Below are 144,179 nucleotides of genomic sequence, written 5' to 3'. Positions count from 1 at the left end.
TTTCTCCCTGCTGTCTTTGCAATAGTCTCCTCCCACAGCCCTTCCCTAAATCTCTCTGCTCCTGTCTCCTTCACACTGTGGCTGCCTCCTGCACGTGGACTGTTACTGCTCAGGTTCCAGGAGCAGCAGTAGTGAAATGGGAGCAGAGGTAAAGGGGGCAAGCATTGGTTGCCTGCTGAGAAGCCCGGGAAGTTGGTTCTAGTCGCCAGAAGAAGGTGCTGCAGGCAAAACAATGCACACTACCTGTAGCCCTGCTTATGAGTGACCGCAGGGATGAATGTGATTACTGCTGCAGCTGAGTCATGCTGAGCAGGATTGTGTTTGGCTGGGCTGCGTGAAACTGAAATCAGCTTATCAGGAAAATGAATGGCTACACAGCCCTGTGCAAATAAGACTAAGGTACAGTCTTCTGATGGAACAGGCTCTGTTTCACATGGTTGCTCCCTCCTAGAGTGGAAGAAAACTGAGATCCCTGGAGTTTCTTCCAAATTTTCCATCCCTGAACCTCCCCCACCTGCTACCATCATATGGAAGAGCAGGGGATCTGATCCCTTCACCCCATGGATCTTGAGCAATCTCCTGGATGCCCAGGGTCATGTATATAGAAGCCCTGTGTCTCTTCTTCAGCTCCTGTTCTTGTCATAATGGTTTATTATAGTCAGGGGTTCCTCAGATAGAAGGTATGCAGGGAACCGGTACAGAAGGAGATGGGGAACTTCCCAGCTGCAGAGGGGCCTATACTGACAAATTTAATAGCCTCCTACAGCAGACTATCACTGCGTGATGGAAGAGGGACAAGGGATGCTGCGAAGGCAAAGATGTCATAGCTTACCAGCTCAGATCAGCTAATCCTGATGGTGTAACAAGATCTAGGAAACTGACAGACCTGTAGAGCAACCAAATGCCTTAGGTCCTGTTTGGAATATGGGTCCTAAACACATTTATGGCCCTTGCATACTTCCATATTTACTATATTAGATTCTAGCACATCACTTCAGTATCTAGGTGCTGTAAACATTAAGCAGGATGCAGATCCTTAATTTTAAGGCAAAAGCTTTCTACATGCCCTTCAATTGCCTGCTCCCCTGAGTTATTTATACCTCCTTCTGCCAGCTACCAGAGGAATCTGCCTCTTCAATATGTTGACAACACGTGCATAGCTTGTCAAGCCAGCAGTCTTATTGAATGGAGTGGATTCTGATGTCAGGGACTGCGTACTAGGGTGTGTGTTACTCACTTACTGAAGAAGCACCTGCACAAAGACGTGATCCTGGACTGAGTTCTAATAGTGTAAAGATTGGCTCATCCTGATCTCCAGTAGGAGGTCTGAATGGAACTGTATATATAAACGGGTGATAGCCTTTCAGGTATCTCTGTACTTCATCCCCTCTAGAGCACGTTGCAGTAATGCTGCTCTCACTGAGGGCAAGCCTACACTACAAAATTGTCAATCTAAGTTACGTCAATGTACAGCCACCGCAGTAATTAATGACAGGTTTCAGAGTAGCAGCTGTGTTAGTCTGTGTTTGCAAAAAGAAAAGGAGGACTTGTGGCACCTTAGAGTAACAAATTTATTTGAGCATAAGCTTTCGGGAGCTACAGCTCACTTCATCGGATACATTCGGTGGAAAATACAGTGGGGAGATTTATACACACACACACACAACATGAAACAATGGGTTTTATCATACACACTGTAAGGAGAGTGATCACTTAAGATGAGCCATCACCAGCGGGGGGGAGGAGGAAAACCTTTCATGGTGACAAGCGAGGTGGGCCATTTCCAGCAGTTAACAAGAATGTCTGAGGAACAGTGGGGGGTAGGGTGGGGGGGAGAAATAACATGGGGAAATAGTTTTACTTTGTGTAATGACTCATCCACTCCCAGTCTCTATTCAAGCCTAAGTTAATTGTATCCAGTTTGCAAATTAATTCCAATTCAGCAGTCTCTCCTTGGAGTCTGTTTTTGAAGTTTTTTTTGTTGAAGGATAGCCACACTCAAGTCTGTAATCGAGTGACCAGAGAGATTGAAGTGTTCTCCAACTGGTTTTTGAATGTTATAATTCTTGACGTCTGATTTGTGTCCATTTATTCTTTTACGTAGAGACTGTCCATTTTGACCAATGTACATGGCAGAGGGGCATTGCTGGCACATGATGGCATATATCACATTGGTAGATGCGCAGGTGAACGAGCCTCTGATAGTGTGGCTGATGTGATTAGGCCCTATGATGGCGTCCCCTGAATAGATATGTGGACAGAGTTGGCAACAGGCTTTGTTGCAAGGATAGGTTCCTGGGTTAGTGGTTCTGTTGTGTGGTGTGTGATTGCTGGTGAGTATTTGCTTCAGGTTGGGGGGCTGTCCTTGCACTAATTTAAATGTCAGCGTGGGGCATTGTGCGACAGCTTTTGAAAGGCAGCACCAGTCACCTTAAGCAATGCAGTGTCCACATCTGCCACTACATCAACCTAAGCACTACGTCTCTCATGGAGGTGCAGTGGGAGAGTTACATCAGTGGGATCTTCATTTTAGTGTAGGTGCTGACCGACATCGACATAAGCTGCCTTCCATTGATCTAACACTGTAGTCTAGACTAGGCCTGAGAGCATGCCTGCACTAGGAAAATAAACTGTTTGAAACAGTGTTTGTGTAGTGAATGTTTCACGCTCTCCTTTGCACTTTATGCAGGCAGGACAACCTCTTTAAATGCTATTTAACATTTTCAGACACTGTTTATTTTTCAGTTCAAGCTGGTTTCTGAGGTCTGTGTGGGTGATACTTCCAGTATTACTGTATTTGGCTCCCAGATCTCGTGTTCTGTTCAGGATAGGAGTTCTGCAGGCTCTCTCTGACTAGTTCTCGTCAGCATCCTCTGCAGCTCTTCATAGATTCATAGATATTAAGGTCAGAAGGGACCATTCTGATCAACTAGTCTGACCTCCTGCACAGCGCAGGCCACAGAATCTCACCCCCCCACTCCTACGAAAAACCTCACCTACGTCTGAGCTATTGAAGTCCTCAAATTGTGGTTTAAAGACTTCAAGGAGCAGAGAATCCTCCCTCAAGTGACTCGTGCTCCATGCTACAGAGGAAGGCGAAAAACCTCCAGGGCCTGTCCAATCTGCCCTGGGGGAAAATTCCTTCCCGACCCCAAATATGGTGATCAGCTAAATCCTGAGCATATGGGCAAGATTCACCAGCCAGATACTACAGAAAATTCTTTCCTGGGTAACTCAGATCTCATCCATCTAATATCCCATCTCAGGGGATTAGTCCTATTTACCCTGAATATTTAAAGATCAATTACTTACCAAAATCGCATTATCCCATCATACCATCTCCTCCATAAACTTATCGAGTAGAATCTTAAAACCAGATAGATCTTTTGCCCCCACTGCTCCCCTTGGAAGGCTATTCCAAAACTTCATTCGTCTGATGGTTAGAAACCTTCGTCTAATTTCAAGTCTAAACTTCCTGCTGGTTAGCCTCCCAGGAGGTGGCAGCAGTACTGTCAGTCCCCGGAAGGATAAGGAGGTTACTTAGCTAGTAACATGTACTTCAGGCAGATTCAAGGCATAGATTCTCAAACCCCTGCCTTTGGATGCTGGAAGCAATTCTGGCTGGGGGCAAGAAATGAGATGCGTCAGCGCTGGTTCTGTTTATAGGACATCAGGTCTGATTTAGTCCTCGGAGTATTTGCATGGTCCTAGTGGCAAGTGCTTTCCCAAGAGTTCTGACCTTGGGGCCAGGAAAATGCACGCTTCTACAAGTGGGGATCTGTGCTCTCAACCTACCAGAACTCTAGTGATTGGGACACTAACCTCAGTTTTTCACTTGTGTTAGACCCCGCTCTGGGAAAAGGAGCTGCCATCTGTCCCTTCTAGTGTCTCATCAAAGGGATTGTTGAGGACATTCCAGTGAGGGAGGGGGCTGGCCAGTGTGTTATGAGGCAATGGGGTGGGATAGCTGACACTGCAGGCTTAGCTCGGGCAGCAGAATCTTGCTGGTGGGAGATGATGCAGCAGAAGGAAAGAGCCCAGCATGACTCTCGGAGGCTGGGGTAGTTTCTGTGCTTCCAGCTGGAAAACCATCTCCAGCGGGTTTGAGCTGGGCAATCCCCATGGAGCCTTAACGGGTAGATTTATGCTTCCCCAGCTCAGACAGTCAAACTTGGGCTAAAACCAGCAGAGTAGATATCGCAGCTTGAGCTAAGCACTCTGAGCTTGAATTCAGGTGGGCTTGAGAGTCTGAGCTGCTTCCTGAACCACCGTGACCACGCTGCTGTTTTTTGGCACGCAAACTTGAGCACAGGTAGAGGGAGTCTGTCTGTCTGGGTTGAGCTTGCTAGTTGCTGCAGCATAGACATACCCACCAGGACCTTTGACCAGAGTCACTTTTAGGGCAGAACGGCACTTGACGTTCTGGTTTATCTTGTGGAAATCAAATAATGAAGTATTGTCATTTAAAATTCATTAAAGCAATAATAAATCTGATGACTAAACAGGCACACTTTAAAAGTTAATAGTTAGCACAGCTGCTGAGCCAGAGAGTTTCCAGATGTTGTATCTCCAATGATCACAAGCATTCTGGCTTGTGACCTCTTGCCAAGGCCGATAAGTGGGCGCTGTGCTTTCCTCTAGCAAACAGGAGCAGTTAAGTGGAGTTGTGTGAGGGAGTTCTCCAGGTGAAGGAGGAGTGACTATCTGACACCTGGGGTGAATTTATCACCTGTTTGTGTGCTTGCTGCTTGGCTGAAGTTTACTGTGTGGTCTCTTTGTGTGGGGGGGCTGTGTGCTGAGCCTAGTGGCCTGCTAGGCAAGGCTGAGAGCTTCTTAACGAAACTTTAATCCCTAAGCCCTTTAGCACCTGTTAGCCCTTCACCAGGGGGTTAAAACGCCTGCTCCAAAGCAACCAGAGGAGCTAGCAAACAGGAGCAGCTAACAGGAGTTTTGCGAGGGATTGTGAGAGCCCAATACACCTGATTAACCTGCAAACTTTTAGGCCAAGAAATATCTGCTCCCCCCCCCCCCCAAATAAAATTACCCCCCAAAAGCAATTAAAGCTGCAGGAGTAAAAAGCATGCAGGCAGAGTCCAGCAGCAGAGTGGGGGCTAGCCAGTTTATTGCACTCAGTGCAACATGTACCTTCGTTTGTGGGCAGGTGCCGTATGCATTCAGTGCAAGCAGTTCATGGCCCTCAGAGACAGAGTACGAGCTCTTGAGGTCAGAGTGACTGAACTGGAGGAGCTAATGGAGACAGAAGTGCAGAGACTAGACTTTTTTGGTCCCAGCCGCAGTCTGACCGCCTGTGTGCTGTTGAGAAAGGTGAAAGTCTTGGGGAAGGAGAACATCCAACTGGAGCAGAGGGAAACAATCCCATAGTTGGGACCCTCCTTCCAGATGTCATGGTGTCCTCTCGGGGTTTCTCTACATCTTAGTAAAGAGGAGAGGATAGAATCATAGGACTGCAGGGGTCCTCGGGGGTCATGTAGTCCTGTCCCCTGCACTCATAGTAGAAGTATTATCTAGACCAGTGTTTCCCGAAGTATAGTACGCGCACCCCTGGTGGTATGTGAAAGGGCTTCAAGGGGTACATGGCAGAATCTTATTTTACTTTATCAGATTTTTTTAGCAGCAGAAAACAATTCACTAAAATTTAATATACAAGAATGATGTACACTTGTACAATAGAAATACACAGGTTTACATTAAAAAGAAAAGGAGTACTTGTGGCACCTTAGAGACTAACAAATTTATTTGAGCATAAGCTTTCGTGAGCTACAGCTCACTTCATTGTATGCAGCTTATGCTCAAATAAATTTGTTGGTCTCTAAGGTGCCACAAGTATTCCTTTTCTTTTTGCAAATACAGACTAACACGGCTGCTACTCTGAAACAGGTTTACATCGTAACTAATGATAACGTGTTCAGTAACATCTAATAGCACAGCAGAGCTGACGCAAACCACGTGTGCGCGTTACCATGGCTCGGGCAATAAACTTGCCTTTTTGGCATGCACAGAAGTCGTACTGACAAAAGATCAAGGTGAATAACTACTCATAGTAATTTAAAGATCGTAGCAAGTACATACTTTGTTTATTAATATGCAACATTTTTTGTTTTTGTTAAACCCATTTACAATGGATCGCTGGCTAAAAACGGGAAGTTTGAAACTTACAAAGAAAATTAAGAAATATGAATGTTAGTGATAATTATGCCAAGAAATGCAGTGCTATGGGTTCATCAGACAATTATGACAAAATTAGTGAACCGTGTGAACCGTCTGTAAGTTTATTGAACGTATCAGCTGCAAAGAAAACGAAAAAAGCCCGCAAATATGTTGAATATCTTAAACTTGGATTTTTGTGGACTGGCGATGAGGTGGAGCCTGTTCCACTATGTGTGATTCGTTACTAGACTCATAAATGAAAGTATGAAACAATCCAACCTAAAACACCATTTCGATAGCAAACAAAGAATACGAGGGAAAACCTGTAGAATTCTTCAAAAATAAGCGCAAAGATCTCCAAAAGTCCCAGAAAACAATTCGTAATGTGACAGGAGGTGAAAAGTTTTGGAAGCTTCATATATAGTGTGGTGTACTTAATTGCAAGTTACGGAGCTGCTGAAGTGATTGGCGAGACATTAGTAAAACCTGCAGCCAAAGTAATGGTGCAAGTGATGATTGGAGACAAGGCTAGCAAAGCTATAGATTGTGTCCCCCTCTCAAATAACTCTGTTCATCACAGATATGGCTGAAAACATAAAGCAGCAATTATTGTAGAGTACAAAAGAGTCGCTACTATGCATTGCAAGCGGATGAATCCACTGATATTGTGAATTTAGCTAATCTTTTGTCGTTTGTCAGATACAAGCTGAATAATGAAGTCCACGATGATATTTTGTTCTGCCAACCTATGCGAACACACAACTGGAGAAGCTATTTTTAAAGTTATTGATGACTATCAAAAACAATGACTTGTTGTGTTGGAATAAGCATGGATGGCGCCAGAGCCATGATTGGTTCGAAGAAAGGAGTTGTTGCACGTATTCAAGCTGTTGCGCCAGAAGCAAAATCGACTCATTGTTGCATTCACAGGGAAACACTCACCACCCAGAACATGCAGGCAGATCTAAAGCAAGTACTGGATGAAGCTGTGAAAATCAATTTTGTGAAAGGCCACCCTGTGAACGCCTGGCTGTTTTTCTCAGCTTTGTGATGAGATGGGCAGTGATTACACTGAAGTGCGTTGGCTTTCGTGTGGGAAAAGTTCTGAATCACCTGTTTGAGCTGCAAGAAGAACTGCAAGTTTTTTTTAGATGAAACCTTTAACCTGCGAGACCGTATACACAACTGGAAATGGCTATGCAAATTAGTATATATTGCAGATATGTCTTTGCTCATTTAAACAACCTCAATCTATCCTTGCAAGGGAAACTCGTATCCATATTCCATGCTCAAGATAAAGTGAGCGCCATGGTCGCAAAATTGAAACTGTGGCATAAACGTCTTAATCGTCGTGAACTGGATTCCTTTCCATCTCTTCATGAGTTGATAATAAACTCGACTAATGGACTTTGATAGTGAGGTGTTGCAAACCATGAAGCAGCATTTGGAAAGCTTGCAGAAAGATCTTCGTAAGTATTTCCCTGAACCGGACGGCACCTTTTGAATGGATAAGGAACCCTTTTATCATCAAACATTGCTAACATTTTCTGCTTCAGAAGAACAGCTCTTGGAGCTGGCTTCAGATAGCTTCCTGAAAACAAAATTTGAGCAAAATACACTGTTATTTTGGTTGGGGGTTAGCTCTGAATATCCTGCTCTATCAGACAAAGCTGTCATATCTTACCTTTTCTGATCTCGTATTTATGCGAGATCAGATTCTCTGCGCTGGTTGGCATCAAAACAAAAAAACGTAGTCATTGACGTGGAGCCCCATCTTCGTCTTAAGATCACAAACTTCGAGCCAGATATCCCCGCAATAGTGTCCGGTCACAAGCAGTTCCATCCCTTGCACTGAATAGTTTGGTTTGTACTGAAAATTTTTCAATACTGAAAAAGTATTAAACTAGTGCTTTCTTCACTAAACTAACCAAACCAGCATATTTTAATTTCAGAATGATACGAATTCACTAATATATGCTGTTCTGCCAGACTGTTGATTTGCTTCTATTTTAATTATTTGTAGTAGAATTTCTATATAACTATTATTTCTATTAAAATTTGTTTCAACTGTATGTAACTTTGTATTTATTTCTAACATACATTTAATCCAGAATTAAAGGAATTAGGAGTGTTTATAAAAATGTGGCTAACCCTGCCCCCCAAATTATCTTCACCAGAGAAGGGGTATGCTGGTAAGACAAATGTCTCAAAAAGGGGTACACAACTGTTGTAAGTTTGGGAAACACTGATCTAGACCATCCCTGACAGGTGTTTGTCTAACCTGCTCTTAAAAATCTCCAGTGATTGGGATTCTACAACCTCCCTAGGCAGAAATTGAAAACGTACAGGTAGGAACTGGAGAGAAACAGTCCAACAAACGGGTCCAATTCATTTGCATCATATAACAGATTTATAAAATGACACATTTTAGCTGTGCTTGTATACAAATGCCAGAAGTCTAAATAGTAAGTTGGGTGAACTAGAGTGCCTGGAATTAAATGAGGATATTGATTATAATAGGCATAAAAAAACTTGGAGTGATATAATCAATGAGACATGGTAATGCTAAGGTACAAAATATATAGGAATGACAGAGTAGGTTGTGCTGGGGGTGGGGATGTACTGTATGTGAAAGAAAGCATAGAGTCAAATATTAGTAAAAACCTTTAATGAATCAAATTACCATAGAATGTCTGGATAAAAATTCCATCCTTGAATAATAAGAGTACAGCAGTAGGAATATACTACCAACCACCTGACCAGGATGGTGATAGTGATTGCAAAATGTTCTGGGATATCAGAGAGGCTACAAAAATGGAAAACTCAGTAATGGGGGATTTCAAATATCCCCATATTGACTGGGTACATGTCATCTAAGGACATGATGCAGAGAAAGGTTATAGACTCCACCATCTGCTTCTTGGAGCAGCTAGGCCTGGAACCCACAAGGGAAGAGGCAATTCTTGATTTAGTCCTACATAGAGCACAGGATCTGGTCCAACAGATGAATATATTGCTGAGCACTCTGTAATAGTGACTATAACATAATGCAATTTAACATCCTTGTGGGGAGGAAAATCCCAAAGAAGCCCACCACAGTAGCCTTTAGCTTCCTCTTTTTTTCTGTAGTTCCCCCTTTCTGAAGTTAGTTAAACAGAAATTAAAAAGGTACAGTCACAAAAGTGAAATGGGTGCAAGCTTCATGGAAACTTCTTAAAAATACCATAACAGAGGCTCAAATTAAATGTATACCTCAAATAAAAAACATAGTAAGTGATTAGAGGCAAAAAAAAAGGTATCCTTTAAAATTGGAAGTCAAATCTTAGTGAGGAAAATTGCCAGAGATTATGCTCCTTTCTAGTCAAGTGTAAAAGTACAATTAGGCAGGCCAAAAAAGAATTTTGAAGAGCAACTAGCCAAATACTCAAACTAACAGCAAAAAATGTAAGTATGTTGTTGGGCAATCTTCCTGCTTCAGATCAGTAGCACCACTGAATGACTGAGGTGCTAAAGGAGCACTCAAGGAAAACAAGGCCATTGCAGAGAAGTTGCTTGAATATTTTGTATTGGTCTTCACCGCAGAGGAAGTGAAGGAGATTCCCCTGTAAGGCTATGGGCCACTCTTTTTAAGTGACAAATCTGAGGAACGGTCTCTCAGACTGAGGCCTCAATAGAGGAAAATTTAGAACAAATTGATAAATTTCACAGTAATAAGTCACCAGAACCAGCTGGTATTCACCCAAGAGTTCTGAAAGAACTCAAATATGAAATTGCAGAACTACTGACTGCTATGTTACCTATTGCTTAAATCAGCCTGCCAGATTATTAATATGACAACCAATTTTTAAAACAGGCTCCAGATGCAATCCTGGCAATTACAGGCCATGAAGCCTAACTTCAGTACCAGGCAAATTGGTTGAAACTATAGTAAAGGATAGAATTATCAGACACTAGATGAATTTGATTTGTTGAGGAAGAGTCAACATGGCTTTTATAAAGGAAGATCACACTTCATTAATCTATTAGAATTCTTTGGCAGGGTCAACAAACTTATGAACAAGAGTGATCCAGGGGATATAGGGTACTTGGACTTTCAGAAAGCCTTTTGACAAGGTCTCTCACCAAAGACTTGTAAGCAAAGCAAGCTGTCATGGGATAAAGGGGAAGGTCCTCTCATGGATCTGTAACTGAGTTAAAAGACCAGAAACAAATGGTAGGAATAAATGGACACTTTTCATAATGCCGAAAGGTAAACAGCGGTGTCCCCCAGGATCTGTTCTAGGACCTGTGCTCTTCAACATATTCATAAATGATCTAGAAATGGGGTAAAGGGTGGGATGGCACAATTTGCAGATGATACAAAATTATTTAAGTCCAAAGCAGACTGGCGAAGAGCTACAAAAGGATCTCACAAAACTGGGTGACTGGGCAACGAAATCGCAGATGAAATTCAGTGTTGATAAATGCAAAGTAATGCACATTGGAAAATATTGGGGGAAAAAAGCCGTCTCAGAACCCCACTCTGGTTCCTCAAAGTTCAATTCACATCGGTGCTAGCTCTGCTGACCGTGATGGTCGCACAAATGTCCTCAAGGGCCTGATTGACCTGAGGAACCTTCATTACACATATGTGACACAGAGAGGAAAGATCCCAGCTTGACTCAGATCCAACAAAGCTTTTAGTGAAAGAAAAAGAAGCATCTTTATACTTGTAAAATGAGCTCATTTGGTTTGGAATCATGGAGGGGAAGCTCCACAAAGTAATTTTGTTGCCTAAATCCAAGATTTAGATTTTCAGAACCTTCTCAGCTAACCCTGTAAGTGCCTAAATTCTTTAGGTGCCTAAATTTCTGCTGCTAAAGTCCCCATGGCACCTAAATTTCACTGGGCAAGAGACCAAATAACTCCATAGCCCAGTGGCTAGGGCCCTTCTCTGGGACATCCAAATTAGTTACTCCACTGGCTATTTATTTATACAGATCATAACCCCTTCAATAGAAGAGAGCCCCACTCCCAAGTGTCCCGTAGTCCAGACATGCACCTGTAGAGTGGGAGACAGGGATTTGAGTGTCTCCTGCAAATTAGGCAGAGCAGAGATTTGAACTTGGGTTTTCCACACCCTAGCTGAGCACCCACACCATTGGACTAGTAAATATAAGGTGGCAGGGGTACTCCCTACAAAATCCTGCTTGGATGATTTTTTTCCTTTGGGCAAGAAAGGGTTGACCTGAATTAGGCACCTAATTTCAGAAGAGGGTTTGTAGGTCCACAGTGACACTAGTGTAAGCAGAGTCTGAATGAGCTCTACTGTGACATCTGGTGGTGAGCTGTGGAAAAGGACTTCAGGGGCTGATTTTGTTTGCATGGACACACCCACCCTTCCTAACCTGGTGGACTGCCTGCCCAAATGGTCACTTTGGCTGCTGTGGAATCCCCAGTCTCTTTTTGTTATTGGGGCAGGAGTAATAAAAGGTGGTTATCCTGGTTATGTGAATCAAGGACAGTGGAACTGTACTTGGCATTTTATGATGGAGGGACTCTCCCTCAACTAAGCAGCACTCACTAGGCAAGGGACATGGGTTCCAAAACCCAGTTAATTGAGAGAGGCTGGGGATAGATGTGTATCTGGTGGTGTGGGCCCCCTTCTGAGGGTACTAAACACTCCTTTGACCTCTTCCTCTCTCCACTGTGTAATAACAGAGCTAATTTTGATTCCATTAGGAGTCTTGTTACATGTTGTAGAGCTGAAATCACTTATACCTAGGTCTAAGCATTAGACCTTGTTTGGGCTAGAGGTGCACCAGCACTGAGGCTCCCCTACTACCAGCTTAAACTCACTGAGAGCTGAAGTCACTAAAGAGCTGTTAAGTGTGGGGGGGGACTAGCAGGATGGCAGGGCAGCTGGTGGAGCGGAGCAGAGTGGATAGCATGGCAGTTGGTGGAGAGGCACAGTTGGCAGTGAAGACTGCAGCAGAACCCCATGGAGAGGTGTGGCACTCGGGCATTGACCCGAGCAGCGGAGTGTGTAAGATGCTCCCCATACCTCCCTCCGCTTCCACCCAGGCTGGGAGGTAAACTCTGCAGATGAACTTCTGAACTCTGGGGGCTGCACTGACCAAGGTCATAGAATCATAGAACTGGAAGGGACATCGAGAGGTCATCTACTCCAGTTCCCTGCACTCAAGACAGGACTAAGTATTGTCTAGACCATCCCTGACAGGGATGTCCAACCTCCTCTTAAAAATCACCAATGATGGAGATTCCACCACCTCCCTAGGCAATTTATTCCAGTGCTTAACCACTCTGACAGGAAGTTTTTCCTAATGTCCCAGCTAAACCATCCTTGCTGCAATTTAAGCCCATTGTTGCTGCTTCTATCCTCCGAGGTTAAGAAGAACAATTTTTCTCCCTCCTCCTTGTCTCAGTCTTCTCTTCTCCAGACTAAACAACCCCAATTTTTTCAATCTTCCCTCATAGGTCATGTTTTCTAGACCTTTAATAATTTTTGTTGCTCTCCTCTGAACTTTCTCCAATTTGTCCACATCTTTCCTGAAATGTGGCCCCCAGAACTGGACACAATCCTCCATTTGAGGCCCAATCAGCGCGGAGTAGAGCAGAAGTAGTACTTCTCATGTCTTGCTTACAATATTCATGCTAATGCTTCCCAAAATGATGTTTGCTTTTTTTGCAACAGCTTTACATTGTTGACTCGTATTTAGTTTGTGATCCACTATGACCCCCAGATCCCTTTCCGCAGTACTCCTTCCTAGGCAGTCATTTCCCATTTTGTATGTGTGCAACTGATTGTTCCTTCTTAAGTGAAGTACTTTGCATTTGTCCTTATTGAATTTCATCCTATTTACTTCAGACATTTGAATTTTAATCCCATCTTCCAAAGCACTTGCAACCCCTCCGAGCTTGGTATCGTCCACAAACTTTATAAGTGTACTGTCTATGCCATTATCTAAATAATTGATGATGATATTGAACAGAACCAGACCTAAAACCTATCCCAGCAGGACCCTTCCAGAATGACTGTGAACAATGTAACTGCTAACTACTCTCTGGGAATTATTTTCCAACCAGTTATGCACCCACCTTATAGTAGCTCCATCTAGGTTGTATTTTCCTAGTTTATGAGACGGTCATGATGCTAAAAGAGCATTCAAGGACAATAAGGTCACTGCGGAGAAACTAAATGAATTCTTTGCATCGGTCTTCACGGTGAAGGATGTGAGGGAGATTCCCAAACCTGAGCCATTCTTTTTAGGTGATAAATCTGAGGAACTGTCCCAGATTGAGGTGTCATTAGAAGAGTTTATCAATTTATTCCAAAACCTAATAGGTAATAGGTCACCAGGATCAGATGGTATTCACCCAAGAGTTCTGAAGGAACTCAAATGTGAAATTGCAGAACTACTAACTTTAGTGTGTAATCTATCATTTAAATCAGCTTCTGTACCAAATGACTGGAGGATAGCTAATGTAATGCCAATTTTTAAAAAAGGCTCCAGAGATGATCCCGGCAATTACAGGCCTGTAAGCCTGACTTCATTACCGGGCAAACTAGTTAAAACTATAATAAAGATCAAAATAGTCAGACAGATAGATTAATCTAACTTGTTGGGGAAGAGTCAACATGGTTTTTGTAAAGGGAAATCATGCCTCACCAATCTACTAGAATTCTTTGAGGGGTCAACAAGCATGTGGATAAGGGAGATCCAGTGGATATAGTGTACTTAGATTTTCAGAAAGCCTTTGACAAGATGCCTCTCCAAAGGCTCTTAAGCAAAGTAAGATGACATGGGATAAGAGGGAAGGTCCTTTCTTGGATTGGTAACTGAATCCAATCCTAAAAAGATAGGAACCAAAGGGTAGGAATAAATGGTCAGTTTTCAGAAAGGAGAGAGGTAAATAGTGGTGTCCCCCAGGGGCAGTCCTATTTAACATTCATAAACTATCTGGGAAAAGGGGTAAACAGTGAGGTAGCAAAATTTGCCGATGATACAAAACTATTCAAGATAGTTAAGTCCCAGGCAGACTGCGAAGAGCGACAAAAGGGTCTCTCAAAACTGGGTGACTGGGCAACAAAATGGCAGATGAAATTCAATGTTGATAACTGCACAGTAATGCAAAACATAATCCCAACTCTACATATAAAATGATGGGGTCTAAATTAACTGTTACCACTCAAGAAAGATCTTGGAGTCATTGTGGATAGTTCTCTGAAAACAGCCACTAAATGTGCAGCGGCCGCCAAAAAAGTGAACAGAATGTTGGGAATCATTAAGAAAGGGATAGATAAGACAGAAGATATCATATTGCCTCTATATAAATCCATGGTACGCCTTCATCTTGAATACTGCATGCAGATGTGATTGCCCCATCTCAAAAAAATATATATTGGAATTGGAAAAAATACAGAAAAGGGCAACAAAAATGATGAGGGGTCTGGAACGGCTTCAATATGAGCAGAGATTAATAAAACTGGGACTTTTCAGCTTGGAAAAGAGACGACTAAGGGGGGATATGATCGAGGTCTATAAAGTCGTGACTGGTGTGGAGAAAGTAAATAAGGAAGTGGTATTTACTCCTTCTCATAACACAAGAACTAGGGAGTCAACAAATGAAATTAAGAGGCAGGAGATTTAAACCAAACAAAAGGAAATATTTCTTCACACAACGCACAGTCAACCTGTGGCACTTTGCCAGAGGATGTTGTGAAGGCCAAGACTACAACAGGACTATTAGCCAGGATGTGCAGGGATGGTGTTTGTGTTTGCTAGAAGCTGGGAATGGAGGACAGAATGGATCACTTGATGATGACCTGTTCTGTTCATTCCCTCTGGGGCACCCGGCATTAGCCACTGTCGGAAGACAGGATACTGGGCTACGTGGACCTTTGGTCTGACCCAATATGGCCATTCTTATGTTCTTAAGTACGAAGCTCAGTGCGGGACCAGACATTTGGCTGGAGCTCACCAATATCTCATCTTACAGAAAGCAGCTCTATTTTGTGAAGCAAGAACATCCTTCCATTTAAGGGCACTTTTTGGAAAATTTCAGAGCTACACTGAACGTATTGTATTTTTCTTGATTTAAATTTTGTGAAAGAGAAGCAAAGTGAACTTTGGCTTGTCTGCAACAGTAACCCAGATAAGAATGATCAGGAATTTCAAACTTAAATTAGACAAGTTAAAAAGGTCACACCACTGATTTAATTCAGTGGCGCACCCCAAAATATATCAAGATATAATTTATGGAATTTAGACTCAGACTTTAAGGTCAGAAGGGACCATTATGATTGTCTAGTCTGACCTCCTGCACAACGCAGGCCACAGAATCTCTCTCACCCACCCACTCCTGTAACAAACCCCTGACCTATGTCTGAACTACTGAAGTCCTCAAATCGTGGTTTAAAGACTTCAAGGTGCAGAGAATCCTCCAGCAAGTGACCCATGCCCTATGCTGCAGAGGAAGGCAAAAAAAACCCAGGGTCTCTGCCAATCTGCCCTGGCGGAAATTCCTTCCTGACCCCAAATATGGCGATCAGCTAAACCCTGAGCATGTGGGCAAGACTCACCAGCCAGACACCCAGGAAAGAATTTTCTGTAGTAAACTCAGATCGCACCCTATCTAGTGTCCCATCACAGGACATTGGGCATATTTATTGCTAATAGTCGAAGATCAATTAATTGCCAAAATTAGGCTATCCCATCATACTATCTCCTCCATAAACTTATCAAGCTTAGTCTTGAAGCCAGATGTGTCTTTTGCCTCCACTGCTCCCCTTGGAAGGCTATTCCAGAACTTCACTCCTCTGATGGTTAGAAACCTTTGTCTAATTTCAAGTCTAAACTTCCTAATGACCAGTTTATATCCATTTGTTCTTGTGTCCACATTGGTACTGAACTTAAATAATTCCTCTCCCTCCCTGGTATTTATCCCTCTGATATTTATAGATAGCTATCATATCTCCCCCAGCCTTCTTTTGGTTAGGCTAAACAAGCCAAGCTCTTTGAGTCTTCTTTCATAAGACAGGTTTTCCATTCCTCTGATCATCCTAGTACCCCTTCTCTGTACCAGTTCCACTTTGAATTCATCCTTCTTAAACATGAGAGACCAGAACTGCACACAATATTCCATATGAGGTCTCACTTGTATAACAGTACCAACACCTCCTTATCTCTATTGGAATCATAGAATCATAGAATATCAGGGTTGGAAGGGACCCCAGAAGGTCATCTAGTCCAACCCCCTGCTCAAAGCAGGACCAAGTCCCAGTTAAATCATCCTAGCCAGGGCTTTGTCAAGCCTGACCTTAAAAACCTCTAAGGAAGGAGATTCTACCACCTCCCTAGGTAACGCATTCCAGTGTTTCACCACCCTCTTAGTGAAAAAGTTTTTCCTAATATCCAATCTAAACCTCCCCCATTGCAACTTGAGACCATTACTCCTCGTTCTGTCATCTGCTACCATTGAGAACAGTCTAGAGCCATCCTCTTTGAAACCCCCTTTCAGGTAGTTGAAAGCAGCTATCAAATCCCCCCTCATTCTTCTCTTCTGCAGACTAAACAATCCCAGCTCCCTCAGCCTCTCCTCGTAAGTCATGTGCTCTAGACCCCTAATCATTTTTGTTGCCCTTCGCTGTACTCTTTCCAATTTATCCACATCCTTCTTGTAGTGTGGGGCCCAAAACTGGACACAGTACTCCAGATGAGGCCTCACCAGTGTCGAATAGAGGGGAACGATCACGTCCCTCGATCTGCTCGCTATGCCCCTACTTATACATCCCAAAATGCCATTGGCCTTCTTGGCAACAAGGGCACACTGCTGACTCATATCCAGCTTCTCGTCAACTGTCACCCCTAGGTCCTTTTCCGCAGAACTGCTGCCGAGCCATTCGGTCCCTAGTCTGTAGCGGTGCATTGGATTCTTCCATCCTAAGTGCAGGACCCTGCACTTATCCTTATTGAACCTCATTAGATTTCTTTTGGCCCAATCTTCCAATTTGTCTAGGTCCTTCTGTATCCTATCCCTCCCCTCCAGCGTATCTACCACTCCTCCCAGTTTAGTATCATCCGCAAATTTGCTGAGAGTGCAATCCACACCATCCTCCAGATCATTTATGAAGATATTGAACAAAACGGGCCCCAGGACCGACCCCTGGGGCACTCCACTTGACACCGGCTGCCAACTAGACATGGAGCCATTGATCACTACCCGTTGAGCCCGACAATCTAGCCAGCTTTCTACCCACCTTATAGTGCATTCATCCAGCCCATACTTCCTTAACTTGCTGACAAGAATGCTGTGGGAGACCGTGTCAAAAGCTTTGCTAAAGTCAAGAAACAATACATCCACTGCTTTCCCTTCATCCACAGAACCAGTAATCTCATCATAAAAGGCGATTAGATTAGTCAGGCATGACCTTCCCTTGGTGAATCCATGCTGACTGTTCCTGATCACTTTCCTCTCCTCTAAGTGCTTCAGGATTGATTCTTTGAGGACCTGCTCCATGATTTTTCCAGGGACTGAGGTGAGGCTGACCGGCCTGTAGTTCCCAGGATCCTCCTTCTTCCCTTTTTTAAAGATGGGCACTACATTAGCCTTTTTCCAGTCATCCGGGACTTCCCCCGTTCGCCACGAGTTTTCAAAGATAATGGCCAAGGGCTCTGCAATCACAGCCGCCAATTCCCTCAGCACTCTCGGATGCAATTCGTCCGGCCCCATGGACTTGTGCACGTCCAGCTTTTCTAAATAGTCCCTAACCACCTCTATCTCTACAGAGGGCTGGCCATCTCTTCCCCATTTTGTGATGCCCAGCACAGCAGTCTGGGAGCTGACCTTGTTAGTGAAAACAGAGGCAAAAAAAGCATTGAGTACATTAGCTTTTTCCACATCCTCTGTCACTAGCTTGCCTCCCTCATTCAGTAAGGGGCCCACACTTTCCTTGGCTTTCTTCTTGTTGCCAACATACCTGAAGAAACCCTTCTTGTTACTCTTGACATCTCTTGCTAGCTGCAGCTCCAGGTGCGATTTGGCCCTCCTGATATCTTTCCTACATGCCCGAGCAATATTTTTATACTCTTCCCTGGTCATATGTCCAACCTTCCACTTCTTGTAAGCTTCTTTTTTATGTTTAAGATCCGCTAAGATTTCACCATTAAGCCAAGCTGGTCGCCTGCCATATTTACTATTCTTTCGACTCATCGGGATGGTTTGTCCCTGTAACCTCAACAGGGATTCCTTGAAATACAGCCAGCTCTCCTGGACTCCCTTCCCTTTCATGTTAGTCCCCCAGGGGATCCTGGCCATCTGTTCCCTGAGGGAGTCAAAGTCAAAGTCTGCTTTCCTGAAGTCCAGGGTCCGTATCCTGCTGCTTACCTTTCTTCCCTGCGTCAGGATCCTGAACTCAACCAACTCATGGTCACTGCCTCCCAGATTCCCATCCACTTTTGCTTCCCCCACTAATTCTACCCGGTTTGTGAGCAGCAGGTCAAGAAAAGCGCTCCCCCTAGTTGGCTCCCCTAGCACTTGCACCAGGAAATTGTCCCCTACGCTTTCCAAAAACTTCCTGGATTGTCTATGCACCGCTGTATTGCTCTCCCAGCAGATATCAGGAAAATTAAAGTCACCCATGAGAATCAGGGCATGCGATCTAGTAGCTTCCGTGAGTTGCCGGAAGAAAGCCTCATCCACCTCATCCCCCTGGTCCGGTGGTCTATAGCAGACTCCCACCATGACATCACTCTTGTTGCACACACTTCTAAACTTAATCCAGAGACACTCAGGTTTTTCCACAGTTTCGTACCGGAGCTCTGAGCAGTCATACTGCTCCCTTACATATAGTGCTACTCCCCCACCTTTTCTGCCCTGCCTGTCCTTCCTGAACAGTTTATAACCATCCATGACTGTACTCCAGTCATGTGAGTTATCCCACCAAGTCTCTGTTATTCCAATCACGTCATAATTCCTTGACATCACCAGGACCTCCAGTTCTCCCTGCTTGTTTCCAAGGCTTTGTGCATTTGTATATAAGCACTTGAGATAACCTGTTGATCGCCCCTCATTCCCAGTATGAGGCAGGAGCCCTCCCCTCACAGACATTCCTGCCTGTGCTTCCTCCCGGTATCCCGCTTTCCCACTTACCTCAGGGCTTTGGTCTCCTTCCCCCGGTGAACCTAGTTTAAAGCCCTCCTCACTAGGTTAGCCAGCCTGCTGGCAAAGATGTTCTTCCCTCTCTTCGTAAGATGGAGCCCGTCTCTGCCCAGCACTCCTCCTTCATGGAACACCATCCCATGGTCAAAGAATCCAAAGCCTTCTCTCCGACACCACCTGCGTAGCCATTCGTTGACCTCCACGATTCGACGGTCCCTACCCAGGCCTTTTCCTTCCACGGGGAGGATGGACGAGAACACCACTTGCGCCTCCAACTCCTTTATCCTTCTTCCCAGAGCCACGTAGTCCGCAGTGATCCGCTCAAGGTCATTCTTGGCAGTATCATTGGTGCCCACGTGGAGAAGCAGGAAGGGGTAGCGATCCGAGGGCTTGATGAGTCTCGGCAGTCTCTCCGTCACATCACGAATCTTAGCCCCTGGCAAGCAGCAGACTTCTCGGTTTTCCCGGTCAGGGCGGCAGATAGATGACTCAGTCCCCCGGAGGAGAGAGTCCCCGACCACCACCACCCGCCTTCTCCTCTTGGGAGTGGTGGTCGTGGAACCCCCAACCTCAGGACATCGCATCTCATGCCTCCCAACCAGCGGAGTCTCCTTCTGCTTTCTCCCCCCAGACATATCATCTGGTCCACTCTCCGCATTGGTACCTGTGGAGAGAACATGAAAGCGGTTAGTTACCTGTGTCTGTGTTACTGGAACCCGGACATTCCGCTTACCTCTTCTGGAGGTCACATGTTGCCAAGCTTCTTCACTGGCCTCTTGGCTCCTCTGTGCAACCTGCTCTACATCTTTAGAGCTTTGTGCCCCTAGAAGGCTATCCTGAGTTTGGTCCAGAAAATCCTCAGTCTCTCGTATACAACGCAGGGTCGTTAACTGTTGCTCCAGACCTTCAATCTTTTCTTCCAATATGGAGACCAGCTTGCACTTTGTACAGACAAAGTCGCTTCTGTCCTGTGGAAGAAAGACAAACATGGCACATCCAGTGCAGGTCACAGCAGCTGAACCCCCCCCCTTCCATATCACCTACCTACTATGAGCTTCCTCAGAGATACCTCAGAAATACCTTGCCTGATGCATCCCAAGACCGCATTAGCTTTTTTCACGGCCATATCACATTGGCGGCTCAGTCATCCTGTGATCAACCAATACACCAAAGTCCTTCTCCTTCTCTGTTACTTCCAAATGATGCGTCTCCAGTTTTTTACAAAAATTCTTATTAATTCCTAAATGCATGACCTTGCACTTTTCACTATTAAATTTCATCCTATTACTATTACTCCAGTTTACAAGGTCATCCAGATCTTCCTGTAGGATATCGTGGTCATAGAATATCCGGGTTGGAAGGAATCTCAGGAGGTCATCTAGTCCAACCCCTTCTCAAAGCAGGACCAACCCCAACTAAATCATCCCAGCCAGGGCTTTGTCAAGCCTGACCTTAAAAACCTCAAAGGAAGGAGATTCCACCACCTCCCTAGGTAACACATTCCAGTGCTTCACAAGCCTCCTAGTGAAAAAGTTTTTCCTAATATCCAACCTAAACCTCCCCCACTGCAACTTGAGACAATTACTCCTTGTTCTGCCATCTGCTACCACTGAGAACAGTCTAGATCCATCCTCTTTGGAACCCCCTTTCAGGTAGTAGAAAGCAACTATCAAATCCCCCCTCATCCATCTCTTCTGCAGACTAAACAATCCCAGTTCCCTCAGCCTGTCCTCATAAGTCATGTGCTCCAGCTCCCTAATCATTTTTGTTGCCCTCTGCTGGACTCTTTCCAATTTTTCCACATCTTTCTTGTAGTGTGGGGCCCAAAACTGGACACAGCACTCCAGATGAGGCCTCACCAATGCCGAATAGAGGGGAACGATCATGTCCCTCGATCTGCTGGCAATGCCCCTACTTATACAGCCCAAAATGCTGTTAGCCTTCTTGGCAACAAGGGCACACTGTTGACTCAGATCCAGCTTCTCGTCCTCTGTAATCCCTAGGTCCTTTTCTGCAGAACTGCTGCCTAGCCATTCGATCCCTAGTCTGTAGCAATGCATGGGATTCTTCTGTCCTAAGTGCAGGACTCTGCACTTATCCTTGTTGAACCTCATCAGATTTCTTCTGGCCCAATCCTCAAATTTGTCTAGATCCCTCTGTATCCTATCCCTACCCTCCAGCATATCTACCATTCCCCCCAGCTTAGTGTCATCTGCGAACTTGCTCCTTTCTGGTCCCCACAATTGCAGCCCCAAGACCGGAGAAGCTCTTTCCTTGTGCCACAACCTTGGGGCTGCAGCAGGGAGTGAGAGCTCCTCCTGTCCCTGGGCCACAACAGGATCTGTGTGCAGGGGCTTCTCCCACAACCCCCCTGCGCTTCTGTAGGGGACAAGGGAAGGGGCACTGGGGCTTCTCTTGCCCCGTCTGGTGCTTCTGCTGGAGAGTGGGGTGGGACACGGGGGCTTCCCCTGCCACCCCGCAACTTCTGCCGGAACAGGGTTGGGGCACTTGGGCTTCCTCTGCTGGGGTCTGGGCAGGTTTCCCCTGTCCCAGCCTTAGCTGGGGACGGGGTCGGGGGAGTCAGCTGCATGCATTTCCCCTGTCCTGCAGCTTCTGCTGGGGACTAGGTATGAGGGGTTTCCTCCGCCCCACCTGCTGGGCAGCAAAAGCTAGAGGTCCCCCAGTTGGCTGGGGCCCCTGGGCATGGGCCCGTGGGTCCAGTGGCTAATCTGCCACTGGGAATCAGCTACCCCACTGCTTTGTGCTAGTTGGTGACTGCCTCCCATTGAGGGTTCTCTAGAGACAACTACATGTTTTATGCTCCTGAGTGGCACAAAGGGAGCAGAACAGGACAGAGAATCTGCCCCAAATTCTTGATTTTGGCTGTTTGACTTTGTAATGGCTGAGAAGGTGGGTAGTGCTGCCAGTTTGGGTGATTTTAGCATCACTCCCATGATATTTGGTGTTTTTAAAGCCCCAGCTCCTGGAGTCAAGTGATTACAAAAGATTTTCAGCTTTCATTTAAAAAGGAAATGTGTAACCCTCCTGTTTGTGGAGAAAAGCTCGAAAATGTGACACCCCCCCTCCCGCTCCCCCACAGGCTTAGAAAATAGGAAGTGTTAGAAAGAACCCAACACTTACTGCTTTTCAAAATCTCACAGTTTGGGGGCCTGACATAAGATTTTTGAACTTGTGAGGTTGGCAACATTGTGCTGGGCATGACTGAATCCGAGGATAATGCAACCAACAGCTAAAAGCAGCACTGAGGGTTGATAAACTAAAACAGTGTCAGACAAACTGGGTTGGTTTAAAAAAAACAAACCACATCTTTATTTAATGCACTGGTTGGGAAATGTGCAATGGTGCCATTTGTCTGGTGTAGGACTTGTCCATTGACTGTTCCTCAAGAACGTTACAATGTGCAGCTATTGGTTTTCAAAAGTTTACTTGCTTTGTGACATAGGGGAGTTAATTGGATTTGCTGGTGCTATTCTCTAATGATGAGCCTGGCCCAGTGCTTAGGGAGTGGCTTCTAAAGGCCAATGCTTTTAAAAGCACATTTTTACCAATAGAGTAAAAAGTGAATTCACTTCCAGGTTGTCTTAGGGATTGTTTCCTGGGTTAGCGCCCAGTCTGGTGCCACAGTAGACAACCACATGCTCCCTGGCTGCCTGCAACCCCAGCATACCCGAGGCCCAAGCCTCCAGGTGGTTAACTCCCAAGCTACCCCATTTTATACAGAGAGAGATTTATGTATAGGGCCCTCTAAATGGTGAGCTTAATCTCTTCTTACTGATATTGCTAGAAACACACAGACGCCCATGGATTCATAGATACTAAGGTCAGAAGGGACCATTCTGATCATCTAGTCTGACCTCCTGCACAATGCAGGCCACAAAATCTCACCCACCACTCCTGCAATAAACCTCTCACCTATGTCTGAGCTATTGAAGTCCTCAAATCGTGGTTTAAAGACTTCAAGGAGCAGAGAATTCTCCCTCAAGTGACCCGTGCCCCATGCTACAGAGGAAGGCGAAAAACCTCAGGGCCTCTCCAATCTGACCTGGAGGAAAGTTCCTTCCTGACCCCAAATATGGCAATCAGCTAAACCCTGAGCATATGGGCAAGACTCACCAGCCAGATACTACAGAAAATTCTTTCCTGGGTAACTCAGATCCCACCCATCTAATATCCCATCTCAGGGGATTAGGCCTATTTACCATGAATATTTAAAGATCAATTAATTACCAAAAAATAATCACATTATCCCATCATACCATGTCCTCCATAAACTTATCGAGTTTAATCTTAAAGCCAGATAGATCTTTTGCCCCCACTGCTTCCCTTGGAAGGCTATTCCAAAACTTCACTCCTCTGATGGTTAGAAACCTTCATCTAATTTCAAGTCTAAACTTCCTGATGGCCAGTTTATACCCATTTGTTCTTGTGTCCACATTGGTACTGAGCTTAAATAATTCCTCTCCATCTCCAGTATTTATCCTTCTGATATATTTATAGAGAGCAATCATATCTCCTCTCAACCTTCTTTTAGTTAGGCTAAACAAGCCAAGCTCCTTGAGTCTCCTTTCATAAAACAAGTTTTCCATTCCTTGGATCATCCTAGTAGCCCTTCTCTGTACCTGCTCCAGTTTGAATTCATCCTTTTTAAACATGGGAGACCAGAACTGTACACAATATTCTAGGTGAGGTCTCACTAGTGCCTTGTATAACGGTACTAAAACCTCCTTTTCCCTACTGGAAATGCCTCTCCTGATGCATCCCAAGACCACATTAGCTTTTTTCACAGCCATATCACATAGGATGACTATGAGCTGCCAATGATCAACCAATACTCCAAGGTCCTTCTTCTCCTCCGTTACTTCTATTTGATGCATCCCCAGCTTATAACTAAAATTCTTGTTATTAATCCCTAAATGCATAACCTTACACTTCTCACTATTAAATTTCATCCTATTACTATTACTCCAGTTTACAAGGTCATCCAGATTCTCCTGTATGATATCCCCATCCTTCTCTGAATTGGCAATACCTCCCAGCTTTGTATCATCTGCAAACTTTATTAGCACACTCCCACTTTTTGTGCTAAGGTCAGTAATAAAAAGATTAAATAAGATTGGTCCCAAAACTGATCCCTGAGGAACTCCACTAGTAACCTCCCTCCAGCCTGACAGTTTACCTTTAAGTAGGACCCGTTGTAGTCTCCCCTTTAACCAATTCCTTATCCACCTTTCCATGTTCATATTGATCCCCATCTTTTCCAATTTAACTAATAATTCCCTATGTGGCACGGTATCAAACGCCTTACTGAAATCTAGGCAAATTAGATCCACTGCGTTTCCTTTGTCTAAAAAATCTGTTACTTTCTCAAAAAAGGAGAATAGGTTGGTTTGGCACGATCTACCCTTTGTAAAACCATGCTGTATTTTGTCCCATTTACCATTGACTTCAATGTCCTTAACTATTTTCTCCTTCAAAATTTTTTCCAGGACCTTTCATACTACAGATGTCAAACAGGCCTGTAGTTACCCGGATCACTTTTTTTCCTTTCTTAAAAATAGAAACTATATTAGCAATTCTCCAATCATACGGTACAACTCCTGAGTTTACAGATTCATTAAAAATTCTTGCTAATGGGCTTGCAATTTCAGGTGCCAATTCCTTTAATGTTCTTGGATGAAGATTATCTGGGCCCTCTGATTTAGTCCCATTAAGCTGTTTCAGTTTCGCTTCTACATCATATATGCTAATATCTACCTCCATATCCTCATTCCCATTTGTCATGCTACCATTATCCCTAAGATCCTCTTTAGCCTTATTAAAGACTGAGGCAAAGTATTTGTTTAGATATTGGGCCATGCCTAGATTATCCTTGACCTCCACTCCATCCTCAGTGTTTAGCGGCCCCACTTCTTTCTTAGTTTTCTTCTTATTTATATGGCTATAGAACCTTTTACTGTTGGTTTTAATTCCCTTTGCAAGATCCAACTCTACTTGACTTTTAGCCTGTCTCACTTTATCCCTACATGTTCTGACCTCAGTAAGGTAGCTTTCCTTGCTTATCCCTCCCATCTTCCACTCCCTGTATGCTTTCTGCTTCTTCTTAATCACCTCTCTAAGATGCTTGCTCATCCAGCTTGGTCTACAACTCCTGCCTATGAATTTTTTCCTCTTTCTTGGGATACAGGCTTCTGATAGCTTCTGCAGCTTTGATTTAAAGTAATCCCAGGCCTCCTCTACCTTTAGATCCATAAATTCTTCAGTCCAATCCACTTCCCTAACTAATTTCCTTAATTTTTGAAAGTCAGCCCTTTTGAAATCAAAAACCCTAGTTGCAGATTTATTTTTGTTAATCCTTCTGTTCAGTTTGAACTGAATTAGCTCATGATCACTTAAACCAAGATTATCCCCCACAACCATTTCTTCTATGAGGTCCTCACTACTCACCAAAACCAAATCTAAAATGGCATCCCCTCTAGTCGGTTCAGCAACTACTTGAGGAAGGAATCCATCAGCTATCGCATCTAGGAAAATTTGGGCCCTGTTATTATTACTAACACTGGTCCTCCAGTCTATATCTGGGAAGTTAAAGTCTCCCATGATCACGCAGTTTCCATTAGTATTTACTTGATTAAAAGCATTAAAAAGGGCTCCATCCATATCCAAATTAGATCCCAGTGATCTATAGCACACCCCAAGCACTATCGTAGGGGAGGCTCTACTAGTTTTCTTCCCCAATGTAATTTTTGCCCAGACAGACTGTCTTATCCATTGCATCGCTTCTTATTTCTTTACATTCTACCTCATCATTGATATACAATGCTACTCCACCACCTTTATCTTTATTTCTGTCTTTTCTAAACAGCACATACCCTTCAATACCTGTAGTCGAGTCATGGATGGTGTGGTGCATGGCGAGTTACATGTCTCTTGGTTTATTGGATGAGCTGCTATGTGTGGGGGCAGTCAGTGCACCCAGGCACTCTGAGCTAGCCCATTTTACACTTGCTTTGTCCAGTGGAAGGTGAGGACACCAGGCGGCAAGTCTGGTGCGGATTCTGCCGGAGACACGGTCAATACAACTGAGAGTCAGTAGCAGGGAAATGGCCAGGTGGGTTGAGTGTTTGGTGCCTCCCGGCAGTCGGAGGTGTCGTCATCTCTACGCACTGCGGAGCTCATCCCTATGTGCTGCCAAGGTTAATGATGATCCTCAGAGTTGAAATTTAACACAAAAGGAAAACTGCAGCCAAGCAGAGGGGAGCACAAGCGCCTACTTCCTGCGAATCTGAGCCCCCTCACTCTCCTGTGTGCTCATTAGGAACGCTGGGGTGCGAGGTAGCATGCTCCCGACCACAACACGGGGGAACCTGCCAACTCGAGAAATGGGCCCGGCTGTTGGACCCCGTGGCTGCACCAACCCTCCCTGCGAGCAGTGCTCCTCTCCCTTTGACGCAGAAGCCTCATGCTTCTCTGCATCTTGCTGCGCAGTCATGGTACTAGTTTAGAAATCCATATAGTTACAGCAGTGCAAGAGAGGCTGGGGGACCAAACCCCAGGAACAAACGCTTGTCTAAATTATTCACTTGTTCTTGCCGTATTTTAGCCTCGAATCCTACCTCAATTTCACTGGTGTTCATTATGGTATATGTGATCGCTCCTAAACTTTGTGTGGAAGCTGAAACAAAAGTCATTTAGCACTTCTGCCGGTTCCAGAACAACAGACGACGTGGGTTTGGCGAGTCTCCTCAACTCAGAGGATTTAAAGGGCCAGCTGGTTATATACACACCCACTGTAACAAAATATTGATTTTGGAATAGAAGATGCTGGCATATTTCAATAGCATGTTTATAGCCCAATCTTCCTGCCATTAACCCGCCTCTTTGTTTTCTCCTGTGTTATGGTTCACCAGAAGTTTGTGAGGCTTGGCAAACATTAGCACCTCAGCATAGTGCAGAAGCCCCAAGCTCCATCTCTTCCGGCTCTTGCTGGACAGCGACAGGGTACCAAAGCTACAGTTTGAAAACAATTTGCAATTATGTTAATCCCCAGGATGCTAAGTTGGCTCCAGTTTGCCAGTTAGGTGTCTTCAAGTCACCAGGGCCTGATGAAATACATCCTAGAATACTCAAGGAGCTGACTGAGGAGATATCTGAGCCATTAGCGATCTTCAAAAAGTCATGGAAGACAGGAAAGATTCCAGAGGACTGGAAGAGGGAAAATATAGTGCCCATCCATAAAAAAAGCACTAAGGACAATATGGGGAATTACAGACCAGTCAGTGTACAGAAAGATAATGAAGCAAATAATCAAGCAATCAGTTTGCAAACACCTATCAGATAATAAGGGGATACGTAACAGTCAACATGGATTTTTTCCTCAAGAATAAATCATGTCAATTCAACCTAAGAGTTTTATTTGATAGGGTATTTTATTTGATAGCACTGCATGAGCTGGGCTGCTCCCTTTTATACCTGGTCTCCAGCCAGAGCATGCCCAGCATGGCTGAAGGGGCATGGCCTCCTCAGCCCAAAGGGTGGTGTTAACCCTTGTAGTACCAGTGCGAGGCAAGCGTGCCCCATCACACCAGTATAACGCCATCCACACCAAGGGATGTACTGGGTAGAAAATCAAACCCTTATCCAACGTGGTTATACTGGTACAAAATCCATGTCCTTCCCTGGGGATTTGCTCCTGGTGCGGAGGGAAGGCTTGTTCCAATGCCCCAGAGATCTGAGGCTGGTGGGAGCTGTAGTTCCCAGTAGGGCCACCCAAGCCGGAGAGGTCAAAGGTAGTGCCCAGACAAAAAGCAGCTCACTGGCTCTCCAGGGTGTGGGTTTTCAGCAACTGATCCTTGCAGAAAATGTGAAGTTCGAGAAACACAGCCAGGGAGCCATTCCATTCAGGGACGGCCGTGCCTTGTTTGTGCCCTAAGCAACTTTTAATGGCACTGGGATTCTGATTCAGGAAATCTGTGGGCAGTCCAGGCCTTTCTCTCCACAGAAGTCATTACTGGGCAGTGAAAAGTGACTGCCCACCACCCCTAAAAAAAGTCTTATAATCAATCATTTGGGGCAGATTCTCTGTTCTGTTCGTCTCCTTTGGTGCCACTCAAGAGCATAAAACATCTACAGTCACGTCTGGAGAGCCCCCAATGGGAGGCAGTCACCAACCAGCACAAAGCAGTGTAGCTGGTTCCCAGTGGCGGATTACCTATGGGATGGGGGAAACCCCTGCTGCGGACCCCCCCCCCGACCCCATCCTCAGCAGAAGCCAGGATGGGGGAAGCCTCCCCAGCAGCCTTCGACCCTATCCCTGGCAGAAGCTGTGCGACGGGAGAAGCCCCCCACTACCACCAGTAGCCTCAGATCTTGGTAGAGGAAGCCCCAAGTGCCCCAACCCTGTTCCGGCAGAAGCAGCCCCCATGCCCTGACCCTGGTCCCATGCAGTAGCGTGGGCATGGTGGTGGAAGTCCCAGCGCCCAGACCCCCCCTGCAGCCCTGGGACTGATGGAGCTTTCACTCCCTGCTGTGGCCCTGGGGCCATGGTGCAGGGACATAGCTTCTCCACTCTTGGGGCCTCAGCGGCAGGGTGGATGGCAGAAAGAGCAAATGGGATATGGGGCTGGCGGAATGGGGCAGGGGGGACCCTCGGTGCAACAGGGCGGGGCCATGGGGAAGGGGCAGAAAGGGGTGGAATGGGCGCAATGGGGCAGGGCCACAGGTGGAACATGGGCGGGTCCACAGGCAGAAGGGATCTGGCTCAGGGCCCTAGGAAACCTTAATCTGCTTCTCCTGGTTCCCATGCTTCCCTTCCTCCCTGTTACTGGAGTGACTGGAGCATGCGGTAATGTACACTGGCTAGGGCTGGATGGTTCTTAGCTTCTCCTTGTTGCTGTTTGCTGGGCTGCCCTGGGTGGCTGCATGTTTGGAAGCGTTGTCCTGTGCTAGGAAGTCCCCTGGGACCAGGCAGAACCCCAGTGGTTCTCAACCTGCAGCCCAACCAGCAGAGAGCTGCAGGCTATGTGACATCCTCAGGGCCATACAGGTAGTATTGGATTTAGCCCACAATGGTAAACAGGTTGAGAACCACTGTGCTAGATCCTCCTACCTCCTCCCTGTGGGAAAGGGCCAGCTGGCTAGGCAGAGTAGCCAGGGGAGAAGAAAGCAGAGGAGAGGAGAAGAGAGAACCAAGCGTTGGAGAGGCACATGCAGGAGAGAAAGGCAGTCAGACCCAATGGTGAGTGGGGCCATGGGGCTAGACATATAAGGGAAGCGAGCAGAAGAGAAACAGGCAGCAGAACAGCGCATGCCTGGACGTGGGAGAGGAGACACACAGTGCCGAAGGAGCAGGAAGTGAAATGAAGAGCAGGCAGGTGACCAGGTCTCCACTGACGCTCTAACCCCAACTTAGCAACAATTTTTCAAATAAGACGAAACACTCCTGGACCAAGACAGTGAAAATGGAAACACTTTCCGCCTGTAGTTCAGCCACTGCTGTTTCCTATCTTGGGAAGGGCCCCAGGGGGAGCGGGAGGGGAGGTGGACACGTGGAACTGCAGGGTACGCCGAGGGGGTGTTGCGGGTTAGGTCCACAACTCTCTCCCCATTAAGAAGCAATCCAGGCTGTGACAAAGCTTAAGGAATCTGGGGTCACCCTGATGCTCACCTGTTGTCAACACCACAGAGACAAGGAATCACATAATTATACAGGGTGGCAAGGGACATTGAGGGGAAGGCCTCTATGCCATTATGCTTCCCCCCCCACAATCACACACACACTCACAGATGATATCCACCGCTGAGATGCTTTAGCTGCTTCGCGGCAACACAGATGTCATTGTTGGCCAAGAGCCTTTTGCAGAGGTAAGAACTTGTTGTACTCCAATCAAAGTCATCAACAGCAGAGTAATAAACTTTATTAGGGCTTATCAGAAGCAAATAAAGATTCTCAACAGTGTGAGATACAAAGCAGCAAATAATTTCCATAAATGCTAACAAAGCCTTGACAGAGGTGTCGCCAGGCAGAACTCCTAGGCACCTGCTGCCTCATGGGACCCTCAGCCCAAGGCAGGTATCCAGGCGCCCTGCACATCATATGGGGAGAGTTAGGCACCTAAGAAAGGGATCCTCAGGAGCCAGCAATGTGAGCGAGGAGCTGCCTGAGCTAGTTTGGCATGAAATGCAGAGGAAAGGGCTTAGGGCCAGATCCTCAAAGGTAGCTAGGTGCCTAACTCCCATAGATCTGGGCCTTGGGGCATTTCCTCCTCTCAGGATTCTCAGCCATGATCCTTCTCCAGGAGCCAGGCACCTAAGCCAGATCAGCCTTATCTCACAAATAATGGAGAGAGAGAGCCAGCCCATCACAGCCAGTAGCTCAGTTGTCAGGGCGCTCACCTGGGTAGGGAAGAGCCAGACTCTAGTCCCTGCTCTCCCTATTTTGGAGCGCCCAGGTGAGCACCCCACCCACCCAGCTATTGAGAATATGGTGGGGGGGGGGCGTGACAAGGCGTGTCTCTAAATCTCTCTGTTAATGGGGCCAGAGTGTGCAAGAGACTGAGATAGCCTGGTGGTCAGGGTACTCCTGGGATCTGGCAAAGTCAGGTTCAGTCCCTGCTCCAATAATTATTGAAGTAGCAATGCAAAGGGAACAGTTCCAGCAGGAGAGATTGAGAGAGACCTGCCCTGTGGTTCAGGTGCTCACCTGGATACAGGCTGCTGTCCAAACCAGCCAGAGGGGGATACAAACCTGGGCCTCCCACATCCCCAGTAAGAGCTCCACCCACTGGTCTATTGGGGAATCTGGGGACAAACCCACACGGCTGTCTTTTTGCCAGGCCTGATCCCGTGCCCATGCTCTGAGCATGCCCGCTAGTGAAATAGGCAGGGGAACACCTTGTTTGCGACTCCCACAGGGCCATGGTTTGTGCTAGGGCTCCAACCTGTTGGTTAGTCCTGGGGTGTCATCCGGACACAGGAGACTTTGAACGTGGGGGAAAGGGGAGCACTTTGATGCCCATGAGGGAAGTAGCAGCTGCGCTCTGGTTCGGACAAGGTCCGTGGTGCCAATACATTGCACTTAGGCATTGGAAGAGGCTATTAGGCACCTGCACTTTGTGAAGCTGGCCCTAGGTAAATGGAACGTGTCACAGCTTTGCCCGGAGCCAGCAGAAAACACTGGGTCAATAGCCTAGATCCTACATGCAATATGTATTTATTTCTGAAGGTCACAATGCGAGGGGAAGGGACGGACTGACAGTATTGCTACAAAGAGAGAGAGCTCAGCTCCAGGTTGCTAGCAACGCAGTAGTTATGACAGGTAAAGCAGATAAGCAAGGTGAACATGGTGTAAAGTAGAGCAATGTACATTTTTTGGGGCCGGGCTATGAAAATGACAGGCCTGTGACAAACAGCTACTCCCAAGAGAAGACAGTAATGAGAGAGGAAACGTATAGAGACGGGAAACTCGATAATGCAGGTGATGGCTGGGCTGTCAGGAATCCTATGCAGCATGGCAGAGATAAGGAAGTGAAACAGTAAAGCATTTGCTGACTCTGGGCGTCCATCATCCTGTGCCAAGAGCCAGAGCAAGGCATAAGCACCAAGAAAGGATCAGCCATTTCGAGGGATAACTAGTCATGCACAGTTACAACAGTTACTGCTTACAGATTTTGAATGGACATATGAATTTCCAGCTTCTGGGCTTTAGCCAGTCCCTACATATTAGAGACCAGAACGAGGCCTAATGTGGGGGGCAGATTACCACAGGTCTCTGACACTTACCTCTGAAGCACCTGAGGCTGGCTACTGGCACAGACAGGACCCTGGACCTCAGGTCTGGCAGGTCCCATGTTCTACCCTGTCCATTCCCTTCTGGGGCCTTGTGCAGGCCTTGGGTGTGGGGAGAATAGTACCCAGAGCCAAAAGCAGACTGCACTAAGGCATCTACCTATAAGACACGTCTAGAGAGGGTGAGTAAAGATGGACTTTATGGCAATTGTGGCTGGCGTGTTAATGAGCATAAAATAAGAGCCCTGTAAGCCTGGGAGCCCTGGGCTCCCCTCTGCTGCCTCTAGAGGAGAGGTCTCAGTAGGGAGCTGGGGAAAGAGCTCACGCCTCTCGCACTCCAAGCCCTCTGTCCAGGGCAGCTGCAGAGTCAGAGCTGGGGCAGCTGCCCTCTGCAGCACACTCCCCAGGAGATCTAGCAGCTTCCCTAATGGAAACCCCCTCCAGAGTTAACACAGCTTCCAGCAGCCATACCACACCTTCTCTCTTGGCCATGCGGAAAGCCAATGGCAGCAGGTTCCTAAGGTAGCTATGCTGAAGGGGAGAATGGCACTAGGGAGGCCCAGGAGCCAAAAGAATGGAGTCTGCTGTCACCATAGAGCATAGGGCTTTGCTGGACAAGCAGGCTCTATCCCTGATCCCTCTCCAAGCACAGTCTCCTCCCATTGTGGGATGATGCAAGGGAAACCCAGGGAACCAGGTGCAGTTTCCAGCAGTGGGCTACCCGCAGGAGAGACTGTCTGACCCTGGCAAAGCAAGTGATGCAACAGCACCGTTCAGCTCATCAGATGCATCTTCCTGAGAGGCAGCATGACTGCAGATTGACCAGAGCTTGACTCAGCAGTGCCAAGGGCAGCCAGCAGTAAGTGGACCCCGGGGTATTTTTGGATTGACTTTTAGTTCAATTGGGTTATTGCTAGGTAAGAGAGTTAATGCTACTAACATAATAAATTACTCCATAACCTGCCCTGAACTCATCTCCACTCACACTGCTGCAGATCAGGGACCAGTGGAGTTACACTGGTGTAAAAGAAGAGAATTGGGCCCAGCCTTGCTGAATTCCCCAGTGTTGACCTGAATTTGATGGGTTAGTTGTTATGGCTCACCACTGATTGCATCCAACCAGAAGATTTATAAAAAGAAAAGGAGTACTTGTGGCACCTTAGAGACTAACAAATTTATTAGAGCATAAGCTTTCGTGAGCTACAGCTCACTTCATCAGATGCATTTTCTTTTTTCTTTTTGCGAATACAGACTAACACGGCTGCTACTCTGAAACCAGAAGATTTATAGGGTCTTATCCAATTCAGACTACAGAGTTCAAGAACTCAGAGAGTTCTATATTGGGAGAGGATTCTCGATGTGCTTGGCAAGAACATGTACACTGAGGACAATACCAAATTGATAAAACCTTTATTGAAATTAACATAAAATTAAGAAATGCAATGAAATTTATAACTGCAAAACAGTAAAAGAATTCCAAAACTCCTGGTGTTACCATTTCTATTATAAGTACCTTAACCTAACATACTCACACCCTTCCTTGAGGACCCGGTAATAGGAGGTGAAGGACCAGCCTCGCTCTTGGCATGCCCGATTACGCGATGGTGCTGGCTTCCTCAATGGTAAGGAATGTTGAGTAGTTATACTATACTACACAAGCTGAGCTGATAGCATGATAGAAGATAGAATAGATAGGTAGATGAAAAGATAGTCTTTAGAGTATAGGAGAACTGGAAAAAGCACTCCAAGAAACCAAAGCTTCAGGAGTTAGAAGAGCTTAGAATTTAGAAGAGCATAGCACTTAGAAGAGCAAAACTCCCAAGAGCTCTCTTACCAGGTATTTTATAAGATCCTGACCTATGTAATTCAGGCCCAACCTCCTATACCCAAATCTTATTTCCGTACCCTAAGAAATTTGTGGGTACCCTTCTCCTATAGGTTAGTGGATTATGACACTTACTTTCTAAATATATTAATAAGGATTATTTTATTCCAAAACTGCCAACCTAGGCTCTCTTGATGACTTCCAAGTTGTGGTGTACCCTGTGGTTACCAACCGGTTGTAGAAGCCAGATAAACCTGTGATGTGATGTGGATAGTTCTTCCCCTTGGTTCCCCAAAGTTCAGGGACCATTCTCATCTCTGCCAAAGGTTGCCAGCTTTTATGCTGACATATTTATAACTAATTATACTTTTTGCTATATAGCAGATCTTACCAGATCTTACAGGCTGGTAGGCTTCTTGCATTTCAGCATGTCAGCAAAACTTATTATTAAGAAACACATCCTAAATTCTAAGGAATTAATACTGATAAAATATAAGAATAAAATGGATGAATTTTAGAAAAAGAAACATATTAATTGATACTGCTGGCTGGATTAGTAGGATATAATAGCTAGTAAAATAATCCTATGGGTTACACCAGCAGTCAGCACACAGAGGTTCTTTTTTAACCTACAGCTTAAAGGGCTTCTCAGTCACATGCTACTTGAGCCTCCCGGAGTACCACAAGCATGACAGGGGGAAGGAGAGACTAAATTCCTTAAGAGCTTGCCCAAAACGGGCTCCTGAGTGAGATGAAGAACATCTTGTACGAACCTCTTTGCCACAGGGGGGTCAGAAACACAAAAGACAGAGGGCTGTTCTGCCTGTCCAGCCTTGTATGGTAAACTTGAGGAGTCCTACGCTGGAAGAGAAGGCAGGCACAGATGCTCTGTGCCACTCCCAGGAGCATCTAATTCAGAAACAGAGAAATCTTTGCACCTGCAAAAACTCACTGCTTTTAGGTGTAGGAAAAGGAAGAAATGACCTGATTGAAATCTATCCACCAAAAGTTCTGGGTAGATTTGCATTTCTTGGAAGAGACTGTCAAACTATCATTACCACCCTCTAGTCAAAGGATATGTCTACACTACAAAATTAGGTCTAATTTATAAAAGTCGGTTTTGTAGAAAGCATTTTTATACAGTCGATTGTGTGTGTCCCCACACAAATGCTCTAAGTGCATGTAGTTGGCGGAGTGTGCCCACAGTACCAAGGCAACTGTCAACTTCCAGAGCATTGCACTGTGGGTAGCTATCCCACAGTTCCCGTAGTCTCTGCCGCCCATTTGAATTCTGGGTAGAAATCCCAGTGCCTGATGGGGCTAAAACATTGTCATGGGTGGTTCTGGGTAGATATCATCAGGCCCCCCTTCCCTCCCTCCTTCCATGAAAGCAAGGGCAGACAATTGTTTTGCGCCTTTTTTCTTGAGTTACCTGTGCAGACGCCGTACCACGGCAAGCATGGAGCCCACTCAGCTAACCGTCACCATATGTCTCCTGGGGGCTGGCAGACACAGTACTGCATTGCTACACAGCAGCAGTTTATTGCCTTTTGGCAGCAGATAGTGCAATATGACTGGTAGCTGTTGTCGACGTAGTCCTGGATGCTCTTTTAACTGACCTCGATGAGGTCAGGGGCACCTGGGCAAACATGGGAATGACTCAGCCAGTTCATTTCCCTTTTAAGTTTCATCTCATGGTGATTGAGTCATACCGGCAGCCAGCAGAAAATGATGGCCAGCAGTCATACTGCACCATCTTCTACCGAGCGCCCAGGAGGTGACGATGGCTAGCAGTCGTACTACACAGTCTGCTGCCAGCATGATGTATAAAGATAGATGAAGTAGCTCAAAACAAGACATAGACCAGATTTGTTTTGTATTCATTTTCTCCTCCCTCCCTCTGTGAAATCAACAGCCTGCTAAACCCAGTTTTGAGTTCTATCCTTGAGGTTTTGAGTTCTATCCTTGAGGCGCCCATTCAGTTTCTCACAAAGCCACCTCCTTTGTTGATTTTAATTCCCTGTAAGCCAACCCTGTAAGCCATGTCATCAGTCGCCCCTCCCTCCATCAGGGCAACAACAGACAATTGTTCCGCGCCTTTTTTCTGTGCAGATGCCATACCACGGCAAGCATGGAGCCCGCTCAGATCACTTTGGCAATTAGGAGCACATTAAACACCACACACTTTATCCAGCAGTATATGCAGCACCAGAACCTGGCAAAGCAAAACCAGGCAAGCGCGGTGATGAGAGTGATGAGGACACGGACACAGACTTCTCTCAAAGCACGTGCCCTGGCAATGTGGGCATCATGGTGCTAATGGGGCAGGCTCATGTGATGGAACGCCGATTCTGGGCTCGGGAAACAAGCACAGACTGCTGGGACTGCGTAGTGTTGCAGGTCTGGGACGATTCCCAGTGGCTGCAAAGCTTTCGCATGCATAAGGGCACTTTCATGGAAGTTTGTGACTTGCTTTCCCCTGCCCTGAGGTGCAAGAATACCAAGATGAGAGCAGCCCTCACATTTGAGAAACGAGTGGCAATAGCCCTATGGAAGCTTGCAACGCCAGACAGCTACCGGTCAGTTGGGAATCAATTTGGAAAGGGCAAGTCTCCTGTGGGGGCTGCTGTGATGCAAGTAGCCAACGCAATCAAAGATCTGATAATATCAAGGGTAGTGACCCTGGGAAATGTGCAGGTCATAGTGGATGGCTTTGCTGCAATGGGATTCCCTAACTGTGGTGGGGCCATAGACGGAACCCATATCCCTATCTTGGCACCAGAGCACCAAGCCAGCGAGTACATAAACCGCAAGGGGTACTTTTCAATAGTGCTGCAAGCACTGGTGGATCACAAGGGACGTTTCACCAACATCAACGTGGGATGGCCAGGAAAGGTACATGACGCTCGCATCTTCAGGAATTCTGGTCTGTTTCAAAAGCTGGAGGAAGGGACTTTCTTCCCAGACCAGAAAATAACAGTTAGGGATGTTGAAATGCCTATAGTTATCCTTGGGGAGCCAGCCTACCCCTTAATGGCATGGCTCATGAAGCCATACACAGGCAGCCTAGAGAGTAGTCAGGAGCTGTTCAACTACAGGTTGAGTAAGTGCAGAATGGTGGTAGAATGTGCATTTGGAAATTTAAAAGCGCGCTGGTGCAGTTAACTGACTCAGTTAGACCTCAGCAAAACCAGTATTCCCATTGTTATTACTGTTTGCTGTGCGCTCTACAATATCTGTGAGAGTAAGGAGGAGACATTTATGGCAGGGTGAGAGGTTGAGGAAAATTGCCTGGCTGCTGGTTACGCACAGCCAGACACCAGGACGGTTAGAAGAGCACAGGAGGGTGCGGTACGGATCAGAGAAGCTTTGAAAACCAGTTTCATGACTGGCCAGGCTACGGTGTGAAAGTTCTGTTTGTTTCTCCTTGATGAAACCCCCCGCCACTTGGTTCACTCTACTTCACTGTAAGCTAACCACCCTCCCCACCTCCCTTCGATCAGCGCTTGCAGAGGCAATAAAGTCATTGTTGCTTCACATTCATGCATTCTTTATTAATTCATCACACAAATAGGGGAATAACTACCAAGATAGCCCAGGAGGGGTGGTGGAGGAGGGAAGGAAAAGGCCACACAGCACTTTAAAAGTTTAAAACTTTAAAACTTATTGAATGCCAGCCTTCTGTTGCTTGGGCAATCCTCTGGGGTGGAGTGGCTGCATGGCCGGAGGCCCCATCACCGCATTCTTGGGCGTTTGGGAGAGGAGGCTATGGAACTTGGGGAGGAGGGCGGTTGGTTACACAGGGGCTGTAGCGGTGGTCTGTGCTCCTGCTGCCTTTCCTGCAGCTCAACCATACACTGGAGCATATTAGTTTGATCCTCCAGCAGCCTCAGCATTGAATCCTGCCTCCTCTCATCACGCTGCTGCCACCTTTCAGCTTCAACCCTCTCTTCAGCCCGCTACTTACTCTCTTCAGCCCACCACCACTCCTCCCGGTCATTTTGTGCTTTCCTGCACTCTCACATTGTCTGCCTCCACGCATTCGTCTGTGCTCTGTCAGTGTGGGAGGACAGCATAAGCTCAGAGAACATTTCATCACGAGTGCGTTTTTTTCGCCTTCTGATCTTCGCTAGCCTCTGGGAAGGAGTAGATCCTGTGATCCTTGAAACACATGTAGCTGATGGAGAAAATAAAAGGGGCAGTGGTATTTAAAAAGACACATTTTATAGAGGAATGGGTACACTCTTCCACGGTAAACCTTGCTGTTACCATTACATACATAGCACATGTGCTTTAGTTACAAGGTCGCATTTTGCCTCCCCTCAGCGCGTAGCTAGCCCCTCCACCCTCCCCGTGGCTAACAGCGGGGAATATTTCTGTTAGCCACAGGCAAACAGCCCAGCAGGAACAGGCACCTCTGAATGTCCCCTTAAGAAAAGCACCCTATTTCAACCAGGTGACCATGAATGATATCACTCTCCTGAGGATAATACAGAGAGATAAAGAACGGATGTTGTTTGAACGCCAGCAAACATACACTGCAATGCTTTGTTCTACAATGATTCCTGAGTACATGCTACTGGCCTGGAGTGGTAAAGTGTCCTACCATAGTGGATGGAATAAGGCTGCCCTCCCCAGAAACCTTTTGCAAAGGCTTTGGGGGTACCTCCAGGAGAGCTGCAAATGCCAGGGCAAATTAATCATTAAACATGCTTGCTTTTAAACCATGTACAGTATTTTAAAAGGTACACTCACCAGAGGTCCCTTCTCTGCCTGGAGGGTCTGGGACCCTGCCTTGTGTGGGTTCAAGGGGTACTGGCTCCAGGTCCAGGGTGAGAAACAGTTCCTGGCTCTCGGGGAAAATGGTTTCTCCGCTTGCTTGCTGTGTGCTATCTTCAACCTCCTCCTCAATATCATCTTCCTCATCCCCAAAATGGAGCTGCTGCAGGTCCCTGTTATAGCCTCTGTCCTTCATGCCCTTGGAGATTTTTTCAAATGTTTTGGCATTTCCGTCTTTTGGAACAGAGTTCTGATAGCACGGATTCGTCTCCCCATACAGCAATCAGATCCCGTACCTCCCGTTTGGTCCATGCTGGAGCTCTTTTGCGATTCTGGGACTCCATCATGGTCACCTCTGCTGATGAGACCTGCACTCACCTGCAGCTTGCCAAACAGGAAATGAGATTCAAAAGTTTGCCGGCCTTTTCCTGTTTACCTGGCCAGTGCATCTGAGTTGAGAGCGCTGTCCAGAGCGGTCACAATGGAGCACTCTGGGATAGCTCCCGGAGGCCAATACCGTCGAATTGTGACCACACTACCCCAAATTCAACCCGGCAAGGTCAATTTCAGTGCTAATCCCCTTGTCAGGGAGGAGTAGAGAAATCGATTTTAAGAGCTCTTTAAGTCGAAAAAAATGGCTTCATCGTGTGGATGGGTGCAGGGTTAAATTGATCTAACGCTGCTAAATTCGATCTAAATTCGTAGTGTATTCATCAGTCCTGCAAACCATGCACCTTCCCTTGCAGAGGTCATAGGCATCGCCCCCTCCCCCCCATAACCCTGGTCACCTGGCCAGTTTACATTTAGATGGGTTTATCATCAGTCTTATGTTTCTGAGGGTCTGCAAGACTACTGTGAAATGTGTGAAGTAGTCTCCCCAAGCCTTGCAGTACACAATGATATCGTCAATATATGCCACTGTTTATCAATTGTGTGGTTTTAATACCTTGTTCAACAACCTCTGGAAAGTGGCTGCTGCTCTGAATAGGCCAAAGCGCATCGCTTGAAATTTGCAGAAAGTCCGAAAGGTGTATGGAAGGCGGGATTTGCAAATGATTCCACAATTAGGGGAATCTGCCAACATTCTTTAGTCAAATCAAGGGTAGTGATCACTGGTTCTCAACCTATTTACCATTGTGGCTGCATAGGCAGCCCTCTCTGTGTTATGTGGGCCACACTTACACACAATATATATAATACCTGTATGGCCCTGAGGATGTCACATGCTGATTGAGCCATGCCCAGGTCCAGCATCGCCTGTAATTCTTTATGTACCATGTCCCACTTGTGTCTTGGTAGTGGTCTGAAGTGTTGTCTACCCTTTTTCCCTGTTCTGTTTCTGTGTGGTGGAACACAATATGTGTCTGGCCAGATGCCCTCGAGAAAACTGTCATGACAGTACAGACAAGCTCCTGAGCTTGTTGTTCCTGCTCCACCCAGAGATTTGGCCCCTCTGGCCCTGGGGCTATGGATGCTTGAGGACCTAGCTCAGGTTCTGGGGGAAATGGCATAACCAGTCATCCCTCCCAATTCACTCCTTTATTAAACCGATGTGGTACACCTGGGTATTCTTTCACTTGCCCAGTTGGCTGATTTCATAGTCTGTGAGGCCAACCTGCTGCACCACCTTGAAGGGGTTCTGCCCCTGGCCATCAGTTTGGACTCTGAGAAGGGTAACAACAGCAGCTCCCGGTCCCCCAGCTAAAACTCCCTGGTGCATGCCCCTTCATTATAGACCTTTTCTTGTCCACTCTGCTCCTTCAATAGGTTTTCTTTTGCAAAACCTCCCAAGGTCTTTCGCTTCTCTTGCAGCTGGAGCACACACTGCAAGGTGCCAACCACCAGGACTCTTGCTCTTCCCAGGTTTCTCGTAAAAGGTCCAATGTACCTCGAGGTTGATGCCTATACAGCTGCCTGAACAGGGAAGAGCCCATACATGCTTGCGGGACCTCCTGGATGGCAAACAACAGAGGTGGAAGCAGCGTACGGGGGGGGGGGCAGGTATGGCGGGATCAGGACAGAGCTCCTCTTGCCCCCACCAGGCTAAGCAGAACTCTGGGAGGCACTTGACCCCGCTTGCCCCCCCACATGTCGCCTATGTCTGGGCTGTGGAGTTCACAACTACAGCAGTCACTGTTGCAGGGAATTGTGGGACAGCTGCTAGAGAACTGGGAGGGTCGGCCTATGTCACACAATGTCTACACTCGCACTCCATCAACTGCAGTGGGTTGAGTATGACTCAACAGTTCGAGGACATGGGTTTACTGCATTGTCATAGCAGGGCACTTATGTTGGTTGGAGACAAATCTGGGTGTAGACACATGCACAACTAGATCAGTGCAAGGCCACGTATATCAATCTCACTTTGCCATGTAGAGCTGGCCTTAGTTACACTTTCTTCAAAGAGAAGCTACTGGATTACAGAAACTGATGCTTCTCCTCAGATGATCCTCATGGTTTTAAAAACAGGATCTGGCTTTCAAACGATTGTGGGGAAAAAGCTGTTAATAAATTACGGTGACAGGTCAGATGTGCTGTCCGCTTTCAGCTCTAACCCTGTGTAGTTTCAGAACCACTTTAAAAGCGCTGTGAGATGCTGCTTCAGGCAAAGGGGGGCATGCACAATGAGAAACTGTGCAAAGCACTAGTGCCTCACCCCGAATCTGGAGCTGCTGGGAAAGTTTCCAGCGGGGCAGTTTGGCAGCAGAAAATGCTGATTCAAGTAAATCAAACCATTCCAAGGTAACCTGTTGATTCTGCTGAACCTTTCAATGGCAACCAGGCAGGCTGGGCTCCCAGCACCTTGTGCGATTGGCTGCTGCAGAACCCGGGCTTCCAGGCTCCCCATTCCACAGCTGCCCTGGAGGCTGGCTCCCTGACTGTCTGGTCAGCTGACTTCCCAGGCTGCCTGACTCCCACGGAGCTGCCAGCTGACAGATTCCATTTCCGTTCTCCCCAAACTACATTCTTTGTGCATTGTGAAAAGTTTGAATTTCTGACTCTTCAGCCCGATTTGGGACAAAATATTTGGCATTGCAATGCCAAGTTCCTTTGTGAATTTCACCCGGACAGTCTAACTGAGCCGGTACACAGGGCTGGTGGGAAGGAATACAACGTACCAGCTGAGTGAGCAAATAGCCAGTCAGCGCCCCAGTGTTGGAGCTGGTTTATTTCAGTGGGGTTTGGTTAGCTGAAGAGAGGCAAGGAAGGAAGAAGAGGTGGGAGCAGAGGTGAAAGCACAGGGTGCAGGTGGGAGAGCAAACAGACCATGTCCAGAGTAAAGGCTGTTAACGCCAGTGGGATGGAATTTGCAAGTCCTTCTGAAGGGCTATGCTGTGCTCCTCCTTGGCTCAACGTCTGCCTACTTCATCTCAGCAGCAGGTTGTGCCTTGTGTTGTTTATTCCGGAGCTCCCAGGCTGGGGCACAGGGGTGGAGCTGCATGGGCCCTGGTGCCCCTTGGGGTTTCCACTGCACAGTTCTGGATTTGGAGGGTGCTGGGGGGAAGGGCGACTCCAACGGGGCTCCTCATGGTGCAGCTGCACCTGTCTCAGCTACTTGTGCTGCTCCAGCCTGCAGAGTTTCCAGCTGGCTCCTCTCCATGAACAATTCTTTTTCCTCTTGGGCTTCGCCCAGGGAAGGATTCTGATAACATCCGCGCTGCAATAAAGGAATTTTCATTTTTATCAAATACTGTGATGATAATCACTCTGGAAGTCATAACAATCAATCTTCCCTAAACAGCTCCTTTGTGTACAGAAAGTCTGTACAGATTCAGCCAAGCTAGCAGCTCTGAGTCGAAATATCCCCCCATATCTCACATAGAGCTTGGGGTCATTGAAAACAACTGCTGTTCTTAGATGACTCCTGTGTGAGTTTTAAATGTTCTCTCTAGTGGCACAGACACTCAAGAGACTAGAAAGTGTTCACTGCAAACTGACATTCCCTCTTGGCTGACTTTATTAACCCTTTGTTATTTTCCCTGGCCAGGGGTCTGACTCTTTGCCCTGGTCCAAACTAGGAGTTGAGGTCAATCCGGTCAACCAGGACGGTGACTGATGGAAACCAGCAGCAGGCATTGAGCTAGGACCATCAAGTCACTCTGTTGCTGAAATTGGTCCCACAGCAAACTGTGAAACAGGATCAGCAACAAATTATGGGTCCATACTTGGAGAAGCTGTTTGATGCCCCTGCCCCCTGAAGTAACAGCCCACCGCTGAGCCTGCAGCAAACCCAGAGGAGACAGAATCTTCCTTGAGCCTGGTAAGTTTCTGGTGCCATTTAAAAGTTAATTACTACAGGAAAGCAGCAGTAATGAGAATCCTCAGCTACCAGCATGTACCCGCCGATGGCAGATTGTATCCCAGCACCTTGTCATCCCTCAACCCCCTTCCCTTCACATGGCTTTCAAAATGGCAGCTAGGAAATGCAAACAGTAAAGAACATCTTTGAAGGGCATTTTTACTGGACAGGCACTGTTTTTTTTTCTAGGGTCATTCATTTTTTCCTCAAAGTAATAATGGCTTTACCTTTGCTACTCTGTAGTCACTCAACGGTCTGTGGAGCTGCCAGGAAACAGTGAAGTCTCTGTGTGTGTTTGGGGAAATGTGTTGTGTTTCCAAATCTAGCCCATTTCAGTTGGAAGTAGTCCATGCAGTCCGAAGGGGACAAAATCATTTCTCCCAAGTACGACCGGGGTGTCCGTTTTTGTCCAGAAAGGTGCCAAGGGCAGGGAGCAGGAAGGATGTGGAGTTCTGCGCATTTGCATGCAGCTATAACAGCCTAAGCCATATGGAAGCTAAGACAGCATCCTATTAATTTCCTCATGGATTCTGACCAAATCCCAGACGCTGATAGATGGGTGCTTCTCCTGAAGCAGGAACTCCAGCTAAGCAGTCACATTACAGGGAAGGGTGTATTTCCCAGGGCCAGCTTGGTAGCTGACCAGCCCATTCCACTCATAGATGTGCTGGTCAGTCTCTCTACATCCGAATACTTTGGCTGCACACACTGTAGGTTTCCCACCAGGAACTTGGAATAACATCTCCCTCGGCCACTAGGGCACCATAAGAACCGTTATGGCGTCCAAAACATGAAAGGCTGAAATGATAGAAGAAGCCTTTTGTTGCAAGGCCACCCCCACTTTAACTAATTATGCAAAATTTATCAAACAGAAAGAGCATGTAACCATTGTCTCTGCACCTCTATAAGTGCAATTAACCAGGTTGTGTCCAGGGCCATTCTGTGGACTGGAGCATCCCTTTCACAGTCTACTGGGGTTTGAAATGTAACATTTTATGTCCTTGAAATTCCACAATCATTAATTCTGTGCTCCTTCACTTAGCTCTTTGAGACAATAACCCTCTATGACTTGTTCAGTTTCAGGCCCCTTGACCTCTACTAGCTGCTGTATGTCCACAACTTGGCTCCAGGCTCAACGTACTTTCATGAACAGTTCCAAGAGGAAGCATATCCATGATGAAGTTATGATCAAAGTTCTTGAAAGGGCTAACAAGCAGGTCCAGGACCAGGAGCAGAGAGACTTAAGACTGGAGAAATGGCATGCTGAGAGGCAGGTGGAAAGCTGAGGCTCACCACACAACTGGAGGACAGATGTTTCAGTATGGAAGCAGGCAGCAATGCAGTTCCTGGAACAGGACTGTGAGCGATACTCAATATGGCTTTTTGATGTTTTCGTGGCACCAGAAGTTGTTGTATCTCTTGCTCCTGCATTTGCACCATGCGGTACAGAAGATCTTTCTTCACTATAAAGTAAGGTCCGTGATCCCAGACCTTCCCATCCATGGGTATCCCATCGATCTCGGCCACCTCTTTCCTGGGGTTATCATATCTGGGGTCCTCTACTTGGTCCCGCCCAAAAGTCTCTCTCCTGGGACTAACCTGCCCAAGCTCCCAGGGGCCAGCTTATGCTTCTTCCAACGGCTTGCCGCCGTCATGGGTGGGGGCAGCTTCTGGCTCACCTTTTGTGGTGGAAGATTCTCTGTTGACTGCTCGCATCCATCTGCCTACTAGGGAGATCTTCTGGCCCTGGGTCAGGATCCAGGTTCCTAAGGCCCTCGCGGCCTTCCTCTCCTTTTTTGTCTTCCGGGTCTTTCGGGGGGCTGAGAACAGATCCTGAGAAATCTCAGCGAACATCAGGGGTTGACATTCCCCCGGTGACAACTCGCTGTCCTCAGGGTCCCCATCTCCCTCCAGCCTCTCCGGGGGGAGTAAATTATCAAACCCTGGATAGTCCCTCCCAATGACTACAGGATATGGGAGTTTAGGAACTATGCCCACGGTCACCTCAATGGGGTTTCCCTGAACCTCTATCTCCACTGGGACGGTGGGGGTAATGGCTCACGGCCCCATGCACGCATGTCACTGCTACACATTTGGCTTGTAGCAGCTGATTATTTTTTACCAGCTTACCCGATATGTGGGTGATAGTACTCCCAGAGTCCACAAGTGCTGTAGTCTCTGCTCCATTTATCCTCACTGGCCTGGTGTAATTATGCGGGGCTAATGCGACCCCCGCAAGGTGGATAAGGGAGCATGAGACCTCCCAATCACCCAAGTTACATTGCATAGGCTCCTCGGTGCTGGGACACTGCGCTGCTATGTGTTCCCACTCCCCACATGCATAACATCTATAATTGTTTTTAATCACTCCCCTATTCCAGGGGTTAGGGGGTTTAGTCCCGGGGTTCCACCCACTCAGGCCAATCCCTTCCTTCTGGGATCCCTGCTGGTTTTCGGCCCCCCCCTTCTTCCACCTAGGACTCCCCGGAGGTTTGGCTGCCCAACCTTCCACGGTTGGGATCGGATGCTTGCTTCGAAAGGGGCCTTCCTTGGGTAGTCAGGTCAGTCCCCTGGCTGTCATCCGTCTTTCTACCAGTGTTATCATCTCGTCAAATGTGTACGGATCGTTCTGGCCTACCCATTTGCGGAGATCTGGTGGCAGTCCCCGCCTGTAATGGTCTATGACCAGGGTTTCCAAAATCTCCTCCGGCCTGCACACCTCGGGCTGTAACCATTTCCGTGCGAGGTGTATGAGGTCGAATAGCTGGGACCTCAGGGCTTTGTTCTCCTGGTATTTCCACTCATGGAACCTCTGGGCCCTTACCGCTACCGTTACCCCTGATCGTGCTAGGATCTCTGCCTTCAGACGGGTATAGTCAGTGGCATCCATGGCAGGCAAGTCAAAGGCAAGGCCTTCTGGGTCTCTCCACACAAAAAAGGGGCAAGGATGCTGGCCCACTGCTCCTGGGGCCACGCCTCACACTGAGCAGTCCTTTCAAATGAGCGGAGATATGCTTCTACGTCATCTCTTGACATCATCTTTGGCAGACAACCAGTGGCCCTCAGGGTTCGCGTCCTGTTGGACCCCCGGTCCTGGGTGGTGAGGATCTTCAGCTGGTCCACTGGTCCACAGGTCACTGTGACCTTCCACGTAACCCTTCTTTCTCTAGAGACAAGGATCACAGTCTACTGAGCCATTTTCATCATAAGCCAGCAAGGGAGGTGAGGAGAAGTTATCCTTCCTTGCACAGTCTCCGTTGTCTCCCAGTCTGTGATTAATCAGGGGGCAAAGGTGGGGTGGGGAGCCCGGGCCTACCCTCTACTCTGGGCTTCGGCCCAGGGACCCTAATAGTATCAGCTATGGTAGCTGACCTTTTAGAAACATGACATGTACAATTCCCTGGGCTACTTCCCCCACAGCAGCCCTCACTTCCTCAAGCTCCACTTCACCCTTATCTCAGGGCCTCCTTCCTTGTGCCTGATATGGTGTGTATTACTCAGCCTCTCCAACCACGCAACTTCTTCCTACAGCTCCTGACATGCGCCCCCACCTGACTGACTGGGAGGCTTTTAACTAGTTTCAGCCAGCCCCTGATTGGCTTCAGGTGTCCCAATCAACCTAGCCTTCTCCCTGCCTTCTGGAAAGTTCTTAATTGGCCCCAGGTGTCTTAATGGACCTGGAGCAGCTCCATTTCACTTATCCTGATATCAGGGATTTGTTTAGCCTGGAGCTAATATATCTATCTCCCACTACTCTTCCATAGCCACCTGGCATTGCCCCGTCACAGTAGTTAAACTGTCTTCTGCCAGGCCGCTGACATGGGTACAGTTTGATAAGTCAAGGCAAAAAGGGGTACACAGGGTACCCCAGAATGCCGGTGGGGACAGTAATTCTATTTATGACACTGTCATGTGGTGGGAATAGTGTCCCAGCTGGGCCATGAATGTAGACTACTGGTCAGCAAAAAACCCTGGCATCATTAACTTTCCCTGTGCAGCCCCCATTAAATCACCCCTTGTGGTCCATGAGGACTTGTACTACCCTTTGTGGTTTATATACTCATGTGCTTCTTGGGGAGGGCGAACTATGGGAACATGAGTCCCATCAATGGCTCTGACAGAGTTAGGAAACCCTATTATCTCAAGGCCAGCAATTGCCTCTGGAATAGCTTGGGGTAACCCACACTACTGACTGCCTCCGAGACCTCTGCCACCGCTCTACCTGCACTCAACTTTCCAACATCAAAGTGGCTGGCAACTCACCTGTAGCAGTCTTGGGTAGACAGCTATCAGATGGTCATAGCAACCCACTTCTGGTCCAGCAAGGGTGGCCTTCTTATGTGTCTCTTTACGCTGGAGGGTTGGGGCAAGCTGCTCACGAAGCTCCAGGAATGTAGCTTTCTTAACACTGCTGGTCACCTGAGGGCTGCATGACGATGTGAACCCACCAGTCTGTGCTTGTGGCCCAGCGCCCGTCTATGTAGGGGGCAACAGCAGCCATGCCAAGGGTTATGAGCAGCATCAGTCAGTGCGAGTTGGCCATGTCTGTGTACTTCTCCTCCTGCTCCATCCTAAGCTCTGTCAGGTCAGAAAACGTTGCCGAAACATCCACCAGCATCTCACAGAAGCTCTGTCTAACGCAGGCTTGAAAGCGCAAGCAAGAGAAGTTCTACAAAAGGCACCTCCTCCTCCATGTTGCTGGCTCTGGTAGCTGGGAGCACACAGACCAAAATGACTCCTCGGCAGGCTGCGTTGGCGGGCTGTTCAAACTTCCTGCAACGTGCAGGGCGGACAACCAGGGTCAAAGGGCTGGAGTGGCCACATTTCAGAAGGGTGCTAGGGACTCAGATATTGATGGTTTGACTCATGTCTGTGTGTTCAGTATGGAAGCCAAAGCCCCGGCTCAGAAAAGTCTGAACATAGGGTTAAGATTCAGTGTAATTGCTCAAGCCCATGGTTCTCTAACACGGATCAGCTGACTTGAGTCCCACTAACCCTTACATTACAGTATAGACAGTGGCCTCTGAATCTGCCTCCTTCCACAGCTGGAGCCCCCCCAGGGAGTTGGCCTACTTATAGGATGGGACAGAGAAAAACTTTTGCATCAAAAGCAATGGCTCAGAGGATACAGCTGATGTGCTCAACGGCTGTAAAACCCAACCCAGATGGAAGGAGTCAGTCTGAGTGGGTAGAAAAAGGAAAGTAACTCCAAGACTCAGGTGCAAATCCCAAACCCAAGCTCTTTAGTCTGTCCTCACACAAGCTGCTAAGTTATCTGGAGTGGATTTATATTGGCTTTTCAGGGGGACAGATAGAGGAGAGAGGGCCCAGGGGATCTGTATGTTTAATAATAATGTTTAATGGAATTTTTGACTCACAAGGCTCACTGGGGGTAGATTTTTTCAAAACACCACCTGGAAGCATTCCAGCCTGCACAGCAACACAACATTCCCATGGGGAGCCCAGTGCCCCTCTCAAGGGACCCTGCAAGCTGAGAGCCCATCAACATAGATGAGTTTGGTTTCGGCCTTAGGGTGATGACAATGAAATGTCATCCCTCATCACACTGCCCAGTCTCCCTGTTCAGGAAAATCCAGCTGCAGGTACTTAAAGTCTTCTGTGGTTCCTGAAATCTAACATCATCAGGAAGCCAGCAGCTGCATCGACAGTCCCTCTGCAAACCACTCAGCCAAATACCTTGGTGATGTGCTTGTTGGAATTCTACCACCAATGTCAGGGAGAGTTGGGGAGATCTTCCAACCTTCTCCATTTGCTGCTACTTCATCCCTGCCAGAAACGACTTTTCCCACGAACTCAAACTTCTCAAGAATCAACACATTCTGAAAATGTTGCAGGAGCATTTCCAGAAATTCCATTTAATCCAGGTTTATTTGCTGAAGGGTATTTCTTCCCTCATTAACTCTGAAAATGTTTTTTTAAAATGGGTAGACAACTGAATAGGCTCTTGTAAGCACACACACAGCTGGGTTTAGCAGAGGCCAAAGGAAACCTTTGGTTAAAATAATGGCAGCAAATCACTGAAATAAATGTCACCAACTCAAGGAAATTTCCTCTTCAAGCCATTAAGTGTATGAGTCACACTTGTTCCAGTACATACCCCTCAGACCCGACTCCTATTAACCTCTATCCTTTCTAGGACAGGCTTCCTTATTGCCTAACCAGTGCTTACTCCATAACAAGACTTTGCCCCTTGTCCTGCGGGTTAGTTAGATTCCTTAATAAGCTTTTATGACAATCCTTATCAAAAGCTTTTTGGAAACCCAAGTAAATTATGGATGAGGTCACATTCAACTACTACTTAATTATTGTTTTCAAAGAGTAGCAGGTTAGAGATTTCCCCTGCTGTTTTGAGCCTGACAGTTTTTACTTATCTGAATGTTCTTCTTGTCTGTCAGCAACAACCGATGAGAGTATCTGTGATTGTCACACACACTTGAATGTGCTGAGGCATGAGACAGTGGAGTGCTTTAGCACACCAGGGTGTGCACGTACAGTCACTGACACTCACTCCCAACATGTTCTATTGTTCTTGTGTTTTGTTTTGTTCTTTTTGGGGGGGTGGTTATATGGGAGCTTTAGGAATATAAGATTTGCCAGACCTGATCAGGTCATAGGTTCCATGTCCTGGCCTACAGATGCCAGTACCAGATGCTTAGAGGTACGTGTAAAACCTTCATAATGGACAATTATGCAATAACATGCCTACCTGGGATGTTTCTTCCTTACCCACAAGCAGTCAGTGATTGGTGTATTTACTGCAGTGTTCAGACATTCTGTCCTTTTGACTGTTGATGTTCCCATCGGCCATCTAAAAGTTCAATTATTTTCTGAATCTGCTAAGCTTTCATCCTCAACTGCATCTTGGAGCAAGGATTCCCCGGTTAATGGTGGATGGTGTGAAAGAGAAAAGTGTTTCCTTTAATCAGTTATAAATATGCTGTCTTCCACTGCCATTGCACAGACCCTTGCTGCTGGGTTATGGAAAAGGTAAACAAGAACCCCCTTTTTATCATAGTCACAGATTCCAAGGCCAGAAGGGACCAGTGTGATCAAATAGTTTCACCCCCTGCATAGCACCCGCCAGATGATCTCACCAAGAGATATACTCTTCTCTACACCCTCCATTATTAAGTACCTCTATCCTGAGCCTCAGAAATTAAGACAATGACGTTAAATCCTCTGCCCCAGTAGATGACAGGCTGTTGAAGGCACAGGTCCCAGAGGCTACTGATACCCCCACACTGACCCACCAAGGGGGTTTGTCAGGCCAGGGCCAGGCAGGCTAGCTGGCAAGCCACAGATAGGCAGGGGAGCAGGGGCTTTATAAGCAATGGGAGGGGCAGAAAATGCAGTTCCCATCAGCAACCCACAGATAGGTCACCAGCTTGGGACTGTGTAGCTGGAAGGGGCAGCATTTTAAGAGGGGCAATGTGGGGTGGGAGGACTCAGCTGGCGCATGAAGGAGGTTTGTTGGGTAAGAAAGCTCTTGCATTTGACAGCTGTCAAAGATAACAGAGACCCTGTCTCAGCTGGGGTGAGGAAGTCCTCATGTAGACGGAGGGCAAACCTTATTCCCATTGAGGGTGTAGAATGTAGAGGACCTCAAACATTTGTGCTTCAGCTGGACAGAGCCTATGCTTTAACTTGACCAGTCTGCCTTCTTTACACTACACTTGTAGAGTGTGTTAGTTTGCGCCTGCTAGCAAGACATCTTTCAACCCTAGCCTAGACAAGGATGTGGAACAGCCTGGAGCCCCTGGCTCTGGCCTCCTGCAGACATCCCAGGATCTATGCAGCTAGGAACCCAAACTCACAGCCTGCTCTGTGGAGGATTACCTCATTCCACTGCCACCCCTCCCCACATAAGCTATAGGGTGATTCAGGAGGAAAGAAATTGGACATATTATCCAGTACAAAGAAATGCATGTTTCCTCATAGCAGCACCTTAATTCTGACTCTAAATAAAACCCTTTACTCAATAAACTCGAATTGCAAACACAAAATACAACCCTTAGGGAAAAGAAAATAATTCTTTACAGCAGACACCCTTAATTACTCGCAGCTGGCCCAAGATAACTAACATTCCCTCACTGCAGTTTCCCCTAAAGCAGTGATTCTCAAAGCCGGTCTGCTGTTTGTTCAGGGAAAGCCCCTGGTGGCCCGGGCTGGTTTGTTTACCTGCTGCATCCTCAGGTTCGGCTGATCACAGCTCCCACTCACTGCGGTTCGCCGCTCCAGGCCAATGAGGGCTGTGGGAAGTGGCAGCCAGCACATCCCTCGGTCCGAGCCACTTCCCGCAGCCCCCATTCGCCTGGAGCGGCAAACCGCGGCCAGTGAGAGCCGCGATCAGCCGAACCTGTGGACGTGGCAGGTAAACAAACCGGCCCAGCCTGCCAGGGGCTTTCCCTGAACAAACAGCAGACCGGCTTTGAGAACCACTGCCGTAAAGTACAGGGATGTAAAGGGAATGCTTCAAATATGGAGGTAACGGTGTCTGTTTATCTAAGGCCTTGTCTACATGAGCAAGTTTCTGCGCAGTAAAGCAGCTCTCTGTGATGTAACTCCCACGGGGTACACACTGCCAAGCCACTTTGTGTGCAGAAACTCCTTAGTTGCAGCGTTGCAAAAAAACCACCTCGACGAGAGTCGGAAGTGGCGCAGAGGCTCCAGCGTTGTATTGACAGTATAAAAACAAGGACATTGTTGTGACTGGTTTATTTATTTGTCTCTTTCAGGGGCCCTTCTCCCCTCCCCACTCTGTGAGGCTCCCCATGGATATGATCTTGGCCCTTTGCTCTTCCTACCACATACCCTATCTCTGGGTGACCTCATCGGCTCATGGGGCTCCAGCCCTCACCTTTGTGCTGATGATTCACAAATTTCTCTTTCCTTCCAATCTCACATCTCACTTTACCTCTCTAACATCTCCTCTTGCAGGCCTTGTCACCACCTTACACAGACAATGGCTAAAACCAAACTTTTTCTTTCCTCCTGAACCTTCTCCTTTTCCTTCCTTCTACAGCCCCTTTCCCGCAGTTCCCATCACTCTGGGCCACAATCTTAGCCCTGGTCTACACTAGGCGTTGAGGTCGAATTTAGCAGCGTTAAATCGATGTAACCCTGCACCCGTCCACATGACGAAGCCCTTTTTTTCGACTTGAAGGGCTCTTAAAATCTATTTCCTTACTCCACCCCCGACAAGGGAATTAGCACTGAAATCGGTTTTGCTGGGTCGAATTTGGGGTACTGTGGACGCAATTAGATGGTATTGGCCTCCAGGAGCCATCCCAGAGTGCTCCATTGTGACCGCTCTGGACAGCACTCTCAACTCAGATGCACTGACCAGGTAGATAGGAAAAGGCCCGCGAACTTTTGAATTTCAATTTCCTGTTTGGCCAGTGTGGCATGCTACATCAGCAGAGGTGACCATGCAGAGCTCATCAGCAGAGATGACCATGATGGAGTCCCAGAATCGCAAAAGAGCTCCAGCATGAACCGAACAGGAGGTATGGGATCTGATCGCTGTATGGGGAGAGGAATCCGTGATATCAGAACTACTTTCCAGTTTTCAAAATGCCAAAACATTTGTGAAAATCTCCCAGGGCATGAAGGATAGAGGCCATAACAGGGACCCGAAGCAGTGCCGCGTGAAACTTAAGGAGCTGAGTCAAGCCTACCAGAAAACCAGAGAGGCCAACGGCCTCTCCGGATCAGAGCCCCAAACATGCTGCTTCTGTGATGCGCTGCATGCCGTTTTAGGGGGTTCAGCCACCACTACCCCAGCCGTGTTGTTTGACTCCTTCAATGGAGATGGAGGCAACACGGAAGCAGGTTTTGGGGATGAGGAAAACGATGATGATGAGGTTGAAGATAGCTCACAGCAAACAAGCGGAGAAACTGGTTTTCCCAACAGCCAGGAACTGTTTCTCACCCTGGACCTGGAGCCAGTACCCTCCGAACCCACCCAAGGCTTCCTCCTGGACCCAGCAGGTGGAGAAGGGACTTCTGGTGAGTGTACCTTTAAAAATACTATGCAAGGTTTAAAAGACAGCATGTTTAATGATTAATTTGCCCTGGCATTCGTGGCTCTCCTGGATATACTCCCAAAGCCTTTGCAAAAGGTTTCTGAGGAGGGCAGCCTTATTCCATCCACTATGGTAGGACACTTTACCACTCCCGGCCAGTAGCACGTACTCGGGAATCATTGTAGAACAAGCATTGCAGTGTATGTTTGCTGGCATTCAAACAACATCCGTTCTTTATCTCTCTGTATTATCCTCAGGAGAGTGATATCATTTATGGTCACCTGGTTGAAATAGGGTGCTTTTCTTAAGGGGACATTCAGAGATGCCCATTCCTGCTGGGCTGTTTGCCTATGGCTGAACAGAAATGTTCCCCGCTGTTAGCCACGCGGTGGGGGGAGGCAAAATGCGACCTTGTAACGAAAGCACATGTGCTATGTATGTAATGTTAACAGCAAGGTTTACTGTGAAAGAGTGTAACCCATTGTTCTATCAAATGTGTCTTTTCAAATACCACTGTTCCTTTTTTTTCTCCACCAGCTGCATGTGTTTCAAGGATCACAGGATCTTCTCCTTCCCAGAGGCTAGCGAAGATTAGAAGGTGAAAAAAACACACTCGCGATGAAATGTTCTCTGAGCTCATGCTGTCCTCCCACATTGACAGAGCACAGACGAATGCGTGGAGGCAGACAATGTCAGAATGGAGGAAAGCACAAAATGACTGGGAGGAGAGGTGCTCAAGAGAGTAAGTGGTGGGCTGAAGAGAGGGCTGAAGCTGAAAGCTGGCAGCAGCGTGATGAGAAGAGGCAGGATTCAATGCTGAGGCTGCTGGAGGATCAAACTAATATGCTCCAATGTATGGTTGAGCTTCAGGAAAGGCAGGAGCACAGACTGCTGCTACAGCTCCTGTGTTATCAACCGCCCTCCTCCCCAGGTTCCATAGCCTCCCTACCCAGACACCCAATAACACGGTGATGGGGCCTCCGACCACCCAGCCACTCCACCTCAGAGGATTGACCAAGTAACAGAAGGCTGGCATTCAATAAGTTTTAAACTTTTAAAGTGCTGTGTGGCCTTGTCCTTCCCTCCTCCACCACCCCTCCTGGGCTACCTTGGTAATTATCCCCCTATGTGTGTGATGAATTAATAAAGAATGCATGAATGTGAAGCAACAATGACTTTATTGCCTCTGCAAGCGGTGATCGAAGGGAGGTGGGGAGGGTGGTTAGCTTACAAGGAAGTAGAGTGAACCAAGGGGCGGGGGGTTTCATCAAGGAGAAACAAGCAGAACTTTCACACTGTAGCCTGGTCAGTCATGAAACTGGTTTTCAAAGCTTCTCTGATGTGCACCGCACCCTCCTGTGCTCTTCTAACTGCCCTCGTGTCTGGCTGTGCGTAACCAGCAGCCAGGCAATTTTCCTCAACCTCCCACCCTGCCATAAATGTCTCCCCCTTACTCTCACAGATATTGTGTAGCGCACAGCAAGCAGTAATAACAGTGGGAATATTGGTTTCACTGAGGTCTAACCAAGTCAGTAAACTGCGCCAGCGCACTTTTAAACGTCCAAATGCACATTCTACCACGATTCTGCACTTGCTCAGCCTGTATTGAACAGTTCCTGACTATTGTCCAGGCTGCCTGTGTATCGCTTCATGAACCATGGCATTAAGGGGTAGGCTGGGTCCCCAAGGATAATTATAGGCATTTCAACATCCCCAACGGTTATTTTCTGGTCTGGGAAGAAAGTCCCTTCCTGCAGCTTTTGAAACAGACCAGAGTTCCTGAAGATGCGAGCATCATGTACCTTTCCTAGCCATCCCACGTTGATGTTGGTGAAACATCCCTTGTGATCCACCAGTGCTTGCAGCACTATTGAAAAGTACCCCTTGTGGTTTATGTACTCGCTGGCTTAGTGCTCCGGTGCCAAGATAGGGATATGGGTTCCGTCTATGGCCCCACCACAGGATCCCATTGCATCCCATCCATCTATGGCCCCACCATCGGGAATCCCATTGCAGCAAAGCCATCCACTATGACCTGCACATTTCCCAGGGTCACTACCCTTGATATCAGCAGATCTTTGATTGCATTGGCTACTTGCATCACAACAGCCCCCACAGTAGATTTGTTCACTCCAAATTGATTCCCGACTGACCGGTAGCTGTCTGGCATTGCAAGCTTCCACAGGGCTATTGCCACTCGCTTCTCAACTGTGAGGGCTGCTCTCATCTTGGTATTCTTGCACCTCAGGGCAGGGGAAAACAAGTCACAAAGTTCCATGGAAGTGCCCTTACGCATGCGAAAGTTTTGCAGCCACTGGGAATCATCCCAGACCTGCAACACTATGCGGTCCCAGCAGTCTGTGCTTGTTTCCCGAGCCCAGAATCGGCGTTCCATCACATGAGCCTGCCCCATTAGCACCATGATGCCCATATTGCCAGGGCACGTGCTTTGAGAGAAGTCTGTGTCCATGTCCTCATCACTCTTGTAACCGCGCTGACGTCGCCTACTCGCCCAGTTTTGCTTTGCCAGGTTCTGGTGCTTCATATACTGCTGGATAATGTGTGTGGTGTTTAATGTGCTCCTAATTGCCAAAGTGATCTGAGCGGGCTCCATGCTTGCTGTGGTATGGCGTCTGCACAGAAAAAAGGCACGGAACAATTGTCTGCTGTTGCCCTGACAAAGGGAGGGGCGACTGACAACATGGCTTACAGGGTTGGCTTATAGGGAATTAAAATCAACGAAGGGGGTGGCTTTGTGAGAAACTGAATGGCCGCCTCAAGGATAGAACTCAAAACTGGGTTTAGCAGGCTGTTGATTTCACAGAGGGAGGGAGGAGAAAATGAATACAAAACAAATCTGTTCTATTTCTTGTTTTGAGCCACTTCATCTATCTTTATACATCTTGCTGGCAGCAGACTGTGCAGTACGACCGCTAGCCATCGTCACCTCCTGGGTGCTCGGCAGAAGATGGTGCAGTATGACTGCTGGCCATCATCTTCTGCTAGCTGCAGATTAAAAGACAGTGCACTGCCGGTACGACTAAATCACCATGAGACGAAACAAGGGAAATGACCTGGCTGAGTCACTCCCATGTTTGCCCAGGCACCCGGTTAAAAGAGCACCCAGGACTACGTTGATGACAGCTACCAGTCATACTGCACTGTCTGCTGCCAAAAGGCAATAAACTGCTGCTGTGTAGCAATGCAGTACCATGTCCGCCAGCACCCAGGAGACATACGGTGACGGTGAACTGAGCGGGCTCCAAGCTTGCAGTGGTATGGCATCTGCACAGGTAACTCAAGAAAAAAGGCGCAAAACGCTTGCTTTTACGGAGGGAGGGAGGGAACGGGGGCCTGACGATATGTACCCAGAACCACCCGCGACAATGTTTTAGCCCCATCAGGCACTGGGATTTCTACCCAGAATTCAAATGGGTGGTGGAGACTGCGGGAACTGTGGGATAGCTACCCACAGTGCAATGCTCCGGAAGTCGACTGTTGCCTTGTACTGTGGACACACTCCACCGACTACATGCACTTGGAACATTTGTGTGGGGACACACACACTCGCCTGTATAAAAATGATTTCTACAAAATCGACTTCTATAAATTCGACCTAATTTCATAGTGTAGACATACCCTTAGGGTTATTTTTGACTCTCTGGCCTCCAAGCAGCATAGACATTGCTCCCTTTCAGTCCATACTAAATGCGGTTGCTAAACTTGCCAGAAGATTTGGTCAGATAACTCACCTTTTTGAATCCCTCATTGGCTTTCCATCTGACATCATTTCATATTTAAATTCTTTTTGTTCTCACCTTCAGAGCTCTGGGTAACTCGGCCCCTCCCTACTGAGTCATCTTTGTCAAGCCCCTCTTTTCCCTTCCACCAATGCTCCCAATAAAGCTGTTTGAGAAACTGAGTTTCACTTCTGCTAAAAATGTTGAGGTTTTGGAAAACAAATGTGTCCTGAATTGGAACAAAAAGACTAAACCTCAAAGATTTTTGCACAAATGACTGCGGCAATGTTTTGTTCCCAAAACAATGAAATGGTCTCACAGTAGAAAACATTCCAAGGTGGATGCAAAGGAGCCAGGCGCAGGGGAGTACCAGCACCACAATTGCCTGCCCAGCTTGCTGTCGGGAAGCCTGGGAACCCTGGGAGCCCCAGCTCTGCGGCAGCTTACCTGGCAAGCTACAGGGGAGTCTGGGAGCTGGGAACCCCAGTTCTCTAGCAGCCCACCAAGCAGGCTGCAGAAGAGCCAGGCAGGTGGGCAGGAGGGTGAGGAAACCACACAGGTTTGCACAGGAAGTTTTTCCAAAATCATAGACTCTCAGGGGTGGAAGGGACCTTAGGAGGTCACCTAGTCCCACCCCCTGCTCAGAGCAGGACCAACCCCCAAGTAAATCAACAAACACACTGGTGAATCACCATTTCCCAATGAAAACCTGTTCCGTTGGGAAATGTCCATCCAGCTGCACTCCCTGCGTTTGCCAGAGGGTGGGTGCTCAGCATTTTAAATTGTCTGGAGTTGGACACCCAAAAACAGACACAACCAATTGTGAAAAGTAGGTCTGGTGTCATGGAGGTAGTTGGACATAATAGTGGTGGGCACTGTATAAATATCCAGCTAGATGGGTTGCTAGGTGCAACTGGCAGCACAAGGGAATCAGGTAAGAGGGTGTGATGAGTTGGGAGTCTGTCTGTACAATAAGAAAAGGAGTACTTGTGGCACCTTAGAGACTAACAAATTTATTAGAGCATAAGCTTTCGTGAGCTACAGCTCACTTTCCACCAAATGCATCCGATGAAGTGAGCTGTAGCTCAGGAAAGCTTATGCTCTAATATATTTGTTAGTCTCTAAGGTGCCACAAGTCCTCCTTTTCTTTTTTCAAATACAGACGAACACGGCTGCTACTCTGAAACCTGTCTGTACAATCACAGGTTTCAGAGTAGCAGCCGTGTTAGTCTGTATTTGCAAAAAGAGAAGGAGTACTTGTAGCACCTTAGAGACTAACAAATTTATTTGAGCATAAGCTTTTGTGAGCTACAGCTCACTTCATTGGATGCATTCAGTGGAAAATACAGTGGGGAGATTTATATACACACACACAGAGAACATGAAACAATGGGTGTTACCATACACACTGTAAGGAGAGTGATCACTTAAGGTGAGCTATTACCAGCAGGAGAGTGGTGGGGGGGAAACCTTTTGTAGTGATAATCAAGGTGGGCCATTTCCAGCAGTTGACAAGAACGTCTGAGGAACAGTGGGGGCTGGGGGGTAGAATAAACATGGGGAAATAGTTTTACTTTGTGTAATGACCCATCCATTCCCAGTCTCTATTCAAGCCTAAATTAATTGTATTCAGTTTGCAAATTAATTCCAATTCAGCAGTCTCTCACTGGAGTCTGTTTTTGAAGCTTTTTTGTTGAAGAATTGCAACTTTTAGGTCTGTAATCGAGTGACAAAGACTATGCTGACAGCTTGTGCCACACGCTCTCAAAGAAATTGTGGAACCACCTGATCAACATCCTCTACAGCAAACAGGGAAAGATTAAGAATGAACTCTCAAAACTGGATACTCTCTTAAAAAAACAACCTTCCACACAAACGTGGCTGGACTTTACAAAAATTAGACAAGCCATTTACAAAACACACTTTGCTTCTCTACAAAAGAAAAAGGACACTAAGCTATCTAAACTACTACATGCCACAAGGGGCCACAACAATGGTTCCCTTAACCCACCCAGCAATATTGTTAATCTTTCCAGCTATACTCTTAGCCCAGCAGTAGAATCTGTCCTATCTCGGGGCCTCTCCTTCTGCTCCTCCACCCCCACGAACATGATACAGTTCTGTGGTGACCTAGAATCATATTTTTGATGTCTTTGACTCAAGGAATATTTCCAACACACTTCTGAACAACATACTAACCCACAGAGACCTTCCTACCAAGACTACAAAAAGAAGGATTCTGGGTGGACTCCTCTTGAAGGTAGAAACAACAGACTGGAGACTAGAACAAACTTCTACATAGAGTGCTTCTGCCGACGTGCACGGGCTGAAATTGTGGGAAAGCAGCATCACTTGCCCCATAACCTCAGCCGCACAGAACACAGTGCCATCCACAGCCTCAGAAACAACTCTGACATCATAATCAAAAAGGCTGACAAAGGAGGTGCTGTCGTCATCATGAATAGGTCAGAATATGAACAAGAGACTGCTAGGCAGCTCTCCAACACCACTTTCTACAAGCCATTACCCTCTGATCCCACTGAGGGTTACCAAAAGAAACTACAGCATTTGCTCAAGAAACTCACTGAAAAAGCACAAGAACAAATCCGCACAGACACACCCCTAGAACCCCAACCTGGGGTATTCTATCTGCTACCCAAGATCCATAAACCTGGAAATCCTGGACGCCCCATCATCTCAGGCATTGGCACACTGACAGCAGGATTGTCTGGCTATGTAGACTCCCTCCTCAGGCCCTACGCTCCCAGCACTCCCAGCTATCTTCGAGACACCACTGACTTCCTGAGGAAACTACAATCCATCGGTGATCTTCCTAAAAACACCATCCTAGCCACTATGGATGTAGAAGCCTCTACACCAACATTCCACACAAAGATGGACTACAAGCCGTCAGGAATAGTATCCCCGATAATGTCATGGCTAACCTGGTGGCTGAACTTTGTGACTTTGTCCTCACCCATAACTATTTCACATTTGGGGACAATATTTACCTTCAAATCAGCGGCACTGCGATGGGTACCCGCATGGCCCCACAGTATGCCAACCTTTTTATGGCTGACTTAGAACAACGCTTCCTCAGCTCTCGTCCCCTAAAGCCCCTACTCTACTTGCGCTACATTGATGACATCTTCATGATCTGGACCCATGGAAAAGAAGCCCTTGAGGAATTCCACCAGGATTTCAACAATTTCCATCCCACCATCGTCCTCAGCCTGGACTAGTCCACACAAGAGATCCACCTCCTGGACACTACGGTGCTAATAAGTGATGGTCACATAAACACCACCCTATACCGGAAACCTACTGACCGTGATGCTTACCTACATGCCTCCAGCTTTCATCCAAACCACACCACAAAATCCATTGTCTACAGCCAAGCTCTATGATTCAACCGCATTTGCTCCAACCCTTCAGACAGAGACAAACACCTACAAGATCTCTATCAAGTATTCTTAAAACTACAATACCCACCTGCTGAAGTAAGGAAACAGATTGACAGAGCCAGAAGAATACCCAGAAGTTACCTACTACAGGACAGGCCCAACGAAGAAAATAACAGAACGCCACTAACCATCACCTTCAGCCCCAACTAAAACCTCTCTAATGCATCATCAAGGATCTACAACCTATCCTGAAGGATGACCCATCACTCTCACAGATCTTGGGAGACAGGCCAGTCCTTGCTTACAGACAGCCCCCCAATCTGAAGCAAATACTCACCAGCAACCACACACCACACAACAGAACCACTAACCCAGGAACCTATCCTTGCAACAAAACCCATTGCCAACTGTGTCCACATATCTGTTCAGGGCCTAACAACATCAGCCACACTATCAGAGGCTTGTTCACCTGCACATCTACCAATGTGATATATGCCATCATGTGCCAGCAATGCCCCTCTGCCATGTACATTGGTCAAACTGGACAGTCTCTACGTAAAAGAATCAATGGACACAAATCAGATGTCAAGAATTATAACATTCAAACACCAGTCGGAGAACACTTCAATGTCTTTGGTCACTTGATTACAGACCTAAAAGTTGCAATTCTTCAACAAAAAAGCTTCAAAGCAGACTCCAATGAGAGACTGCTGAATTGGAATTAATTTGCAAACTGGATACAATTAATTTAGGCTTGAATAGAGACTGGGAATGGATGAGTCATTACACAAAGCAAAACTATTTCCCCATGTTTATTCTCCCCCCAACCCCCCTCCACTGTTCCTCAGACATTCTTGTCAACTGCTGGAAATGGCCCACCTTGATTATCACTACAAAAGGTTCCCCCCCACTCTCATGCTGATAATAGCTCACCTTAAGTGATCACTCTCCTTATAGTGTGTATGGTAACACCCATTGTTTCATGTTCTCTGTGTGTGTATATAAATCTCCCCACTGTATTTTCCACTGAATGCATCTGATGAAGTGAGCTGTAGTTCATGAAAGCTTATGCTCAAATAAATTTGTTAGTCTCTAATGTGCCACAAGTCCTCCTTTTCTGTCTGTACAATGTGTGAGATTACAAACTCTGTGGGTGTATCTGCACCAAGCTGCAAACTCCATTTGCATGTGAAGGCTAATTGTCTTCTCTGTGTGCTTCTGACTCTCTGCTGGTTTGGAATGCTAAAGGTGGATGGCAAACAGCTAACAAAAAAGCGTCATTGACTTAAGTGCTCGACTACTGAAGTGGAATTTCTCTAGACAAAAGACTGGCCCCCAAACAGGAGAATGGATTTGTCAGAGGAGAGATCACCTTGCAATGAGATTGCTGTTGGGACTGATCAGAACGTCAGCTGACAGAGGGAATGGAAGGTTATACGAGGGCAGGAACTGATCTCTTTGGGTCATCATGGGCCAGCTTAAGATGAGGGAAGCTGATGCAGGATCCGGATGAGGTGGGGGAACCCTGCTTTCTTGAACATAGATGGTTCCCAAGAAAGGACTCCTAAGGAATGGTGAGCTAAAGTGAGGAGCACTGGGCAGAAGCTGTTTGTTGTTTTCTGTAGGGTCTGTACCTGCTGTGTAGTTCTTGTGTGATAAGCAAAGAGCAATAATGTGTCAGACCCTGTGCAAAGTGTCTGTGTGTTATATGCTACACCTGCCACATGGCCCCTTGAAGCAGTAACCCAGCAGGCTCACCCCTTTGGTCGGACTATGGCAGGGGTGGCCAACCTGGGGCTCTGCAGCCACATGCGACTCTTCAGAAGTTAATATGTGGCTCCTTATATAGGCACCGACTCTGGGGCTAGAGCTACAGGTGCCAACTTTCCAATGTGCTGGGGGGTGTTCACTGCTCAACCGCTGGCTCTGCCACAAGCCCGGCCCCCACTCCACCCCTTCCCGCTCCCTTGCCTGAGCCTGCACTGCCCTTGCTCCTCCCCCTGCCTCCCAGAGCCTCCTGCACACCACAAAACAGCTGATCGGGAGGTGCGGGGAGGGAGGGGGAGGCGCTGATCGGCTGGGCTGCCTATGGGCAGGAGGCACTGGGAGCGGGGGGGTGGGGGAGCTGATGCGGGGCTGCTGACGTATTACTGTGGCTCTTTGGCAATGAACATTGGTAAATTCTGGCTCCTTCTCCAGCTCAGCTTGGCCACCCCTGGACTATGGGAAAGGTGTGTTTTAGATATGGGGGCATCTCAGGGGTCAGCAATGGTCTTGGAGGGCTGCAGGGCTCCAGTTCCATCAAGCGGTAACAGACTAAGAGTCAATGCCCAGGAAATGGGGAAGGAACCAGTGCTGCAGCCTGCTCAGATACAGGGAAGCTTAGAGTCCATTGGGGAATCTCTGACTCGACCCCTCATTGCAGTCTGCAGGCTGCCAGCAGGGGAAGCCTGACCAGATCTGTGTGACAGTGGGCGATGTCATGTTCATTTCCCTCTTTCCTTCAAAACTTCTAACACATGGTGTCCATGAGGTTAATGTGATAGGGAATAATGAGTAAGAGCAAACCAGCTGCTAGAACACTCTACTTACTGTCCAACGCAACTCAGCCGGGCTAGATTTCTTTGGGCCAGCATTGCACAAAGGCATAGAGGAGCCAGTGGTGCACAGCCAAATCACATGACATGAATTGTTACAGCTCTGCACTAGCTTTCAATAATCTGTGATGGCAAAATTCTCAAAAATCACATGCAGGCCAAATAACTGGGCTGTGCTCTTAGCCATGTGCCCTGAGGAACAGAATTCTCAGGTCAGATCTTCACTACAGAGTTAGGTTGACGTAAGGCAGCTTATGTGGACCTAACTATGTAAGCATGCAAATTACAGTGTTCCTCCCGCTGCTGTAACTCACCCGCTACGCTGACCTAATAAGTCCACTTCGGCGAGAGGCATAAGGCTTAGGTTGATGTAGTTCAGGCAACACAGTGTCTGAATAGACACTGCATAACTTGCATCAACTGTTGGCTGTCAGTGTTAAAATGTGTTTGGAAACTACAGGAGAAAGTCCCTGGTGATCTGCACAGAAACACTGATCCATAATTTCAGTAGTTGGGCACATGAAGCAACCTATAAAGAGGGAACATTCTGGGTCTGGAATTTATAGCAGCTCTATTATCTTTGGGAGCTATGCACGATGTCCAAGAGGGAGAACTGCATACTGCTGATAGCCGTGTCTCGGACACTGCCGTCTGTAGCGGCTTCATGTGACCCTAGCTCTTTGTACTCTCAGAAAACAGGGCTTTTATTTTTAAATCCTTATGGAATTTTAGGCAATAAATTCACAAACAGCCAAACCTGAGAGCCATCACTCATAACAAAGTTCAGAGTAGCAGCCGTGTTAGTCTTTATTCGCAAAAAGAACAGGACTTGTGACACCTTAGAGACTAACAAATTGATTTGAGCATAAGCTTTCATGAGCTACAGCTCACTTCCTGTAGCTCACGAAAGCTTATGCTCAAATAAATTTGTTAGTCTCTAAGGTGCCACAGATACTCCTTTTCTCATAACAGCGTGTGACACTGGGGGTCCAGAAAGAGAAGGGACTTGAGAGCTTTCCTCACCTGAGCACAGAGATCAGGGAATGACACAAGTTTCACGTTCCAGTAACAGAATAACCATAAACCAAAGTAACTGAAACAAATATAAAATAGCAGCAGGTTTTAAATAACTAGCTCTGCTTACCCGGGTGGTCTCCTCACCACCCATAGTCCAGAGACTGTTGTCGAAAAATGCTCGCCAGGCAGGTCTCTATTGGCATGGGAGTTTCATCAAGATTATGTATTAAAAAACCACAGTTGCAAACCTGGAGGCCTCATGTGATGGAGTGGAAATTTTTCCTAATATTTTGTATGTATATTATGTGTGCTTAGTTTCCCCTATGTGCTGTATGGTTAACTAGATGGTGGGAAAAGTTTCTTGGGGCTTATCTACACTGGCAATTTACAGCACTGCAACTTTCTCATTCAGGGGTGTGAAAAAACACCCCCCTGAGAGCAGCAAGTTTCAGCGCTTTAAAGCGCCAGTGTAAACAGTGCACTAGCGCTGGAAGGCACGCTCCCAGCGCTGGTAGCTATGCCTCTTGTGGAGGTGGTTTTTTTAGCTCTCCCAGCGCTCTGCCATGACTACACAAGCCACGTTAAAGCATTGCCAGTGTAGACTAGCCCTTACTCTTTGCAGAGACCCAGATATCCGGGTGTGACTGACACCCAGCTGCCTGGGGCCCCAGACCATGGAGAGTCTGAGAAGACAATGGCCATTTCAATTGCCTGAACATTTGGCACCTAGCAACTAATGACCATTGATGGCTCAACCTCTTTAGGAAGCCAGTTGGGTGTGACTGGCAGGAGAACAAAGGGCTAAAGAAGAGGCCAGTGACTGTGTTTGCCTGGGAACAAGGACAAAGGACTGAGGAGGGACCAAGTGGGGTTATTGAGTGTGGGCTGCTGGAGACAGGAGAAGTGCTTGGACTGTGACTAAAGAGGGATCAGAAGGCTCTGGGACTGACCCAATGGACTATGGTGTAACTATCTGTTCTCTATGTTAACTAATGACTTTCTATACTGTGTTCCAGACATCTAATAAACCCTCCTGCTTTTACACAACTGGTTGTGAGCTACTCCAGGTTAAGGAATTTGGGGCGCATTGCTCCCTTTGGGTGTGCAAGTCTCCCTCAGGTGTCCAACTCAGGTGGACTCGTTGCAGGTAGCTCACAACGTGAAGCAGGGGTGCTGAAGGCTCTGAGGTTCCATCTAAGGAGGCAGTAGATTCCTAGATTCATAGATACTAAGGTCAGAAGGGACCATTCTGATCATCTAGTCCGACCTCCTGCACAGCGCAGGCCACAGAATCTCACCCACCCACTCCTATGAAAAACCTCACCCATGTCTGAGTTATTGAAGTCCTTAAATCATGGTTTAAAGACTTCAAGGAGCAGAGAAGCCTCCCTCAAGTCAAACATGCCCCATGCTACAGAGGTGGGCGAAAAACCTCCAGGGCCTCTCCAATCTGCCCTGGAGGAAAATTCCTTCTCGACCCCAAATATGGCAATCAGCTAAACCATGAGCATATGGGCAAGATTCACCAGCCACATACTACAGAAAATTCTTTCCTGGGTAACTCAGATCCCATCCATCTAATATTCCATCTCAGGGGATTTGGCCTATTTATCCTGAATATTTAAAGATCAATTACTTACCAAAATCCCATTATCCCATCATACCATCTCCTCCATAAATTTATCAAGTAGGATTTTAAAACCAGATAGATCTTTTGCCCCCACTGCTTCCCTTGGAAGGCTATTCCAAAACTTCACTCTTCTGATGGTTAAAAACCTTCGTCTGATTTCAAGTCTAAACTTCCTGGTGGCCAGTTTATACCCATTTGTTCTTGTGTCCACATTGGTGCTGAGCTGAAATAATTCCTCTCCCTCTCCTGTATTTATCCCTCTGATATATTTATAGAGAGCAATCATATCTCCCCTCAACCTTCTTTTAGTTAGGCTAAACAAGCCAAGCTCCTTAAGTCTCCTTTCATAAGACAAGTTTTCCATTCCTCGGATCATCCTAGTAGCCCTTCTCTGTACCTGCTCCAGCTTGAATTCATCCTTTTTAAACATGGGAGACCAGAACTGCACACAGTATTCCAGGTGAGGTCTCACCAGTGCCTTGTATAACGGTACTAAAACCTCCTTATCCCTACTGGAAATGCCTCTCCTGATGCAGCCCAAAACCGCATTAGCTTTTTTCACAGCCATATCACATTGGCAGCTCATAGTCATCCTATGATCAACCAATACTCCAAGGTCCTTCTCCTCTTCCATTACTTCTAATTGATGCGTCCCCAATTTATAACTAAAATTCTTGTTATTAATCCCTAATGCATAACCTTACACTTCTCACTATTAAATTTCATCCTATTACTATTACTCCAGTTTACAAGGTCATCCAGATCCTCCTGTATAATATCCCGATCCTTCTCCGAATTGGCAATACCTCCCAGCTTTGTATCGTCTGCAAACTTTATTAGCACACTCCCACTTTTTGTGCCGAGGTCAGTAATAAAAAGATCAAATAAGATTGGTCCCAAAACCGATCCCTGAGGAACTCCACTGGTAACCTCCCTCCAGCCTGACAGTTCTCCTTTCAGTAGGACCCGTTGCAGTCTCCCCTTTAACCAATTCCTTATCCACCTTTTGATGTTCATATTGATCCCCATCTTCTCCAATTTAACTAATAATTCCCCATGTGGCACGGTATCAAATGCCTTACTGAAATGTAGGTAAATTAGATCCACTGCGTTTCCTTTATTTAAAAGATCTGTTACTTTTTCAAAAAAGGAGATTAGGTTGGTTTGGCATGATCTACCTTTTGTATAACCATGTTGTATTTTGTCCCATTTACCATTGACTTCAATGTCCTTAACTAATTTCTCCTTCAAAATTTTTTCCAGGACCTTGCATACTACAGATGTCAAACTAACTGGCCTGTAGTTACCCGGATCACTTTTTTTTCCTTTCTTAAAAATAGGAACTATATTAGCAATTCTCCAATCATTCGGTACTACTCCTGAGTTTACAGATTCATTAAAAATTCTTGCTAATGGGCTTGCAATATCAGGTGCCAATTCCTTTAATATTCTTGGATGAAAATTATCTGGGCCCCCCAATTTAGTCCCATTAAGCTGTTTCAGTTTCGCTTCTACCTCAGATATGGTAATATCTACCTCCATATCCTCATTCCCATTTGTCATGCTACCATTATACCTAAGATCCTCTTTAGCCTTATTAAAGACTGAGGCAAAGTATTTGTTTAGATATTGGGCCATGCCTAGATTATCTTTAACCTCCACTCCATCCTCAGTGTTAAGCGGCCCCCACTTCTTCTTTCTTAGTTTTCTTCTTATTTATATGGCTATAGAACCTTTTACTATTGGTTTTAATTCCCTTTGCAAGGTCCAACTCTACTCGACTTTTAGCCCGTCTCACTTTATCCCTACGTTTTGACCTCAATTAGGTAGCTTTCCTTGCTGATCCCTCCCATCTTCCACTCCCTGTATGCTTTCTGCTTCTTCTTAATCACCTCTCTAAGATGCTTGCTCATCCAGCTTGGTCTACAACTCCTGCCTATGTATTTTTTCCCCTTTCTTGGGATACAGGCTTCCGATAGCTTCTGCAGCTTTGATTTAAAGTAATCCCAGGCCTCCTCTACCTTTAGATCCATAAATTCTTCAGTCCAATCCACTTCCCTAACTAATTTCCTTAATTTTTGAAAGTCAGCCCTTTTGAAATCAAAAACCTTAGTTGCAGATTTATTTTTGTTAATCCTTCCATTCAGTTTGAACTGAATTAGCTCATGATCACTTGTGCCAAGTTTATCCCCTACAACCATTTCTTCTATGAGGTCCTCGCTACTCACCAAAATTAAATCTAAAATGGCATCCCCTCTAGTCGGTTCAGCAACTACTTGATGAAGGAATCCATCAGCTATCGCATCTAGGAAAATCTGAGCCCTATTATTATTACTAGCACTGGTCCTCCAGTCTATATCTGGGAAGTTAAAGTCTCCCATGATCACGCAGTTTCCATTAGTATTTACTTTATTAAAGACATTAAAAATGGCTCTATCCATATCCAAATTAGATCCCGGAGGTCTATAGCACACCCCAAGCACTATCGTAGGAGAGGCTTTACTAGTTTTCTTCCCCAATGTAATTTTTGCCCACACGGACTCCGTCTTATCCATTGCATCGCTTCTTATTTCTTTACATTCTACCTCATCATTGATATACAATGCTACTCCACCACCTTTACCTTTGTTGCTGTCTTTCCTAAAGAGCACATACTCTTCAATACCTGTAGTCCAGTCATGACTACTATTCCACCATGTTTCTGTTATCCCTATAATATCTGGTTTCACTTCCTGCACCAGTAGCTCTAGTTCCTCCATTTTGTTACCTAGGCTCCTCGCATTGGTGTACAAACATCTTAATTTTTGCTGTTTGGCCTCGCTCACATTTTGTACCCTATTAGGCACAGTCATTCTACTGCCAGTATAACCTATTAGACTAGTTTCAGAGTAGCAGCCGTGTTAGTCTGTATTCGCAAAAAGAAAAGGAGGACTTGTGGCACCTTAGAGACTAACAAATTTATTAGAGCATAAGCTTTCGTGAGCTACAGCTAACTTCATCGGATGCATTTGGTGGAAAAAACAGAGGAGAGATTTATATACACACACACAGAGAACATGAAACAATGGGTTTATCATACACACTGTAAGGAGAGTGATCACTTAAGATAAGCCATCACCAGCAGCGGGGGGGGGGAAGGAGGAAAACCTTTCATGGTGACAAGCAAGGTAGGCTAATTCCAGCAGTTAACAAGAATATCAGAGGAACAGTGGGGGGTGGGGTGGGGGGGAGAAATAACATGGGGAAATAGTTTTACTTTGTGTAATGACTCATCCATTCCCAGTCTCTATTCAGGCCTAAGTTAATTGTATCCAGTTTGCAAATTAATTCCAATTCAGCAGTCTCTCGTTGGAGTCTGTTTTTGAAGCTTTTTTGTTGAAGTATAGCCACTCTTAGGTCTGTAATCGAGTGACCAGAGAGATTGAAGTGTTCTCCAACTGGTTTTTGAATGTTATAATTCTTGACGTCTGATTTGTGTCCATTCATTCTTTTACGTAGAGACTGTCCAGTTTGGCCAATGTACTTGGCAGAGGGGCATCTGGAATTAGCCTACCTTGCTTGTCACCATGAAAGGTTTTCCTCCTCCCCCCCCCCCCCCCCCCGCTGCTGGTGAAGGCTTATCTTAAGTGACATCTCCCATCCATCTCCCCCTAATTCCTAGTTTAAAGCTCTCTTTATCAGTTGTGCCAGCCTCGATCCTAGAAGTCTATTTCCTTCCCTACTCAGATGAAGTCCATCCCGAGAGAACTGTCCTCTGTCCGTGAATGCCTCCCAGTGGCCATAATCCCAAAGCCCTCCTTATAGCATCACTGCCTAAACCATCTGTTGACAGTCATAATCTTGTCACACCTTTGTTGCCCTTCTCTAGGAACAGGAAGGATCCCGCTAAAGATCACCTGAGCCTCAATTTCCTTAAGCGTCTTCCCCAGCCTAGCATAGTCTCCCTTAATACTTTCCAGCGAGAATCTAGCCATATCATTTGTTCCCACATGAAGGATAATTAGGGGATTCTTTCCCGCTCCTTTTAGGATCCTTTTCAACCTCAGGTCTACATCCCGTATCTTAGCATCTGGAAGACAGCACACCCTTCTATTCTCTGGATCAGCTCTGGTTACAGGCCTGTCTATTCTTCTCAATAAAGACTCCCCGATCACATAGACCTGCCTTTTCCTGGTGACAGTGCTATTCTACAGTCTCTCCCCTGTTCCCTCTGGCTGCAAGTTCTTTCCATTCCTATTTTCCCTTATAATCCTCTTCAACCCATCCTGTATCCTCCTGGGGCTCATATTTGGTCTAGTCTCCCTTGACTCTTCTGCTTTTCCTATAGGACTAGCCTCTCTTCTCTTCTTCCTTACCCTTCCACCTTCAACAAGTACCTGCTGAGCCCCTTCTTCATTTTCCAACTCTGCAAACCTGTTCCTAAGCTCTATTTCTCCTTCACTAGCCCATCTTTTCATCTGCCTGGTTCTTTGAGTCACATGTTTCCACTGACCACTTTCCTCACCCAGTCTCCCCTCAAAATTCCCCAGCCGTGCTTCCATCCGTGAGTCTGAGCTGTTCCCTTCAGATACCTCATATCTTTGCTCCATCATCTGCTCAAACCCCTTCCTAAACTCAACCAGACTTTCCACCTGCATCTCCAAACCTCGGATCTTTTCCTCCATCAGCTCTATCAGACGGCATTTCATGCAGAAAAAACTCTTACCGGTTCCCCCCTCCAGGATCATGTACATACCACAGCTTCCACATCCAGTCTGTGGTATGTACATGATCCTGGAGGGGGGAACCGGTAAGAGTAAAACCAAGTGACTTACCCTAGTGACAGAGTGTGACCCTAAGGGGGCTGGGAGACTGAAGGGATTCTCCCAGGAACTATTCCAGAGCTGTACGATAGCATCGGATTTGTGGATCTGTGACACCCCCATTGCAGGAAATCTTTCTGTGTTGGCCAGTAGTTTAAATGTGAAGCTCTCCCTTGGTGTGGCTTGCTTGCTGAGTTCAGAGGAGCACGCTGTGGAAGGGAGGTGGGGCTGTCACCAATCCTGTAGAATCAATCCCTTTTTTCATAGAATCATAGACTTTAAGGCCAGAAGGGACCATTGTGACTGTGAGATATGAAAGTATCCTGGACAAACTTGATTGAATTAAGTATAAGTATCTTTGGAGTTCATTGTATTAGAAATGAAAATGTTTATGTATGATTGTGGGATTAGAGGGGTAGCCATGTTAGTCTGGATCTATTAAAGTGGCAAAGAGTCCTGTGGCCCCTTATAGACTAACAGACATGTTGGAGCACAAGCTTTCGTGGGTGAATACCCACTTCATCAGATGCATGTAGTGGAAATTTCAGTGCGCTGAGTGAAGAAGAACTTCCTTTTATTTGTTTTAAACCTGTTGCCCATTAATTTCATTTGGTGGCCCCTAGTTCTTATATTATGGGAACAAGTAAATAACTTTTCCTTATTCACTTTCTCCACACCACTCATGATTTTATATACCTCTATCATATCCCCCCCTTAGTCTCCTCTTTTCCAAGCTGAAAGTCCTAGCCTCTTTAATCTCTCCTCGTATGGGACCCGTTCTAAACCCCTAATCATTTTAGTTGCCCTTCTCTGAACCTTTTCTAATGCCAGTATATCTTTTTTGAGATGAGGGGACCATATCTGTACGTAGTATTCAAGATGTGGGCGTACCATGGATTTATATAAGGGCAATAAGATATTCTTCATTTTATTTTCTATCCCCTTTTTAATGATTCCTAACACCCCATCCCTCCACTGCACACTGCGTGGATGTCTTCAGAGAACTATCCACAATGACTCCAAGATCTTTCTCCTGATTAGTTGTAGCTAAATTAACCCCCATCATATTGTATGCATAGTTGGGGTTATTTTTTTCCAATGTGCATTACTTTACATTTATCCACATTAAATTTGATTTGCCATTTTGTTGCCCAATCACTTAGTTTTGTGAGATCTTTTTGAAATTCTTCACAGTCTGCTTTGGTCTTAACTATCTTGAGCAGTTTAGTATCATCTGCAAACTGTGCCACCTCACTGTTTACCCCTTTCTCCAGATCATTTATGAATAAGTTGAATAGGGTTGGTCCTAGGACTGACCCTTGGGGAAAACCACTAGTTACCCCTCTCCATTCTGAAAATTTACCATTTATTCCTACACTTTGTTCCCTGTCTTTTAACCAGTTCTGAATTCATGAAAGGATCTTCCCTCTTATCCCATGATAACTTAATTTATGTAAGAGCCTTTGGTGAGAGACCTTGTCAAAGGCTTTCTGAAAATCTAAGTACACTATGTCCACTGGATCCCCCTTGTCCACATGTTTGTTGACCCCCTCAAAGAACTCTAATAGACTAGTAAGACATGATCTCCCTTTACAGAAACCATGTTGACTTTTATGCAACAATTTATGTTCAATTTATGTGTCTGACAATTTTATTCTTTACAATTGTTTCAACTACTTTGCCTTGTACTGATGTTAGACTTACCCAGTCTGTAATTGCTGGGATCACCTCTAGAGCCCTTCTTAAATATTGGCGTTACATTAGCTATCTTCCAGTCATTGGGTACAGTAGCTGATTTAAAGGACGTGTTTAAGTGTGAAACCCATCAAACCCATAACTCCTGGTAGAGCTATAGCAAATCTCTTACAGCTTCAGCCAATCTTGATTTAAAGACCTCAAGTGATGGAGAATCCACTACATCCCTAGGTCTGTTGTTCCAAAGGTTAATTACCCTCACTGTTAAAAATGTGTGCCTTCTTTGTAGATCGAATGGCTGCTAGCTGTTGCACCGTATTCTGCCCGATAAATTAAAGAGTCCTTAATTATCAGAAATCTTCTCCCTGTGTAGGTATCTATAAACTTGCCTAAAACAATAATGCAATGCTCAGCTGGTCAGTGCTAGCAGTATTGACTCTTTCTCGTCCCACACTAAGCAGGGTGAGTGATTGCCAAGAATATAAGAAAAAAGCAATCAGTTGGAAGCAGCTGCCTAATTGTGTTAATTAGCTCAAGGTTCTGCAGCTCCAGATCCGCATGGCCCCACAGCATCTGCTCTGCCATCTACGGCAGAGTGACCCAGTATTGACAAGCCCAAACATCCAAAAATCAGAGAAGATTTTAATTCAAAATCATGAGATCAAAACAAAACCCAGATTTGGGCTCTTTTAATTTGCCTGCTGACTTTTCAGACTTTTAGCAATCGTGGGGTTTTAAGCTTTTTTCCACGCTATGAAGGCTAGACCATTCCTCTCTTCTAAATGGAGGCTGAGATTATCACATACCTTTTTACTCTAGGAGTTAACATTAAATAGTGCAAGAGTTGACCCCTACGCTCCGGTTGCAAGGAAAGCAGAAATTCTACCTCTAATTAAATGCACATTCCTAATATAACTACAAGTACAAATATTAGTTTTCTACAGCGTCCCCTCATTGGGCCTAGTTCTGCTTTTAACTGCTGTAAAAGTGGGAGATATTATGTTGCAGTAAAACTGATGTGACTTCAGAACCAGGCTCTGCATTGCCACCTGTTTTAGGTATTGGTGCTACAGGGAAATCGCTTTGCTACTGATGGGGCAGTGACTACCTAGGGGAAAACAGCAGCCACTAGGAGCTCCCTCCACCCTCTGATACTTAAACCTACTTTAGTGCCTGGCAGACTGCAAGCTAGAGCCCCGGGGTCTGGCATATGGGGAAGGTAGCTGTATATGGGGGCTGAGAAGTGTTTGGGGTGTGGATAGTCTATGGAGGCTGAGATGTGGGTATATGGAGAATGTATGTAATGAAAGAAGCAGAAAGATGTGTAAGGAGTGCAAGGCAGGGGGAGTATGAGGAGGGAAGGGGTGGAGCTGGGGCAGGAGGTCTATGGAGAGGAATAAGATGTGGGGCTGTATGTGCTTGGAGATACAGGCAGGGTTGCAGGGCCACAACATTATAGTACCTGAAGCGGGGAGCTCAAATGATGCCCCCATGCCCTCTCGCTTGGGCCAAAACTTTGAAAGGTCTCAATTCTGCCTTCTTCCTGTTCTACTCCTCTCATGGTACTGCTCTGCTACCTACCCCAGTAAAGGAGAACTAACAACTTAAAATGCCTTGTTCAAAAATTTTAAGTAACACTTAACTGTCAAACACCTGAACAGCAAATGTAACTTTCCTTGTCTGCATAGTAAACACTGGCATTTGTATCTGTTTGAACAATCAAAGTGGTTATTTGTTTGCAAAGATTTGAACTGCTTCCTGCTGAAGATCCACAGTCTGGGCCAGCTCATGCTCTATTGAAATGGTTGCAAGGCCGACCAGCCTCTCCTGTGTCATTGTGGAGCGTAGATATGTTTTTATTAACTTCAGCTTGGAGAAGCTGCGTTCTCCACTTGCAACTGTTACAGGGAATTGTTTGAAGTATGGCCAGAGCAACAAAAGCCTTTGGAAAGAGGGTGGTCATCTTATTTGTGCACATATATTCTGGGCCAGCTGTAGTGGCTCTCAACACTCAACTGAAGGGGACAAATAAGCAGGCTGGTAGCAGGGCCTGAGCGAAGGTATCAGCGTCTTAAGGGCCTAACTGGCTCCTACGACTTCAGTTGACTGCCTGTTGTCCTCAAGTGGGTCCAGGGAAGCAGCAGGAAACAGGAAGCTCCCGGAGAAGCTGGGGTTAATCAGTCCAGGCTCCTGGGGGTGCTAGCGAGGGACATAAGAGGCTCCTGCTCCTCTCTCTCCCTGCAGCTCCGGCTGCTTTCTGTTATTCCCGCTCCCCTTTTCTCCTGCCTGCCTGTTCTGTCTCTTGTGCCCTCCCTCCTCCAGCACAGCTCTCCCCCCTCTCTGTGCATCCCGAGCAGGGAGGATCCAGATGCGCCAGCAGCAGACACCATTGTCTACACTCTGGGTCCTAGGGGCGCCCCCGCCCCCGCACAGTCTGGCACCTGAGGCAGCTGCCTCACTTCTCCTCATGGCAGGGCCAGCCCCGCAGGGTTGTATAAGGCTGGTATATGTATGGGGAGACATGGAGTGAGATGTGTATGAGGATGGGGTGGGGGTGCCATGGAGAGAGAAGGTTTGTGGGGATGGGGCAGGGCTTGTATGGGGAGAGAGGATTGTAGGGCTATATGTATGGAGCGGAGAGAGGTAGCGAGATGCATGGCCTACATGAAATTTACAAGCAATCGAAGGAAATACTCATTAAACTGTGGAACTTGCTGCCACATGATGATGTTGTGGCCAATAATTTAGCAAGATTCAAAAGGGATTCAATATTTATATGGATAACAGGGATACAGGCGGGAGGGGAGGGGTGCATGGTGGATGGGAGGAGGGGGCCGGAAGGGGCAGAGGTGGGCGGTGAGGGGCATATAGTGGGTGGGAGGAGGGGGCGCGTGGGGAGGGGGCAGAGGCGGGAGGGGAGGGCGCACAGCGGATGGGAGGAAGGCGGTGCACGGGGAGGGGGTGCACAGCGGATGGGAGGAGGGGGGCTGAGGCAGGAGGGGAGGGGCGGACGAGAGGAACAGGGAGGGCGCAGAGGGTGCACGGCGGATGCGGGCAGGGAGGGGGCAGAGGTGGGCGGGGAGGGGTGCACGGTGAGTGGGAGGAGGGGGGCGCACGGGGAGGGGACAGAGGGGGGAGGAGAGGGGCAGGGAGGGTACAGGGGGCGAATGGGGAGGGGGCAGAGGTGGGAGAGGAGGGGCACACGGCGGATGGGAGGAGGGGGGCTGAGGCAGGAGGGGAGACACAGGGAGGGCGCAGGGGTACACGGGGAGGGGGGCAGAGGCAGGCGGGGAGGGGGCAGAGACAGGAGGGGAGGGGCGCACGGGGGATGGGACGAGGGGGGCGCTGCGGAAAGGAGGCACGGGGGCACACGGCAGAGGCGGGCGGGGAGGCGCGGGGGGCGCACGGGGAGGGGGGGGGGGGGGGCGCACGGGGAGGGGGGGAGGCGGGCGGGGAGGGGGGGCCCGAGGGGGGGCGCACGGGGAGGGGCGGAGGCGGGCGGGGAGCGCACGGGGAGGGGGGCGCGGGGGGCGCACGGGGAGGGGCGGAGGCGGGCGGGGAGGCGCGGGGGGGCGCACGGGGAGGGGGGCGCGGGGGGGCGCATGGGGAGGGGCGGAGGCGGGTGGGGAGGGGGGCCCGAGGGGGGGCGCACGGGGAGGGGCGGAGGCGGGCGGGGAGGCGCGGGGGGCGCACGGGGAGGGGAGGCGCGGGGGGCGCACGGGGAGGGGAGGCGCGGGGGGCACGCAGGGAGGGGCGGAGGCGGGCGGGGAGGCGCGGGGGGGGCGCATGGGGAGGGGGGCCCGAGGGGGGGCGCGCGGGGAGGGGCAGAGGCGGGCGGGGAGGGGGGCGCGGGGGGCGCGGGGGGGGCGGAGGCGGGCGGGGAGGCGCGGGGGGGCACGGGGAGGGGGGCGCGGGGGGGGCGCACGGGGAGGGGCGGAGGCGGGCGGGGAGGCGCGGGGGGCGCACGGGGAGGGGGGCGCGGGGGGGGCGCACGGGGAGGGGCGGGGAGGGGGGCGCACGGGGAGGGGCAGAGGGGCGCGGGGAGGGGGGCCCGAGGGGGGGCGCGCGGGGAGGGGCGGAGGCGGGGGGGCGGAGGCGGGCGGGGGGCGCGGGGGGGACGCACGGGGAGGGGGGTGCGGGGGGCGCACGGGGAGGGGCGGAGGCGGGCGGGGAGGGGCGGGGGGCGCACGGGGAGGGGGGCGCGGGGGGGGCGCACGGGGCGGGGCGGAGGCGGGCGGGGAGGCGCGGGGAGGGGGGCGCACGGGGAGGGGCGGAGGGGCGCGGGGAGGGGGGCCGAGGGGGGGCGTGCGGGGAGGGGCGGAGGCGGGCGGGGAGGCGCGGGGGGGGCGCGCGGGCGGGGCGGGGGGGGGCGGGGGGCGCGGGGGGGGCGCGCGGGGGGGGCGGGGGCGGGCGGGGGGGCGCGGGGGGGGGGGCCCGGGGGGGGGCGCGCGGGGGGGGGCGGGGGCGGGCGGGGGGGCGCGGGGGGGGCGGAGGCGGGCGGGGGGGGGGGCGCGGGGGTGCGGAGGCGGGCGGGAGGCGCGGGGGGGGCGCGCGGGGGGGGGGGGGGCGGGCGGGGCGGGGGGCGCGGGGGGGGGGGGGGGGGGGGCGGGGCGGAGGCGGGCGGGGAGGCGCGGGGGGGGCGCGCGGCGGAGGCGGGCGGGGCGGGGGGCGCGGGGGTGCGGAGGCGGGCAGGAGGCGCGGGAGGGGTGGAGGCGCGGGGAGGGGGGCGGGCGGGGGGGGCGGAGGCGGGCGGGGGGCGCGGGGGGGACGCAGTGAGGGGGGTGCGGGGGGCGCACGGGGCGGGGCGGAGGCGGGCGGGGAGGCGCGGGGAGGGGGGCGCACGGGGAGGGGCGGAGGGGCGCGGGGAGGGGGGCCCGAGGGGGGGCGCGCGGGCGGGGCGGAGGCGGGCGGGGGGCGCGGGGGGGGCGCGCGGGGGGGGCGGGGGGGGGCGGGGCGGGGGGCGCGGGGGGGGGGGGGGCGGGGCGGGGAGGCGCGGGGAGGGGGGCGGGCGGGGCGGGGGCGGGCGGGGGGCGCGGGGGGGGCGCGCGGGCGGGGGGGGGGCGGGGGGGGGCGCGCGGGGGGGGCGCCGAGCTGCAGTCCCCGCACAGCGCCGGGCGGGCCCAGGAGAGGAGCCGGGACGCAGGAGGCGGGGACCCGAAGCGGGCCCCGGCGCGGCCGCAGCATGTGACCGGCGGGGTGGGGAACGGGGCTGACCCGCAGGACGTGCCCGGCTGCCGGCCTCCAGCGGGGCATTTAAATGGCAGCGCCCGGCGGGCCCGCCGCTGAGCTCGCCCGTCTCGGCGCCCGGCACCATGAGATCCTCGCTGGCTCCCGGGATCCGCGTCATCCGGGCTCTGCCCCGGGACAGCTGGTAAGCTCCGGGGCCGGCCCGCTACAGGGGCACCAGCGGCGCGGCGCTGCCCGGCCAGGCCGTGGCACAGCCCGTGGGGGCTCCGGCGGGCGAGCGGGGCTGGTCCTTCCGCCGAGGCCTCGTAGCTAAAAGTCTGCCGCGGAGCCACGGGGATGGGCCGGTCCATCCCTGCCCCTAAACCGTGGCACTGTCTGCTCCAGAAAGACTGGGCTGGACTAGCGGGGCACCAGGGAGAGGACATGGCAGAGCTGGGGGGGAGCCCCAGGCTGGAGGGGGCGCGGGGTGGCGGGGCAGAGCTGGAGGGAGCCCCAGGCTGGAGGGGGTGCGGATTGGCACAGGAGAGCTGTGGGGAGAGCCTAGGGCTAGACTGGGCACAGAGTGGCACTGCAGAGCTGAGGGGGGAGCTCCAGTCTGGAGGGGGCACGGGGTGGCATGGAAGAGCTGGAGGGGAGAGCCCCAGGCTGGAATGAGCACGGGTGACACGGCAGAGCTGTGGGGGGAGCCCCAGGCTGGAATGGGCACAAGTGGCATTGCAGAGCTGGGGGGGGAGCTCAGGGCTGGAGTGGGCGCAGGTGGCACTGCAGAGCTGAGGGGGAGCCCCAGGCTGGAATGGGCACGGGTGGCACGGCAGAGCTGTGGGGGGAGCCCCAGGCTGGAATGGGCATGGAGTGGCACAGGAAGCTGGAGGGGAGCCCCAGGGATAGAATGGGCGCAGGGTGGCACGGCAGAGCTGCAGGGGAGCCCCAGGCTGGAGGGGGCGCAGGGTGGCACGGCAGAGCTGCGGGGAAGCCCCAGGCTGGAGGGGGCGCGGGGTGGCACGGCAGAGCTTGGGGGGAGTCCCAGGCTGGAGTGGGCGCGGGTGGCACTACAGAGCTGCGGGGGAGCCCCAGGCTGGAATGGGCACAGGGTAACATGGGAGAGCTGGGGGCGCGGGGCTGAGCTGCTGGTCAGGGTTGATTTTTTGCCAGCAGACATGCGGGTGGAGGAGCGCTCCCAGCTCTTGAGTTTATTGTGTCTGTCACAAATTCCATGTCTTGCCCCAGGCACGAGCCCTCTGGCATCTGACACTTTGTCACTGAAACAAGGAGATCATCCAGAACAGAAAGTGCCCTGGGTGGTGTATTTTGTCATTTGTGGACTTTCTCCTCCTACTTGGTTGGCACCTGTTATATTTCATGCTGAGCAATGGATTTCCCCAAGTCTACGCCAATTCCCGCGGCAAGTTGCTGGGCAACTTGCTGGTGCATCTCTGTGGACCAACATTGGGCGGGTTTCGGGGCAGGAGCAGGGGTATTTAGGGTATGTCTACACTCAGGAGAGTTCATCCAAATTAACATAGGCCACTAAAAAGCTAGATCAACCCAGGTATGTTGCTCAGGAGTATGAAAAATGCACACCCCTCAGAAACGTAGCTATACTCAATGGAAGAATTTGTCCATCAACCTAGCTGTCACATTTCGTGGAGGTGAATTACCTACACCGATAGGAGAAGCTCTCCCGTTGGCATAGGTTGTGTCTATACTGAAGTGCTACAGAAGTGCAGCTGTGCCACTCTAGCGTTTTAAGAGTAGACATATCCTAAAACTGTGCATTTGAAGTGGATTAGTTAAACTGCATTAAACTCCTGAGGACACTCATTTCAGAATTGATTAATGGCATTGGTGAGGACTCATCTGGAGTACTGTGTCCAGTTTTGGGCCCCACACTACAAGAAGGATGTGGAAAAATTGGAAAGAGTCCAGCGGAGGGCAACAAAAATGATTAGGGGGCTGGAGCACATGATTTATGAGGAGGGGCTGAGGAAACTGGATTATTTAGTCTGCAGAAGAGAAGAATGAGGGGGGATTTGATAGCTGCTTTCAACTACCTGAAAGTGGGTTCCAAAGAGGATGGATCTAGACCAGGGGTGGGCAAACTTTTTGGCCTGAGGGCCACATCGGGGTTGTGAAACAGAATGGAGGGCTGTGCCTCCCCAAACAGCCTGGCCCCCGACCCCTATCTGCCCCCTCTCACTTCCTGCCCCCTTACTGCCCCCCTCAGAATCCCTGACCCATGCAACCCCCCTTGCTCCTTGTCCCCTGACCTCTCCTGGGACCCCACACCCTATCCAACCCCCCCTGCTCCCTGTCTCCTGACCGCCCCCCCGAACCTCTGCCCCATCCAACTGTCCCCTGACTGCCCCCCAGGACCTCCTGCCCTCCCCCTGTCCCCTTACCAGGCCGCTCAGAGTGGCAGGACAGGCTTATTTGAAAGCCTGGGAGGAGGGCGGGCGCAATCCGTGTTGCCCAGGTGGCGGTGTGGATGCGGGGGAGGGGCTGGAGACTAGCCTTCCCGACCGGGAGCTCAGGGGCTAGGCAGGACAGTCCCGCGGGCCATAGTTTGCCCACCCCTGATCTAGACTGTTCTCAGTGGAACCAGATGACAGAATGAGGAATAATGGTCTCAAGTTGCAGTGGGGGAGGTTTAGGTTGGATGATAGGAAAAACTTTTTCACGAGGAGCGTGGTGAAGCACTGGAATGGGCTCCCTAGGGAGGTGGTGGAATCTCCTTTCTAAGAGGTTTTCAAGGTCAGCTTGACAAAGCCCTGGCTGGGATGATTTAGTTGGGGTTGGTCCTGCTTTGAGCAGGGGGTGGGACTAGATACCTCCTGAGGTCTCTTCCAACCCTGATAGTCTATGATTCTATGATCACAGGTTTAATTAATTTGGATTAATTTTTCTGAGGTTGGCTCTACACTACAGACCTATATCGGTATAACCATGTCGCTTGGGGGTGTGAAAAATCCCACGGACATAGCTACTGCCTCTCAGGGAGGTGGATTAACTATGCCAATGGGAGAGCTCTCCCCTGTCGGCCTAGACCATCTTCATTAAAGTGCTACAGTGGTGCAGTTGTAGCATTTTAAGTGTAGACTTGTACTGAGTGTCACTGTGTAGATAGTCCCTGTGTGGCTATGGAAATCCCAACATAATGCTGGTGGCTAGCAATGAAACAAATGTTTTTAAGATTATTTTTGTGGCTCTTTAAAATCTGCAAATCCAGTGAAAATAAGTGTGAAATAACACTTGTCATAAAATGTTTGCTTTGCTCAACTTCAGAGGTTTCTATATCAGCAGAACCTAAGAACAGGGTGTAGTATGTTATGCATGGGTTCTTAATACTTCATGCTTCTTATTTAATCCAAGGACCACAGTTTATTGCCTAATTAATAAATCTTGCAGCAGAAAGAGTATTAATAGGCTCATTTTAAAATGGGGAAACTGAGGCACAACTAGCAAGGGACTTGACAATGTCACACTAGTGACAGAGCTGATCTTAGAGACTGTCAGCCTCAGTTTTCTCTCATTTGCTTTCGCTGGACCGTATGTCTATTTGCATACAATAATTTGCACTGCTTGCTGTCCATATTAATGTATCTGTCTTCCAGTTGTTACTCTGTTCAGATAAAACAGTAAACTTTGGGGACTTCTGTTGGGGTGGTTTGCTGCAGATACCCTATTCTACTTCAAACATATTTCACTTACTCCATACATTTGGCTTTTAAGTGACATTAGTATCCATGGTCGTAGTATGACATTTCCTATAATGCTATATTGTATCACTGCAGTTCATGACAGTGCTTTGTAAAAGCCTGTCACTTGATATACCCTTATAAAGTGCCAAGATTACAGGTAAAAAGCAGGTTTCAGAGTAGCAGCCGTGTTAGTCTGTATTCGCAAAAAGAAAAGGAGTACTTGTAGCACCTTAGAGACTAACAAATTTATTAGAGCATAAGCTTTCGTGAGCTACAGCTCACTTCATCGGATGCATTTGGTGGAAAATACAAAGGGGAGATTGATATACATACACAGAGAACATGAAACAATGGGTTTATCATACACACTGTAAGGAGAGTGATCACTTAAGATAAGCCATCACCAGCAGCAGGGGGGGGGAAAGGAGGAAAACCTTTCATGGTGACAAGCAAGGTAGGCTATTTCCAGCAGTTAACAAGAATATCTGAGGAACAGTGGGGGTGGGGTGGGGGGGAGAAATAACATGGGGAAATAGTTTTACTTTGTGTAATGACTCATTCCCAGTCTCTATTCAAGCCTAAGTTAATTGTATCCAATTTGCAAATTAATTCCAATTCAGCAGTCTCTCCTTGGAGTCTGTTTCTGAAGCTTTTTTGTTGAAGGATAGCCACTCTTAGGTCTGTAATCGAGTGACCAGAGAGATTGAAGTGTTTTCCAACTGGTTTTTGAATGTTATAGTTCTTGACGTCTGATTTGTGTCCATTCATTCTTTTACGTAGAGACTGTCCAGTTTGACCAATGTACATGGCAGAGGGGCATTGCTGGCACATGATGGCATATATCACATTGGTAGATGCGCAGATCTGTCCACATATCTATTCAGGGGACACCATCATAGGGCCTAATCACATCAGCCACACTATCAGAGGCTCGTTCACCTGCGCATCTACCAATGTGATATATGCCATCATGTGCCAGCAATGCCCCTCTGCCATGTACATTGGTCAAACTGGACAGTCTCTACGTAAAAGAATGAATGGACACAAATCAGACGTCAAGATCTATAACATTCAAAAACCAGTTGGAGAACATTTCAATCTCTCTGGTCACTCGATTACAGACCTAAGAGTGGCTATCCTTCAACAAAAAAGCTTCAGAAACAGACTCCAACGAGACTGCGGAATTGGAATTAATTTGCAAACTGGATACAATTAACTTAGGCTTGAATAGAGACTGGGAATGGATGAATCATTACACAAAGTAAAACTTTCCCCATGTTATTTCTCCCCCCCTACCCCACCCCCCACTGTTCCTCAGATATTCTTGTTAACTGCTGGAATTAGCCTACCTGCTTGTCACCATGAAAGGTTTTCCTCCTTTTTCCCCCCCCTGCTGCTGGTGATGGCTTATCTTAAGTGATCACTCTCCTTACAGTGTGTATGATAAACCCATTGTTTCATGTTCTCTGTGTGTGTATATCAATCTCCCCACTGTATTTTCCACCAAATGCATCCGATGAAGTGAGCTGTGGCTCACGAAAGCTTATGCTCTAATAAATTTGTTAGTCTCTAAGGTGCCACAGGTAAAAAGCAGGTTCACTTTATCTCCTATAACAACTACACCATGAGAGTGAAGTTTATCTGGCTTTTTCAGGTCACAGAAAGGAAAATACAACTCATCTGTAGCTGTTCTCCTCTTAGAGCTGGTTCTCCCCTGCCCAGGCCTCTCATCTTTGGCTACAAGAAAGGTTCTTCCCCTGGGCATTGCTGAGCTGTGTTGTATGGGAAGACGCAGCCCCTATGTCCCCCTATGTCAGTGGGGGGGCCTTGTTAGTCTGCTGAGTTGCATTCCAATCCCTGAAGAATTCTCAGGGCTTTGTTGGCCTAAGCTTCAAGCTCTGTAGGGGGCTTCAGTCTGCCCTCCTTTGAAAATGAGAAGATTAGTGGGGCTACAGAGATAGAAATGGATGTCTGCAGCTTTCATTTCCCTTTATAACTGGGCACGGCTGGGAGGGGGAAAACTCCTCTTGAGCCAGATAGGCAAAGATCTCCTGGAGGGAAACTTGGTCCCCGCAAACAGAATGTTTACAGGGCTTCTGTCTTCTCTTTTTACATTCCATTTTTGATATTGTCTCTCTTTTTGGAAATGTAGATGGGGGCGGGCCGTGGAAGCCTTGTAATTTTTGATGAACTCTCAAAGCAGCACACAGAGTGGCGGTGCAGTTCCCATTTGGTTTAGTGTAGATAACTCCCTTACACCCTGTTTTCAAACCTGACTGTCTTAGCGTCTGTGTGACTTTTTCTACATAATGAGGGCTTGGAACCTTTCAGTTCCCATTACGGCTATTAGTATAAATACTGAGTCATCACTTTTGGGGGAATAGTGGCTTGTGCCTCGGTCACATGGAATCTGGCATTGTCACATTATAGACACAAGATCGCTGAAGAATCGTGGAAAGTATTGCTTCTAGCACTGAGCAAGGAGCCCTTCTGCAATAAAAAGAAGCATTCTTCCCAAAGCAACTTTGTCTTGCTTTGCTTTAGTTTAAAGCTTCTACTGACACCCTTACCAGCTACCTTCACTCATCTCACTTGACCTAGCCTGACTTCTTGCTGCAATTTTAAAGAAACAGTAGATCATCTTATTGTGCCCATCACCATGGTATCTGGATGGTCATGAAATCTGGCGTATGGTAATGTCCTGTAATGTCCCTAAGGGCAGGTCTTCACTACCCGCCGGATCGGCGGGTAGTGATGGATCTATCGGGGATCAATTCACTGCATCTCGTCTAGATGCGATAAATTGATCCCCGAACGTGTTCCCCGTTGACTCCGGAACTCCAGCTTGCGAGCGGCACAAGCGGAGTGAAGGGGGAGCAGCAATGGTCAACTCGCTGCCGTCCTCACAGCCAGGTAAGTTGACCTAAGATACGCTGACTTCAGCTACGCTAGTCACTGTGAAGACCAGGGGTTAGAAAGCAAGGATAGAGGTAAGTATCCATTCTAGTGGTTAGAATCTGTCAAATACATATGTATGGCACGTAATTACATGGTGTGTTAATGGTTCAGTGTGTAAGTAGGTAGTAAGCTATGGAGCCTTTCACGCTTGCATCACCATACCAAACGTGTGGTCCGTCGTGGCTGGCTGGTTGCCTGTACATAACAAGTGGGTTGTCTTGGTTCAACTCCTGATGTACTGGGACCCAATATTGAATACTATCAATTGTCCCCTGGGTGAAATCTTTTGGCAAATAGTAAAAAATGCACTTTTTCAGGGCAACACAACTATTTGTGAATTTGGGTTGAATTCAACTAACAGTTTTGGGGAAAAATGCTTTATTTGGACATTTTTGAAACAAATTGTTTCAATATTCTATTTCACAATGTTTGGTTTTGGTTTTTGATATTTTGGCAACCAAATCAGAGTATTGATTATTCATTCAGCTCTACTGGGCCCACTGCTGCTAGTGAGTGACTGGGCCATGGAGACAGCATTCTCCTTTCAGCTACAGAGGTGGGGTTTTTTTTTTTGTTCTGTTTTTCCCCTCCCTCCCCTGCTCAGGGCTAAGGCACACTGGCAGTCTGGAATACTGCATTATTGTCACATTAATAAATATGAGGAGCTCCAACACTACGGGGATAAGCACCATAGAAATACCTAGAAATAAATACATCTAATGGATGTAATTGACCTTGGTTACGCTCTGATTGCTAGTAAGGCCATCTGACTATGGGACGTGTGTGCCAGAGGCTTTCATAGCAAAGCAGCACAAATGTTAATAACTCAAACCTGTTGCCAAGGAGTATCATCCACAACAGTCACTCAAGCACTCTGTTTGAGTGGGCCTTCAAGAACTAACTAACCATAATGCAGTCTGGATGATGCAAGTTTTACCGGGAGAGTAGCAACAAGCTTTTGGGCACCTTAATTCTTGCTTTTCAAAAAATTCCTGTTGGCCTTTAAACTGCAGAGATGTAGGAAGAAAGGACACTCCTCTCTATTTGACATTGGTGTGACTATACTTGAACACTACGTCCAGATCCAGTGTCAATAGTTCAAGAAGGTGGTTGATAAATGGAAAGGGTTCAGAGAAGAGCCATGAGAATGATTAAAGGATTAGAAAACCTGCCTTATAGTGATAACCTAAATAGAGGGAGCTCCTTCAGTCTAACAAAGAGAAGGTTAATGGGTGACTTGATCACAGTCTGTAAGTGATATGAGGAATACATATTTTTGGTAATTGGCTCCTCAGTCTAGCAGAGAAAGGTCTAATGTGATTTAGTGGCTGGAAGTCTAAGCTAGACAAATGTAGACTGGAAATAAGGTGCAGATTTTTAATGTTGAGGGTAATTAAGTTGCTCCAGTGGTTACTAAGAGTTGTGGTGGACGCTGGCAATTTATAAATCAAGCCTGGATGCGTTTTTAAGATCTGTCCTAATTCAAAAGGAATTATTGTGGGGAAGTTCTGTGGCCTGTGTTAAACTGCTCACACAGGATGATCACAGTGGTCCCTTACAGTCTATGAATCTCCTCACGTGTTGGGCTTTTGTACTGAGTTTCAATCCAGTGTTCAGTTGATTTTATGCATTAAGCGTAGTAAACTCTTGGAAATGGGTCAGCACTGCAGCTCGATCGAGTATGATGTGTGCCCTACAGTTCAGCCTGTATTGGGGGAAGAGAAGGCAGAGGAAGCTCAAAACACATCCCTCATTTAGTGAACCTGGCTTTTGTACATCGGGGGTCAGAGTTCGTTCTTCACCTCGCTGCAGATTTGACACTTCTGCACCACAGAGGAGTGTGTGGGGCAGGTGAACCAGACTGAAATGAAGGGAAAAATATTGGTTTCTCTGAATGCATCTCTGGTGCTTCCCGGGTAACATTCCCTGGAAGAGGCAATGGGTGTGGGAAGTAACCCAGAAGGGGAAGCCTAGCTGGATGGATCCCAATGACAGACACTTATGATATTGCAATTATTTGTCCCAAATGACGCCAGTTTACAAGGGTTGTGTGTTTAAATGAGCAAACAGTGGTGGTGGTGGTGAGGGAGGGAGGGAGGTGTTAATAGCTTAACTTGGACCCTCAGAAGTGATTAGGAGTGACCCTTCCCCTGCTACCCCAGTGCTACTATTGCCAGCCCCTGTGTTCCATTGCTCCGCTGGGGAGTCACAGTGCCTGGTGCTGGGTGCAGCTATCAGCCTTTCCTACCCCCATGCCTCGAAACAAGAGAGCGAGTGAGGGTTCAGCTGCTGGACAGCTGCCAGGTGACTCCGTGCCTCTGGTTCTAGAGGCCTCTTCTATACTGGCACTTTTCTTAGCCTCTCCTGCTGTTGCTGTGTCCCTGGTGCAGCCCCACTGGTGATGGCATATGGTAGGTAGCTGCAGTGTGTGTGTTTTGTCCTGTTGCAGAGTGCACCAGCCAGGAGGCAGCACACAGGAAAAAGCTGATGCCCTCCTCTTGCATCAACATTAGGGGGCAAATGAAAGCGTAGGGGTGGGGCTAGCATAGAGGAATACTGAGTCTAGAAAGGTGTGGGTATGTATTTAGAAAGGGGTATGAAGGTTAAAGGGAGGGGAATGAAAATCATCTGTCCAGAGGAAAAAGTGAACCTACCTGCAGGGCTGGTTCTAGGGGCAGGCGAGCAGGACAGTGGCTCTGGGTGCCAACTTCCAAGGGGAACCGTATTGCTACCCCACTTAAATTTTTGTTCCACTCTGATTGACCAGCTGCTTTTGTACTGCTGATTAACTGACTGGCTTTTTTCCCTTCAGCTGTGTGCGCTGGATGCCCACACACATACCCAGGGGTCAGGTGCAATGGCACTTGGGTGGCTAGCTTGAGTCACCACTCGTGTCGCTGCAGCCACATTGCTATTTTTAGCATGCTGGCTTGAGCAGAGTTAGATCATAGAATATCAGGGTTGGAAGGGACCTCAGGAGGTCATCTAGGTCATCAAACAAGACCAATCCCCAATTTTTGCCCCAGATCCCTAAATGGCCCCCTCAAGGATTGAACTCACAACCCTGGGTTTAGCAGGCCAATGCTCAAACCACTGAGCGATTCCCTCCCCCCGTAAGTACTGTACGCTAACCCACAATTGCGCCACTGGAGCCCACAAGTAGGGGCTTGTCTCCTTGTTTAAAGGAGTTTAGTGCATCTGTCAACCCAGGCTGGGAAGCACCCTCCCAGCTGCAGTGTAGATGTGCCCTTGGGGAATGCTAGAGGTATGAAAAAACTACTCAGAGAAACGGTGCTTAAATCTGGCCTTAAATGATTCTGAGTGTTTGTGGTGAGCACTCCACAGCTTTGAGTCTAGAGCACCATTTCTCAAATGTGGCCATCAGGAGGTTTCCCTGCCGCCACAGCAGTTTCCTGCACAGCATGTTCTTTGTTCGGCAGAGACTTGAAGATTTTTCGCTTTCCTTTCTACAACGTGGGATGTGGTTTGCCTGCTGGGAGCATCTAGCCATATCTCACTTAATCAATCCCTTGCACTGAAGGGGTCTCTGGCATTACATTACCTGCCTTGATTTCTCTGTTCTGTCCCTGTGGCACACGGTTTAAACTAAACTAAAATGTTTCAGTCCTCAGAAGGCTAAAGTCTCTGGGCTTAACATAGGGGTATCTAGGTGGAAATTAATGGCCTGTGAAATATAGGACAGCCTAGATGATCCAATGGTCCTGTCTGTCCTTAAATGCTAAAACTATGAATTTTAAAGTGGCTGCCATTCCTGACTCGGGTCAGCAGGGTTGGAACCTTTAGCTCCATCAAGGAGACCTCTGCCCCTTAAGGTAGTGGAGTAATTGAAAGCAATAGTAAATCATCTATGTCGATTAACATTAAAGGAGGGTGAGACGCACGCTTTTCACAGGACACACAGGATTTCACAGATATTTGCTTTCTACGAGGAGTGGTCACTCAGGAATCTTGGATTCCATTCCTGGCTCTGGAGAGGGAGTGTGCTTTGTGGTCATAGACTCTTCAGCCCTGTCCACTCCAACTTGTCCTTATCCCAGTCCTGTTTCTTCCCCACCATTTGCTTCATATCCCAGTTCCATTCTCCTTGCCTATCCTGTCCCACCCCTCAGGCTTCTCATCCAAGTCCCAGTGTCTTTGGCCAGCCAGCCCTACTCTCCCCCTCTGGGATCCCCATCTGAGTCCCAGTCTCCCCCCACTCCCAGTATCTTTGTTCAGTTAGTCCCAGTTGCCCCTGGAAAGGCACTTGGAATTAAAGTAGCTTTGCTTGGAGGTGACAAATGCATGGAACTCTGTTCACAAGACACTTTTGGAAACTGATGCTACTTGGTCACCTGACATTAATGAGGATTCAAACAGGTCCCCAAGACTTCCCACCACTTTGACAAATAGGAGCTGTGCGCTTTCTATGGAAGGTAGCGACAACATTTTGGCTAGCTCTTCAAAGTGTTTCCTCTTTCCTGTCAGCATTGCTTCAGTCATGTCTAGATTCAACATGGGTCAGCTGCTCTTCACAGGAGTGCTAATTTCCTGTTGGAATTCGGACACTTGAGTGGTGGTGGTGAGTCCGTCCATTGAGGTAGGTAGTAGAGTGTCATTGGCATCCTGGGGCAGCTGAGCCCATGGCGTGTCTATGTGATCTCCTGTAGCTATTGAAGGAGAGTCGGATAGTATGGATCCTTGTGGAATCCCACCTTTGGGGAGGAGGAGCAGTTACCCATCACCATTTTCTGAGTTCTGGTGGAGAGAAATGGTTGGAACCAATTAATTGTAATTGAAGGCTGTCCCATAATGCAGACATACAGGGGGACCAAATTAAGATTGCATTAGGAACCTTAATTCTGGCATTTCCTAACTTTTGAGTGCTTGATTTAGCAACCTTTAATGTCCTTTGAATGGGGGTGTGTGTGCGTGTGCACGTGTGCATGCATACGAATGAATGTTCTGGAAATGCAGGGGGAGAGGGGAGCGATGAGGAAGCAACTGTGGGGGAATATAGGGGAACCTAACTAGCCATGATGTCCATTCCCTGGATAAATGCAAAGTAATGCATATCGGAAGGAAAACAATAAGCTATTTGGTTACCTTATTTTATGTAGCTATATCAACTCAGAAAAAGGATGTGGGTGTCATTTAGGACAGCTCAATGGAGACTTCTGCTCAGTGAGATGCTGCGGTCAATAAAGCAAACAAAATGTTAGGATGCATAGGAAATAGGCTGGAGAATAATAGCAAAACTATTGCAATGACGTTATATAAATCGGTGGTGCAGCACCATCTGGGTATTGAGTGCAGTACTGGTCACTTCATCTGAAAATGGATATTGCAGAATAAGAGGGGGTTTAGAGAAGGCAATGAAAATGATCAAGGGCCTGGAAAAACTCTTATATGAAGAGAGATTGAAATGACTGCTTATTTTATTGACTTTAATCATGTCCCCTCTTGTCTACTTTCTAAAAGGTAACAATGACCTAGAGAAGGTAGACTGGGAGTTTTTGTTCACCCTGTCTTGTAACACAAGAACAAGGAGACATTCAATGAAATTAAAAGGTAGCAAAATTGATAAAAGGAAATATGCTTTCACACAGTGCACAGCTAAACAGTGGAACTCCATTGCCAGAGGCTATCACTGAGGCCAGAAACTCGGTGAGATTCGAAAAGATCCCGGAGATGTCTTCAAACAAAATACCAAACTCATGAGGTGCTACTTTTTTGATCTAGTTAAAACTGGTGGAAGTGTGTAGGCTGGTCTGCTAAAATAGCAGGTTAGCCATGCTTAGGGATTTATGCATCTGAGTTGCACTTGTTAGCATTAGGAGTTATGTAAGAGAGGAAAACATTGCAAAGCCTCTATGAACTGGGAACCTTAGGTTGCTAATACTTGTCTTTTGGAGTCTCGCTCCTTCTCCAACTGCATGATTTAATGTTGAGGGTTCTACAGTAGAACCTCAGAGTTATGAACACCAGAGTTACAAACTGACCAGTCAACCACACACCTCATTTGGAACCAGAAGTACACAATCAGGCAGCAGAAACAACCTCTTTCTCTCTTCCCCCCCCCCACCAAACGAAGAAACAAATCCAGCACAGCACTGTGTTAAATGTAAACTACAGAAAAAAGGAAAGCAGTATTTTTCTTCTGCATAATAAAGTTTTCAAAGCTGTATTATGTCATCTGGTTTCTGTGCTGAGAAAAGAAATTCGGGATTTCCAACTCTGCAGATGTGCAGTTGTCTAGCTCTCCTATGTGAAGTCTGCACTGCATGCTTACAATGCACTTGTAATGATTGATAAAGTTGGTTGGGCTCACTGCTGTGGAGGTCTGATCCAAAGCCAAATGAAATAAGTGCAAAGTTTTCTATTGGGCTTTGGATCAGCTCCTACCCAAACCTCAATGTGGCTTCTTCTGATGCCTCTCTGCCACTGGAAATCTTTGTGGCAATCCGCACTCGACTCCCGAGTGACTTGGATGCAGAGTGGTGTGGGAGCAGGGTTTCTTTGTGTGGCACATGCTAATTCGTTACAGACAGAGCTCCCAGCCTGGTGTTTGCACACAGGCTTTATAGAGCTCCGGCATCTCCTTAACTTGAGGATCTGGCTTCTCATCCAGACAGAGAAATGAGGGGTTGATGTTAGTCCCAAAGCCTCTTGGTTCCAGTTCCCTCTTTTCCCAGCAAATACAGGACCTGCTTATGCTTTGCCTGAGTCTGCCTTGGTCTCTCTTGTATTGAGAGATCCTTGACTGGCCTGAGAGATCCTAACTCCTGTTGCTCACCACATCATGGGACTGCAGTTTCCTCTCACAACTCTTCAGCCCTCTCTATTGTTCACTCTTTCCTCTAACATAGCTGAATTCTAGATTGAGCAGGGGCAGCAAGTTCCAGGAAAGTGCGCTGTGCATCCTCCATCATAAGCTGCCTTGCCTTCTCCTCGGCCCCTCCCGCAAAGGGTCTTTGCTTTCTCTTTGCAGGATTTTCTTGAACTGTGTTTTATGTCTGTCAGTTCTCTCTTAAGCAGAAGTGAAACAGTTTGAGGCAAGAACAGAAGCTGCTCAGTTCAGAAGATTAATTCTCTGGGGGAAGGAAACCAAAAGCTACAATGGCATACAGTAGTTCCCTGGCTAGGCTGAGGTCTGAGGCACTCCTGTACTAGTCACTAGTGTCACATCTGTAGCTGATCTTACACAGTCCCCTAAATATGCTTAATCCTTCATATAGACTCGTCAATTCTGTGTACCGCAACACTGATCCTCCTCAGTGTCTGATCAGCGCTAAGAAGCACAGTCTGGTGACTGGCTGCTATGTGGCACTGCTTTGGCAGCTCTAACACTTATTCCTGACTTCTTGCTCCCTTTCCTCTCCCTGGCTCTTCTCAAACAGAAATGAGAGGAGGACATGGCTTTTAACTGTCTCATGCTGCCTAAAAAGGTCCCCTTGAGATGAAATTTCCTGTTCAATACAGAGCACAAGATTCTGGCCCAGCACGGCCCCTGAAAGGTATGAGGACGTGATGCTGTTTGTTCAGAACTCACCTGCCTGGGGAGTCCCTTATCCGTTACTAATAGCCCACTGAGTTGACCTACTTAGTGTGCCTTGTGAAATCTGCTAGATGGGTTTACACATCTCGTCATCTTGACACTTTGGGACCAAAGGGAGCTGCAGACTAAACCGCTGTCAGCTTGTATCTTGAAGAGAAGATGGTGTCCCTGGATGTGTCCATTTCCCCCTCTCTCTGCACACCTGTGGGGCTGCCCTCAGTTTGGGATAAAAGTACCTGGGACTGGTAAATTGCTGAACAGGCTCTGACTGTGTTGGGGCTGAAGCTCCCATCGGAGCCCATCGGACCCAGCATCTTCTCTCCCTTCTCCCCACAACACAATTGTCTTCAACCCAGTTTTGTCTCTAGCCATTCTGTGCAGGGCAGCTGTTCCATGGAAGCATTGTGGGACATAAATGCTGAATCAGATGCTAGGAGGATGTTGGGGGGTGGGGAGCTAGGATGAGAATCCTTAGCTGTTTGAAGCTGAAGTCAGGTCTGTGAGTGGCTAGAGCAGGGCCTTAGTTTCCTGTGTCTCCGTACCTCCCTCGCTCTCTTCGTCTATGCTAAGCACCCACAAATCCCACCAAAGTCAATGGGAGCTGCCGGTGCTCAGTACCTCTGAAAATTGAGTCATCATTACTGACCTGCGTGCATCACAGAGCAGTATCTGAGATACTCAGACTTTGCATAAGTGGGGTATCAGGGGAAATATATAGAGAACTGTTGGCAAATGTTCTTTTTTTTGTTTTGTTTTTGTTTTTTGTTTTTTTTTCAATGGGGACTGTTACCTTACCAGACTCCCAGGTGGGCCAAGACGCCATTAAGTAAGGATCTTACATGAGCATTGCCCCTAAGGCAGCCTGAAACTCGCTTGTCTCCTAGCATGTCTGATCTTATGCACTCTCCAATGCATTCAGGGGTGTGAAAAAACAGACTTTTCCTAAGAGACACAATGCCAGTGCAGTGGGTTTTGCTCATTTTATTGGATCTTTGTTTTATTTTTTCACTTTTTGAATGTCTTGCATCACTTTGAATGATTTTATAGGCACATAACATACCTGAAAGTGTCTTTGGGTGCTAGAAACACTCTTGCTTCAATGTGTGAATGTAGACTTTTATTCAGAAGTTAACAAGGGAAGTGATGAGACTAGCCAGGCTCTTATGCCCATCAGGAATGTGTAAAGCTGGCCAATTCATTGCGTGTTTTTCAGTCTTCAGATTGTTTAATGCACTAATGGTGGCTTCTCCTTCCTGTAGTTAATGTGAAAGCTCTGGTCAGTACTGATCACCAGTAATCAGATATCTCAGTCTGAACTGCTGACTCTCCAGGCCTGAAGTAGACGGCCCAGTGACCAGCGTTTGAATGGACCAAAGTAACCAAACCAAATAATTCTTTTGAACAAAGATATAGCTCCTCTTAAGGTTGAGGGGTGGATGGGAAGGACTCATGCTCATCTCAGAGCAGAGATGAAATATGTAATTGAATGAGACCTTGTCTAGTGAAGTGGAAAAGCAGAAAATGGAATCGGGCGATTCTGCAGACAAGGTATTCTCCATGCCATTGCTTCTGGGATGAAGCTACAATGACAACTTATGTCATTGATCTAGACCTCCCTCCCCACCTCCCCCTACCTCCATTTTTTTTTGTTCCGGTTAGGGAAATTCCCTTTTTCTGTGTGCAGAATTGTGGTGGACTAGGGTGCTGATTCTTGATCATCCTTCCTGCATCACGCTTAAGTGCTTGCTCCTGGGAGAGGGAAATATTCTCTGACTCTTTCCTTCCCTGTCCTACCTGTTTCTCTGCCTACAGTGCACACAGCAGGGCATGAGTGGAACTTGGTCACAGGGAGGCCGTAATTCCACTGCTTCTCCCATGTGACACTGGAAACATACTTGGTCATCCTGTGGTTCAGTTCCTTTGTCTGAGGGAAATATTGAAATGGAAATATGCTAATTTCAGTGGAATCTGCTCCAGATAAACAGCTGACACATGAATCACCATCAAAGCCTAGGATTCTCTTGCAGATTTCTGCTGCCTTTATACGTATCTTTGAGTAGCTCCCTAAATTGCTAAACTGATAGTTCATAGATTTATTGTTTTTAAGGCCAGAAGTGATCAATGTTGAGCATCTAGTCTGACCTTCATAACACAGGCCACAGAATTTCCCTGAATTAATTCCTGTTAGGAGTCCAATAGCTGTGGCTGAACAAAGCACATCAAGTTGGAATTTTTTTCTAAAAGGGTTTTTTTTTTTTTTTTTTTCTTGGAACTGCTAGTGGTGGAGAATCCACCACGGCCCTTGGTAGGTTGTTCCAGCCGTTAGCTACTCTCACTGTTAAAAAAAATAAATACAAAATTTAACAATTGCTCCATATTCCTATAGTCTGCATTTGCCCAGCTTCTACTTCCAGCCACTGGATTATGTTATACCATTCTCTTATAGACTAAAGAGCTCTCTATCTAATTTGGAACATCGTCTAGAAAGATGAATTAGCTGTTAGGCCCTCCCCACAGAAGTCTTGAGCTGCTTTATTTAGGCATTTATTGGAACCACTAAAAGCTTATAGAAAAGGCTGAGAATACCTCTTAAAATTACCTTTTTAAGCTAACTTTTCTTCTCATGAACTAAGAACATAGGAGGAATTTTTCCTGTTGATCAGTGTTGTGGCCATTCACTGAAAACTTCTTCTAATGTACAATGTAATATGTTGTCAAAATGCGGTAGATACGGTAGGGAGTGATTCTGCACATGTGGGGGATGGACAAGTTGAGCTAATTGTGCTTTTCAGTCTCTGATTTCTGTGACTGCCCTGCAATGATCAGTCCAGAGTAATGGAATGACCAGGAACTGCTCTGTTCTCTTGAATTTTAAACAAACGTGTCCCATGGTGTGAGGTGCTCTGTTCCATCCAATCCCACATAAATAGGGGTAGAAGGCACTTAGTATCTCACATGATTGGCCCCCCGTTTGAAACATTTTCTCTTACTGAGTATGGCCCTATGCTGAGAGCTGCTCCTCCTTGTACATTGGCTCCTATTAAACTGCAACTTATCTATGGCTTTCCATGTACACTTCTGTAGTGAAACGTGTGGTCATTAAGGCTTGTGTTAAGTTAAGGCTAGCGAAACAAGTGACTGTTGCCAGAAGGGCGGGGGCTCAATGAGGGGCAAACGTTGGCCTATCTAACACCTGAGAAGGGGGTGGGGGTGACACTCATGACTCCAAAATGACAGTCTGAACTTTTTCCTTGTCTTTATTATTGAGATCTTTTGGATATATAAATAATCTTTTTGTAAAGAAGGAAGATCCTGACAAAATTACTTGTTTTCTAAATGTCTGCTCTTAAGCTTGGTCACAGAGGCCATACAGGTCATCAGGTGACCTGAATTGTATGACTTGGTGTGCAAGGGAACTAACTAATGAACTCACTGAATCAGCGATAATTATAGTTTGTAAAAAAAAATAAAAAATCACATGGAAAACTAGGGAGGTATTAGAAGTGTGGAGGACAGAAAACTCCATACCGCCTTTCCAGAAAAGAAAGAGCTCCTAGGATCATTTAATGTCCTGTATCCCCTAACTCCTGTCCCCAGTAGTGCATTTTTTTTTCTTAAAGAGGCTAATGGAGCCATGAGCGATAGGCGTTGGGAATTTGGAAAGTACAAATCTTTCTGGACAAACTTGGTTGCTTTTTTTGGTTGCTAGAATCTCATGAATGAGCAGGAATCTAATAGGTGAACTGCCTCTTCATCATACACTCTGAAGCATAAAGATGGGTTTGAAAGTCAGCTTTTGACTATGTAATGATTGATTTTTAGAAAGAAATCCATACGTACTCTGGGGTTACGAATGGCATTTGAGTAGAACCTGTCCACTTCCCTGCATTCTGACCCTGGGGGGAGTCCTGTAGTGTGGGTCCAAGTATCCGGAAAATCTCCCTGACTGCCAGATGTATTGTGCTGTAGAATAGTTTCCCCAAGGAAGTGGTGAACGTCTTCTTGCTTGGGACTTCTAAAACTAGACTGAGGACAATGCGAGTATACATGCGATAGGGGATATTTCTGTGCTGGGAGAGGGACTGGATGATCCAGCAGGTCTTCATCTCTAACTCTTGAGTTTCTGAATCACCTGATAAACAGCTGCTGGAGGAACCAGAGTTCCAGCTGCTGTACTAGAACTGTGACTGTTTAATTTCCAAACTGGGCCAGGTGCAGAGAAGGGCTGCTAGGCTCACCATTCCCATAAGTATCCTATCTTACAAAAGGAGACTGAAAGAGCATGGTTTGTTTAACCTAGCAAACCACAGGCTGAGAAGGGGCTTGATAAATACATCAGTGGCTACTCTAAGGCAGAAGAAGAGCTATTGAAGCTGAAGGACAATATGGTACAAGAACAAATGGGAATAAACTGGACAGATATAAATTGAAGCTGGAAATGAGAAGGAGGTTTCTAGTCAGTACTGGAGGAGTGCAGGTCTGGAACAGCCTCCCACTAGGAGCAGTGGGGGCAAGAAACCTGACTGATTTTAAGATGGAGCTTGATCAATTTATGAACAAGATTACATTTCAGGTTTGCCTGCCATAACAGGGACTGGACCTAGTGGCCCAGGAGGTCCCTTTAGTCTGACATGTTCTAAACATAATGTCACAGTAAGGCATCAGCCTCTGAAACTGATCATGTTAGCTTTAAATGGCACCAGTTGGTCTGTTGTTCATGTGGGATAAATCCAGCCCGAGTTCCCTCTGGTGTTCTAGTCTCTACCCTAGACCCGAAGAAGAGCTCTGTCTAAGCTCAAAAGCTTGTCTCTCTCGCCAGCAGAAGTTGGTCTAATAAAAGACATTGCCCTCACACACCTTGTTTCTTTTTTAATATCTTGGGACCAATATGGCTACAACACCACTGCAAACAATCTCTACCCAAAACAGGGCAAGAGATGGCATTTAGATCATAGAAGCATAGAATATTAGGGTTGGAAGAGACCTCAGGAAGTCATCTACTCCTCAGGAATGTTGCCCAGCAGTCTCCACGCAAAGCAGGCCCAACACAATTAAATCATCCCAGCCAGGGCTTTGTCAAGCCGGGCCTTAAAAATCTCTAATGATGGAGATTCCACCACCTCCCTAGGGAACCCATTCCAGTGCTTCACCAGCCTCTTAGTGAAAAAGTTTTTCCTAATATCCAACCTAAACCTCCTGCACTGCAACTTGAGACCATTGCTCCTTGTTCTGTCATCTGCCACCACTGAGAACAGTCTAGATCCATCCTCTTCAGAACCCCACCCTTTCAGGTAGTTGAAAGCTGCTATCAAATCCCCCCCTCTCTCTTTTCTCTTCTGCAGACTAAATAACCCCAGTTTCCTCAGCCTCGCCTCATAAGTCATGTGCCCCAGCCCCCTAATCATTTTTGTTGTCCTCCACTGGACTCTCTCCAATTTGTCCACATCCCTTCTGTAGTGGGGGGACCAAAACTGGATGCAATACATCTCACCAATGCCAAATAGAGGGGAATAATCACTTCCCTCAATCTGCTGGCAATGTTCCAACTAATACAGCTCAATATGCCGTTGGCCTTTGTAGCAAGAAGGGCACACTGCTGACTCATATCCAGGTTCTCATCCACTGTAATCCCGAGGTCCTTTTCTGTAGAACTGCTGCTTAGCCAGTCAGTCCCCAGCCTGTAGTGGTGCATGGGATTCTTCCATCCTAAGTGCAGGACTCTGCACTTGTCCTTGTTGAACCTCATCAGATTTCTTTTGGCCCAGTCCTCCCATTTGTATAGGTCACTCTGGACCCTATCCGTACCCTCCAGTGTGAATACCTCTCCGCCCAGTTTAGTGTCATCTGCGAACTTGCTGAGGGTGCAATAATCCCATCATCCAGATCATTAATAAAGATGTTGAACAAAACCAGCCCAAGGACTGACCCCTGGAGCACTCCGCTTGATACCGGCTGCAAACTAGACATCGAGCTGTTGATCACTACCCGTTGAGCCCGACAATCTAGCCAGCTTTCTATCCACTTTATAGTCCATTCATCCAATCCTTACTTTAACTTTCTGGCAAGAATACTCTGGGAGACTGTATCAAGAGATGCCCTCTTCCCAAGTGCTTGGGTCTCTTTATGTATACATAGGGAGTGGGTGCTTCTGTAGCATGTAGCACCCCCTGCCCATTAACTTGCCCTGGTGGAACTAATATTCCACTTGTGTCACACTGTGTCTTAGTAAGTGTGTCATTCGGTGGTCCCATCTTTGTCCTTCAGGCTCCGTGCTAAATGCATTCAATCTACAAATTCAGAGCAGGCTCTTCTAACTGCCAGCCCTGCAAATTCAACCTGGCATCCGGGAGTCAAAGCGTGTTCTCAGAGTAGCAAAAGGAGTACTTGTGGCACCTTAGAGACTAACAAATTTATTTGAGCATAAGCTTTCGTGAGCTACAGCTCACTTCATCAAGCTTTACAATGCAACCGCATTTGCTCCAACCCCTCAGAGAGAGACAAACACCTACAAGATCTCTATCAAGCATTCTTACAACTACAATACCCACCTGCTGAAGTGAAGAAACAGATTGACAGAGCCAGAAGAGTACCCAAAAGTCACCTACTACAGGACAGGCCCAACAAAGAAAATAACAGAACGCCACTAGCCATCACCTTCAGCCCCCAACTAAAACCTCTCCAACGCATCATCAAGGATCTACAACCTATCCTGAAGGACGACCCATCACTCTCACAAATCTTGGGAGACAGGCCAGACCTTGCTTACAGACAGCCCCCCAACCTGAAGCAAATACTCACCAGCAATCACACACCACACAACAGAACCACTAACCCAGGAACCTATCCTTGCAACAAAGCCCGTTGCTAACGCTGTCCACATATCTATTCAGGGGACACCATCAGAGGGCCTAATCACATCAGCCACACTATCAGAGGCTCATTCACCTGCGCATCTACCAATGTGATATATGCCATCATGTGCCAGCAGTGCCCCTCTGCCATGTACATTGGTCAAACTGGACAGTCTCTACGTAAAAGAATCAGTGGACACAAATCGGACGTCAAGAATTACAACATTCAAAAACCAGTCGGAGAACACTTCAATCTCTCTGGTCACTCGATTACAGACCTAAAAGTGGCAATTCTTCAACAAAAAAGCTTCAAAAACAGACTCCAGTGAGAGACTGTTGAATTGGAATTAATTTGCAAACTGGATACAATTAACTTAGTTTTGCTTTGTGTAATGACCCATCCACTCCCAGTCTCTATTCAAGCCTATTTCCCCATGTTATTTCCCCCCCCCCCACTGTTCCTCAGACCTTTTTGTCAACTGCTGGAAATGGCCCACCTTGATTATCACTACAAAAGGTTTTCTTCCTCCCCCCCCGCCCCTCCTGCTGGTAATAGCTCATCTTAAGTGATCTCTCTCCTCACAGTGTGTATGGTAACACCCATTGTTTCATGTTCTCTGTGTGTGTATATAAATCTCCCCACTGTATTTTCCACTGAATGCATCCGAGGAAGTGAGCTGTAGCTCACGAAAGCTTATGCTCAAATTCGTTAGTGTCTAAGGTGCCACATGTCCCTTTTTCTTTTTGCAAAGTGGGTACTGATTGCTTTGTGCATTAGCTGCAGTAAAAGTTCCATAGGCTGAGTTCTGCACTCAGACTCCTGGGCAACCTTCTGGAGCTTGCGTAGGTGTGACACTGGAACTCCACAAACAATTGTGTTGATGCACAAGAAGGAATAGATTTCCCCCCCCCCCCTTCCCCCAATTGCTCTGTTGGCTCTGTGGAGCAATAGGAAGTAAAAAGCAATAAATACTTTTCTTTTGTCACTCAAATCAGATTTGATTCTGATGCACACACGTAGCAGATATCTGAGGATAGAGGGTGCTATGTGACATTAGGCCTTTTTATGAACTGTATCCACACCTGGGAAAATATGCCTTGAGGTCAGGGCAAAGCTCAGGCTTGAGGTGCCAAAGTTCCTTTAGTACAGACAGTCTGATTCCATTCCATTGGCTCCCCAGAGTCCCTGTGTTAAGGAGACTCTCTGTTTCTTATCTGGTGAGTATTGGGAGATGCTTGGGTACTCGGATCAGAGCCAGACCCTCACATCCTCAGCCGGGAAGACAGATGCAATTAATTCATTTGGTTTCTCCGCAGTGGGCTTATCGTCCTTGAGTGCTCTTTTAGGATCTTGATCGTCCAGTGGCCCCATTGGTTGTTAGCAGGCTTCCTACTTCTGATGTACTTAATTTTTTTTGCTATTACTTTTTGAGTCTTTGGCAAGCTGTTCTTCAAATTCTTTTTTGGCCTTCCTAATTATATTTTTACACTTCGTTGGCCAGAGTTTATGCTCCTTTCTATTTTTCCTTACTAGGATTTAACTTCCACTTTTTAAAGGATGCCTTTTTGCCTCTCACGTGTGGGGTTGGTTTTTTTTTTGTTTGTTTGTTTTTTAAACTTCATTGTTTAGCCACAGTGGCACTTTTTTGGTTCTCTTACTATGTTTTTTAATTTGGGTGCATACATTTAGGTTGAGCCTCTATTATGGTGTCTTTCAAAAGTTTCCATGCAGCTTGCAGGAATTTCACTTTTGGCGCTGTACCTTTTTAATTTCTGTTTTTAACTAACCTCCTCATGTTTGTGTTTTGTGTTGATTCTCAAATCTGCCTCTCTGCTGCTGAGCTCTCTCCATCCAGTCCAGTATCTCACGGGTTGTTCACACTTGCAGCGCTGTAGCACTTAGTGAAAACACTACCTACACCAGGGCTGGGCAAACTTTTTGGGCCAAGGGCCACATCTGGGTGGGGAAATTGTATGCAGGGACAGGGCAGGGGGTTGAGGTGCAGGAGGGAGTGCAGGGTGTGGGAGGGGGTGCAGTGTGCAGGAACGGGCTCAGGGCAAGGGATTGGGGCAGAGGAGGGGTGCAGGGTGTATGAGGGGGCTCAGGGAAGGGGGTTGGGGTGCAGACTGCAGGAGGGGGCTCAGGGCAGGGGCACAGGAGGGGTGCAGACTGCAGGAGGGAGTTCAGGGCAGGGGGTTGGGGTGCACGGAGAGTGTGGCAGGGGGCTCAGGGCAGGGGGTTGGGGTGCACAGGGATTGGGGTGCAGCAGGGGACTCAGGGCAGGGAGTTGGGGTACAAGGTGCAGGCAGGGGGCTTAGGGCAGAGAGTTGGGGGGTGGGGTGCTGCAGGGGTTTGGGGTGCAGGCTCTTGCCCAGCATAGCTTACCTAAAGTGGCTCTGGGGTGGCAGCAGCATGCGCCGGGGCCAGGGCAGGCTTCCTGCCTGTCTGCCCTGGCCCCACGCTGCTCCGGGAAGGGGCCCTCGCCACATCCCTGCATGGCCCCTGGGGAAGAGGGGGACACAGGGATCTGTGCGCTGCCCTTGCCGCGCCTCCACGTACCGCCCCCATAGCTCCCATTGGCCATGGTTCCCTGTTTCTGGCCAATGGGAGCTGTAGGGGGCGGTGCCTAGAGGCAAGGGTAACACACGGAGCCCTCTGCCCCCCCCCCCCCCCCGGGGCCCCAGGGACATGGTGCCAGCTGCTTCTGAGAGTGGTGTGGGGCCTGCGGCACCAAGGAGGGCAATCCCATGGGCCGCATCCAAAGCTCGGACGGGCTGGATCAGGCCCATGGGCTGTAGTTTGCCCACCCCTGACCTACACTGATGGAAGAGCTTCCCATGTCAGCACCTCCCCAAGAAGCTCTCCTGTCGATACAGAGCTATCTGCACCAGGGGCTAGGTCAGTAGTATGACGTTGTTCTACTGAGTGTGTTTGTAGTGTAGGCCAAGCTTCAGCTGGCCTTCCTGATGCCTCTTTGGGTGCCCAGTCATCACCTTGAGACTCCGTCTCCTCTTGCTCCTTTCTCAGCACTGTGGGCAAACTACTGTCCTCCCAGCGGTGCAGGCCAGTAAGCTTGGTGTCAGCTGTGATGAGTCCTTCTCCCTAGACCTGCACATTCAAACTACTTCTTTATACAACATCTCTGAGATCCAGCCTTTCCTCTCTGCCCACGTAGCCAGATGCCTGTCGAGGCCTCAGCGTGTCCCACAGTGGCTGCTGCACTCCTGCTCCCCTCAGGTCTGTACACACTGTTGGTGTTTGAAATCACCACCTTGGCTTGTTGCTTGGACCCTGTCAGCCCCCTCTGCTGCCATCCATTTACCCATAGAAGCTTTTTGCCTTCACCTTTCTTAAGGCCCTTCATCACTTGACCCCATCCTGCTTAGCTGGTCTAATAACTGATAACATCATGGATCCCCACCTTCCTTCTGCCAGTGTTCCCAGGCTTCATTGCCCACCAGTCAGCTTCTCTTTTACCCACCTCTGGGCTGTTTCCCATTGTCCTGGGAAGTGGTTGGAAGGGTGGGGGAGTCTCCCAGGTAAAATCCAAGCAGCCTTTATCACAACCTTCTCAGGTGGCTCCAGACTCACTCTTGCCCTGATGGTGATCAAAGCTTGGCAGGTGACAAGCTGCAACTACTCCTCTCCCCTGTCTTTCTGCACTCCCTTCCTCCCCTGAAATACCACCCATCTGACCGGATGCCTTGTTCACCAGGTTCTTTTGCTTGCTCACATCCTCAATTCTGCCCCCTCCTGTCCCCTTCTCTTGCTGTGCCTTTATGTTGTGAGCCTTCAGGGCAGAGATTGTCTTTCTATGTTTGGACAGCACCCAGCACAACGGGCCCCCAAACCTGATGGCCTTTGAGTGCTACTGAAATATAGATATTTATTTACAGACAAAAACCAAAGACAAACAAACAAAACCTGTTCAAAACTATTTAGGTTACTACATCAAGCACTCAAAAGTTAGGAAACACCTGATTTACAGTTGTCCACATAACCTTAATTTCATTCTCTTATGCATCCATCGTCACTGAATAAGGCAGGGTCCTGTGGAAGAAAAAATAGCATGTAATCATGGAACTGAAGACTGTAGCATAGTTGATATGCACAAGGTGCGAAACTAAGGTTGCTTGGGCAACAGTAAATCTTGCATTTCCTAATTTTTGAAGTGCTTTACTCTGTAACCTAAATGTTTTTTAAATGCAGTTTTTTATGTAACTTTGTATGTGCATGTGTGTTTTTTTTGTTTTAAAGTTGGAGAGGAAAAAAATAAAAGCAAATTTATATAGATGCATCATGAGAGACTGTTCTAGTTGTATCATGAGTGGGCTTTGAACTTTGGGCCTTCTGCAGTCCAGACTTCTATCACCTGAATTACTGGACTAGCTATATTAGCTGGCAGCAGGAGAAGGCTGTTTCCTCTCGGAGGTGTGGACTGTTTGCTCTGGGGTGATATAGGAGGATGGGGTACTTCTCTCTCCCCATCCCTATAAGTTGGGGGAGCACCGGCTGTATGTGGTTTCCCCAAGGGAGGGAGAAATGGGCCACTGGGGCCATATGCTGAATCTAGGCAGCTGCTCTCTTTTCCCTCCCCTCCACATGCATGTTCCCCACCCCCACATCACCAACCATTAATTTTACAGCTGCTCTTGCAGCTCCAGGCCCTCTCGGCACAATGTCTGCTGCCACTATGGCATTGTGATTTGGGTGTTGTCATCCATTATCTAGGAAGGCTGCCAACACTTCCCTGAGGACTGTGGGAAGGGAAATGGAGACTGAATGGTTTATAGCTCATGAAATGCTGAACTGAAATTTAAGGGAGAAGGAAAAAGGCATTTGTGTCATGGAAGGAATTTCCACTGCTAAATATCAAAGGCTTTTTGCAAACAGGTGTGAGAATGTCGCAAACAGAGTCAGAAGAATTCCTTAGAATGGGACCAATTAGGGAATTTAAATATAGAGATTGCTGGAACTAACTCGCTCCACCTAGGTGAGTGGATCAACTAGAAGCTCACCTGTGTCTTTCACCTGCGTAACTTCTGTGATGCAATCCCACCAGTACCCTGCCTCTGCAGCCCCAGGGGTGTGATGAAAGAAGTGGTGCACCAGTCAGCTGAGGGTTTCTGGCAATGGGGTGGAAGCTAGTTTCAGATCCACTTAAGGTGGAGCCAGTCCTTGTTCAGGCCACACTCCCCTGGACCTCTACATATGGGAAGTGGAGTTCTTCCACCTTGCAACTTGTGGGTCAGGGTTGTGGATGGAATCCTGCCCATGTGTCCATAGAGTCTCCTTGATAGTGGGGGAAGGGGTCAGGCTTGTCCCCAGCTCTTCCATGGCAGAGCAGTGACTAGCACAGACTGTGACTGTGCTATCCCTGACCCTGGTGCTAATGCTATGATTCCTGCAGCAGGGCCCCAGGAGCCAAAGAGGGCATTTCCTCTCCCTTTAAATGCTTTGTCTCTCTCACTTAGGTATCGGGGGCTAACACTTGTGCTGACGTTCCTGTTTTATACCAGTTTCCATCTCTCTCGCAAACCCATTAGCATTGTGAAGGTAAGTGCTGTACCTGGAGTGTAATTCGTAGTGTGGCTCAATGCTCATGAGATGAGATTTCTGCTTCTGTAATTAGTCCTGTTCTGGCCAGCTCCCCAACCCTCTGTTAATACACGAATATGATGGTATTGCAGGGCCTGCATCCTGCCAATGGTCCAAGCGCACTAGTGTCTCATCCTAGTGCACTTTACTAAGAGATGTTTGGGAGAGGGTCAGGGAGAAGAGTTCTCCAGATTTTCTGTTCAGGTGGCTTTTCAGATCTTCAGTCACTCTGGCAAGGCTTTTCCCTTGAGGAGGATCTGTGTCATGAAGGTTCGAACCTTCACGCAGAGGTGTTAAATACTATTCCTGGTGTCTGAAATGTGGCCAAGCAGCATTAGGGAGACTTCAGTCAAGACATCCTAGGCACCAAGGGTGCTTAAAAGGCACTAGCTGTTGGGGGTGGGGTAGCCAGAGGGCATGGAGAAGCAGAGAGCACATGGGCTGGGGCGGAAGGGGGGTGGAATGTCTGGGAGGTGCTGGGTTGGGGACAGGCTGTGGGGTGAGTGTGTGAAGGAGGGAAACGAGAAGCAGGAGCTGCCTCTTGTTCTTGTGTGAAGATGATGCCTTTTGAAGGAGACCTGGACTCTTCAGCATTTTCTTTCCTTGTTCGGTCCACAGAGTGAGCTGCACAGCAACTGCTCTTCTCCGGGAAAGACTCCCCCCAATGACACCAATAGCACCACGTGGTGTGACTGGGCTCCCTTTGGTAAGAGCTTCCTGACTGAGTGCCGTGTGCCTCCCTCCCAGCTCCTCTGGATGGCTGCGCTCTGAGACGCAAAGAGCTCAGGAGTGCGCAGCTCCCTTCCTTCGCGTGCCACAGGGCAGCCAGGAGAGCTTCACCTCTGAGCTCAGCATCCAGAGCTAGCCACAAGTCACTTGGCCCAAGGTCTCCAGGAAGGTGTTTGGGTGGGAGGCTCTAATGGCTGGGCAGAAATTACAGTGACTGCTCAGACTGACTGGCTGGGAGCCCTCATTATCTCCCCCTAGCCCATCCATATCCCTCTGCCACACTCCCCATGCTGCTGCTGCAACACTGGCTTTGTAGGAGTGCAGCTTGGGTAGCCCTTGGGGGCCAGCAATTTCCAGTGCCTCTGCATGGCCTGTTGGGGCCCCAGCCCCTTCTCCAAGAGCAAGCCATGACTGAGCCTGCGTGCCTCTGACCTACACTGTGACCCCAGGAAGACCGATCGAATATTAAGAATTGGCAGTGCTCTAGCAAATAGACTTGTAACATGATTAATGACCTTACTCAGGAGCCTTAATGTGTTTACAATGCACTTATGAGTCTCATTAGCGCGTTAGCTGAGGGTTGGTTCCCAGAGTACCTGGGTTGGCAGTTGCTAATCGGAGCCAATTGGAGGCCATTAACCAGCTGAGTAGTGCCCAGTGTGCTTTTTGCCTCATGTCCCAGGTACAAAGAGTAGATGCCTAATGGAAAACAGGCATGTAACAGAAGCCACCAGAGCTGGCCTCATAGTGGGGTGTCCTGGCATTCAGAGAAGGTGTCATTTCTGAAAGCAGTGGGGTTCCTCGATCTTTTCAGGCAGGCACCCCTTATTCAAAGTAACGTTTTGGAAACTCTCTTACATTTACTATGAAAGAGTGTGTAAAAAGCATCGCCATGTGTACAGCGCCAAGCCAATGGAATGGAGTGGTCGGTGCATGCTGAGAGGTTGACAGAGAACACTTCCCTGTGAAGGGTCAGGATGTGCGGGAGTGAGAGCCTCTGTGCTTTAGATTGTAAGAACATAGTCAATGTCTCATTCCTTTCATGTCGCATTGGTTGAGAATCACTGGCCTGGAGGAATGAACTCAGGAGGCAAAGTCCCGACTTTGAACCCCAGCTCCGCTGCATTGTCCCATCCCCTCTTTGTACCTTCAGTCCCCTTTGGTAGATGGGGATAATTTATACTTCGTTTTGGGGGTGGGGTGGGGTGAAGAGCAGTGAGTTAATGTTTAAATACACAAGGTTCTGCTCCACTCTTAAAAATCTGATCCCTGAAGCAGTGTGTGAGGCACTCAGCAATTCAGCTCTGAGGGTCTCTGGGAGCACAAAGCAGGAACCTGCATTGGGGTGGGAGTGGGAGAGAGCAGTATCCCCTGTGGATGTGAATGAGATGCAGGGCTTCTCTAAAATATGGGCTTAAACCCAGAAAATATAGCTAGCAGCAAGCCCACCTTCCAGGTCTTGAAGCATCCCTGCAGTGCTGCGGGGTGGGGGGGGGGAAAGAGTGGGCAGAGACTGCAGTTGGGAGTCCTGCTATTCCAGCCTGTTGCTCTTTAACATGGGGGCTTCTGCCTGCATTGTCACCTGTTTTCCAGATCAGGCTAACTACAAAGAGCTCTTTGGTGCCCTGGACAATGCCTTCTTGGTTGCCTATGCCATTGGAATGTTTATCAGGTATGGACTTCCGAGCATCACCAACATGTGGGGAGGAGACTGTTACATCTCAGATCCTCCCCCAGATGCCTCATTGCTTCCTGTTGGGGTCACCTCCATTCCACACACCCCATGAGAGCTTTTCAACTGTACAGCTGCCAACAGGTATACTGGCTCTTGCGTAGGGGTGGTATCTTTGCCTGGCTCAATGACTGTGGTGTCTTGGACAAAAGCTGGGCCAGACATTCTGATTCTGGCTCCCTACATGCCCCTGGGAGCCTCAAAAGCACAGGACATGTAGCATAGCCAAAGGCTGCTACCTTGCACCCCAGAAGTGGCTGCATTTCAGTGGTGCATGAAGCTATTGTAAACCATTCTGGGATGTGTTGTGTGAATGGTGCTGTATAATGCCAATGACTGGTTGTTAAGAAACGGAATATCCCTTAGGGAGCTAGACACTGGCAGAAAGCTGCAGCACCAGTGCTCTTTGGTCATGTCTCATGTCAAGCAAGATGAAGGGAAGACAAACTTTGAACTGGCCTCCCGGTACTGAGACTAAATTGATTTCTCTTGCCTGCTTCAGCCCAGTGATTCAAAGCTCCCCAGCTGACTGGTCTATACAGACCTTTCCCTTTCCCTTTGACTCTGGCTATTGCTGCCAGTGGAATGGGTGTGGCCCTAGCTTGGAATTTCAGCCACTTTGTTCTGGTCTTAGAATGCAGACTCTCCCCTCTACTGGAGCTTGCTGTTGGGTTATGATGATGATTTTGGGTGGTGTTTGCCCTTCCCCTGGCCTGGAAAATAACCCTGTGGGGATATGAAATGACTTACGCTTCTGCTTGGTAAAGCATCCATCACGGGTGCTACAGGCTATGGGCACTTTAGCAGGTTTCTTATCAGTTTGCTGTTTGGGACGGCAGTTGCAGGGGTTTCTATCTGAAATGTGTCCATCCTGTTTGAGAGGTCAGGTTGGTTTCTGTGTTGATCTGGGCTGAGTGGGATGGCGGGGTGGTCTCCGGTCTGGGTGCAGCTGGGAGGAGACCACGTACTAGGTCTGTCCTGGAGACGCTGCATTGGGTTGGTGACTTATGGCACCTGGCCTCAGCCAAGACGGCACATAAATGGTAACATGGCCCAATGCTTGTGAGATATGACTTCAGCAATCCGCACCGAGACAACCAGAGCCATTGAGAGGGGAGGGGGACTCAAAGAGCGGAACATTAGGAAGGTGCCATGGTGAGGAGATAGAAGGCCCCATCTAAGGCTCATTCTCCTTAGGGGTGAGAGGATCAGGATGACATTTTGGGTTTGGTTCTGAGTTTTGCTCCTGCTTGGGAGGAAAGTAGCTCTGTTTCCCTGGAGTTCAGACAATCCCCTCAGCCATGCTGCATGCAGAGATGGGCCTCGCATTTCACAGAGCTGGGAAGGCTGTAGCCTTCCATAAGCATGTCCCAGCCCCTGGTTCCCAGAGGTAAGGCACCAGCCCTTGTATAAAGTATTGCTGAGCTGGCAGAATGCATGTGGGTGGCTGTTAATGCTCTTTCCTCTCCTTCCCCTCCTCTGTGCAGCGGCATCTTTGGTGAGCGCCTTCCATTGCGCTATTACCTGTCGGGAGGGATGGTGCTGAGTGGAATGTTCACTTCCTTGTTCGGCCTGGCCTACTTCTGGGAAATCCACGTTCTCTGGTACTACATCATCATCCAGGTAAGGAGTGCCTGGCCTTCATCTACCGTCTGTTCTGAAATGCTTCACTCACCACAACACTGGGTGCCATCTATTGGCTGGATTTTCACTCTGTGGAAATCCCTTGTGCAGAGCAGGGAGTTCAGTACCTCTGAAGAGTCTGTGTGCAATCAGGAAGCCAAGAGTTTCTTTGGAACTCCTCTCTGCAGGTACGTCGTGCTTCTCAGCCACTTGGAATCTTTAAACAATATCGGACTTCCTGCTAAAAGTGATGCGCTAACTCAGCCACAAGTGATGGGGCTCAGTGCAGGAATTACTGGAGGGACGCTCTGGCCTGCATTGTGTAAGAGGGCAGAATAGTTTATCATAATGGCCTTAAATCTGTGCATTGGCAAAGCTGTAATTAAATGTTCTGGTTTAATGGGAGCAGCCTAATGTGTGATCATTAAAAAAGGCTGAGTTTCCCAGAGGGGAATCCTCAGCATCCTTTGAGTGTGAGTTTCTCAGTAACTTCGGGAGTTTCTTTTTGTCCTGCCTGATGGTTTCTTTTCAGTACTTACTTCTGCAGCCTTTGATGTGATCATAGAATCATAGGACTGGTAGGAACCTTGAGGTCATCCAGTCCAGTCCCCTGCTCTCATGGCAGGACTAAGTATGATCTAGACCATTCCTGACAGGTGTTTGTCTAACCTGCTCTTAAACCAGCTTGGAGTTCAGTTCCTCTGACCAGCCCAGAGAGCCAGGAATGCAAAGCCAAACCACAAGCCTGTTCTGTCCTCCCCACCCCAGTATGAAAGAACAAGCAAGGTAACAGATATGCACTTGGCATGGCCAGGCATCTGCCTAAGCATGCAGAAACTTTCCATGGTGTCCTGAGTCAGTGTGAAGTTTGCAGTAGATTCTCCAGGAGGTCTCTCTAATGTGGTTGTTCCAAAATGCTAGCAAGAACAGGGCACTTCCTAGGACATTTTAAGAAATGGGAGGCTTGAAATGCTCCCAAACTTACAGCAGCCAGGCTGGAGCAGAATGACCAGTATGGAAAAACTAGCAAGTGACTAGAACTGGCAGACTGTGTTCCTCGAGGGAGACCCAGGCTACAGAGCAGTGCCAAGGCTGCTTCTCCTTCAGGATTGGAGAGCTGTTCATCTCCTCCACTCTGATTTCATCCAGAGTAGGTTGCACAGATATTCTCTGCAAGCTGATAGGGCCTGGAGAAAAAATAGTTGTTCCTATTCTTGAGATTCCCTCCTCAAACCCTCTTCCTATGAACCACTGGAAGAAACCAAAAGCTAAATAACTCTGTTCAGAAGAATGTTGCTATCTCAGGCACTTAATCTGGGGTCAGATGGTGCACACCCCAGACCGCTCTGTGCCAAGTACTCTCATTCCTGCTCAGGTAGGAACAGGAAACGAGGGGCCCTATTAACAGAAAACAACCCGTAAAAGTTCCCTAGATGTGCCACATTACAGGAGTGTAGGGAAATCTCCCTGACCCACTGGCTCTATCCATTGCCAGTGGAGAGCAAGTAGCAGGAAATATGGATATTTCCGAACACTGATGTCCCAGATGCAGAACTGCAAATCTCTGCTTCACCAGACAGCCTGTACCAGAGGCAATTGGCACGAGTGCTGATGAAATGTAATCTACTGGCAACAGCCGTGTTTCCTGAACCTGTAATTGCAGGTTCCTGTTCCAGTTCCCTGCTCCAGTTTCTCTGATAAGAAATATGCCATCAGACCTACCACTTTGATGTGGAGTGCAGCAAAACTTGACTCTCAAATATATCCCAGCTGCAGATTGAGGCACCATTCCTAACAATAGAGAAACCTTGACTTCCAGGGCTGCGGTGAAGCTGCTCAGATTTCCACAAAGCTGCTACTGCTGGCAGAGTTTCTGTTCTCCCAAGCAATGCCAGGGAAGCATTTCACAATGAGCTGGCTATTGGTGGGACCCTGGTGATTACTACCTATTAAAGGATGAACTACCAACCAGCAGTGCAGACCTTAATTGCAGCTTTGGAATCCAGAGGGCAGCTGCTTGGGTTAAAGGCCTTGTTTGTGTACTGCTAACATTTTTGTGTTTTGACATATCAGTGCTTCCTAAGTGGATGTTTTAAGCTGGGGCAGACGGGCTGTGTCATGAGTCAGGATCTTGTGCTTCAAACACATGCCTCCTTCTAAGTGCAGAGATGCTTTCCTTCCCCCCCATCTCCTACTCCCAGTGCTTTCATACACCTATTTTCATGTCTCAGGGTGGTTCTGGCTTTATTTACAGGAGTGATTGGAACGCTGAGCATGACTTGATGAACCTTCTACACTTTAACAAGTTTAGCCTCACAGCCTCCCTGTGAAGTGGGTCAGGTTTATTAACCCCATTTTACAAATGGAAAACGAGGGCACAGAGAAAAGTGACTTGTCCAAGGTTACACAGCGAGTTAGTGGCAGACTGAGAATCTTCTTAGTAATCTCGTGCCTTAGATCCAAGGCTCTCCTCATTCCCTAGGTGATGGGGGCAGTTGGAAAATGCTGTGGTATTGAAATAAGGCAAAATAATTTGAAAGTTCAGCTCCTGGAATGACATTCAGACAGAAATATCCCTGAACACCCGAGAAAGCATTGCTAGGCACTGCAGGGATTCCCAGCTTCCAGGTGGGGTACATCAGTAGCTTACATTCCTGATACATATAAAATGGCCCAGCAGGGAAAACATACCAACTACTCACTGAAAGGGGTGGGTGCTTTCAGCATCCCAGTCATACTGGAGCAGTCCTCCCTGGGCACAAGGGAGGCGATATTGGGCTGAGTTTGGAGTCAGGGATTAAGAGTTCTAATCCCAGCTCTCTCATTGACTCACTGCATGACCTTGGGCAAGTGACAAACTCCCTGCTTCTGCACACCTCCAGCCTACTGCATGGGGTAAGGGGTTCTGAGGATTAAGGCCACAATTTTCAAAAGCAGGAACCTAAAGTTAATCTGCCCAGTCTGTATTTAGGTTCTGGAATAAATGTCCTGACTTGTCAGAAGTGCCGAATTACTAGGGGGCTGTTGGGTGCTCAGCATGTTTGAAAATCAGCCACTTTGTTTAGGAGTCAAAAATACGTACTTGGGATCTGAACTTCAGGTGTCTGGTTTTGGCCTGTCCAATTTGGCATCAGGGACTGGTGTTTTCCAAAGAGCACTGCAGTGCTTCCCTTTAGTGAAGGAAACAGCCTCTTCCACTAAGAGCAGAGATCTGTGGAGACAACACGAGCTAGTGGATGTCGTGTCCCTCTGCAGTGAATGCCTGCAGCTCCATCCAGATGGAGGCCTACTTCCTATGATAGCTCGATGAATGTCCTTTGTAGCGCTTCTAAAACCTGCCCTGCATAGTTCCCTTTACTGATTGGGGTGAAAGTGTACCTGCACTACTCATTGGCCTTCCCTAATACTGCATGGTGAGGGTGGGACTGGCATGCCTTTAACTTGGGCACCAGCCCTTCAGAACAACTGCATACTTGACTCCCTGAGCAGCCAGGGTTTTGGAGAAATTGGACTAGTTGGCCATGGAAAATGCACTGCCTTTCCTCAGGAGGTGCAAGGATACTTGGGCAGTATGGCACCAGTACCTCCATAGGACGTAGGCTCTGCTTTGGATGGGAGACTGTCTACTAGACAGCATCTGCACTGATGAGTCTCACCTTTGGCTCTAGAATGACTTCCTTTCCCCCTTGCAGGGAGAGGAATATCTTTCTTCCCTATATTTCGCCAGAATTGCCTGGTACTGAGGTATGATTTCAAACTGCTCAGTTTGCCACCCTGCTCCTGTACTGAGTTAGCTCTGCATTTACCTCGGTAACCAGTGGCAACCCTGAAATCCAGAAGAAATGGTCAGGTAGGGTTGTCTTGAGATGCTTCAGACAGAGCTTCTCCTTTGGGGTGGGGAGGCTGGCTGGAGTGAATGGCCTGAGCGTGGTCAGAGTGTAAGGCACTGATTAGGGTGGTGAATATGTGTGATGGGCTAATGAGAACACCTCTGTCCTAGAGGTGGTTTTGTATTTGTAGTATTTGTGTGTGTAGAGGCTTGTAGGAGCTTTGTGCTGGGAGAGAAGCTGAGGCCTGATTAGGGGGCGGGGCTTCTCTGACTAGGGGTCCTATAAAGATAGTCAGGCAGTGGCACAGGAGCTAGTAAACAGAGGAGTTTGAGTGGGAGTTTGTATTGTGGTGCTTGTTTGGGGTTTGTTTTTGCTGGGGGGATGGTCTTTTGGTGTGGTTTTGTGTTTCCCAGATTAACAGGCTTTAGGTGGGAAGGCGATGACAGATACGGAGGCAGCAGTGGGAGTGATTCATGTAGTGGAAAACACAATGAGGATGACTGGATGTGGAAGCTGTGGTATGTACATGATCCTGGAGGGGGGAACCGGTAAGAGTTTTTTCTGCATGAAATGCGGTCTGATAGAGCTGATGGAGGAAAAGATCCGAGGTTTGGAGATGCAGGTGGAAAGTCTGGTTGAGTTTAGGAAGGGGTTTGAGCAGATGATGGAGCAAAGATATGAGGTATCTGAAGGGAAAAGCTCAGACTCACGGATGGAAGCAGGACTGGGGAATTTTGAGGGGAGACTGGGTGAGGAAAGTGGTCAGTGGAAGCATGTGACTAAAAGAACCAGGCAGAGGAAAAGATGGGCTAGTGAAGGAGAAATAGAGCTTAGGAACAGGTTTGCAGAGTTGGAAAATGAAGAAGTGGCTCAGCAGGTAGTCACTGAAGGTGGCAGGGCAAGGAAGAAGAGAAGAGAAGCTAGTCCTATAGGAAAAGGGGAAGAGTCCAAGGGAGACTACACCAAATATGAGCCCCAGGAGGATACAGGATGGGTTGAAGAGGATTATAAGGGAAAATAGGAATGGAAAGAACTTGCAGCCAGAGGGAACAGGGGAGAGACTGGAGAATAGCACTGTCACCAGGAAAAGGCAGGTCTATGTGATCGGGGACTCTTTATTGAGAAGAATAGACAGGCCTGTAACTAGAGCTGATCCAGAGAATAGAAGGGTGTGCTGTCTTCCAGATGCTAAGATACGGGATGTAGACCTGAGGTTGAAAAGGATCCTAAAAGGAGCGGGAAAGAATCCCCTAATTATCCTTCATGTGGGAACAAATGATACAGCTAGATTCTCGCTGGAAAGTATTAAGGGAGACTATGCTAGGCTGGGGAAGACGCTTAAGGAAATTGAGGTTCAGGTGATCTTTAGTGGAATCCTGCCTGTTCCTAGAGAAGGGCAACAAAGGTGTGATAAGATTATGACTGTCAACAGATAGCTTAGGCAGTGGTGCTATAAGGAGGGCTTTGGGATGTATGGCCACTGGGAGGCATTCACGGACAGAGGACAGTTCTCTCGGGATGGACTTCATCTGAGTAGGGAAGGAAATAGACTTCTAGGATGGAGGCTGGCACAACTGATAGAGAGCTTTAAACTAGGAATTTGCGGGAGATGGTTGGGAGATGTCCAGGTAATCTCCACGCCAGATTTTAGCATTGAGAGGGAAGAAGACGAAGTAAGAAAGGATACAGCCGTGAGTAGGAGAATGTATGTAAGGAGCGAGGGCGGTGTGGATACTAATCTAATAGGTTACACTGGCTGTAGAATGACTGTGCCTAATAGGGTACAAAATGTGAGCGAGGCCAAACAGCAAAAATTAAGATGTTTGTACACCAATGCGAGGAGCCTAGGTAACAAAATGCAGAAACTAGAGCTACTGGTGCAGGAAGTGAAACCAGATATTATAGGGATAACAGAAACATGGTGGAATAGTAGTCATGACTGGACTACAGGTATTGAAGGGTATGTGCTCTTTAGGAAAGACAGAAACAAAGGTAAAGGTGGTGGAGTAGCATTGTATATCAATGATGAGGTAGAATGTAAAAAAATAAGAAGCGATGAAATGGATAAGACAGAGTCCGTGTGGGCAAAAATTACATTGGGGAAGATAACTAGTAAAGCTTCTCCTACAATAGTGCTTGGGGTGTGCTATAGACCACTGGGATCTAATTTGGATATGGATAGAGCCCTTTTTAATGTTTTTAATCAAGTAAATACTAATGGAAACTGCGTGATCATGGGAGACTTTAACTTCCCAGATATAGACTGGAGGACCAGTGCTAGTACTAATAATACGGCTCAGATTTTCCAAGATGCGATAGCTGATGAATTCCTTCATCAAGTAGTTGCTGAACCGACTAGAGGGGATGCCATTTTAGATTTGATTTTGCTGAGTAGTGAGGACCTCCCAGAAGAAATGATTGTAGGGGATAATCTTGGTTTAAGTGATCATGAGCTCATTCAGTTCAAACTGAACAGAAGGATTAACAAAAATAAATCTGCAACTAGGGTTTTTGATTTCAAAAGGGCTGTCTTTAAAAAATTAAGGAAATTAGTTAGGGAAGTGGATTGGACTGAAGAATTTATGGATCTAAAGGTAGAGGAGGCCTGGGATTACTTTAAATCAAAGCTGCAGAAGCTATCAGAAGTCTGTATCCCAAGAAAGGGGAAAAAATTCATAGGCAGGAGTTGTAGACCAAGCTGGATGAGCAAGCATCTTAGAGAGGTGATTAAGAAGAAGCAGAAAGCATCCAGGGAGTGGAAGATGGGAGGGATCAGCAAGGAAAGCTACCTTATTGAGGTCAGAACATGTAGGGATAAAGTGAGACAGGCTAAAAGTCAAGTAGAGTTGGATCTTGCAAAGGGAATTAAAACCAATAGTAAAAGGTTCTATAGCCATGTAAATAAGAAGAAAACTAAGAAAGAAGTAGGGCTGCTAAACACTGAGGATGGAGTGGAAGTTAAGGATAATCTAGGCATGGCCCAATATCGAAACAAATACTTTGCCTCAGTCTTTAATAAGGCTAAAGAGGATCTTAGGGATAATGGTAGCATGACAAATGCGAATGAGGATATGGAGGCAGATATTACCATATCTGAGGTAGAAGTGAAACTCGAACAGCTTAATGGGATTAAATCGGGGGGCCCAGATAATCTTCATCCAAGAATATTAAAGGAATTGGCACCTGATATTGCAAACCCATTAGCAAGAATTTTCAATGAATCTGTAAACTCAGGAGTTGTACCGAATGATTGGACATTTGCTAATATAGTTCCTATTTTTAAGAAAGGAAAAAAAAAAGTGATCCGGGTAACTATAGGCCAGTTAGTTTGACATCTGTAGTATGCAAGGTCCTGGAAAAAATTTTGAAGGAGAAATTAGTTAAGGACATTGAAGTCAATGGTAGATGGGACAAAATACAACGTAGTTTTACAAAAGGTAGACCATGCCAAACCAACCTGATCTCCTTCTTTGAGAAAGTAACAGATTTTTTAGACAAAGGAAACGCAGTGGATCTAATTTACCTAGATTTCAGTAAGGTGTTTGATACCGTGCCACATGGGGAATTATTAGTTAAATTGGAAAAGATGGGGATCAATATGAACATCAAAAGGTGGATAAGGAATTGGTTAAAGGGGAGACTACAATGGGTCCTACTGAAAGGTGAACTGTCAGGCTGGAGGGAGGTTACCAGTGGAGTTCCTCAGGGATCTGTTTTGGGGCCAATCTTATTTAATTTTTTTATTACTGACCTCGGCACAAACAGTGGGAGTGTGCTAATAAAGTTTGCAGATGATACAAAGCTGGGAGGTATTGGCAATTCAGAGAAGGATCGGGATATTATACAGGAGGATCTGGATGACCTTGTAAACTGGAGTAATAGTAATAGGATGAAATTTAATAGTGAGAAGTGTAAGGTTATGCATTTAGGGATTAATAACAAGAATTTTAGTTATAAGTTGGGGACGCATCAATTAGAAGTAATGGAAGAGGAGAAGGACCTTGGAGTATTGGTTGATCATAGGATGACTATGAGCTGCCAATGTGATATGGCTGTGAAAAAAGCTAATGCGGTTTTAGGATGCATCAGAAGAGGCATTTCCAATAGGGATAAGGAGGTTTTAGTACCGTTATACAAGGCACTAGTGAGACCTCACCTGGAATACTGTGTGCAGTTCTGGTCTCCCATGTTTAAAAAGGATGAATTCAAACTGGAGCAGGTACAGAGAAGGGCTACTAGGATGATCCGAGCAATGGAAAACTTGTCTTATGAAAGGAGACTTAAGGAGCTTGGCTTGTTTAGCCTAACTAAAAGAAGGTTGAGGGGAGATATGATTGCTCTCTATAAATATATCAGAGGGATAAATACAGGAGAGGGAGAGGAATTATTTAAGCTCAGTACCAATGTGGACACAAGAACAAATGGGTATAAACTGGCCACCAGGAAGTTTAGACTTGAAATTAGATGAAGGTTTCTAACCATTAGAGGAGTGAAGTTTTGGAATAGCCTTCCAAGGGAAGCAGTGGGGGCAAAAGATCTATCTGGCTTTAAGATTCTACTCAATAAGTTTATGGAGGAGATGATATGATGGGATAATGTGATTTTGGTAAGTAATTGATCTTTAAATATTCAGGGTAAATAGGCCTAATCCCCTGAGATGGGATATTAGATGGATGGGATCTGAGTTACCCAGGAAAGAATTTTCTGTAGTATCTGGCTGGTGAATCTTGCCCATATGCTCAGGGTTTAGCTGATCGCCATATTTGGGGTCAGGACGGAATTTTCCTCCAGGGCAGATTGGAAGAGGCCCTGAAGGTTTTTAGCCTTCTTCTGTGGCCTGGGGCACGGGGTCACTTGAGGGAGAATTTTCTGCTCCTTGAAGTCTTTAAACCACGATTTGAGGACTTCAATAGCTCAGACATAGGTGAGAGGTTTATCGCAGGAGTGGGTGAGTGAGATTCTGTGGCCTGCGTTGTGCAGGAGGTCAGACTAGTTGATCAGAATGGTCCCTTCTGACCTTAGTATCTATGAATCTAGTGGAGGACTAAACTTTCCAGTGGCGGGGATAGGAGACAGCACAGTCTGACATTGTGACTCTATTGCATGTCTTCTTGACACATCTGCTCTCTCCCCACTAGATCTGCAACGGTTTGGTGCAGACAACTGGCTGGCCATCTGTGGTGACGTGCGTTGGGAACTGGTTCGGAAAGGGGAAGTGAGTCAGTTTCTTAATCTCTCAGTCTTTTTGTTGTGGCTTCTCTCAAGTGTTTGTTATTTAATCCCATCCCCCGAGGAAGTGCCTGATTGACACCCTGGCAGTGGCAGGAAACGACACCCGGCACAGAAACCTCTGGACTAACTTTGGTTTATGGTCATGCTGGCACTGTCAAGGCCTGGCCTGAAACTCGCACAAGGTCCTACAATACAGCTTTCTTGCGTGGCAAGGGAGACCCTAAAATGCTGTGGCTTCCCAGCGAGGATTGTAGCACCATTAAAGAGGCAGCTACCCTGAGCCATTTGCCAATGTAAGCTCTGTGCACACTGCATGTCTCCCTATGTTCCTTCCACTCCGCATAGCTGCCAGTCAGTGCTTTGGGGCAGAGATTCCTGACTTGTTCCAGCACTGAGGGCCTGTCTTAGTAAGTCATCAGTGCTGAGAAGAATGTTTGTTTTCCCGGCAATGTCTTGATAAGCCATTGCCACCTTATTTTATATGTCAGCAACTAGTGATCATATGTGTTGCACCTGCTGGGCCCTTTGTCATGGTCAGATGGGGTGATGAGCACACACCCTGCAAATTGGTCACACAGGAGCCTGTCTCTGCCATCACTCCCCAGGGTGCCAGTCCCACACTTGTCCTCACTGGCCATAACTTTGGATTTGGAGAATTTTCCTCCTTCCCTGTTTCTGTGGCTATAAATCTGCATATCCTCCCCCTTGCTTGTGTTCGCTGCTGCCAGGAGTCCCTCTGCTGCAGTCCTCATCCAGGCCTTCATTTCCTCTTCCTTGACTGCTGCAGCTCCCTTCCTTAACATGCCAGATTCCAGCCGCTGCAAAATGTAACATCCCCTTCTGCGCATCCAGAAAAGGAGCCCATCCTTAAACACTTTCTCATTTGTGTGGGAGCCAGTTCTGAGGTAACCCTCCTTGTTTTTAAAACTCCATGGACTCAAAGCAGCCCAGCTCTCATCTGCTCATGGGCCTCTTTTATGTTGCTTCACAGTCACACCATTGTTCATGCTTCTCCTTTGCTGATACTGCCACCTGTAGCTGCCTTCGTGGACCTTTGCCTCTCTCTGATTTTACAGCTGAAAGACCTTAGCTGTGACTGTCTCTTCTGGCTTGCTCCTGCCCCCTAGTTTTGGCTTTTCCTTGATTCTACTTTGTTAACTGTATCTCTGTTGCTAAGCTCTGATGTGTTTGGGCCCTCACGGTATATAGGAATGGTGCTACCCAGAGTGAAATTGCTGGTTACGAACTACTGGCCCATTATCATCCGTTTCAAGCAATAGTAGAGGCTGCACACAGTCACATCACTAATGCATGCCCTTACCTTGGAAAAACATGAGCAAGGCTCAGTTCCCAAATTTGTGGGCCCTTCCTCCTAGAGAGGAGGATATACAGCACCGGCTTTCTCAGGTCCCCTCTCAGGTTAGGTTGGCCCAGTCTTTGGTGCAGGGTAATTCTTACTGGACCCTGCCATGTTCACACCCACTGGCCAAATCCCCTCTGCTTTCCCCCCCCAAATTGGCATTGCTGATTGGAAGAGGAGAGAGTGTGCCCTGGTCCCTGCTCATACATTTGTCCCCATCAGCTGAGCTGAGAACCCCTTTCTTAGCTGCTGGGGTATAGGGCCTGGGCGTGGAAGAAATGGCGGGACATTGGGGGCTTGCAGGGAAGAGTCTCATATCCACTAGAGTCTATCCCAATAAATGGTCATAACTGGCAAGCACCGCAGAAATGCTGTACTAATGGTTTCCCTCTTGTCCTTCATCAGGAGAGGTCTGATCATGGGCATCTGGAATTCCCACACCTCTGTAGGGAACATCCTGGGGTCCCTGATCGCTGGAGTGTGGGTTTCATCAGCCTGGGGCCTGTCTTTCATCGTGCCTGGGATCGTCATTGCAGTCATGGGAATCCTCTGCTTCTTGTTCCTTGTTGAATGTGAGTACGAGCTTGGCCTAGATGCTTCGTCATAACCTCCTGCAACTGAGCTGCAGCATTCTGCTGGCATGGGGGACGGAAAGGTGGATACAGCTCGTGGCAGAGAGGTCAGCTTCCCGGTAGCCTCTTCAGGGAGGACAGTACCTGGTGCAGCATTGCTGACACCATGCCAGCCCTCCGTAGTGACGAGGAGAGAACTGGCTGTATTCAATATTTAGGGCTGGCATCTGAAACCTTTCAGCTCTAGGACACTGGGATAGCTGGTGAATGGCCCTGAAACCATTGGTCTGACGCATTCTGGATGCTCTTATGTTATTAGGTACCTCTCTGCATCTTTAGGTGCCTAGTTACCTTTGTCAATCTGACCCTTTGTGTCTCTTGCCCCACGGGGCTCAGACAGCCCACAGAGCACCTTTAAACTTCAGACTCAGAGCACTTCGTATGGAAACAGCAAATGGCTATTGCCATCTAGTGGCAAGTGATGATTCAACTGCTTCCCTATCCTGGCCATGCTAGTGCTCTGCATGGCTGAGCTGAAATGTGTCCGCTAAGCTTTTACCTCCAGCACTTGAAAGGGAGTGAATTTAGTGCTCTGGTCTCAGAGCTCCCCTAGAGGTATGTAGATCTGCTGCCCACCAGGCATGCTCCCCATAAAAACCAAGGCCCTCTCCCACCCATCTCTGCAGCTGGAAAATAGAGGGGAAATGAGCCCTTTGGGAACACTTGGGGTCTTCCAGTTCACTTCACTTCAGGAAATATAGTCACTGGTCTCTAAAGTCACCTTTACTGTGAGCTGCCGCCGAGCCTCGACTTTGCCATCACTGCTAAATCTTGGATCTACTTTTCAGATTGCCGTAACTGGGGCCTCTTATTCTTCAGATCTTGTAGCATGAAATGCTGGGGCACACTGCGCAAGGGTTTTCACTCTCCTTTTCCTAGTTGTGGGGCTCCTGAGTTAGTGCACAGGAAAGCTGTTGTCCCGTGGGGCGGGCTGAACACATGCTGCAGACTAGGGACTGCTGGATTAGCTTCCCACACTGGCTGTTGTGCGTGTGCTCAGATAACGGGAGGATGCAATGGGGTTGTTGTGTGTGGCAGTCACATGGAATCTCTCTCTTTTAGATCCTGAAGACGTTGACTGCAACCCACCTCTATACCATGTAAGTTAACTTCCTTTCCAAGCTCCCTGAGCAATCCGGGGCTAGGCAGGGTTTCCTCTTCCCCTCTCAGCAAGGGCAGTACCGTTTCCAGGGAACACAGTTCCAAACCCCAGCTTCCAGGTTTCTCATTTCCGTGGTGTGGGGCTAGCAATGGAGAGTGCAGCAATTCACTCTGCTGTGCTACAGCAAAAGCTCCGATGTGCAGCCATAGCCATGGGAATGGCACAAGTTAACCAGAGATGCAGAATCTCTCAATGAGGGTGCTCCTGATGATTTGGCTGTTGAACTCTGGCTCCTGTGCTGTTGTGTAGCTCACTGGCTGGAATCTATAAATAACCTGTGTAACAACATATTTCCCCAGGAAACCTGTGTGGAGATGTATTGTAATGTTCTTGGCATGTCCCCTGTTCAGATGCCTTGACGGAGGCACATTGAACCCATGACACAAGTTGTGCTCTGAGCTTTCCTACTTCCATTAGCCGTGTGGCCTTCCTCGCTAAGAGCACTTTTCAGGGCTAGAGACACATCAGTTAGCGAGGGTGCCAAGCTGATGTGCGTGAGTGGACTGACCAGGCAGATCTTCGGCAGAACCTAAGAAGGGCTGCTGACAACTGCTTGACTTTTTTTTTTTTTTTAATTAACTTTTTTCTCAAATGAAACTTCAGGGAAAGCTTTTTAAGCCCACCTTCTCCCTCCCCCAAGCCTCATGCAGCCTTGATAGAAAATGAACCTTTCAGTTTTCCCCCTTTTCTCTTCCTCCTCCCCGCACCTCCCAGAACAAACAGAAAAGCTGGGGTGGAGGGAGGGAGGGAGGGAGAGTTTATACTTTTTGCAAGTTTTCCTCTTGAAACTCGGACACAGCCTGATGTGTGTCCAGTTCTTGGGCAGTGGGATTAGCAGCACCGGCCACAGGCAGGTGTAACTGTCAATGTGCAAGCTCATTCCTGAGCTGAATACCCCCACATTTCCAATGATGGACTCCAGTGCACCGTGGTACATGCTTCAGCCATGGCCTGCCACACTCCTGCTCTATTAAGTCTGGTCTAACTTTAGAAATGTACTGGTATAATGACACTGCTGTATTCAGTATAACTTCCTGTGTGGACATTCTTATTCCACTATGGCACTAGAATTATACCAGTATAGTTCTGCTGGTAAACATCCCATGTAGATAAACCCCTAGTCCTGTCAATCTCTCAAACCCAGAGCCAGGTTAAGGCAGCTTGGAGTCCTTGGCACAGCCTCAGCCTGGCATTGGGACCTCGCCCTGATTGGAGCAGTGTTGGCAGGGGCTGCCCATGTGAGCTGGTTGGAGTCATGTAGGGCTACCACCCTCCTTTCTGGGAAAACTGAAAATCACTGCTCTGTCTTCTGGGAACCTGGTGCTGCCAGAGCAGTGAGGACTCTGCCTCCACTCCCCTGAGCAGAGAACTTTGGGGGATGGGCTCTGCTGACATCACCCCATGAGAACTGATGATGGGGTGGCAGCAGTGAGGGTCCCTGTTCTGGTGATGATGGCAGGGCCCCTCCCCCCAGCCCAGCAGTGGCTTTCACTGTTAACAAATCCATTGAAATGAATGGCGTAGCTCATTTGTCAGCTATTATTTCAGGTTGTCTGCAAAGTCAGGCAGGTGTTACTGCCTTGGTTCACCTTGGAAACATGACCTGACTGTTTGCAGCCATAAGGGCTAGGAGCAGTTTTTGTTTTGTGTTTGTGTTTTTGTTTCTTTTTAAATGAGAGCTGAGATTTGTGACCCCAAGAGAGAGAGCCCTACACATGGGCCTATAATGTCTGGCCCTGAAACAGCAGGCTTGTTTTGCAGTTGTGTGGCTATGCAATACTTCATCCCGTTATACTGACGGGCCTGAGCATGAGAATAAGCTGTACCTGCAATCAAAGGGAGGGCTGGGCTTGACAGGTGTGCCAGGCTGGGGTATGGACACACTCTGCTCCAGCTGTGCCTGAGTGTAAACTGCTGGGCTAATCTGGTTTCAGACGGAATCGGAGGAGAAAGACCCTGAAGTGACGCTCTCCACTGATGATGGGAGCTGTATCCGAGAGAACACTATCGATTCTTCAGTGTGTCCCGGAGAACCAGCTGAGCAGCCAGAAGCCATCAGCTTCTTAGGAGCCCTCAGGATACCTGTGAGTAGAAGAACCAGGCTGCTAGTGGGTCCAGAGTATTCTGAACAGGGGGCTAATGTCCTGTGGGATTTGGGATGCCACTTACTGTACGCCGGCACAGGCTTAGGTGAAGTCCAAGATGACATGTAGCTGAACATGAGAATGGCCATATTAGGTCAGACCAAGGTCCATCTAACCCAGTATCCTGACTTCCCACAGTGGCAAGTGTCAGAGGGAGTGAACAGAACAGGGTAATTTTATCTAGTGATCCATCCCCAGTACTATTACCTGGCTCTTCCAGGTAATCGGGGTCCCTTCCCCTGGAAGAGTATCCTCCATACGAAAGGATACCATGACATCATCTGGAAGGACTGAGGAGATGCTTACTAGCAAAAGGCAAGGACTAGCTTTGTCTTTCAGCTAATGACAAGAGCAGACACAGGCAAAACATTGGCCTGTCAGACTCTGTGTGACAAGATGGGAGCCCCTGTCTCCTAGAGGGGGAGGCGTTAACCTTGGGGACCCAGTGACTGACCTGATTACAGAATTGGATGTGCAGCACCCTCTGCACAATGGGTCTGAGTCTCTGGTCCTTGAGAGCAGCCCTGACTGTCCACGGCCCCAATAGGAGGGGCTAGCCCCGAGGGTGTGCACCACTCTCTCCCATCCCCTCAAACCGGGGTTCTTCCAGCTGCCTTGTGTGCCCCCCGACCGCCTGCTACCAGGCCTCCCCAGAGGGGCCTTGGTGCCTTCCCCCAGCCATCTGTGTTCCATATGGCCTCTATTACTGCAGTAACTGAGCACCTCACAATCTCCTTGTATCCTCTCAACCCCCATGAGGCAGGGTAGTGCCACTGTCCCCATCATACAGAGTGGAAAGGGAGGCATGGAGACACCGCTAGGGTTGCCAGCTTTAGTTGGATGTATTCCTGGAGGTTTCATCACATGATATAATCTTTAATTAATGATTAATCTCTGATCCCTGGAGACCACAGGACAATCCTGGAGGGTTGGCAACCCTAGACACAGCAGCAGAGATAAAAAATCAACTATGGTTGTGCTTTAAAAAAAAAGTATTTAAATTCAGTACATTTATATTTTTAAAAATAAACCTATTCAAAATACAATTTTGAAATTGACATCCTATACTAAGGCCTAAAAATTGTGCAATCTGTTTAAATTCAAGCAGGCCATGTTCATTGCTGAACTTCTAAAGGAAGTCAAAGCACTGACCTGGGGGAAGTCACTGGCGAAGCACCTGGAAGCAGAGTTTGTTGAAGTGCTAAACCAGCTTTTGACAGCAGTAGCCTCTTCTTCACATGCAGAGAGAATACTTAACTTTCTTCACTTCAGTTTATTCAACAAGTTCAGTTCCATGACTTTCTCCTCCAAAATTGAGAAATCAATTTGGGAGTTGAAAAAGCAGAAAAGCTTGTTTTCCTCCTCCAGTCTATGAATAAAAGTGAGGTGTGAGTGGATAAGTCCTACTGATAGAAAATTCAGAAGGACAATGCTCAGCTGCTCTTCCTGGTGTTTATTTTAAGATGTGAGCTTTAGAAATGTGATTAGTGTGCACTGGGTGTGCCTTGTGTGTCAGAGAAATCCAAATGGTGGGCCGTTTCCCTGGGACCATGTAACTCCTCATTTGGTTGTGCTTCGGATAACATTCCATCCATGTCTGCTGTGTTCTTCTTTCCCTATCTGCCGTACTCTTCCCGAACACCTAGAACTCTGCAAATAGTGTGATGAAGCTGTTTAATTGTCCAAGGTGATCATTAGCACCACTGATGCACCCAATGTATGGGATTGGGATGAAAGCAAACGAGAGGAGAGAAGAGGATGGAAGGAGGAGGATGGAGGTCCCCTCTGTGTCTTGGGGTTTTCTGACAATGACCCTTCTCCCCTCCGTCTCCTCCCCAGGGTGTGGTGGAGTTTTCCTTATGCCTGCTGTTTGCAAAGCTGGTCAGTTACACTTTCCTCTACTGGCTGCCTCTCTACATTGTGAATGTTGGTGAGTCACAGGCAGCTACTAATGTCCATTTAACTACTTCACCATGTGTGCTCTGGATGGAGGGTTCTCATTCTCCTGACTCCAGGCAGGAGTGCACAGGCTTCCCGCAGAGGAATCTTGCTCATTTGCTCTTAGTGTTCTAGTGAAAGGAAGTGTTCTCTGCTTCCTAGTAAGTGATCAGTCTCCTGGGAAAACCTAGCTGTGGTTCAGGAGTCTGTGGGGACCTCAGCTGATGGACACAGATGTGCTCCACAATGACAGCTCAGCTCTTGTGGCCAGCTGTTCTCAGTGATGCCCATCATGGTGCTGGGCAGGTCCATAGGGTTTTGATGCAAATGTTGCTCCAAATTAAGCAAGTGACAGTGTGTCCTGTGCCTGCAGTCTAGGGTGCAAGTGCCTGCCAGTGGGCTCCTAGTGAACAAGGCGTCTTCTTGGGCATCCACAAGAGCTTGTTCTGGCTCCCAAGAGATCCGTACCCAGCATCAGTGGATGACTGTGTCTCCGCCCCCATAAGCTCTGGTTCCTGATGCCAGGAGAATAACCACACAGCCAGAGCTCAGGCTTGCTCTGAACTTCTGACAAGTGAACGTCTCTGATGCATATCATTTCATTGCAGCTCACTTCAGTGCTAAGGAGGCTGGGGACCTGTCCACGCTCTTTGATGTTGGCGGCATCCTAGGTCTGGCATTCTTCACTCTTGCTTGCTGTGTTGCCATTGTGGACAGGGAGGGAGGATGACTTGTGGCTAAAGCACAGGCCTGGGACACAGAGAGGAGTTGTATCCCTGGCTCTGACCAGGGTTCTTGCCGGGGGGGGGACCCCTGGCCAACTCAGTTGCACCTAAACTGTCAAATGTGTTTCCTGATTTGAGTGCCTATCTTGAGATGAGGCATGACTCCCAGAGGTGTTCAGCATCCACCACTCCCATTGCTAGCTGGAGTCGTGGGTGCTCTGTGCCTCTGACCACGAGTGTCACAATTTGGCCCTGTTTTCTCTCTGGGCTTTATCTGAAAAATGGGAGTTACACTTGCCCTTCTCACCGGGGCATGGGGGCGTAAGGATTGACTCCTGTTTGTAAAGCATGTTAAGAGCCATGGATGGTGAGTGCTAATAGAAGTACCAATTATTATCACGTATTTTTATTATTCTGCTCACTGATTGGCTTGCAGTGACAGCTCTTTAGAATCTGAGCCCTTGCTGCATACGTCTGTTTTCCAGCTCACTGTGTGAGTCGCCTGGAATTCTCGCCTCTGCCTGGGGTCTAACCGGTCACCAGACAGTAACATCTGTCTGCAGGGCCCTGAGCACCTTCCTGAAATCGTGTGGAAAGGCAACAGTGGGACAAATCCCTGCTCTGACAGAATACAAAGTATGTGACTTTTTCATGCAGGAGGCATTCTGGCTGGTCTTATATCGGACTACACTGGCGGCAGGGCCACCACATGCTGTGTGATGCTAATAGTGGCTGCTCCCATGGTGCGTATTATGATGGAAAATGTTCACTAGTCCTTGGTCATGAGGGCTTGACATGAGCCTCTTCCCTCTGCTCCTCCCAAGTAAGCCCCTTTGAGTCAGATGCACTTTCCTGCAATGAGTGGCCAGATGGAATCTTGTGCAGGGAAGTCTGGAACCTAGGGTGGGATCAGCATGAGTCACAGCTTGCATGTCTAGCTCTTGTTCCTGGATGAGGATATTCACTCTGGAGCTCTTCCTAGCTCTTCCAGCATCCTCCACAGCTGGGCACAGGAGGCCATTTGAGAGGCTTTCCTCCACCCCCTGCGCTCTGCTCATTACCCCTTCCTGAACCTCTGCAGTGAGGGTGCCACCTCCACCTCCCTTGGGAGTCTACTGCACTATCCAGCTGCTTCTTCCTAAACTTCTACTCCATAGCCTGATACCAAGTGTGCTTGGTCTGCACCCTAGAGACTGAATAGCTTCCTGGTTCTGCCCTGTGCTAGCTCTTGTAATGTTCTCCAGTAAGAGACAGGAGCTGTAGAGCAGTTCTCTCAGCACGGCTGCTCCTCTGCCTAGTCGATGTGGGTCTGAAACAGAAAAGCTATCCTCCACTATTAATGTTCAAAACTCCTAAGCGTCATTCCAAGTGAGGCTGAATCAGTCACTGAATAGGGACCCATCTACTCCCTTTATCAGAGAATCATAGAATATCAGGATTGGAAGGGACCTCAGGAGGTCATCTAGTCCCACCCCCTGCTCAAAGCAGGACAAACACCAACTAAATCATCCCAGCCAAGGCGTTGTCAAGCCTGACCTTAAAAACCTCTAAGGAAGGGGATTCCACCACCTCCCTAAGTAACCCATTCCAGTGCTTCACCACCCTCCTAGTGAAAGTTTTTCCTAATATCCAACCTAAACCTTCCCCACTGCAACTTGAGACCATTGCTCCTTGTTCTGTCATCTGTTAGCTGGGTCTTGGTTTATCCAAGAGAAATGAAAAGTGGGAACAAAAATGAATGAATCAGGGAATAGCCATCCCTTTTGTTCTAAGGCACTGAAGTTCTCTGCAGCACAGGGGAGCTCTTGGTGAAGCTGTGAATCAGTGAGGTGCAGATGGTGGTCCTGCTGCTATGCAAATTTGGCAGGAGGCTGGCATCTGACTGCTCCCTGCTGGAGCTCCTCTGTTCAAATGCATGGTGGCTCAGGCAGGGAAAATGATGGGGAGCCCTCCTGTCTACTTTGCACAGCACCCAGCAGCAGCCGGGAGGCTGTTCTTAAACTCTGGCTGCTCATCCAGGCGTCCAGGACTGTCAGAACCTGCTGCACAGTGATGGAAGATGAGCCTGTTGGCTGGTATTGTCTGGGCTGGTGGCAGGTTATGGTACCTCTGGGTCACCAGATCAAAGCAGCCAGTGTTGATAGTTGCTGAAAATAATCCAACCCACCCATCACAATGGACGGAGCCCTGCAAATCTGCAGATATCCGCGGGCTATGTTTGCAGATCGGATGCAGATACTAATTTTTTATCTGCGCAGGGCTCTAACGATGGGACTCCTTCTGCCAACCCAGAAGTGTCCTGTGGATTCTGGAGTAAAGGAGGAGTTAAAGTTAAAATGTTTGTGGCTTTTCCCCCTGTGGGTAGGATACCCCCCACATCTGTGCTGAACTCCACTTCAGTTTGACTTCACCGTTCACTCCTAAAAACAGCTAATTGGACCAAGTTGCAATGTGAACACACTCTGACTCTTGGTTGCAATTCCTTTCCCAGCCCAAATGCCTCTGATGCTGCAGTCTATCATTAGTGCAAAGCTGAGTCAGTGAGAGCCTGTCTAGGAGATCAGAATGCAGGCTCTGAGGTCTTGGTCCTGATGCTGTGCTAGAGCAGGGATTGCACCACAGAGACAAGTTATTTTGTATTGCTGGATGTCATCTTCTTCCAGACTCTGCATTCACATAGCCCACCAAATGAAACTGAATCTCAAAGACAGCTATGTTTGGGTAGCTGTCCAGTTACCAGCTGCTGGTATTTTATCTGGCAGTCGAACCACAGACCTGAAGGCCACATGAGAAATTCTGGCTGTGTTATTCCCCTTCAGTCCTGCCCTCCCTAAATACTTGCCAACATCTGCTCTGGCTGACTTACTCAATTCACACTTTCTAGAAAGACTAAAAATTTTCTAACCAAGAAGTAAAACTTAACCTCCTGTTAAAAGCACATTGCTGAGTGACCAGCCTGTGTCTCTAGAACCCTTCCCATAACTCTTGGCTTCAGATGTGATTGGGTGGGATGTGCACTGGCAGGATTGACACTGACTCCTGCTCTCCTGCCATGTGGCAACAACCCCCTTCCCTCAGCAAGCAAGGATGGAAGTAACACTCTCCTTAACATGCCACAGTGGGCCTCTTTTCCTACACTCAACTCTACAACTCCTAAAGAGATCTCCATTCAGGATAATGGCTGTTAATCAATCTAGTGCGGTCTCGGAACTAACAGTGCCTTCTGATCCTTGAATGACCCCCCTCCCGCCCATATCTGGGTATGTCTAATTGGCTCTCCTCACCCTCTCTGTTTTACTCTTGGCTGGGAGAAGGGGCGAGAGACAGGTACAGAATCAATACTGCTATGTCGTCCACCCTGACACATCTGGTTCCAGGAGTTTAGCATGGAAAGCATGAGAACTTGGCTGTTGGAGTGCAGGTTAGGTTTGCCCAAGAGCCTTCTTGAGCAGAGGCCAAATTCTGTGAGCATTTCCTTTTGCGCTCAGAGGGAGCCTTGCACATGTGCATGTACAGTCCCCCAAATCCCCCAGCCACAAACTAGGTCTAAATTAAGGATCTCGATGTTTATTTAGGCAGCTAAGTATGTGGGCTGACATTTAAAGGGAATGAGCACCCCAATAGCTGGCTTCAGCGGGAGCTGCAAGTACGTACTCGGTCCCTCAGAGAATGGATTTAGCGCCTGACAGGCCCCCAAGCTAGACAGTATTGGGTCCCTCCTTTGTCTGAAAGGATCCAAATGTGGACTCAGGGTCTTGCATATTTCGGGGGGAGGGATTGCTCAGTGGTTTGAGAATTGGCCTGCTAAACCCAGGGTTGCGAGTTCAATCCTTGAGGGGACCATTTAGGGATCTGGGGCAAAAAAAATTGGGGATTGGTCTTGCTTTCAACAGGGGATTGGACTAGATGACCTCCGGAGATCCCTTCCAACCCTGATATTCTATGATAAGCTAAATGCCCTTAGCTGGGAAAGGGGACAGAATGAGAATCCAGGCAGGGCATGCTCACTGCATCTTGCAACTCATCTGGGACCCAGAGATGCTCTGCTTGATCTCGAGAGGAAGGCAAGTTCCTTCTGGAATGGGATCTGGGGGAACTTGAGACAAATCACTGTTCTGTGTTCAGGATTGTCCATGGAGGGTTTCCATGGAAATAATCCTGATACTTGTGTCCACGTGTTATAGCTGCAGCTAGGCCCTCCACCCAGCTGGGGTCTATGGAGGGAGAGCAGAAATTAGGTAAGTGGTCTGATAATTCTAACCTGCTGGCATAATCAATGTCTCCTCTTTGCTTCCAGCTATTCCTGTACAATCATGTTGGCCAGAATGGAATAGCCAGTTCAATAGGTAAGTAGAACTTCAGACTCTTGTGAACAAACCAGTGAGTTTGTTCACAAGTTTGAGTTTCTAGATGAGCCATCTCTGCCTCTCTGGAGGCAAATAAACCCTCTAAACTCCTCCCATCTCCTCCAGAATTATCTGCCCTAGGGAAATCTTAACTGGTAGACCATGGACTGTAGTTACGTACGCTGGGAGAAGCTGTCTGATGCTAGACGGCTCTTTAATCTAGCAGCCAAAGGTAGAAGTAGCTTCCAGCCAATTGTACCTTAAGTTGGCAAAGTTCAAACTGGAATAAGATGTTTTTTTTTAACGGAGATTGGTTGACCATTGGAAGAATTTATCTAGGGATGTGGTGGAATCTCCATCACCTGGACATCTTCTTTTAAATCACATCATGGCCCCAACGGTTATTGGACTCAATGTGGGAATTGCTGGGTGAAATTAAGTGGCCTGTAGGAAATCAGACTCAGTGATGACTGGGCGCCCTTATGGCTTTAAAATCACAACTAGTCACTGGTGCCGCATGGTTGCTATTGCTGTTATTTTGTAAATCTCCCCTCCCACCCCCCGCCAACACCCCATTTCTGCCTTCAGAACCTGTTTGCATCAAGGTCCTCAGCAAATCTTCCTCTGATCCAGGCCTCACTTACTGTCACCCTTGTCAAAGCACCTAACTATGGCTGAGAGGTGCAGAATAAAGTGATGCTGTCACAGCCCAGAATGTTCCCTTCCCATCTGCACTCAGCCTTCCCCAAGCCTCAGCTTATTCTTTTGTCACCACTGTAGTCACGTTCTCGGCCTTAGAGTAGCCAGGGGGAGCGGAAATGCAGTGGACCCCCAACTAATCTTATTTCATCTCCTTGCCCTCTCCCCAGGACTCAGGCTCCAATCAGTCATCAGCCAAGTGACTGAAATGGAGGTCACGGCATCACTGAAATCGTGTTGTAAGAGTTTATTCCTGCCTGCAGGAGGATGGTCCTTTAACCAGGCACTTGGGGAGCAGAGGAGGGAAGATGTGAGACTCTGAAAGGGAAGAGCAAATGTGTAATGCAGAACCAGTCCTGCAATGGTCTCCAGAATAGTGTGTTGGAGATGGAGAGGGGACTCTTAACCTAACAGGGCCTTCCTGGGCTGCCTGTAACTCCAAATGGCTCTTGCTTCCAATTCCCTTGCTCCCAGGGTGACCTTGTTGTCCTGCTATGAACTCAACGGCAGAACTGTGAGCTCATAGAAGTTAGAAGCACCCAGTAGATCCTGCCAATACAGTAGCGTAGCAAATACACAAATCTTTGATTGAATCGCCATAGGCTCTTGGCATACAGCAGGGCCAGCTGTGCTGTAGTATTGATACTCTTTCTCTTTGCAGCTATGCTTATTATATGTGGTGCCCTGGTGAATGGGCCTTATGCTCTCATTACGACAGCAGTTTCAGCTGACTTGGTAAGAATTATACTGTTTGTTTTTTCTTAGGGCTGGTCTATACTTAAAACACTGCAGCACTTCAGTGAAGACACTACTTACACTGATGGGAGAAGCCCTCCTGTCAGTGTGTGTACTTCACCTCCCTGACGGGCGTTAGCTTTGTCAGCGGGAGAAGCCCTCCTGTCAACATAGTGCTGTTTTACACCAGGGATTAGGTGGTTTACCTGCATTGCACAGAGGTGTGGATTTCTCACACCCCTGCGTGACGTAGTTATGCCGACCTAATTTCCTAGTGTAGACCTGGCCCATCTCGTCTCACTTGAGCCTTTTTTCTTATTTTTTGGCTGAGTCAAAGTTTGAGGCCTTCCGTTCCAACTGCAGCTTTTTGTGCACTGCCCTCCATACAAAGGCTGTTCTGTCTCCTCTCTGTAGAGGGTTATTACTGGTGTATCACGTGCAAATACCCGCATCTTGGGCCTCTCTTTAGTGCAAATCCCTCCTCCGTCCCCCCCCGGGCTAGGATTGCACACAGCACAAGTGCAAGAAAGTCTTCTCATCGAGTGTAAAGCTGTCACCTGGGCTGAGTCCTCCTGGTGGCAGGGGGACAAGGGCTGGGACGCTGCATTAGAAACTTGGAGGGATTTAAGTGACGTGGTACAGAGTGCTCAGACATCTCTGAGGCAGCTCAGAAGGATTTGTGGTTTTTATGCAATCTGCTGGCTGGCTGTAAGCGTCCCTGAGATAAATTCTTCAGAGCAGCCTTTCAAGTATAAGGTGTTTGTTATTATCTGTTTTAAAAGATTTAGTCCAGTTCAAGTGTTCCTCAGTTATGCAAGGATATTTTCTGTTGCTGCTGCTTTTAAGACTAGAATATCTTGGGGGGAGGGATAGCTCAGTGGTTTGAGCATTGGCCTGCTAAACCCAGGGTTGTGAGTTCAATCCTTGAGGGGGCCATTTAGGGATCTGGGGCAAAAATTGGGGACTAGCCCTGCTTTGAGCAGGGGTTGGACTAGATGACCTCATGAGGTCCCTTCCAACTCTGAGATTTTATGATCTTATTCCCAGCTCTGGCACATGCTTGGATTGTGAGACTCTTCAGACCAAATGTGAGGCTAGCTGGTAAACAAGCTCTATGCTCTGACAGCACAGAGTCCCATTCCTTGCCATGGCCCCGCTGTCAGCAACTGCCCAAAAGTTTCTCAGTAACAAACTGGAAGGCCTTCTGATGGACAGGGGAAGCTGTCTACACGCTGCTCACTTTCTCCTTAGGAGCTTCCCATTAAGACTCTATTATAGTGGGGAAGTAGCACCACTATACTTAAGGTGGTGTTATAGCCTGCAGTTGGGCTTGCATCAAGCTAACTTCCCTGTACTTCAGTGGGAGCAGAGCTGAGCCAACACAATAAGCTTTTGAAAATTCCATCCTTAATTCATAGGGAAGTAACTTTGGGTTGCGTTATTTTTTTAAAGATGACACTTTCAGCTTGTTCAAATTGAAGATATTTCTACCTGCTTTCGTAACTGGCTTAAAGTTAGGATTTTGGGGGTGTGGAGAAAGAAAAGAAGAGGCTTAAAATCTAACTCCTGTTGAATTTCAGTGGTATTTGGGCACCTGGCTCTGAGACCTCTTTGAAATCCCTAGGCTTAAAAACTTTACAACTGCGGAGTTAATAAAATCAGATGGGATTAAAATCACTGGATTTTTAGCTCTCGTAGGAAGGGTCTGGTTTATATTTGTGCAGTGCCTAGCACAATGGAACCTTGCACATGATTGGAGTCACTGGGCACTACAGCAATGGAAGTCCTCAGTAATGATCCTATTATCCATTCATCAATCTTACTATCAACTCAGGCAAGCTACAGAGGTGCCATTCCCACCCCTCCTCCTCCAAAGATTCAATACAAATGTAGCTGAAACACTGGTAAGTAACAGCAGAGAACCTGACCCAGGTCTGGCCCCTGTTTCAGGCAGCAAGATGCAGTAAATCTGCAAAGAGGCCAGCAAAAAATTCAATCCCCCTCCAAACCAAATTCAGTCTTCAAAAATCTCTCGGCTCCAACCAGCACAAGCCAGGACTCCAGAGAAGCCAAAGCAGCTTCTCTTTCAGGCAGAGCAAAGTACTTCAGCCATTGTGAGCTCGAGTGCTGCTCGCCTGCCTTTGGAACGTGGCTGCAGGAGGCAACGTAAAATGTGCAGAAAATCAGGCTATTGGAATGCTGCCCCTTCTTGATACATAGAAGAGGAGCGAGTTCCCAAAGATGTCTCTTACTGTTCTAAGAATCTCCTTCTCCAGGGGACGTATTCAAGAAAGGGGTTTCCCCTCTTCAAGGAACTGTCTCTCTACAGTGTGTGTTCCTAAATCTGCCTTCAGAGAAGAAACCTCCCTGGCATTTTGATACCAGCATTCCTCACTGGAAGTTGGAGACAGGTGCTGGACTAACCCCAGTAACCAGAATGAGTCAGGGTTCAGGATGCACTGAATGGATCACAAATTGTACCCCTCATTTTCACTCCAATATTTTGATTTTTTTTTCTTTAACTTCACCTCCCGCACAGGGAACTCACGAGTGTCTCAAAGGAAATGCAAAAGCCCTGTCCACTGTCACAGCCATAATTGATGGGACTGGATCTATAGGTGAGTAGGGTTGGCTATACTAACCAAGGGGGGAAAACTATTCCAAGAACTCCGTACAATAGCTGAAGAACCTAATTCAACCCCCAGCTACCCTGGCCCCCAGTAGGGTCTATGTTCCTCTTGCCCCCAGGCACGAGCACCCTTTTCCCTAAGGGAACGCAGGCTGCCAGTGAGCTGGGAGTGGTCCGGGGCCAGCCTGCTTTCAGAGAAGGGAAAGGGAGAGAGATTCTTCCCTATGCAGGGATGGTGATTGGGTCCTGTAAGCTTCAGCCAGCCATTCTTGGGCAGGCAGAGAGACGGGAAGGGAGGGGATAAGACTCAGGGGACCTGCTGTGTTCCCGCAGCCCTCTCCCTCCCCCTTCCCCCCCCCCAGGGGGGTGGGAGCTAATGGTGCTAGTGCTGCAAGGAGCTTTTCATACTGCCCAGAAGAATCAAACTCCATTGCTCAGAGGGTCCCGGCAATTAAATGGTACCCAGTGCCCAACAAATAACCCTGCTGTGGAACTGAGCTAGGCAGTGAGGCACACCCAGGCTGGGACTAGAGGAAAGTTATTGCCGGCTACTCCAGCTCTGCCTGTGGTTGGAGCCAGGGGAGTCCAGACACACTCGCTTTCTGAGCAGGGCTGTGTGGCTACTGCTGGCCATGTGGAGACTGCTCAGAGGGGAGACCTGGAGCAAGTTCTTCCACTCTCTTCTGGCCCTTGAGAAGTGGGAGCTGGATCTGCAGGCCCAGCTGCAGCATCCGGCAAGTCTGGCCAGTGCATGATAGCTGGGGCGGTGGGAGAACACAAGGGGGCATCGCTAATAGCAGCGGCTGCCAAGGTGGAAGTGGGAACGAGGCGAGAAACTGGCAGAGGGAGGAGATGACTGGGAGAGCAGGCGGAGGAGCTGGAGCCTGTATCTCTTGGCGCATGCAGCCTTCAAGCTCTCACTCCAGCACATGTGCCAGAACTGATGTGAGGGCTGGGTATGGGTTTTCTGCCCTGCATACGCCAGTGCCCAAAGGCTGGCTGCCCAGGATGGTTCCTGGCTGCTAGTGATGTGCTTTGTTTGTGGTTTGCAGGTGCTGCTCTGGGCCCCCTGCTGGCAGGGCTGATCTCTCCCACTGGCTGGAACAATGTCTTCTACATGTTAATAACAGCAGATATCTTGGCTTGCATGGTGGGTTTCTCTTGAGCCTGCTGTGGCTTCTTGATGCAGATTAGGGGATTGGTGTGCAGCTGGGCCAGGGGCTGTGTCTGATTTCACAAGCTAAGTGTCTGGCATGGCCAGCATTTGGATGGGTGGCCTCTAAGTAAAGGCCAGGAGCTGTAGCACATAGTGCTAGTGCCTGAGTATTTGGTGCTCTTCTCTCCGAGGCAGCAATGAATTTGTGTCCCAGCATCCTGAGGGGTTGACATCGTGTTTGACAGACAGCACCCAAAGCATGCTTATCAAGGGTAGAGGGAGAAACTCCAGTGTTGTGACCAAATGCCAGTGGGGTTAATTGCATTTGTCTTCCAGAGTTACTCCTGGAGTGTCAGCTGGATACAGGATTCTTCATTTCCTGCCCTAAACTCTTGTGTAGTGCTGCTAGGCACATGTCAAACAGGAACTGGTTCCACTATCAAGGTGGCTCCATTTCAGTGCGGGGAGCATTTCCATCGCTTAGAACATGCTCTGAGAGCCTTCAAGATAAAAGGCAAAAGCATGCATGGTGAAAGTGGTGGGCTCTGTATAAAGCCAGGCATGATGAGCAGCCTCTTCCATCTACAGTGCTGCTTTTATGCACAGCCATTGTGAAGTGGTTCCTAGATTTGTAACACAGCCTCAGCTCTGAACCGCTTCACTCTTCCTAATTTCTTTGCACTGCACTGAAGCATCGAAAGAAAATCTGCACTCTTTTCTCCCCCTTCTTCTCTGACCGCCAGTGCTGCTGTTAACTGGCCAGTGGTCGCTGAAAGGGGCCAAGTGATCAGCGGTCAAGGCACTAGACTGGAAGTAGGGATACCTGGGTTCTATTCCTGGCTCTATCACTGACCTGTGTACAGCACCTAGTACCACCATGGGGTCCCAATCTTGGTTGGAATCTGTGTTCTTTCAGTATTCCTCCTTCCCACCCCCAGCGACGCCACTGCTCTGCCTTTTTGCTGGCTTTCCACTTTCATAAGGAGGTAACTGTGCTCACTGAGACTTGCATCCTGCACCTTTCCATGGACATCCTGCTCTACATCAGGAGCTTTTCCACTCCTGTTTTGTCGGATTTTTGATTGCCTTTGTGCATGTTTTGCTTTGCAGGAACACGTTGGAAAACAAGACTTTGCAGGAATAATCATGGAAATGGCAAATTATGTGAATATTTCAGAGCAGTTGCAGAAACTAAAGCCTGTATTTAACCAAGTGTTGTCATTAGAAACCTGATGTTCGGAATATGCTCATCCAATCAGGGGATAGATATAGACCGTGTGACTCCTTCGTCCCATCCGAATTTTGACTCTTGAATACTCATAATGAGAATGCTCTCAATCTACAAACAAAGAATTATTCCCTGAAACTGTGGTGAATTATTTATTCATTTATACATTTATAGACAATACATGGCCTGACAAACTAAATTCAAACTAAATCATTCATCCGGTTGTTTGCCTACTTCTCATTCACTCTGGGGATGGGACGGGTGAGGGGACTGTATCTTCAATACTTTCTCAGAGGCTAGAATCGTAAGTCAGATATTCATCTTGAGTGTCTTTTCCCTTCCAGTTCCTTTCCCGGGTGGTGTATAAAGAGATTAAAGGATGGTGTGGCTGCTACACAAGAAAAAGAGGGTATGTGCTTCTAAAATCCCAAGTTTGTCGTGTATTTCTGTGACTGTTCTCAGATCTCCTGTAGCACTGGCGGAGAAGCCCCCACTTCCAGCAATGTGTCCTGGCCTGGCAAAATATGCAGGTATGGTACATGCTGAGTGCACATAGGAGCTTGAGATATAAAGTAGGTGCCATTGAAAAGGGAAACCTACTGTACTTGAGTAATTTACCTCCACTGCTGCATTCCCTGCATTTAGAATGGGAAGCACCCCAAATGCTACTGTAAATGTTTTCTTTGTCCAGTCTTTGATGGAACCCCCTGTACAATGAATGCCTCCCCACCCCCTAGCCTATCCCCCAAGCATGCCCAAAGAGACACCTAGAACCTGGGCCACAGAAGAACCCAGGGAGAGTTATGACTGTTCTAATGACCCAAGAATTCTACCTCCAGCCCTGCAAAACCCTATTAATGTGTTCTAAATGAGTTGTCCTTGTGTGTCTTCTTAGCTCTTCTGTGGCACTAACAAACGCAGTAGTGTTGGATGGGAAATAGTTTGTATTGTGAGTATCTCTGTATTTTGCTGCCGCAGCTAATTCCATCTGCGATTTATCCTGATTTTTCTTTCTTGGCATTTGTGGGGTAAACATGAAGGTGTCTGTTCTGTGGCTAACTAAAGAAGAGCAGAGACCCAGAGCACGGTAGTCATACAACAGACTTGTAAGGGAGCAGCTTCCAAAGAAATGATTCAATATGTACATCTCCAGTGCCTGACTGTGACAGCAGAACATGCTGTGCTCTGGGTCATATTGCAGAGTAGTGGGGCTAACTGACCAGAATACTGTCTTGAAATGTCCAAACACACTGGTCTGGACACCACATTTTTAGTCATAGAGTATAAGGCCACAAAAGACCATCAGATCATCTTGTCTGACCACCAACTAGTTTGTTAAATTAACAAACTACTAGTGGCAAAGAACATAGCCCCACTGCTCCTGTAACCTTGCCAGTGAGTCTGATGGTAAAAATATAAATGTAATGACATACCAATCAAAGTAATTTCCAAGCCTGTGTAAAATGAAGGTAATAATCATGTGTCTGAATCAGTATGGTCATAAAAATAGTCCTGTCCTGGAGTCAAAACAAATTGACAAGATTGTAGACAACATGTTCTCAGAGGCCATCTTTGCTCTTTAACTGACAGTCCCAGGGCAGCTCATGGTGGTGAAGGGCTGTGCTTTGCCATATGGGATAAGGTGTGTTCCCGCCATGCTCTCAGGAGCCTGGTACACTACATCTTGATTTCGTTTACAGGTAAACAGCTTTTTTGGTAGTCATGTTCTGGGCCCCTGTGTTTACAGTAAGTCTGGCCCAAGTCTCCTCCTCAGCCCTGGTGCAGAGTAACAAGACTCCTGTTTTCATGTCTCAGCTACCTTGTCACAAAGGGCCCAGTTCTAGCTTCTCCAACATGCACAAGCTCCCTTTGGAGTGATGGGAGTGACGTGTGCCCATCTGCCGGCAGAAATGGGCCCCAGGGAGAATGTGCTGTGAGCAGCTCTGGCTTTGGGAATGTGCCACTCTTCGCTTGCTGGGCCCACCAAAGGGTGGCAAACCCGCTTCCTTTATGTTGGTCAGTCAGGGTGATGCTTCAGTTTGTGTTTAGAGCCCTTTGGTGTCTGAGGCTCCAGTCTCATCCCTTGGGAAGGGAATATGGTGGGCTCAGCCAGCTAATGACAGCTGGACCTCAATTTATATCTGGCTGGTTCTGCCTTCTTGAGAGAGTCACCTCAGTAGCAGCCTAGAAAAGTAGGGCTATAGCCAGTGTGCCTCTTGTTGCATTTCATGAGACAAGGTTCCCTTTCTTCAGGGCTTGTGAGCCTGGCACAGTTGGGAGAACTGGGCCAGAAGGCTGTGGGTTTGAGTCTCTGCAGTGTGATTCTGGCTCATCCTCAGTGATAGCTGTGCAGAAGCAAAGAGAGAAGGGAATGCTGCAGTGAAAGAGCTGCGACATTCAGCTAAGATGAAGGCTAGATCCCCACAAGGACGTGGGCATTGCAACACCTAACTTTTAGGCATCTAGAAATCCCTGGAATAAAAACAGGATCCACAAAGCCTGAGTTAGGTGCTAGTTTCCCTATGCAATGAATTGGGGGGCAGGTGCCTAAGAATGGGACCAATAAAAGCCAGCCTCTTCTCCCGTGGATCTGACCTGACAGTAACATCCCATCTGCCAGCCTTTGGTGGCTGGGCTAGGAAGTTGAGCATTTCCCAATAGTCAGTTCTGTCCCCAAATTCCCTCTGAGTAAGGGGGTCTAATGTCTAAAGCTGAGGCCCAAGTGGTCACTGGGGGCTGCCTCATTGTCTGCATAGTCACTGCAGTGCTGGTGTCTCCTTACGTTGGGACCCCCAGCCTCTGGAAGGTGCTGCAGCCACCCCAGCCCCTGGGTGGTCCTTGCATGTCCCTCTTGGGTTGTTTCTCAGACTCTCACCATTTAGTTCCCCACTGAAATCAAATTAACAGCTGTGAGCTGCTTTCTGCTCTCTGGGCCATCCATAGGCTCTTGTGTTAGCAGGAACCAAAATGGTGGTGGTATCTCTGCTGCCTTCTCTCCCTGCTTGCTCCTGTTTTTCCTTTGGCTCTTTCCCTTGCACAAGGACTCCATGGCTCTAAAACTCAGCCAGTGAGGTGAGCTGGGTGAGGGCCATGCAAAAGGGCAGGATGTAAGTACTAGTGACTTGGCTTTAGATTCTGGAACACTGCAGTTATTGAACAATCTCCATCGGAGCAAAGTTCCATCTATCCCTGACAGTATCTGAGCACCTGGGAAGCGGTGGCTATTAAGGCTTAAAAGGGCTTCGGAAGCTTATTGAATGTAATTAAACTCATGAAAATAAACTCTTCCTTGGCAGGTGCTTGCCTGATCACACTCCATGGGCTGTGCTCTAATCACGGTTCTTGTTCTCGCAGATTTAAAGAATTTTGACCTGACTCCCTGTGACCAGAGGCAGTGGAGTGCAGCAGTGACGGGCTTTGCTGGCAGAACCCACCTTTAATGCTCTCAGTTTAAAGTGGGAGGAATTATGGAGGCAAAATGAACTGGGAAGATGAGTAGTTCTCTAAAACCCAACCACCACGGACTCTAATCATTGGCAGCAGCTTTAACCAGGGCGAAGGTGCAGAAAAGATGGTGCATTCTGGGTCATGACTGTTTTGTGAGGCATAACTGGGGCCTCTGACTCTTACCTGCTGCCTCTGCTCCTCTTCCATTATTCTTTTTATTATTAAAATGGTGCTAAACCTGTGTTGTAGTGGAGCTCCTCTTTGTCCTGGGAGTGGAAGGAAATGTTCCCAAGGTCGCTGGGCCCAAGGAGCTGCAGAGACTGGCATCCTTCTGTGCGATGTGCTAGAGCTTCTGGCCCTTGCCTGGTGTCATCTCGGCACCAGGTGGTTCTCAAATGATCAACAGTCCTCAGTTTGAACCCCACTTCTGGCTTTTCAGATGCCTCTATCGTCATTTGTTTGTAACATGGATTAACATGTTCAACAACTGAGCCAAAAACTTGCCAGTTCCTGTGGCTGGATTCTTTCTCATTCTGGAGTTTAAAACAGTAGGTACTAATAAATGGATAGTGATTAGCTATCAAACAGGTATTTCAAGCAAGAATTTTATTTTGGGGAACAAGACAAAGGGTTGTCTCAATGCTCTTGGCTCTCCGGGGTCATAATACAAAGTAATGCTAGACAGTAGAACACTGCCATTTGGCCTGGGGAAAAAAACTCGTTAGTTTAGTCCAGGAATCCCATTTCTAGATTTGCTGATAAACACAAACTAAGGTATATTAACAGGTTTCAGAGTAGCAGCCGTGTTAGTCTGTATTCGCAAAAAGAACAGGAGGATACTGAAGTTAAGCAGACTGGTCTATAATTCCCAGGGTTGTCCTTATTTCCCGTTTTATGGATGGGCACTATATTCACCCTTTTCCAGTCTTCTGGAATCTCTGCTGTCTTCCACGACTTTTCAAAGATAATCGCTAATGGCTCAGATCTCTCCTCAGTCAGCTCCTTGAGTATTCTAGGATGCATTTTATAAGGCCCTGGTGACTTGAAGACATCTAACTTGTCTAAGCAATTTTTAACTTGTTCTTTCCCTATTTTAGCCTCTGATCCTACCTCTTTTTCATTGGCATTCACTATGTTAGACATCCGATCACTACTAACCTTTTTGGTGAAAACTGAAACAAAAAAGTCATTTAGCACTTCTGCCATTTCCATGTTTTCAGTTATTGTCATAGCATTCCAGATATGTTTCTGACCTGTCCTGTGGCAGACAGGCTTCAAAATGCTGTCTCAGCAAAGAAAGGCTAAACTGGTCTCCAGGGATGTATCGAACTTGTTTCTTTGGGCCCATGTAATAGTAAGAAGTTAGAACCTGCACATGGGGGAAATACCGTCTCATCTCTCTGGACATGCTGCATGGCCCTTGGTGGTGTGTAAAGCCGGAGCCCCGGGATAGTGGTGGCAGGGCTCAGTCGGTGATTTAAAGGGCTGCGGTAATGGCAGCTGGAGCCCTGGGCCCTTTAAATCACCCCTGGAGGTACCAGCTCCGGCAGCAGGGCTTGGGTGGCTCTTTAGAGGGCCTGGGGCTCCTCACAGTGACCGGAGCCCCTAGCCTTTTAAATTATCGACGGATCCCTGCTGCTGCTACCCCAGGGCTCTGGAAGCAGGCTCAGGCGGTGATTTAAAGGGCCCGGGGCTCCGGCTGCTGCAGGGAGCCCCGGGCCCTTTAAATCACCAGACTGGGGAAGCCAGTCCAATCAGGCACAGCGTACTGGCTCTTGGAGGGAGCCCTGCCCCATGGACAGCCTTGGGGAAGGAAGCCCATTCGCTAGCTTTAGCACCCAGAAACCATCCCACACTGGCTGCATTTGGGATGAAATGTTATCCTGGGGCTAGTGCTAAGAACAGCTGGATTAACCCTAAACCAGTTGCCTGCCTCCCAGGGCTCTGGGCACCTCCCAAGGAACTCGACTGCTCTGTCTCACTGACAACTCCTGTTTGCCACTAGCTCGGAAAACTCATCCAACGTCTTCAAGGAGCAACAGGCTGGTCCCCTTCCCAATGGAGCCTGAAGGTTCTCATAGGGTGGACCCCATCTTCATGGAGAGATGGTCTCCTGGACCCCCTCCTCCCATTACAGCTCCCTCGTCTGGTCCCACCTCCCCCAGTAAGGGGGGCATAGCATCACAGGGACAGCGACACCATGGAAAAGCATACCAGGGATGTTCCATTTCCCACTGCTCCTTTGAATGTGATCTAGCAGCTGGTTACAAGGAGGAGCCAGGATCACATGAGTAACCAGCTCTGTGCGGAGTGTGGGCTGTCAGAGAACTGGGGACACCCCAAGCTTTCTGGCAGGTCTGTTCCATCCACCAGAGCCAGCTGTGCCTGCAAGAAAGTGCTATCACTCTGTGGTGGTGGGTTCTCCCCACCCGCAGCTGTGCCGGGGTTGAGGATTTCTCCTCTGTCAGGAACTCAACCAGGTCTGCTGCCTCCAGTTAGAAGTTTACAATAACCAGGTAGGGAATTTCTCAGCTCAGTGGGATAGCTTTGGACCTGGAGGTGTTTGCAGCTTTTCTGTACATGCGCATGGTCACCTCCAACTCGCACAGCCAGGTTTCACTTCACAGATCCCCTCAGGGGTGACCCTGGCAGAGCTACAAGATCACACTGGTGAGCTATTTGTTACCAGGGAAGACTCAGACAAAGGAGCAAAGTTCTGGGGCTGTTTCACTAACACACTAACATGGCCTCAGCTCCTAGGGACTGTGGCCCTGAGGAAGGGTCTCAGCACTGCTACTGCAGCTCCAGCCATGGCTCCCAGAGAAAAGGGAGGGAAGGGTTCATGAGTCACAGATTCCAAGGCCACAAGAGACCATTGTGATCGTCTAGACTGACCTGCTGTATAGCACAGGCCAGAGACCTGCCCCCAAATAATTCCTAGAGAAGAGCTTTTAGCAAAACCTCCAGTCTTCATTTAAACATTGGCAGTGATGAAGAATCCACCACAACCCTTGGTAAATTGTTCCATTGGTTAGTTACTCTCACCATTAAAAACTCATGCTTTATTTTCAGTCTGAATGTGCTAGCTTCAACTGCCAGCCTTGGATCATGTCAGACCTTTCCCTGCTAGATTGAAGAGCCCATTATTAAATGTTTGTTCTCCATGTAGGTACTTAAAAGACTGTGATCAAGTCACCCTTCAACCTTCTGTTTTGTTAAGCTAAATAGATTCTGCTTCTTGAGTCTGTCACTATAAGACAAGTTTTCTAATCCTTTAATCATTCTTATGGCTTTCTCTGAACCCTTTCCAATGTATCAACATCCTTCTTGAATCGTGGACACCAGAAATGGACACAGGATTCCAGCAGCTGTTGCGCCAGTGCCAAATACAGAGGTAAAATAACCTCTCTGCTCCTAGTTGAGATTTCCCTGTTTATGCATCTCTAATGAGGCAGAGGGGGAGGAGCCCCGCATTGAACCCTGGTGGGCAGAGCCACACCATGCTCAACCCTCCCACTGGAAGTCAGTGGGTGGGACCAGAAGTATAAAAGGTGGGCCGGAGAACTCAGTTGGAGGCAACTGCTGGAGGAACCAGACGCCTCGTGTGAGCTCCTGAGCTGGGAGGCCACTGCAGACCCCCAGGGAGCAGAGGACTGTCCAGGACCGCCAGGACCATTTACGGACCCAAGCACAGAGGAGCTGCAAGCCCTGATGGAGGCCTTCTTTCCCGACAACCAGGATGACCCTCTCCAGAGCCAGGTACACCCGGAGGGGGAGTTGAGAAGTGGCCCAGGGGTAGCCGACCCCTGTCTGGCTGCAACGCGGACAGTAAGCGAGTCAGCGGGTTGTGGTCAGGATTCCCGCTGACCCAGTGGCAGACCGTTCTGCCACTGCTAGGGTCCTGGGCTGGGATGCAGTGGAGTGGGTGGGCCTGCATTCCCCCCGCCACCCCAATCTGTGGGTGGCAGTCTCCCCCTCTTTTAGGCAAGAAGCCTGTGCTTGTTGGCCCTCCGCCAGAGCTAGGAAGCCCGACTGTTTGATGCTCAGCCTGAGTGCAGGCCTGATCCCTTAGACCAGGGGTCTCAAACTCAATTTACCTTTGGGCCAGTGCCAGTTCTCAAATCCTCCCAGCAGGCCAATAATGTCACTGAAAATGGTGTTCAGAAAAGAAAATGTTTCTATTGTCTTTTTTTTATTTCGAATTTCTTAGAAATAGTAAAACTGTCGTACAACTTTATACAATTCTTCGCCTGCCCGAGAGTTTTTAGCGTTTGCCAGACACCTGCCAACGCTTCAGTTCTGTCAGTTTGTTGATGTTTGGCCTCAGTGACTGAGCAGTTGAAACCTTCAGGATGCAGCGAGGTGGGCGTCAGATAGCTGTGTCTGGTATTTTGACTTGTTTATATTCATTGTGGAAAAAAGTGATGCTGCCTCCATGGCTGACTCTGCCTGGTGACTAGCTTGCACCGCGGGCTGCAGTGACTAGCTTGCACCGCGGGCTGCAGTGGGGAGGTTCTCGGGCCGCAGATGATGGCCTGCGGGCCAGGACTTTGAGACCCCTGCCTTGGACTCTCTGCTGCCCTGATCAAGGGCCTGGGCTAACTGACTGTTTGCTGCCCAGCCTGAGTACAGGCCTGAGCCAGAGACTCTTTGCTGCCCTGCCCGGGACTCCCTAATTGTGTTTATTGTTCGGTCCTGACCACAGGCCCAAGCTCATGTCTCCTGTCATCCCGCTGATTTTCCACATTAGGCGACTCCCGGAGATGTAGTCAGGCGGATTGGCCGCCCACAGACCCGGAGGAGGGGGAGCCACTCCCCCCAATGGACTACACATCCCTGGACTGCATTAGCTCTTTTTTGCCACAGCGTCACACCGGGAGCTCAGATTCAGCTGATTAGCCACCACAACCCTCACATCTTTTTCAGAGTCACTGCATCCCCCATCCTGGAAAGAGAGTCCCCCATCCTGGAAATATGGCCTATGTTCTTTGTTCCGAGACGTATACATTTACATTT

The 144,179-nt window shown here is 48.0% G+C and overlaps 1 protein-coding gene across 4 annotated transcripts; it reads left to right on the top strand.

Annotated features, from left to right (window-relative positions):
- Nucleotides 1-77,036: 77,036 nt before the first annotated feature.
- On the top strand, nt 77,037-139,404 carry SLC37A2 (solute carrier family 37 member 2). Of its 4 annotated transcripts, XM_043500986.1 has the most exons (19): nt 77,077-77,339; nt 101,246-101,455; nt 103,693-103,774; nt 104,435-104,522; nt 106,139-106,217; nt 107,765-107,900; nt 116,869-116,945; nt 118,728-118,894; nt 120,017-120,054; nt 122,051-122,200; nt 124,100-124,190; nt 124,807-124,869; nt 125,581-125,666; nt 129,221-129,269; nt 130,630-130,703; nt 133,243-133,321; nt 134,385-134,482; nt 136,061-136,125; nt 139,071-139,404. In XM_043500986.1, exons 5-19 carry the CDS (start codon nt 106,207-106,209, stop codon nt 139,084-139,086), a joined length of 1,200 nt encoding a protein of 399 aa, XP_043356921.1. In that variant the 5' UTR covers nt 77,077-77,339; nt 101,246-101,455; nt 103,693-103,774; nt 104,435-104,522; nt 106,139-106,206; the 3' UTR covers nt 139,087-139,404. The 4 variants fall into 4 exon arrangements, with proteins under 4 accessions (XP_038236749.1, XP_038236750.1, XP_038236748.1 ...); XM_038380821.2 differs by lacking the exon at nt 101,246-101,455 and having other exon boundaries at nt 77,037-77,339; XM_038380820.2 differs by lacking the exons at nt 101,246-101,455; nt 139,071-139,404 and having other exon boundaries at nt 77,072-77,339; nt 136,061-136,580.
- The last annotated feature ends 4,775 nt before the right edge of the window (nt 139,405-144,179 follow it).

Source organism: Dermochelys coriacea, chromosome 22 (assembly GCF_009764565.3).
Source record: "Dermochelys coriacea isolate rDerCor1 chromosome 22, rDerCor1.pri.v4, whole genome shotgun sequence".
Classification (NCBI taxonomy): Eukaryota; Metazoa; Chordata; order Testudines; family Dermochelyidae; genus Dermochelys; species Dermochelys coriacea.
This window is presented reverse-complemented; position numbering and strand designations above follow the sequence as displayed.

Bases quoted from the DNA above. Each gene is read 5' to 3' on its own strand.
- SLC37A2 (XM_038380820.2), top strand. From the start codon at position 77,281: ATGAGATCCTCGCTGGCTCCCGGGATCCGCGTCATCCGGGCTCTGCCC. The intron at 118,895-120,016 runs GTGAGTACGAGC...TCTCTCTTTTAG, and splicing joins CTTCTTGTTCCTTGTTGAAT to ATCCTGAAGACGTTGACTGC. The intron at 125,667-129,220 runs GTGCGTATTATG...CTTTGCTTCCAG, and splicing joins TAATAGTGGCTGCTCCCATG to CTATTCCTGTACAATCATGT.